The sequence below is a fragment of the Oncorhynchus mykiss genome, chromosome 1 (assembly GCF_013265735.2).
Source record: "Oncorhynchus mykiss isolate Arlee chromosome 1, USDA_OmykA_1.1, whole genome shotgun sequence".
Taxonomy (NCBI): Eukaryota; Metazoa; Chordata; class Actinopteri; order Salmoniformes; family Salmonidae; genus Oncorhynchus; species Oncorhynchus mykiss.
In genome coordinates this window covers 41,766,937-41,911,115 of record NC_048565.1, presented here as the reverse complement: position 1 = coordinate 41,911,115, position 144,179 = coordinate 41,766,937, and the positions used below count along the sequence as shown (strand labels likewise).

Here is a 144,179-nt window from a genome sequence, read left to right as displayed (position 1 = left end):
CTCTGTCATTTATTTTTTCTCACTCCAAAAGCCAAACTCATTTTATGTCAAGCAAGGTTAAAAGACCTTGGGATTAAAGCCATAAACCGACTGCTGTCAGAGCAGAAGCCTTGCTATCAATTTAGTGCCAAACTGACGTTGTTCCATATCATTTCATATTATATCATGTCACGGCACGGTGACAGCTACACATCAACCCAGTCACAGTTGGTTTGCCCCGAAGAACTCCTAGTTATCTAGTGCAATCGAAGCTGACTTCAGTTTGCTCTGATCTCAAATGGGAAATCTATCTGAACTACTCTGCGGGGAGCCCTGGCCAGGCTATTTGGGTAACGAATGCACTCCCTCGGTCCCTCCAGGTCGATCAGGTAATGAGAAGAGATATTTAGGGGGATGGAGGGACTAAAGCTGTAATGGGGCTGCCATGTCTTCACTGGCTCCATTGTAACTACTGGAGACAGCCTTAATGGAATAGTCACTTAAACAGGGCCTGAAAATAACTTACCGTGTGGAACCTAGCCCTGTAATATTTATATTTTTCCATATAACTGTCTTGGAATGTGACTGAAAGCTTACTGAAAGGAAACCTATACAAGCCTCCATGAGCCATGGTTTTTGTCTTTCCTCGGAAATGTAGTCATATTTGAATTGTGTACCGTGTATGTGTTGACATACCATTTCCCCAGGAGCACTATCCGTGCATTTAGACTGTTGACTCAACCAGGCGTCTCCAGAAATACCGCTCATTCAAAGATCTTCCTATTCCCCAACCTCAGTTTCTCCACCACTGCAGGTACTTTACTATGGTCCAGAATTGAAAATGTATAAAAACATGGATTTGAAACAGCCACTGTCAGACCAGAGAAGCAAGGAGTAAAGCCATTCAGTATTCAACAAACCATTATTCGCCTCATGTACAGCCACTTTCACTTGACCCGAAATACGTAGTTCAAATGTATTTCTACTTCGGTCCTGCTAGCTAGTTGGATAACTTCATACATCAGAGGTTAAACAACAAAAAATGGTGCTAATATGGGAATATTCAACAACAAAACGAGTGAGAACACATGGGAATTCAGTTCCACATCCTAGTACAATATCCAATCTCTTCAGCGGAAAGATGGTGATAGAAAGCTATGGGAAAAGGAGGAGTAGAAATGAGTGTTAGTGGGTGTAACCTACATGCATTTGATGGCACTTGGAGACATCACTTAGCACACAACGAGGATGAGGAACATGACAACAACGTCTCTATGTGACGAGTGTATTTGTGAAGGCTGTTCTCACACAGCTGAATGGCACTTTGAATCATCCTCACCATACGCAAACAGATTTCACTTCACATTTTCCGGCCTTATGTCACTTTAGAGCAACAGAGCTCTGTGTATAAAAATGGCCTCCTTTTGTCAGTCAGTACAATGGGATACAACATCAAGATGGCCTCCCGTGCTTTTATTTTGTGTAGTCAGTGAGTTGCAATGGTTGATAACCGCAAACTTCAGTCTTTAGCCGAGAAGCAGCAATCACAATAGAGTGACACATAGTTAGAACCAGGATGGCTTCATCGCTGGCACCCAGCCACTATAACAGGAAGATGACTCTCTCTCTATCGCAGCGAACATAACTGGTTTTGACAACTCACTCGTCTATGGCCATTCCACAGCACTATGCTTTCATTTGGCTTCTCATTAGGGTAATGTGATTTTACACAGTGAAAGTGGAGGCGCTCACATGCTGGGGCAGTGGGGATCTGTGAACTCTGGGTCGGCCTGACAGGCTGAGTCAGCCTGACATGCTCCGACAACAGCAGTGTCCGCCAGCCTGAGAGGCCTGATTGGCGGCTTAACCGACTACAAGTGAATGGTGAGTACTGGCATCATTCTGCAAATCACTGTAAACAACAATAGAATAGAACCAATCCCCCATCCATGTATGCCTCCCATGTCCTACGTATAATGTTGCCAAGTATAAAGTTGAATAGCTCTAAACAAGCATTGCATGGTATGAGTGGCCTAGATTGGTCCCAGGTCTGTTTGTACTGTCTTGCCAAAATGAATGACACTAGAAGTTGTTGGCAAGACACCACAAACAGATCTGGACTTTAAAAGTATCCCATTTTCTGTGTGGTCTGATACACTGACACAGACCATCAGCAGTTCAATCCTCTGCATCGCCATTGTTTCGTACTGCCTGGTTAATAAATGGCTTGTGTCAGGGACAGTCAGTCTATTCTTTGCTCATTTGAGTTTGTCTTGGGTTAGAGGGAGAGCTTTGCATTCGCAGTGACTCTGCGAGGTTGACTGTATCGATTTTTCTCCTTGGTGCTCTTTGTCAAAATATCAAACTCCAGACCTTACAGACCTTGTCACCTCCTAGACACCCACACACAGCTCTCCATATAGTGGTGGACTCCACCACTCTTGGTTTTTGAGAGGGGGAGGGATGGAAGAGTGGCTGTGTATGAGGAATATGATTGGAGAATACTGTCTAAAGCCTCAGCACCCCTCCCTCTCCTACTCCTCTCTCTCTCTTCTCTGACAAAGAGAGAATATTACGCCATGACTGGCTCCCATTGAATCCATGTTATGATTCATCTGACAGTTTCAAACTGCCAAGCAGCTAAATTGCACCAGGTCTGCCAAAAATGCATCCCAGGACTACCCAGGAGATGTGAACATTTTTATGTAATCTTGGTACAGTGGAAAACTTTAATCTCACATTGAGACAGAATATGCTATGTTCATTCCCATCATGATGGATGATGGCTTTGGGTTATACTTAACCTACTTAGTAATGTCATGTACCCGAGGATGTCTTTACTTTTGAAAAATAGTGAGAAAACATCAACTCTATCAGAGCCTGACGTCAACAAATTCCTCCTACCCAAATAAAGTGTTTTTTTATGTTGATTCTGGAATTTTCCCCCTCATCAGACTTATTTGCAGTATATCATGCGGCGACTCTTGTGGAGTGAAAAAATGATGTAGGCCAGAGGAGAAGATATATTGTTTGGAAATACTGAGGAAAGTCTGTTTGACATTATACCGCTTAGGGTTGAAGATGGAACTGGAATAGCGATTGTCCATTTTTCAAATGGCATCATGGCAACTTCTCATCTACTAACTTTATGAAAGCCTTATTAAGGAACAGTAAAATACCCCGTAAATAAGGTGACAAATAAAAGCCAGGGAATGCAGAAAATCACACATAAATAAGGGGAAGACAATGGGGGAGAAAAGCAAGAGAAAGAAAAGGATGAGGTTCAGGGACAGAAAGAGAAGGGGGTAGGAGGGCTGAGCAATGACTGGCTACTTTAGCAATTAAAATGTGGGGCAAAGACACAGCAGCTTGGTTTGACCGAGAGACTGCACCATTCATCATAGCAGCTGCCATAAAGCAGCACTAGATGGAATCTTTGATTTGAGCTTCACAGGAACATAAATCAAAATCCAAACCATGGCCTGTCAGGGGCATCGCCAGAATTACCCATTTGAGGGAGAGGGATGAGGGAGGGAGAGAGAGGGTTGGAGAGAGATATAGGGGGTGAGGTTGGAGAGTAAGTACATTCTCTCATTGTTTCACACTCTCTTATCCTCCCTCCTGCACACACACACACACCTTCGGTGTCCCTCTATACTTCCTATTTAAAGTTCAGATGCAACTGGGCTGTGGGGGTGCGCTCACACACACACACACACACACACACACACACACACACACACACAAATCCTGGGATCATTGATCAAGAGGCTGGGTTCTGTCACTGGCCAGTGGTGTTCCTGACCTGCCTCGCCCTGCCACGTCTCCACCCCCCCCCCCCCCCCCCCCCCCCAACCCACCCACCACTCCCTCACACCATTGCCTGCATGCAAGGCAGAGTACAAGGAAGTGAGGTCACACCGTGTGTACAGCCATCCATCTAAATAGCATGACAACGACAGCTAATAAATCATTCATTCATTGTTTAATCTATTGTCTGGCCGGGCTGAAGTCGGGGGCCTGATATGAAGACAGATTTACCGCATGCAGGTGGGGGACAGCGAGGAAGAGGTTTTAATGTTTCTACCCTGCCCGGGTTTCATTATTAATTAGTTATGTCTTCATTATACCTGGGTGCAATTAAAGTTGTTCATGATTTAAATAACATGGGAAGTCCTCGAATCAAGTCAGTGCCATGCCTCTCGCAAAGTAATTTAAGACAATTGGTCGTAGGTTCTCAGAGAAGGCTCCAGTGTTTGAATCACAGAAACACACAAAGCAGACTAATCTGTGGGCTTGTAGTTTTAGTCTGACCACCACAGAGCAGTTTTTAAATTCACAACTGGTTCAACTAATTTAATTTATGCGTCTGGAATGGAAATACCCCATGTCATGCACCAGAGGTCATGTTGCAGCAAAGGTTTGGTTTTTAAAACGCAGTGAACATTAACAAAACCATGAATATTCAGCTTCTGAGCTTCATCCCTCAACGAACGTTACATTAGCTACCAGGCCTGATTTCCATTAATTACAGCAGGTCTAGCTCTAAAGGTAAAGTGTAATGGGAAAAGGTAACAACCCTGACATAACCCTATTACAGGGAAAGTATTCTCCCCCAGTGTCAAATCAATGAAAAGCCAGTGACCTGAAATATCTAAGGACAGGTTAATGGGGGCACAGTGGGATGTGCATATCATTAACACAGCCAGCCAGGGTGAGGTCAGGAAAGGGAAATACTGACGTGCATGGAACAACAACCACAGCCTTGAACAGAGGCCAAAATGAACCACAACATGAAAAAGGAAAATAAATCACCTGAACATCTCATGTAATGTTCAGCCTTGAGAAGAGGCCAAAATTATGCACATTTTGACAAAGGAAAATAAAACAACTAATTTTACCACCTTTGTGTTTTTTACATTTAGGCTACAGTACATGCAGTAGAAAACCACTAGGTTGGTACACAACATTATCTATAGTCTAGAGATCAGAAAACTCTTAGGTCAATAGAATGAGTCTGAGCACCAACAAGACAGATTATACTGTAGGGCAACCCCACCCGTTGTTTGTGTGGTAAGGCAGTGTGTGGCACTCCTGTCTGTGCCTGCGTGCAGAGCTGGCATTAGTCAGTGGGTGTAGGGCCTTGACAGCGAGATGGGGTGAGGGAGATGAATGGGAGGCAGGTTCACTTTATTACTGTCACTCTGCTCTCTCTCTCTCTCTCTCTCTCTCTCCCAGTCTGCTTCCACATCTCCAATACCACCCCAGGATTAATCAGCTGCTACAACTGCCCCCCTTCCCCTCTCTTTCCTGTTGTCAATCTGTTTTTCTCTCTCTATCTCTTCCTCTCATCCTAACATTGGTGTAGTGGAGGGCATGCGCAAGTACACACCTTATACCCACTTATTTTTCAGTGGGCATAGCATATACTCACTTCTTAATCTTCACTGATGCATATCAAAGTAGTGTAGTGGATGTATATGCAATTAATAAGGTTGATGGAACAGATGTTTAGCTTAAAATGTTGATAAACTATTTCTTAACATTTTAGCCGCAGCATTTTAGCCGCAGCAGGCCTACCCGTGAATGTACCAAAATGCAATTAGCAGGAAAATCCAGCACTGGGTCACTATAGAACATACCCAGCATTGGGTTATTTTGTCCCAGTGCTGTTGGGTTAAGTGAATGAGCCTTTGGGTTGCATGATCTACCCAAAAATGTGGTTATTTTGACCTAGCAGTGGGTGGCTTTTTACTATTTTGCTGGGTTATTTTTTCTACCTCCTCTCTATTACAGAATCTGTTAATTTTCTAAAGGTAAAAATATTTATACCAATAACAAATCAAATCAAATCAAATCAAATTGTATTTGTCACATACACATGGTTAGCAGATGTTAATGCGAGTGTAGCGAAATGCTTGTGCTTCTAGTTCCGACAATGCAGTAATAACCAACAAGTAATCTAACTAACAATTCCAAAACTACTGTCTTATACACAGTGTAAGGGGGTAAAGAATATGTACATAAGGATATATGAATGAGTGATGGTACAGAGCAGCATAGGCAGGATACAGTAGATGGTATCGAGTACAGTATATACATGAGGTGAGTATGTAAACAAAGTGGCATAGTTAAAGTGGCTAGTGATACATGTATTACATAAGGATGCAGTCGACGATATAGAGTACAGTATATACGTATGCATATGAGATGAATAATGTAGGGTAAGTAACATTATATAAGGTAGCATTGTTTAAAGTGGCTAGTGATATATTTACATAATTTCCCATCAATTCCCATTATTAAAGTGGCTGGAGTTGAGTCAGTGTCAGTGTCAGTGTGTTGGCAGCAGCCACTCAATGTTAGTGGTGGCTGTTTAACAGTCTGATGGCCTTGAGATAGAAGCTGTTTTTCAGTCTCTCGGTCCCAGCTTTGATGCACCTGTACTGACCTCGCCTTCTGGATGATAGCGGGGTTAACAGGCAGTGGCTCGGGTGGTTGATGTCCTTGATGATCTTTATGGCCTTCCTGTAACATCGGGTGGTGTAGGTGTCCTGGAGGGCAGGTAGTTTGCCCCCGGTGATGCGTTGTGCAGACCTCACTACCCTCTGGAGAGCCTTACGGTTGTGGGCGGAGCAGTTGCCGTACCAGGCGGTGATACAGCCCGCCAGGATGCTCTCGATTGTGCATCTGTAGAAGTTTGTGAGTGCTTTTGGTGACAAACCAAATTTCTTCAGCCTCCTGAAGTTGAAGAGGCGCTGCTGCGCCTTCTTCACGATGCTGTCTGTGTGAGTGGACCAATTCAGTTTGTCTGTGATGTGTATGCCGAGGAACTTAAAACTTGCTACCCTCTCCACTACTGTTCTATCGATGTGGATAGTGGATAGTGGATAGTGGATAGGGAAGTCCACAATCATCTCCTTAGTTTTGTTGACGTTGAGTGTGAGGTTATTTTCCTGACACCACACTCCGAGGGCCCTCACCTCCTCCCTGTAGGCCTTCTCGTTGTTGTTGGTAATCAAGCCTACCACTGTTGTGTCGTCCGCAAACTTGATGATTGAGTTGGAGGCGTGCGTGGCCACGCAGTCGTGGGTGAACAGGGAGTACAGGAGAGGGCTCAGAACGCACCCTTGTGGGGCCCCAGTGTTGATGATCAGCGGGGAGGAGATGTTGTTGCCTACCCTCACCACCTGGGGGCGGCCCGTCAGGAAGTCCAGTACCCAGTTGCACAGGGCGGGGTCGAGACCCAGGGTCTCGAGCTTGATGACGAGCTTGGAGGGTACTATGGTGTTGAATGCCGAGCTATAGTTGATGAACAGCATTCTCACATAGGTATTCCTCTTGTCCAGATGGGTTAGGGCAGTGTGCAGTGTGGTTGAGATTGCATCGTCTGTGGACCTATTTGGGCGGTAAGCAAATTGGAGTGGGTCTAGGGTGTCGGGTAGGGTGGAGGTGAAATGGTCCTTGACTAGTCTCTCAAAGCACTTCATGATGACGGAAGTGAGTGCTACGGGGCGGTAGTCGTTTAGCTCAGTTACCTTAGCTTTCTTGGGAACAGGAACAATGGTGGCCCTCTTGAAGCATGTGGGAACAGCAGACTGGTATAGGGATTGATTGAATATGTCCGTAAACACACCGGCCAGCTGGTCTGCGCATGCTCTGAGGGCGCGGCTGGGGATGCCGTCTGGGCCTGCAGCCTTGCGAGGGTTAACACGTTTAAATGTCTTACTCACCTCGGCTGCAGTGAAGGAGAGTCCGCATGTTTTCGTTGCAGGCCGTGTCAGTGGTACTATATTGTCCTCAAAGCGGGCAAAAAAGTTATTTAGTCTGCCTGGGAGCAGGACATCCTGGTCCGTGACTGGGCTGGATTTCTTCTTGTAGTCCGTGATTGACTGTAGACCCTGCCACATGCCTCTTGTGTCTGAGCCGTTGAATTGAGATTCTACTTTGTCTCTGTACTGACGCTTAGCTTGTTTGATAGCCTTGCGGAGGGAATAGCTGCACTGTTTGTATTCGGTCATGTTACCAGTCACCTTGCCCTGATTAAAAGCAGTGGTTCACGCTTTCAGTTTCACGCGAATGCTGCCATCAATCCACGGTTTCTGGTTAGGGAATGTTTTAATCGTTGCTATGGGAATGACATCTTCAACGCACGTTCTAATGAACTCGCACACCGAATCAGCGTATTCGTCAATATTGTTATCTGACGCAATACGAAACATGTCCAGGTCCACGTGATGGAAGCAGTCTTGGAGTGTGGAGTCAGCTTGGTCGGACCAGCGTTGGACAGACCTCAGCGTGGGAGCCTCTTGATTTAGTTTCTGTCTGTAGGCAGGGATCAACAAAATGGAGTCGTGGTCAGCTTTTCCGAAAGGAGGGCGGGGCAGGGCCTTATATGCGTCGCGGAAGTTAGAGTAACAATGATCCAAGGTTTTTCCACCCCTGGTTGCGCAATTGATATGCTGATAAAATTTAGGGAGTCTTGTTTTCAGATTAGCCTTGTTAAAATCCCCAGCAACAATGAATGCAGCCTCCGGATAAATGGATTCCAGTTTGCAAAGAGTCAAATAAAGTTCGTTCAGAGCCATCGATGTGTCTGCTTGGGGGGGATATATACGGCTGTGATTATAATCGAAGAGAATTCTCTTGGTAGATAATGCGGTCTACATTTGATTGTGAGGAATTCTAAATCAGGTGAACAGAAGGATTTGAGTTCCTGTATGTTTCTGTCATCACACCATGTCTCGTTAGTCATAAGGCATACGCCCCCGCCCCTCTTCTTACCAGAAAGATGTTTGTTTCTGTCGGCGCGATGCGTGGAGAAACCCGCTGGCTGCACCGCCCCCGATAGCGTCTCTCCAGTGAGCCATGTTTCCGTGAAGCAAAGAACGTTACAGTCTCTGATGTCCCTCTGGAATGCTACCCTTGCTCGGATTTCATCAACCTTGTTGTCAAGAGACTGGACATTGGCGAGAAGGATGCTAGGGAGTGGTGCACGATATGCCCGTCTCCGGAGTCTGACCAGAAGACCGCCTCGTTTCCCTCTTTTTCGGAGTCGTTTTTTTGGGTCGCTGCATGGGATCCATTCCGTTGTCCTGGGTGAAAGGCAGAACACAGGATCCGCGTCGCGAAAAACATATTCTTGGCCGTACTGATGGTGAGTTGACGCTGATCTTATATTCAGTAGTTCTTCTCGACTGTATGTAAAGAAACCTAAGATGACCTGGGGTACTAATGTAAGAAATAACACGTAAAAAAACAAAACACTGCATAGTTTCCTAGGAACGCGAAGCAAGGCGGCCATCTCTGTCGGCGCCGGAAGTACTATGTACAATCAATGTTACAATGTTACTACACACTATATGAAATTCTTAATTAAAATGACATATCATAACAAATTGTAGATAAAATACAAAATGTTTATTTTCAGATATTAATTACAGCTACAAAATAAAGTCATGCAAAATATAAATCACAAATAAAAAACACAAATAAACAAACATTTTAAAATCACAGCAGCCCTACCAATTCAAGCTGAGGAACAGGGCTGAAGAAAACTCCCCAACCACTACCAGGTATACATTTTCAATATGAATTCATATAAAACAACAACAACAACGAAACAAAATGTTTTCTGCTCCAAAGCCTGACCATTCACGATGGTGAATGGCAGGGAGTAGAGGTAATTGTCCCAGAGAGTCAGAACGTTGGTGTCTATTGTTCTTTTGGTCATTGCTGTGTGCAGGATGTTAATCTCCATTGAGTTAAGTCCAGCCACTTTGGGCGTGGTTTACAGCAGGGGTGGGAAGAGTACTGAAATTGCCAACTCAAGTAGCAGTCATGTTACTTCATTTACATTTTTATTCAAGTAGAGGTAAAATTACTGACTTTGAAAAATACAAAAAAAAGTACAAGTACTTGGAAAAGCTATTCAATTGCAGTAAAGATAGTATTTATAACGAGTTATTTCCCATTTCTGGTTTACAGTATTTTCAATAGGTAAGCAGCTTGGTTTGAAGAAATCAACTGTGGGAACAATTATTAGGAAATGGAAGACATACAAGACCACTGATAATCTCCCTCGATCTGGGGCTTCACGCAAGATCTCCCACCGTGGGGTCAAAATGATCACAAGAACGGTGAGCAAAAATCCCAGAACCACACGGGGGGACCTAGTGAATGACCTGCAGAGAGCTGGGACCAAAGTAACAAAGCCTACCATCAGTAACACACTACGCCGCCAGGAACTCAAATCCTGCAGTGCCAGACGTGTCCCCCTGCTTAAGCCAGTACATGTCCAGGCCCGTCTGAAGTTTGCTAGAGAGCATTTGGATGATCCAGAAGAAGAGTTGGAGAATGTCATTTGGTCAGATGAAACCAAAATTGAACTTTTCTGTAAAAACTCAACTTGTCGTGTTTGGAGGACAAAGAATGCTGAGTTGAGTTGCATCCAAAGAACATCATACCTACTGTGAAGCACGGGGGTGGAAACATCATGCTTTTCTGTTTTTCTGCAAAGGGACCAGGACGACTGATCCGTGTAAAGAAAGTGAAAACCTCCTTCCATCAGCAAGGGCATTGAAGATGAAATGATGTCACGTGGCTGGGTCTTTCAGCATGACAATGACACACCGCCCAGGCAACGAAGGAGTGGCTTCGTAAGAAGCATTTCAAGGTCCTGGAGTGGCCTAGCCAGTCTCCAGATCTCAACCCCATAGAAAATCTTTGGAGGGAGTTGAAAGTCCGTGTTGCCCAGCAACAGCCCCAAAACATCACTGCTCTAGAGGAGATCTGCATGGAGGAATGGGCCAAAATACCAGCAACAGTGTGTGAAAACCTTGTGAAGACTTACAGAAAAGGTTTGACCTCTGTCATTGCCAACAAAGGGTATATAACAAAGTATTGAGATAAACTTTTCCACCATAATGTGCAAATAAATTCATTAAAAATCCTACAATGTGATTTTCTGATTTTTTTTTCTCATTTTGTCTGTCATAGTTGAAGTGTACCTATGATGAAAATTACAGGCCTCTCTCATATTTTTAAGTGGGAGAACTTGCACAATTGGTGGCTGACTAAATACATTTTTGCCCCACTGTACATATGAGATGAGTAATGTAGGTATATGTAAACATTATATAAAGTGGCATTGTTTAAAGTGACTAGTGATACATTTATTACATCCAATTTTTTATTATTAAAGTGTCTAGAGATTTGAGTCAGTATGTTGGCAGCAGACACTCAATGTTAGTGATGGCTGTTTAACAGTCTGATGGCCTTGAGATCGAAGCTGTTTTTCAGTCTCTCGGTCCCAGCTTTGATGCACTTTTACCTGTAAAGTATACTTACGCTACATTATGACTTTCGGTCCTCATCAATGCTTGGGCGAGCAGTCTTCTTTGCAACTTGTTACACTGGTGGCGGGAGAAACACTCCCAGGACCATGTCGTCTTTAGTATCTGGGGGACAAAGACATAACAAGGTTTTAGGAGACAGTCAAAATGGATAAACGTAGATGAACATTTGAAAAACAACATTCATTTAAATATGTTGCTACCTGCATACCAGTGGTGGTGGGATTAGCACTGTCAGGGCTGTGCAGCCTCCAGTCTCTTGGCAATGGGGGACAAAGACATAACGTAAACACAATTTAAGTGGAGAGCCAAAATGGATAGTCTAAACTTGGATGAACAATTGAGACACCTGCCTCATCCAGACTGAGACTAGCTAGCCAACTAACTCAGAAACAATTAGGCTACAAAAAACATACAGTAACTGAACCACCATAAAAGCATGAGGTAATAGCTTGCCAACTAGCTACATAAATGTTAAATTAACTCAGACACAGGGAACAGCTACCTGATATGAAACAATGCACCACACAGTAAAATTAAAGTTAGGCTTACAGAAGACCAGCTTTCTACAGGCACTGACATAGCTAGCCAAACTTCAACAAACACCTAAAATGTTTGCTACCACACACAGCACAGGAAAATAGCTTGCTAGTTAGCTAGCCAGCAAATTGGCAAATGTTAGCTAAGTAGCTAGCTAATGGTCGAGCTAGCATGTATGGGGTTATTTGCTAGTTAGCTTACTAGCTAAGATATCTAAAATTGTCAATGAGATAATATGTAATTATGATAGGTAGTTCATTTATTCCTAAATTAATAATTAGTAATGTTAGCTAGCTAGCCTTTTAATCATAATTTTTGGTCAGCCACAAACAACGCCCATTTGTCCATCTAAAAGTAGTTCCACTCAGTGCCAGCTGCACTGTCGGGTAGACTTGCTACACAGCTGCAACAATCCTCATTCATGAGTTTGCGGATTACTTTGATCTTTTGGATTTGGCTGAGAATTAACCCACCCACTGGGTTATATCTCAACAGTATGAGTCATAATGCCAATAAAACCTAGCGTTCAAACAAGAACTAATGTTAGCTACATTTAATCATTAATAAATAAATTGTCAACATTTCTTTAAATTAACAATTCTGTGAACTGTCTAAAGTCACCTTGTCCGAGAGAGATTTACATGGTTATCAAAAATTCATGCCAGGGTAAGCCTACACGAAACACAGCCCTTATTTGATGTGTTTCTAAAATACCCCTTGGGAAAAATTAATAGTCAAAAAATGTTTGGAAACATTTCCGTTTCACCAGTAGGTTTTATGGGTATTATTACACCTCCACCGTGGAGCTCTATAACCCAACATCAATAACACAGCATTCTACAACGGGTTGGTCAAAACAAGCATTGTTATTGGTAGAGATGGGTTTTAAGCCATACTAAAAAACCTGTTTAGCACAGGTAAGCCTATGATGCAAAAATGGGAATCTTGTTTTCTGTTTCCAACAGTCTTGAAGGGCTGCCATTTAAGGGTGGCTATTTCAAGAATCTCAAATATAAAATATATTTTGATTTGTTTAACACTTTTTTGGTTACTACATGATTTCATGTGTGTTGTTTCATAGTTTTGATGTCTTCACTATTATTCAACAATGTAGAAAATAGTAAAAAAATAAAGAAAAACCCTTGAATGATAAGGTGTTCTAAAACTTTTGACCGGTAGTGTATACAATAAAATGTAAATAGAAAAACAAGTAAAATGACATGAAATGCAGCCAGTTTGCTGTCTTTCCAGCTTCAGTTTGAAGTTATTGTGTTAGCTGTCTAGTTGTCTAGCTCCTCTGAACAGTGTCCTGGCGAGAGAGCACATTTTCTATGCCAGGTGAAATCGTGCATTATTAGCTCATTGTTATGGATATATCCAAAACATCTTAAACAAACACACATGCGGCTACTTTGCTGTTATTCTGGCTGCACTGTTTGACCTGACTGTTTTAGCCGTAGTTGGCTAGCTAGCAAGCACGTTTCTTTGGTGGGATTTTGGCTATAGGCTACCTTGAAGCAAGGTAAGACATGCCTCAGAATATGAAGTAAATGTCCAGTGTTCAAACAATTAGGCTAAAGAACAGGCAAAATACAGTATAGCGATGCTAATGATAGGCCTAACCTTCTTCTGGGAGATGGAAAGGCATTCCCAAAAATCTTCTCAATTCAATGTTAACTAGCTACAAAGTACCCTATGCCTACCTGGCAGAATGATATCATCATTATTTGCATACATCCTGTGGCGATTTCTTTAGCAAACTCTTATCTCATGTGCTACCGAAACACACTAATCAAACAACAGTGCTAGGTGCCTGCACACTTGAACTAAATGGCAACTACACAAAAAAATCTAAATTTCTCAAATCTCAAAAGTGGTCTCCTGATGTGGTTTAAACATTTATATGGACATAGAACATACAATTTTGTTGATTTTCATTTTTTTTTTAAAGGAATAATACATTTAAAAAAACGATCTGAAACCTGTGAATTTCTGACTCAGTTGACACTCATTTATCTGTTTTAATAGTAGGCCTACTATTAGTCTACTTGCGCAGTACAACTTGGGTTGGCCTGACTTTGAATGCCCAATATGGGATTTATCATTTTAGGTCATTCAAAGTGTATGTCACTGTTTCTCGTGGAATTTCTTACACAGGGTGACATTCACCGCTGACTCGCCCCTCTTTCCTGTCTTTAGGGTAGGTGGGTGAGCAACAACAGGTAAAAAAATAACAAAACTGCAGTAATGCAGAATGCTTTTAAACACAACACCAACAGACCTGAACATTTTGGTAACCCCATGCATTCTTAAAGCCTTTATAACAGCTATATAAGACATTATAACACCACGTTTTCAAGGCAGGTCTAAAGTAATCCCCTCATTTTGTACAAATTCAGGTGCTAGTTAGAGTGGACCAGACTCTAGAGTCTTGTCTAACAGCATTACAGCTTCTCTCCCCCGGCAGTGAAAGCATCGGCTCGCTCTCCCCCTATAGCTATCAGCTACCCCGAAGCTCCCTTCTCCCATGGGTCCCTGTCAGACAGTTGTGCTTTTGTTATATGTTATATATAGAGTTAGCTAGCTCTCTGGGGTACCTGATTGAGCCTAGCTAGCGGGACGTGGCTAACGCTACCTTGATACCAGAGGATACCAGGCGGGCTCCCAAGACCCTGAGGCAGGCTGAGCCCGGCTCCCATAGGCTGGAGGCGCTGCCTCTCCCTGGATCCTCGCGCCTAATGGGTCGGCTGGGACTTGGGGAAGGGGGCGGGGGATGGACAGAGACAGATTGCTGCTGACAAACAGCCACTGACAGCCAGTGAATACAGGGCAGCCTAGCAGAAAGGTCAGAGCAGGGAGGGATGAAGGACCGCTTGACTTTCAAAGTTTCACCCTTTATGGAGGGAGAAATGCTTGCACAGGAAAGAGACTGGTTATTCTTGTGGTTTAGTGAACACATGCAAATATCTTGTTAGGAATTGCATTTTTCATCAACCTTCTACTCCTCAGTTAAATTGGTGAATTTAGAAATGTAAGCATCAACAATAAAATAAAATAAAACGTTTATCATGTAAAATTAAAGCATCATAGTGTGTAAATGTGTTTATGTTGTCACAAAATATGTAAGATAATTCATTCAAGAACATGACACATTTTTATGGATTGCGTTTCGATCATCAAAACTTTACAAATGACAATAATGGCATTGATGGAATGGAACAGACAATCTAAATGTCTCATTACATTCTATACCTTTACAAAGAGAAACCAGCTTAGTAAACGTCTCCTCCCCCTTGGGGGCCCGTTACACAGTGTAGGTGATGTGTTATTGACTTCAGTGAAGAGTGGATAAGAGGAGAGCAGCAGTCTGGAGCAGCGCTGATCAAGTCAGATGTCACCAGCTAACACCAAAGCCACACTAATGGGTCCCAAGAGACAGTGTCTTTGGCCTCTCACTACGAGGATGATCTCCCACTAGCATACTGCTGCTCCATGTGGAAGCTAGGGGGAGATACACATGCACACACACACACAAACAGACACAACCACTGTGCCATCTTACATAAAACGCAAAGCTGCATCTTCACTCACTCTGCCATCCCAACACTTGGCATTGTCTGTCTCATGCCTATTTCCTTAGGCTATTCCTATACATTTCTGATCAGTGATGGTGGCTTATCTCTATGTTGGACTTGATTTTTAGCATCATCTTTAAGCAATAACTGCTGGTTTCAGACCTTTTCTTAGTCATTGTAAAAAGTCACTCTCTTGTTTGATATACTTATTTCATGGGGGACTTACATCTTCAAGCAACTGTCTTGATTTCAGATGTCTTCTTAGTAGACTCTCTTCTTTGCATGTGATGACTTAGCGTGATCCTCATCGTCTCAGTCCAGCTCGGAGGTCGGCTCATCACCCTGGTTGTGAAACCAGAAGGGACACCTCCCAGCAGGTCTCCCGTCCTACCCACCGCTCCCAGAAGGCCATGCTCCAGCCATGTGTCCATCCCGTCTGGAGCTCCGCTCGCTGTCCTTCCTCCGCTCCGCTCGCTGACGAGCCGCGTGACCTTTTCCCCACGTCAGGTGTCGGGATCCATTAAGTCAGGGCAGCGGATGCTGTGTCACAATAGGAGCCCCCTCAGCCTCTACTGACTCGGTGAACCAGTGTTCATTTTGGAAGCTATTTCAGATATTTTTGGAGTTAGATTTAGTCTTACAATATATTTGAGTCTTAGTCACATTTTAGTCGTCTCAAACTTAGTTATTATCAGTCTATGAATACTCTGGACAATTTTAGTTTAGTGTTTAGTGTTTAACCATGTTTTACCATTAAACAATTCATATTACCTCTTCCTTGTATCATGTGCACATTCAGATAGCCTTGTCCAACTAGGCCTACTATCTCCTTGTTTAAATCTTAGCTGGCAACATTGTAACCAATGCCAGCCATACTTAAGCATAGGCTATAGGATATAAAGCTACAGGTTAAACAATTTAGCTCTGATTTTCTCCCTATCATAACCGTTGGAGGGAATTTTCTTCTACTTACATTTTCATCAACAAACAATAAAAGTAATTGGTAATAGTTAGAACTTTTTCAGGGTATCTCGTCTTGTGATCGTCATTAGTTTTCGTCAGGATAAATAGGTTGTTGATGAGTATTTTTCGTCATAGTTATTGTTGACAAAATTAACACTGCGGTGAACGTTCCCCAGCGTATGTTGTTAGTTCCCAACGAGTGTCCACTTTGGAGTGAAACAGGATCCGACGCAAGGTGACAGCTGTGACACAGCGGTGACAATGACTTGGAGGTCGCGGCGGAGGTCGCAGCGAAGAGGGCGAGGAGGGCAGGGAAGGCATGGTGGTATGGGCGCAGTTGGAGGTGTCCCAGGAAGACGGGCCACACACTGGTCATTACCCAGGCGGTGGTGGACAGCTGCCAAGAAGAATGCCGAGACGATGGCCGTGTGGTGACACCGTCAGACTACAGGGAGGACAGTGTGGAGGTAGGGCCAGTCAACTCAGGTTAGACACATTAATCCACACATCTTCACCGGACTGAGAGGAGAGGGGGAGAGGGAGGAGAGAGAGTGGGGAGGGAGAGGAGAAAGGGGGGGATAGAGAGATACATGGGGGGAAGCGGGAGAAGGTGAGAGAGAGAGAGAATAGAGGTGGGGAGAGAGAGCGAGAGAAAGAGAGAGAGGGGGGGAGCGAGAGAGAGGTAGAAGAGGAGGCTTGCCCATATAACCATATCCCATCACAGTGTCACAGACTCCCAGCACATACTGCAGTAGAGCTGTGCCAATGAGACCAGACACTGAGCCCAGACACCTCCATGCTGCTGGGGGGGATGCATTATAATGATGATCTGAAAAAGACCAGGCTAATCGGCATTTACTGCAGTAAGGGAGTAAGAGAGCCTTCTGGGTATACTGCAGTGGGAATATGTGAACGATATAATAAAACCACAGTGTGAAACTGACATGATTGAAATGAACCTCCCTGCTGTGGATCACAAAGATATTTGTATGCGCACGTTTGTGTGCATGTATGTGTGTGTGCGTGGGTGCGTGCGCATGCGTCTGTGTATGTCCATTCATGTGTGTGTACGTGTGTGTGCACGTCCATGTGTGTGAACGCGCCTCTGTGTGGGTGTCCATTCATGTGTGAGTGTGTGTGTGTGTGTCTGTGTTTGTGTGAGTGTGTGCGTGTGAGAGTGTGGGCGTGTGTGTGTAACGCCTGGGCAGAGAGTGTAGCCTATGTCCGTCCACTGTGTCATAACCCCTTTCCTTCTCCCTCATTACTTCTCTCATGTTGGGTTGAGCATACAGCAAACAGCAACACACTGCGCTCACACATGGTTGCCTCATTTTGTTAGGGCTGAATGGGACACCATAGCAGGCTTCCAGTGGTCTACCCTGGGGCTACTCGTCCCCCACTGTCACTTCACTGTATGTACCAGCAGTGCATGGGTCAGTCCACCCCACCCACTGACTCCCTTTGCCCACCGCCATGACGTTACAGTAGAAACACAGTAGAGCTTTTTCATACATGAACTACCTTCTGTGGCAGTCCTTTCAGAGCGTACTACACTACAGTGTAGTGTGTGGTTGGATAACAGCCATCTTGATGGCATGATGGCTTTAAAGATGACAAGGCTTCTTTTCAGTGTGCCATCATTTCTTTGTGGGCGTACACAGTATTATTTGTTTAGGGTTATGGCTTGACTAATACTTTTGTTAATGATTTATATCAATTTCAATTACCAACAAGCCAATGGTAATAGCATGTCATGCAGGGAAGGTCAGAGGGGGTATTTGTGATTGTGAACCAGCCCATCTACAGTATGACATCTACACACAGGCAAACAGTCAAACGATGACTACCAGCCCGGCAAACAACCACCACACCCTCAATCCATTTTTATTGGATTTGAGCTGCCGTGTTCTTTTTTTCCTGGCTTCCCCCTAGCACCACACACACAGGGCACTCCAAACAAAAAATCCATACTATCGACCGGCCAATGTCACCACAATTACTCTTCCCAAACAGCCATTGAGGACAAATTACATCTGCACTGCCTTTTCACCCGGTCACTCCGGCTTAGCAGAGCTCTCCCCCTCCACTCCTCTCTCCTATCTCCCTTGTCCCCAAGAGCAGACGAAGGATATCGAGGATCTGGAAAGATTCTGTATGGAGGAATGGTCTAAGATCCCTTCTGACGTGTTCTTCAATCTCATAAAACATTTTGGGAAAATGATCAGTGTCATTATCCTCACAAGGGGAGGGTGCTAAAGTATTGAAAACAATCATTTTGACTCCTATCTTTTTGAGTTTTTTTTACTTGTTCAGCAAAATATCTTTCTCGGAGTAATTGTATTAGTATAAAATAATATCATTTCCAAATTGCTTTGAGCATACAGTATATTTCATACAGTCCGTTTTTTGCTCATCTTTATCAAGGTAACAATAATTATGGACCTGACTGTACATGTAAACCTACTCACTCACTTTCCACCAAATGAGAATGAAGCAGAAGGTGGAGGATTGGTCCACGGCTAGGCCTATGCTGGTAAGAGGTATAGGCTAATGAAGCTCAGAGGTGTGAGCGGAACCACTTCCCATGTTGACACAAACACAGCAGCACAACTAACACCAGAAGCCCTCTGGTACTCTGCATTGATTTTGCTGTCTGGATGCAGAGGCCCAATCATTTATTCACTATTGGCAGCCGGGCCTGCAGGAACCTGCTTTAATGCTCTTAGCTATAAAGTTTCTACTTAGTAATCTTGAGAGAAAGTTGTCCCCCTGCAGTAGCAGACAAGGTGATTGAATTTCTCGCTGTAACTGTGACCCAAGAGGACATTTTAAATGACTTCTAGTGCAGGTGGCATGTACCAGTAAATGTCTGAGTCTGAGTTTCAGACTGTCTGGGTCCCAATCTGATCCAGGATCATCAGTCACCGCCTACACTCTGCCCAGAACCCCTGTCTAAACCAATGAGAGACAGTGTTATACAATTTCTACCCAATAATCCCTTCACACACTGGCACATTTTCAGCTCTCAGTTGATCAATATGATAAACGTTTCACGTTGACTTCTCTCTCAGGCTCCGAAGCAGCCATCTATCTACTGCCTATCCATAATACTCCTAAAGAAACCTAAAGTTAGCTCTCCAAATGTGCACAGCCAAAGCTAGTTTTGATCCATCATAAATAAACTCACCCTAAACACAGCACAGATTGATTCACCCATCTCCAGCTAGCTCTCTTTCTTGTTTTGACTATTCAGAGTGCTGATCTAGGACCAGATCCCCCTTGTCAATATCATCATATTCATTTCTGATGTGAAAGGAACAACTCATCCTAGATCAGCTCTCCTACTCTGAGACCCTTTATGAATACGGACCCAGATAATAAACCCATCAGAATTAGACTATAAAGTCCCCCCACATCAGCAGTGTGAGGCTGTGCCATGTGGTCATCAGTCACAGCGTTCGGTTTTACAGCATCATTATTCCCCCACTGACACTAATGAGCCACAGTTACAGTCAGAACCTACTGCAGGCCAATTACGCCCCATAAAATAATCACTGGGTTTTATGTTGTGTGTTACAGGACTTGGAGGCTTGGACCCAGGTGGGAAGTGAGATATTGTCTATTGTGAGATACCGGTTTGGAGATGTTGATTTAATGATTTAGGATACTATACTGTACCACAGGAGCATAGATCTGCAATAGTTTTAGTGTGCCAATACATACCATCTGCCTGTGTCAGATTTCTACTCTACTCGCTGTGAGGGATTTGGTACTGGAGGGGAAGGGTGGAAAGGAGGGAGCACTAGGAGGAAAAAGAGTGATGGGGGATATAGAAGGGGCTAAAAAAACTCTGCATCCTTAGAGCAGACAGCTATGTCAGCACATTCCATTAAGACTTTGAGAAACCCAGGGAGGGAGGTACAGGGCGATTTAGATCCTTTGATGTAGTGTGTGTGTGTGTGTGTGTGTGTGTGTGTGTGTGTGTGTGTGTGTGTGTGTGTGTGTGTGTGTGTGTGTGTGTGTGCATTCGTTCGTGCATCTGTGCTTGCTTGTGTTCATGCTTGTGCGCATGTGTGCGTGTGATTGTTTGTGTGTGTGTGAGTGTGTGTGTCATTCACACTAATCACCTTAATTATTGCCTCTAATTACCTGTAAACAGCTAATGAATTCTTCAGGAATCTCATCATGTTGTGTGCACCCACATCATCATTCGTTTTGCATCCCTGCCATTAATTTGCTAATTTGCTCATAAACAAATACAATTAGCATAAAATGTTTGATTACAGGCTCGGGGGGGGGGGGGGGGGGGGGTGTAGAAAACCTTTTTCCTTTTCTCTCAATTTTGAAAAATGTAGCAATAACACATTAGGTGTGTGTGTGTATATATATATATATATATATGCTTGTGTGTGTGTGTGTATATTCATGCAATTGTGTAAAAGCTACATCCAAGATGGTGCTGTTAAGCAGGACAATAGACTTGGTCTAGGGTGGATTCATGATGAATGTGTACGTTCCACCACAACAAAAGCATAATTACCCTATTCCATAATGAATATATTCATCATTAAAATCAGTGCCCTGCAGCAAAGTCTTTTTTTGTTGTTGCATATTCTGTCATCTCTCTTCTCCCCTCTCCCCTGTACCTCACATACATCTTTCTAGTTAGAGCTGAGCAGACAATAGGCCTCCACAGCACCGAACATACATCACTGTGCTTTAACACAGACACTAGCTACCAGGCTGGTGTTCAATCAGTCCTGCCACAGCAGTGTTTATACAGTACCTTTGTTTACTATACCATACTGCCTGGTCTGCTCTGAAACATATGTGTCTCTATGTGAATGTATCTTCAGGTGAGGGACTACTTGTCTGTACTATTTCACAGAGCCCTTTAGGGTGGAAAGTATGTTAGAACCCTTTTCGGGTTCCAGGTTGAGCTTTTATCACCCAACGAAGGTCCCACAAAGAACCATTTTGGCGTTAAGATTTCACTTGAGGGTTTAGGCGTCAAATCGGATTTTAAACCTAACCCTGACCTTAACTGGTAGTACTTTATAATAACTCTGCGTAATAAAGTATTCATGATGTATTAGTAAATAGTTTATCATTTATGAATCATTACTCTACAAGATGTTAACTATAGGTCCTTTTAAACCATGTACTAATCATTAGTTAAGTCTTTTAGCATGGCCTTATCTAAAGTGTGGGCTACTTATACTTTTGAAATACTTCTCTAAAATGATTTGAGTGACCAGTGTAATTTCTCACGAAAAAAAGATGGACATGTCATTGGTAGACATTCCAGCAGTACCTGATACTCCTTACGGTCTCAAATAGCCTAGGACATATCAATGGTAAAAGAATGAGCACACAACATAGCATGTTAAAGGAAATATATCAAACATTTCTTTCACAAAAACTGCGAAACAACTGTCGCAAGCACTTGAGAAAGAGTTGTAAATGTGAATGTTTTGCTAATGTTGTCAATGTTGCGAACGCAAAATAATCATTAAACAGGGAGATGTAGCCTACACACAGCTGGCCGGACCCGCCAGTTTTTCTCTTGTGGATTTTTAGTCCTTCATTAGTGATATGATTGAGGTAGAAATGTTACATGTATTATTTGCAGGTAGAAATTGTACAGACAATATATAGCCTTCAAATGCTCCCAGTGCTTCAGTCTTTTAACCACAGACTATTTTCACACATGGCTTTGTTTGGTTGCACCTTTACTGGGGCTTTAAAGGTACTAACTCTTTAAACATTGTTGGATAGTTCAGAGAAATAATGTTTTCAGATATTTGTTTTCTTTCCTGAGCTGTCTATGGACTGCTCTTATGCCGCATTCACATACTAGTCGGAACTAGAAATCTTGGAAATGTCCAACTTGCTAACTGGTTGAACACGGCACATGTATAACTACCATCAGCTAGGAAGTCTGAAATGTCAGAGTCCCGACTAGCATCTATCTCTTGTGGACAGATTTGATTTCAGTAAACCAAATAATCTGTCACAACGGGATGGAATGCATAGGAAAACCATCAGCAATAGTGCCAGTGTTTGGCTTTTCGTCATTGATTATTTGGATTTACCAGGATTGGGTGAAGGTGGTGCTTAGTTAGCAAATGCTAGTTGGTACTCAGAAATGTACGACTTGCTAACTGGTTGTAGTTATACACATGCTACGTTCAACCAGTTAACTGTTTGTAGTTATACACATGCTAAGTTCAACCAGTTAACTGGTTGTAGTTATACACATGCTACGTTCAACCAGTTAACTGGTTGTAGTTATACACATGCTAAGTTCAACCAGATAAGTTTGTAGTTATACACATGCTAAGTTCAACCAGTTAACTGTTTGTAGTTATACACATGCTAAGTTCAACCAGTTAACTGGTTGTAGTTATACACATGCTACGTTCAACCAGTTAACTGGTTGTAGTTATACACATGCTACATTCAACCAGTTAACTGTTTGTAGTTATACACATGCTACGTTCAACCAGTTGACTGGTTGTAGTTATACACATGCTACATTCAACCAGTTAACTGTTTGTAGTTATACACATGCTAAATTCAACCAGTTAACTGTTTGTAGTTATACACATGCTACATTCAACCAGTTAACTGTTTGTAGTTATACACATGCTACGTTCAACCAGTTGACTGGTTGTAGTTATACACATGCTACATTCAACCAGTTAACTGTTTGTAGTTATACACATGCTAAATTCAACCAGTTAACTGGTTGTAGTTATACACATGCTACGTTCAACCAGTTAACAGCACATGAACATGGTATGAACTTCACAACCAGGAACTCACAATTTATAAAACATATGGACCCAGAACTACATTTTGCAGCTGACCAAATTATACAAGATTTTTGTTCTGGGTTAACCGAGATTAGACTGGTCTAAGGAGTGACTGGAATCCACACTTTGGTTTTGGTAGAAAAGTAACGCTTATCTTTGCATTTTCAGACTAAAAACGTTATTTTAATCAGCATAGAGTGGGTCTTAAATTACAGATTACACTATTACAACAGTGTGACTGTTTTGGAATAAAAGGCTCAATATATTTTTAACATCCTCTGTATTGTGTGCTTATTGTTTAACCATTGATATGTTCTAGGGGCCATTTTGAGATATATATTTTTGTGAGAAATTACACAGGTGACAAAACATTTAGAAAGTATTTCTAGGGTATAAATAGTCCACACGTTAGATGAGGCCACGCAAAAATACTTAACTAATGATTAGTAAATGGTTTATTAGGTACTATAATAAACATCTTATGAATGATCTTATTAATCATTATTAAATACTTAGAAGGTTGTTTATCAATGTATGAATAAATAGGTTACTGACGTTTACAAATGTGGGAGTAATGATTAATAAATAATGAATAAACTATTTACTAATCCATTATAAATTATTAATTAGGTGGAGTTATTATAAAGTGCTATACCCTAACCTTAACCACACTGCTAACCTTATGCCTAACCCTAACCTTAACCACACTGCTAACCTTATGCCTAACCCTAACCTTAACCACACTGCTAACCTTATGCCTAACCCTAACCTTAACCACACTGCTAACCTTATCCCTAACCCTAACCTTAACCACACTGCTAACCTTATGCCTAACCCTAACCTTAACCACACTGCTAACCTTATGCCTAACCCTAACCTTAACCACACTGCTAACCTTATCAAATCAAAATCAAATCAAATTTATTTTATATAGCCCTTCGTACATCAGCTGATATCTCAAAGTGCTGTACAGAAACCCAGCCTAAAACCCCAAACAGCAAGCAATGCAGGTGAAGAAGCACGGTGGCTAGGAAAAACTCCCTAGAAAGGCCAAAACCTAGGAAGAAACCTAGAGAGGAACCAGGCTATGTGGGGTGGCCAGTCCTCTTCTGGCTGTGCCGGGTGGAGATTAAAACAAAACATGGTCAAGATGTTCAAATGTTCATAAATGACCAGCATGGTCGAATAATAATAAGGCAGAATAGTTGAAACTGGAGCAGCAGCACAGTCAGGTGGACTGGGGACAGCAAGGAGTCATCATGTCAGGTATTCCTGGGGCATGGTCCTAGGGCTCAGGTCCTCCGAGAGAGAGAAAGAAAGAGAGAATTAGAGAGAGCATATGTGGGATGGCCAGTCCTCTTCTGGCTGTGCCGGGTGGAGATTATAACAGAACATGGCCAAGATGTTCAAATGTTCATAAATGATCAGCATGGTCGAATAATAATAAGGCAGAACAGTTGAAACTGGAGCAGCAGCACAGCCAGGTGGACTGGGGACAGCAAGGAGTCATCATGTCAGGTAGTCCTGGGGCATGGTCCTAGGGCTCAGGTCCTCCGAGAGAGAGAAAGAGAGAAGGAGAGAATTAGAGAACGCACACTTAGATTCACACAGGACACCGAATAGGACAGGAGAAGTACTCCAGATATAACAAACTGACCCTAGCCCCCCGACACATAAACTACTGCAGCATAAATACTGGAGGCTGAGACAGGAGGGGTCAGGAGACACTGTGGCCCACTCCGAGGACACCCCCGGACAGGGCCAAACAGGAAGGATATAACCCCACCCACTTTGCCAAAGCACAGCCCCCACACCACTAGAGGGATATCTTCAACCACCAACTTACCATCCTGAGACAAGGCTGAGTATAGCCCACAAAGACCTCCGCCACGGCACAACTTAAGGGGGGGGGGGGGGGGGGGGGGCGCCAACCCAGACAGGATGACCACATCAGTGACTCAACCCACTCAGGTGACGCACCTCCTCCAGGGACGGCATGAGAGAGCACCAGTAAAGCCAGTGACTCAGCCCCTGTAATAGGGTTAGAGGCAGAGAATCCCAGTGGAAAGAGGGGAACCGGCCAGGCAGAGACAGCAAGGGTGGTTCGTTGCTCCAGAGCCTTTCCGTTCACCCTCCCACTCCTGGGCCAGACTACACTCAATCATATGACCCACTGAAGAGATGAGTCTTCAGTAGAGACTTAAAGGTTGAGACCGAGTTTGCGTCTCTGACATGGGTAGGCAGACCGTTCCATAAAAATTGAGCTCTATAGGAGAAAGCCCTGCCTCCAGCTGTTTGCTTAAAAATTCTAGGGACAATTAGGAGGCCTGCGTCTTGTGACCGTAGCGTACGTGTAGGTATGTACGGCAGGACCAAATCAGAGAGATAGATAGGAGCAAGCCCATGTAATGCTTTGTAGGTTAGCAGTAAAACCTTGAAATCAGCCCTTGCTTTGACAGGAAGCCAGTGTAGAGAGGCTAGCACTGGAGTAATATGATCACATTTTTTGGTTCTAGTCAGGATTCTAGCAGCCGTATTTAGCACTAACTGAAGTTTATTTAGTGCTTTATCCGGGTAGCCGGAAAGTAGAGCATTGCAGTAGTCTAACCTGGAAGTGACAAAAGCATGGATTAATTTTTCTGCATCATTTTTGGACAGAAAGTTCCTGATTTTTGCAATGTTACGTAGATGGAAAAAAGCTGTCCTTGAAATGGTCTTGATATGTTCTTCAAAAGAGAGATCAGGGTCCAGAGTAACGCCGAGGTCCTTCACAGTTTTATTTGAGACGACTGTACAACCATTAAGATTAATTGTCAGATTCAACAGAAGATCTCTTTGTTTCTTGGGACCTAGAACAAGCATCTCTGTTTTGTCCGAGTTTAAAAGTAGAAAGTTTGCAGCCATCCACTTCCTTATGTCTGAAACACATTCTTCTAGCAAGGGCAATTTTGGGGCTTCACCATGTTTAATTGAAATGTACAGCTGTGTGTCATCTGCATAGCAGTGAAAGTTAACATTATGTTTTCGAATAACATCCCCAAGAGGTAAAATATATAGTGAAAACAATAGTGGTCCTAAAACGGAACCTTGAGGAACACCGAAATTTACAGTTGATTTGTCAGAGGACAGACCATTCACAGAGACAAACTGATATCTTTCCGACAGATAAGATCTAAACCAGGCCAGAACTTGTCCGTGTAGACCAATTTGGGTTTCCAATCTCTCCAAAAGAATGTGGTGATCGATGGTATCAAAAGCAGCACTAAGGTCTAGGAGCACGAGGACAGATGCAGAGCCTCGGTCCGATGCCATTAAAATGTCATTTACCACCTTCACAAGTGCCGTCTCAGTGCTATGATGGGGTCTAAAACCAGACTGAAGCATTTCGTATACATTGTCTTCAGGAAGGCAGTGAGTTGTTGCGCAACAGCCTTTTCTAAAAATTTTGAGAGGAATGGAAGATTCGATATAGGCCGATAGTTTTTTATATTTTCTGGGTCAAGGTTTGGCTTTTTCAAGAGAGGCTTTATTACTGCCACTTTTAGTGAGTTTGGTACACATCGGGTGGATAGAGAGCCGTTTATTATGTTCAACATAGTAGGGCCAAGCACAGGAAGCAGCTCTTTCAGTAGTTTAGTTGGAATAGGGTCCAGTATGCAGCTTGAAGGTTTAGAGGCCATGATTATTTTCATCATTGTGTCAAGAGATATAGTACTAAAACACTTGAGTGTCTCTCTTGATCCTAGGTCCTGGCAGAGTTGTGCAGACTCAGGACAACTGAGCTTTGAAGGAATACGCAGATTTAAGGAAGAGTCCGTAATTTGCTTTCTAATAATCATAATCTTTTCCTCAAAGAAGTTCATGAATTTATCACTGCTAAAGTGAAAGTCATCCTCTCTTGGGGAATGCTACTTTTTAGTTAGCTTTGCGACAGTATCAAAAAGGAATTTCGGATTGTTCTTATTTTCCTCAATTAAGTTAGAAAAATAGGATGATCGAGCAGCAGTAAGGGCTCTTCGGTACTGCACAGTACTGTCTTTCCAAGCTAGTCGGAAGACTTCCAGTTTGGTGTGGCGCCATTTCCGTTCCAATTTTCTGGAAGCTTGCTTCAGAGCTCGGGTATTTTCTGTGTACCAGGGAGCTAGTTTCTTATGAGAAATGTTTTTAGTTTTTAGGGGTGCAACTGCATCTAGGGTATTGCGCAAGGTTAAGTTGAGTTCCTCAGTTAGGTGGTTAACTGATTTTTGTCCTCTGGCGTCCTTGGGTAGGCAGAAGGAGTCTGGAAGGACATCAAGGAATCTTTGTGTTGTCTGTGAATTTATAGCACGACTTTTGATGATCCTTGGTTGGGGTCTGAGCAGATTATTTGTTGCAATTGCAAACGTAATAAAATGGTGGTCCGATAGTCCAGGATTATGAGGAAAAACATTAAGATCCACAACATTTATTCCATGGGACAAAACTAGGTCCAGCGTATGACTGTGACAGTGAGTGGGTCCAGAGACATGTTGGACAAAACCCACTGAGTCGATGATGGCTTATGCCTAACCCTAACCTTAACCATACTGCTAACCTTATGCACAACCCTAACCTTAACCACACTGCTAACCTTATGCCTAAAACAAACCTTAAATTAAGCAAAAAAAGCTAAACAAAATCATGAATTTGTACAATATACAGTATAGCCAAATCTGACTTTGCAGCTGAGCCCATCTAGTGGAAATCGCTTAGCTCTGCCTACAGGACAAGATTCATCCAAATAAACGTCAACCTGCTTCTACTACAGAGAGACCCAAATAATTTTTTTAGGATTCTCGGTAGGGGAGAGTGGGGTAAGTTGAGCCATTTTGTACGTTCAGCATCATTCCCTCAAGGGAAATATAGTATTCTTTCTAACAAAGTTATCTACATATATTTCTGGATTTTGTTTACCCTAGTAATAATCTGAATTCATGTAAACATTACAGTTTTGAAAATATTGCTTGTCCAAAAAAGAAGCCAACACAGCTACAAGGATGCACTTTCATGCTATGTTTAGGTCATCATATTGAAGCTCATAGACCCAAACTATAGATCAATCGTAAAAGTATCTACTTTGGTTTAGATACAAGCATCATGAAACATCTAACAAAATATGTTTTTTTTGGGCCTAACTTACCACTTTTTCCATGCGGTTTCTTCCTTCGCAGACTCCATGACATGATGACCTATTGCTAAATATTTTGTCAAAATATTATTTTTTTGTGTATGGTTTCCTAGAAACAAGGGGCGGCTCAACTAACCCTTTGGCTCAACTTACCGTTTGTGCTCAATTTACCCCACTTTCCCCTAGATCCTTTTTTCTAAGAGTACACATTTTAGGTTTGATTGAACTGAGTCACTTTCATGAAAATTGTGTTTACAAACCTCCAGCCTCAGCCTCTCACTCCTTGTGTTTTTTTGTATCACATAGACACACTGCGAGGGCAGGTAATTACCACATGACAAACACAATGGATTGACAGAAGGCAATGACCTATCTCTGTAGATCTTTGTGTCCTGTATTGATTTGATAGGAGATTAGTATCTCTCTGTGTCCCTCCCTCCAACAGGTCATACTGCAGTCTGTGACCCTGCCAGCAATACAAATGGCAGCACACATCTTCTGTGGAACTCAAAATGTCACCTGTCAAACTGGACATGGTGTGTGGGCAGGGGGTGGTTTAGGGATAACTAGACACACATATGACCTTAACGGTACAGGGCTATGTTTGAAACAATAGCTGTAACACATACCATGTTGACAGTGAGATCCATTTGATCTCGTGTTGAAAGAAGACCTGTGTAGCCTATATTTTCAGGAGGAGAGGGTGAAGCGAATCCACAAAGATCAATTGAAGATAATATAATTCATATTTCAAGCTATTTTGGTATAACGCTAATGGGGTGCCATTTGTAAAGTTAAACAATAATTTTTAGCATAAATGCAGAGGTGGCCCCCTGTAGACAGCTGAGGTGGGCAGACAGACAGACAGCCAGACTGGGAGATCCCTGTCACATATGTCTGTAGGTCTGTCTCTAACACTGACGGCTGCTGACCCTCCCTCCACTGCTCTGGTCATGCCATCCCTGTCTGCAGCCGGCTGTCTCTGACAGGCGACAAGACGCCTGGGACATGGCAGGGCCAACCCACAGACACAGGTAGACACCATGGTTTACTGTTGTCTGCAAGACAGAGAGAGAGGGTGGGGAGTGAGGGGCAGAGAGAGAGAGAGCTGAGTGTCTCAGCATTGCCAAAAGGAACATACTCAGTGAGAGTTCAGTGAGATGAGGAAGCAGAGACATTGATTAAACATTTACAATGAATCATTTTGAGCAATTTAAAATATTCATGAAACACAATAATACAGTTTGTCATATACATATTGTTGGGACTTCAGCTACGGGTGTGTTATTGTGGTTATTTCACTGTGTAACTCCCTCCTGATGTTGAGACAAAAGAGGCTGCAGGCAGGCTGGGCAGGGCTGCCTCTGCAGTAGTCTGGAGAGAGAATGCTACTGAGACATATGGGCCATGTCATTTATCTAAGTCATCTCTTGAAGGAATGAGACGGTCGCTCTGAGTGAACTGGCATGGATCCCTGTAGGGTCAGAGCCTTTGTTTAGCCCTGCACCTGGTGTAGCACTAGTTTGTTATGCGAGAGAGGAAACAATGTGCAGAGGAGTCTCAGAAGGAAAAGGAAACAGGAGAGAGAGAGGTCAGGAAGCTTAAGAGAGATTAAGTAGAGGGGGTTTTCTCCCTCTCCTTTTAGGAACACACAGAACATAACTCTCTCCAGCACAAATTAGGATTGTGCTGTTTCCTCCCATTTCATTAGTTATGAATTAATTATACTCTCTAATGCATGTGCGCCCACACACATGCGCATGCACAAACACACACACACTCAAAACTTCCCATTTAGTTTTTGTTCAAAAAATACGACTTTACTCCACAAGCTAGACACTAGAAACTATATGGAACAAAACATATAAACGCAACATGTAAAGTGTTGGTCCCATGTTTCATGAGTTGAAATAAAACACCCCCAAAATGTTTCATACTCACAAAAAAACGTATTTCTTTCAAATGTTCTGTACAAATTTGTTTGCATCCTTGTTAGTGAGCATTTCTCCTTGGCCCAGATAATCCATCCATGTGACAGGTGTGGCATATCAAGAAGCTGATTAATTAAACAGCATGATCATTATACAGGTGCACGTGATGGGGACAATAAAAGGCCACTCTAAAATGTGTAGTTTGTAGTCACACAACACAATTCCACAGATGTCTCAAGTTTTGAGGGAGGGTGCAATTAGCATGCTGACTGCAGGATATCCACCAGAGCTGTTGCAAGATAATTTAATGTTTATTTCTCTACTATAATCTGCCTCCAAAGTCGTTTTAAGAATTTGGCAGTACGTCCAACCGGCCTCAACAACGCACACCACGCGGCGGGATCATCTGAGGCCAGCCAACCAGACAGCTGATGAAACTGAGGAGTATTTAAGTCTGTAATAATACCATTTTCTGGGGGAAAACTCATTCTGATTGGCTGGGCCTGGCTCCCAAGTGGCTGCGACCCTGCCCAGTCATGTGAAATCCATAGATTATGCCTAATGAATTGATTTCAATTGACTGATTTCCATGTAGTGTATGAACTTTAACTCAGTAAAATAGTCAAAATTGTTACTTTTTGCCTTTTATATTTTTGTTCAATATACACGAAGGCAGGGTAAAGTGACTAGGCATCAGGATAGATAATAATTAGAGTAAAAATAAAGAACAGAGTAGCAGCAGCGTGTAGTGTATGTGAATATGTTTGGCTTTTGTGTGAGATTGTCAATGTAGTGTGTGTGAGTGTGTGTATAGTTTGTATATATAGTCTAGTGAGTGTACGTAGGGTCAGTGCAAGATAGAGTCAGTGAAGATAGTTTGGGTACCATTAATTGACTATTTAGCGTCTGGCTATTTAGCAGTCTTATGGCTTGGGGGTAGAAGCTGTCTCGAAGCCTTTTGCTAGACAGTATCAGAGCGAACAGTCTATGGCTTGGGTGGCTGGAGTCTTTGGCAATTTTTCGGGCCTTCCTCTGACACAGAGGTCTTGGATGGCAGGGAGCTCGACCCCAGTTATGTACTGGTCTGTCCGCATCACCTTGAGTAGCGCTTTGCGGTCAAAAGCGGTGCATTTGCCATACCAAGCGGTGATACAGCCAATCAAGATGCTGTCGATTGTGCAGCTGTAGAACTTTTTGTGGATCTGAGTGCCCATGCCAAATCTTTTCAGCCTCCTTAGGGGGAAGAGGCGCTGCAGTGCCCTCCTCACGACTGTGCCGGTGTGTGTGGACCATGTTAAGTCCTTAGTAAAGGAACTCGAACAGTTCTACAACAGCCCCTTCGATGTGGACGGGGGCGTTCTTTCCCCTCTTTCTCATATAGTTCATGATCAGCTCATTGGTCTTACTGACGTTGAGGTAGAGGTTGTTGTCCTGGCACCACACTGGTAAGTCTCTGACCTCCTACTTGTAGGCTGAGTCATCGCCGTCGGTGATCAGGCCTACCACCGTGTCGTCAGCAAACTTGATGATGGTGTAAAAGTCGTACATGGCCACGCAGTCGTGGGTGAACAGGGAGTACAGGAGGGGACTAAGCACACATTTTTGAGGGGCCCTAGTGCTGAGGGTTAGCGTGGCAGAGGTGTTGTCGCCTGACCTCAATCACCTGGCGCCGGCCCGTCAGGAAGTCCAGGGTTAAGTCTCAGGGTCCCTAGCTTGCTGACGATCTTGGAGGGGACTATAGTGTTGAACGCTATGAACAGAATTCTCACATAGTTATCTCCCCTCTTGTCCAGGTGGGAGAGGGCAGTGTAAAGATTGAGATTGTGCCATCTGCAGATCTTTTGGGGCGGTATGCGAATTGTGTGTGTGTGTGTCCAGGGTGTCTGGGATGATGGTGTTGTGTGTCATGACCAGACTTTCAAAGCACTACATAATTATAGATGTGAGTGCTACATAGCGTCATTTAGACAGGTTACCTTGTTGACAAAATGTTTAAGTGATCATCAATCAAGAGCAATCGGATTAAGTAATAGTAAAATGTGTTTTAACGGAAGAGAAAATAATATAATCAAAAGTTATTTGAGCATTGTATTGTGAAAGTCTATTACTTTTTATGAATGTGTATTGCAATGTATTTCTCGATGAAACACTTTTTTGTGAAAGTTTGGTGAAAAAGTGACTGTATGATTTTGTGTGTTGTACTTAGTGTCAATTTAAAATGTGCTTAGCGTTTTTAAAATGGTCTGTTTTGAGTTTTGTACTAAGAGTTGTGTACCATGTACACAAAATGTACCACATACTTGTGAAAATTTACCACATACTTGTGAAAATTTACCACATACTTGTGAAAATTGCACCAAAGCGATAAAAAAAACAGTAAAAGCGCATTTGCTCGGTCAGCATAGTTTTTCTGCAGTAATTCATCACGGGGGCTTTGAGCTATTGATGGCCCCAGCATCCGTTAGCAGGAACCTGTCAATGATTCACTCACTAAGCCCATCTGTCAGGCCCAACCGCCTGTCCTCTCCTCCTCTCCTACCTCCTCATCCTCCATGACCGATGGCTGTGCTGCGTAACCACAAAATGGTACGTTACGTGAGACAACAGAATGTTTCACTTTCGACACCAATGTGTTCTTACTGAACTGGACAACAGGATGTCTCACATTCGACATCGACAGACAGACATGGAGCTTATCGACAACACCACTCTGATAATGAATCAATGAATCCGAAGTAATCAAGAAGCGGCGGAAAAAGATCAAATGCAAAACTCTTCTGAGAAATGAGGGGGATATCCAACGGTGGTTTACTACAGAGGTGAACGCTAACTCTGGATATCCACAGCTAGCCTGAGGAGATACTGTATAATGAATACAAGCTGCTTCTAGAATCAATCAGGCTTGTGTCATTAGACAATCCCAATAACATCGTTGGTACATGTTAGAGCTCAGCCACGCTGGTAAAGTTGGTAATCAGCCACGCTGGTAAAGTTCAGAGTGAAGAAAATTGAGGACATCTAGGGAAGCACAAAGCCGTTGTGTGACACTCAGATGTGGATTAGACTGCCACCTGTAGACGTATTGCCGGATATACACACAGAGATACAGTATGACATGACTGTAAAAATCCCGTATACACAGTAGATCTGCAGCTCAGATCTACAGTCTGTGGATTACCTTCATCGGTCCTCTTCCATACAAAGCAAACACCCTAAATTCTTATGAAAACTTCTTGATTCTTCTCCTGTGAGAACAAAGGGATGTCAGTCAAGTGCAGCTGGGCCAGTGTACAGCACTGTGTCTCCAGATGTGTTGACATCAGAGTGGCTTTCACTCACCCTCCCAGCATGTCCACCAACCCTTGTGTCTTGTCTGTGAGCCCCTCATATCAAACCTGACTGCTTGTGTTTTGTCTGACTGTCACTGTGTTGTCGTGTAGGCCTTGTCGCTGTGTCGCTCTGTCAGAAGACATGTCCCGCATTTGCAGCCAGCGTTAGCAGGCAGGAGGATGAGTGCATTTGTCAGTAGAGCTGACACACATCCCACGTTTTTGCACGACTGACACAGGGGGCCTTCGTAATGTCACATCCCTGGATCCATAGCCCGGGGATATATGTAAACATTTGCACACACAAACATGCAAGCACACACACACACACACACACACACACACACACACACACACACACACACACACACACACACACACACACACACACACACACACACACACAGTGTGATGACACAGGAGTGAGTAGGGGGCACACAGTCTGTGGGAGTGTCTATTGACTGACTGGCTGGGGCTCTGGCTAGGTCACCCCTCATTCCCACAATCTCCAGCTGTCACATCAAGCAGCAGCCCTCCTCTCCCCTCCTCCACTTCCTCACTACCCACTTCCCCTCTCACACGTTTCTCTTTTCTCCCTGTCAATTTTTTTACTGAAGTCTCATCATCTTGATAGTCTTGCTGCAGCACATCACCTGAGCGACCAAGATATTGCTCCTTTCTGATGGATCAGTTAAACTGTTTTAAGAGATATCCTGGCTTGCATCTAGAGGCCTACAGTCGGGAACGCCACGGATTTATGTTGACGTAAACCTTTGGAATGAAACCATTTACTTATACCATTTACATATACTTTTGTCTAGACATGTCTTTCTGTACATACATAACTTCAACATTTGGGGAGACATTCTGTTACTTTTACAGGCTCGCTCCTGATCCGGCTGTCTAGTTTATGGACTAGCACTGCCGTGTAGTGGTCAATTGGAGAACTGCATGTGTTGAAGAACAAATTATGAGGAAATGTCATTCTAAGAAGTTACCACTAGATGGGGGTATAGTAAGAGGCATATTCAAGACTGAGCTCAAGACAGAGATGCTGCTTGGTAAAGAAATAGAGGTTACAATGTGTTACAGTAGCAAGGCTTATGTTGTAGCTACATAAGTCTTGGGGATGTTTGAACTTGAAGGCGCTATTTCCGTCTGAATTCTGCTTTTATAATTTGTCTGGCTCCAAGGCTTATGGGTCTATGCGTGCTTCAAAGCAAGGCCATTCATTACGTGTGACATCACTGACATGGCTAAGCACTTGTTCCCTGTCTAGACGGCAGATGAAAGGCCTCCTCTAAAGCTCATGCATCCCTAAACAACCTGTTGTTTTAAGCAGGTTGGTACACTTATCAAGAGCAGCACAAAAGTAACAGAATTAGAGTTACTCCTGAGGATGCAGTCAAATTGCTGTGGTCTGAGGGGCTTTGGTCCATTTTAGTAATTATATTTCTATTAAAGCAGCACTACTTCCTTCCCCTACGATGAGCCCCACTGCCACCGCCTTTAACTCAAGTCCTGCAGGGCAATTGAGGATTAAAGAGGTCAGTCCGCCGGGAGTTACTTACTGTTTAAGTGCATCTCAGAGGATTCCAAAGGGTCAACAAGGTTTGGGTACAGGACATGAATGATTAATTATGGAGCAGGAATGAACTCATCATGATCATTTTTTTTAAATATCTAGGCAAGCCACTTAAGAACAAATTCTTATTTACAATGACGGCCTAGGAACAGTGGGTTAACTGCCTTGTTCAGGGGCAGAACGACAGATTTTACTTTGTCAGCTCGGGGATTCGATCGAGCAACCTTTCGGTAACTGGCACAACGCTCTAACCACTAGGCTACCTGCCACCCTATTACCATAATCATCATCATATTTTAATATACTGTAGCTTGTTGCTAGCTGCTAGAGTCACATGTTGGACATTGGATTCCTTTTCAAACCCTCGGGGTGATGGCACATTAAGTCCCACAACATTGAAGGTGACGTTGTGTGGTGGTTGTGTTTTCTTGGTTCTTACCTTATCCATGTTGTGTTGGATTCTAAGCTTCCTTTTATAGCAATGCTAGCATCTTTTTCAGCTGAATTTCCAACCCGGGTCAACAGCCCGTGTTCATGGTTGAACAGTTTGAGAGACAATAAGCAGGGGATTGAGGTAGTCAGTCAAGATATTGGGACATACTGGTCCTGGTTCTCAACCCAAACACTTTCCAGTCTAGACAAGTGTGTTTTAATAGCATATAATATTTAGACAGCGTTATGAATCAGTAAATAAGAGGTGGAGCATAAAGAGTCGGTATTGAGGTACTTAACTTGCTGAGGAATACAGGCATGCATTTACCCAGCATAGCTTTTGATAAAGAAAATGGGATGGTGAAAAAAAAATATTTGATCAAAACAGAACTTCAAAGATAGTTTTTGGCTTATATTATCACTAACATAAATTCACAAATCTTTTTTGATTTCTTTAAGGAAACAATTTCATGACTAAAATATTATCAAAGATATTTATTAGAATTAAATCAAAACCAACAAATCTTTTTTTTTCCACAGAATTTATATTACGATAATGATCAACAAATACTTTTGCCTTATTTTACATATGTTTTTGTGAGGCTTTCTGTTCAAAATGAATGCAATTTTGGTGTTACCAAAGGGTCAAAAGGTGCTGTCCATATGGAGTATATACAGGGCATTGCCAAGAAAAAGGTTATACTTTTCCAGATTGGTTGTAAAATATATAATATCAAGTTAAAGCGTCACATCTTTCCCACAATCCACCAGTAGAATACTTTTCAAAGGGGTTACAAATCAGAAATGTACATTTCTTAAATATTTCTTCTCCTTTGGTTTTTCCCCCCAACACCATCATTGGATTAATCGATATAAACATTTCACAACTTCCAATTTTTGAGATGCTGCCTTTGAACATCCTCTCCCCAATATCCTTGAACTCAGTATCCAAGTGTGAATTCCAATCTTCTGTATTCTGACTCCAGTCTCATCCGCTCTTCTCACAGTTGGGCTGCGCCCTGCACTCTCTGTCCTTCACTTTGTCCTTCTGTCCCTCTGTGCTCTTGGCGGCAGCAGAGTCCACAGCACCGTCCACTCTGAGTTCACTGGCAACAGCTCGCAGGGCTTTGAGCCTGTCCAGCCGTGGGCTCTGGGATCTCTGACCTTTCAGGCTCTCTTGACCCCCATGAACCCTAACCTCCGACCCCTGACCTTCATCACTGAGAGAGCTGAGCGAGCGCACGGCCAGCCTGCCACGCTGCGCCTTATTGGACAGGGGACGCAGTGAGGTCATGTAGCCGGGGTTGTCCCCCGTGGAGTGGTCTGTGTCCCTGATGACCTCACACAGGTAGCGGGCCAGGTCCTGACTGGAGAAGGACAGGGACTTGTGGGAACGCCGCATTGCAATGGGGGAGGTGAGGGTGGCTGACCCGGACGGAGGGTGGGCCAGGCGCAGGGCGATTGCTGTGCTGCCGTTTTTGGGTCCGTTTGGTCCTTTTGGTTTGGTCCCATTCTTCGTGTCTGGGGGCTTGGTCGTCTGAGGGTAGGATGAGGGTATGATGCATTGTGGGTAGCTGTACCAAAGTGACTGGGCTGGACTGGGCCGCAGAGACCTCTGTAACTCCACCATGTTGAAGGCATTCTGGAGAGTGAGATAGGGAAAGAGACAGAGAGGGAGAGACAAAGACAGAGAGAGAGAGGGAAAGAGACAGAGAGGGAGAGACAAAGACAGAGAGAGAGAGGGAAAGAGAGATGAAGAAGATTAGAGAGAGTTGATTAGAGATGAGCTGCTTATAAAAACGAAGAGATTAATAGAAAAAGAAAACACTCAACAGCAGGACCTGAATTTATAATCATATTTGACTATGAAAAATGCCAGTCTGCTGTGCTTTTGACTGGAGAGGATTTTTTTATTCTACCTAAGAAAAAAACATGAGGCCTAAGTGGCAATGTTGGCAGCAACAGCCCCATTGATTGGCCTTGTAATTAATTGTCTAATTGCAGTGGGGGAAAACGTGCTATTAAAGCAAATACAGGCATTATTAAGGAGTATTGGTTTCTGACATTATTTTCCAAATGATTCTGCTAGGATGGTTCTTTTGGTGTTCAATTCCAAGCCTCTACCAACACCAGTCCACCCGGTTTGGTAGAGCTGCCAGACGAACACTCACTATGTGAACTGTGACTCTGTGAATCTTCCCACGCCTTGCTTGGTTTATATACCGTTTGTTTATCTATGGTTTGTATGGTTTTTCCTGTGTCTGTGAGTTGTGATCCTAATTGCCCTAAGGGAATCGATCAAGTTGTATTCCACTGTATTCTGTATTGTAGTGGTCTTATGACTCATAGGTTATGGAGAGATAATGGTAGTTGTGTTGAAGGACATACTGGGATTCAGAGTCTGTATCTGTACCTGGTCCTGCTCCCCACCACCCTCCTCGTCATAGTTGAGCACGTTCTCTCGGATGTCCTCCCATTCTCCGTGGTGTGCGGATACGTGGTAGATGCCCTCCTTCAGGCCCTTGTGTCTCCTCCAGCAGGAGTAGAGGGACAGGCCCAGCATCAGCACTGGGCGGGGACAGAGAACACGTTGGGAGGTGGGCAGGGGACCGGGGGAGAGGGGTAGAAGGTTTCACCCAATGTTCTATCAGTTAGAAATGTACATAAAAAATTGCAGTGTCCTAGACAGAGTGTGCAATGATATTACATTTAATGGATAGTGAGGCTTGGATTGGAGGGGAGAGAACCAGATAGCCACATTTTGTGCACCAAATTGGCTGCGTTGACACATGCAGCGCTATTAGTCAATCTGATTAGTCAAAATACCAATTAGTGGGAAGAGATTTGGGCTGCCTGTGTAAACAGATCCGTTGTAGTCCACTTATAGGCCTCGAGCAAGGTGGAGAGAGATACATAGATAGATGGACAGACTGGGGGCAGTGGGATTCAATATCACACCAACATGTATGTTATATGTGCTGCATGTGCCAGGCAGCAGCACAACCCACTAGACCAGCCCCAGGCTCTAGAAAATATTTCTGACACCAAAATGGCCACCATACATACACCCATACAGTCAATTGGATACCCAATAGCACTAAACCGGTCTTGTTTTGTAAAAAAAAAACAGTAAACACGTATGATCCTTGTGGATAGGCAGAGTAAATTACCACCACATTGTTCTATGCAATAATCCAGTTAGTCTGTCCTTATCAAGACTAATGAGGACCCGGAGCTAGAAGACAAAAAGCAACAGAGACTGAGACACCACGTTCTCCTGTATTTTCTATCCTATATCAAAGACGACACCCCTTACACTTCTCTTCAAAAAACCAACACTCTCTGCATGTCCAAGCCAAAGCCACTGTGGCCAGAGCTCCCAGGAATATCGAGGGAGTGTTGTAGGAATGTTGTAATAGCATTGTGTGAACGCTGCTAGAGCACTGACATCAATCACATCTATGTGTTGAATTATACAGTATGCTGCGCTGACCTTTAAAATCCATTCATCTCTACCAATATTTCTTCTACTGCCTGCCATCTCCCTCTCGCCTCCTTTCTCCTTTCTTTATCTGTCTCATTCTCTCCATCTTTCGCTCATTCTTGTCAGTCTCTTTGTGTTTCTGTCCTTCATTCTCCGTGTCTCTTTCGACTCTGCACGGCTTTTATCTCTCACTCTAAAGGTGATGCATCAGAACTTGTACGTTTTCTATCGCCTTTTGGTTGGAAGCATCGGCTCATCCATTTAATAATTGAGGGGTGCATTGCAGCAGTTACATTGGACTTAAGTAATGGTTTACTGAACACATGTGACACTCATCAAGGTCACTCAACTGAAAAGGTTTTCAAAATCAGCAAAAATACATTTCATATAATTGTGGTTTGAAAATGACTCACTGTCTGTGGCTGGAATTTGACTTAGAATTATTTGTCTCTACTCAAGGCACCCACCCAAAAGTCGTTAAATATTTATATTCTATATGATTATATTTCTATCATCATGGTCCATCATGAGGCACCAGAACGTTATCTGACTCTTCCTAACTTTGATTTAGCCTGGTTCCAGATCGGTTTGTGCTCTCTTGCCAACTTCTATGGTAATTGTAGCATGACAATGGCCACAGGACCATAGGAGTTGGAAAGAGAGCACAAACAGATCTGTAACCAGCTAACATCGACTGCAACAAGTGGAAAAGGTAGACCTCCAGCTATGCCTACTCAGTGTGTGCTGGAGGTAGGTTTATTGTCAGGTTCTATTGATCAGCTAACCTTGCTGCATGCCCTCCACTGTGCCGTACAGACCCAGAGAAACACGATGGAATCCAGATGAGCTGGGATCCCAGCAGTACTCAGAACTCCCCCCTCAGCCACAATATTACCACCTCCACAGTGCTTACCATTTTCTTTTTTATCCACACACACCTCCAATCACCTGAACCTCACATCAAACACACCTCTACGGGCCAATCAGTCAACACGCCCAGCAGTGGTGCTTTATCACACACACAGAGTCAGACGGACACACACGCACGCACGCACTCACACACACACACACACACACACACGCACACAGAAGGACGAACACACACACACCACAGGCGGCCAGTGGCACCTTAATTGGGGAGGACGGCTCATAGTAATGGCTGTAACGGAATACATGGAATAGTACACGTGTTTGATACCATTCACTCTATTCCCGACATTATTATGACCCCTCCTCCCCTCAGCACCATCCTGTGACACACACACACGCTTGCGGATTCACAGATACAGACAAGGAAAAACACACATGACAGACAAGTGTCCACACAAACACACGCGTGCACATGCAGACACACACAGACACACAGCTGACAGTGGCAGTGCTGGTGTTGTTATATCTCTAAACATTCAGACACACAGCTGACAGTGGCAGTGCTGGTGTTGTTATATCTCTAAACATTCAGACACACACAGACACACAGCTGACAGTGCTGGTGTTGTTATATCTGTAAACATTCAGACACACACAGACACACAGCTGACAGTGGCAGTGCTGGTGTTGTTATATCTCTAAACATTCAGACACACACAGACACAGCTGACAGTGGCAGTGCTGGTGTTGTTATATCTCTAAACATTCAGACACACACAGACACACAGCTGACAGTGGCAGTGCTGGTGTTGTTATATCTCTAAACATTCAGACACACACAGACACACAGCTGACAGTGCTGGTGTTGTTATATCTGTAAACATTCAGACACACACAGACACACAGCTGACAGTGGCAGTGCTGGTGTTGTTATATCTCTAAACATTCAGACACACAGCTGACAGTGGCAGTGCTGGTGTTGTTATATCTCTAAACATTCAGACACACACAGACACACAGCTGACAGTGCTGGTGTTGTTATATCTGTAAACATTCAGACACACACAGACACACAGCTGACAGTGGCAGTGCTGGTGTTGTTATATCTCTAAACATGCAGACACACACAGACACACAGCTCCTGTCCATCCTCCATGATGCTGCTTTGAGGTTTGCCAACAACATGGGGTTCTTGGGATGTTAGGTTAAATGTTTAAAGAAGGATTTTTAAGCCTTGAGACAATTGAGACATGGATTTGGTATGTGTGCCATTCAAATCTGAGGGGCTGAGTCACTGGCTTACTAGGGCTCTTTCATACCGTCCCTAGGAGGGGTGCGTCACTTGAGTGGGTTGAGTCACTGATGTGATCTTCCTGTCTGGGTTGGCGCCCCCCCTTGGGTTGTGCCGTGGCGGAGAACTTTGTGGGCTATACTCGGCCTTGTCTCAGGATGGTAAGTTGGTGGTTGAAGATATCCCTCTAGTGGTGTGGGGGCTGTGCTTTGGCAAAGTGGGTGGGGTTATATTCTTCCTGTTTGGCCCTGTTACAAGCTCTTCCTGTCTCCTGATCCCTCCTGTCTCAGCCTCCAGTATTTAGGCTGCAGTAGTTTATGTGTCGGGGGGCTAGGGTCAGTTTGTTATATCTGGAGTACTTATCCGGTGTCCTGTGTGAATTTAAGTATGCTCTCTCTAATTCTCTCTTTCTCTCTTTCTTTCTCTCTCTCGGAGGACCTGAGCCCTAGGACCATGCCTCAGGACTACCTGACATGATGACTCCTTGCTGTCCCCAGCCCACCTGGCTGTGCTGCTGCTCCAGTTTCAACTGTTCTGCCTGTGATTATTATTATTTGACCATGCTGGTCATTTATGAACATTTGAACATCTTGGCCATGTTCTGTTACAATCTCCACCCGGCACAGCCAGAAGAGGACTGGCCACCCCACATAGCCCGGTTCCTCTCTAGGTTTCTTCCTAGGTTTTGGCCTTTCTAGGGAGTTTTTCCAAGCCACCGTGCTTCTACACCTGCATTGCTTGTTGTTTGGGGTTTTAGGCTGGGTTTCTGTACAGCACTTTGAGATATCAGCTGATGTACGAAGGGCTATATAAATAAATTTGATTTGATTTGTTTTGAAATTTGTCACATGTGCCAAATACAACAGTGAAATGCTTACTTACAAGCCCTTAACCAACAATGCAGTTTTAAGAAAATACCCCCAAAAGAAGTAAGAGATAGAACGACAAATAATTAAAGAGCAGCAGTAAAAAACAATAGTGGGGGGGTACCGGTACAGAGTCAATGTGTCATTGTGTATTAGTTTGTTGGTGATGTGGACGCCAAGAAACTTGAAACTCTCAACCTGCTCCACTGCAGCCCCGTCGATGAGAATGGGGGCGTGCTCGGTCCACTTTTTCCTGCAGTCCACAATCATCTCCTTTGTCTTGCTCACATTGAGGGAGAGGTTGTTGTCCTGGCACCACATGGTCAGGTGTCTGACCTGCTCCCTATAGGCTGTATCATCGTTGTTGGTGATCAGGCCTACCACTGTTGTGTCATCAGCAAACTTAATGATGGTGTTGGAGTTGTGCCTGGCTGTGCAGTCATGAGTGAACAGGGAGCACAGGAGGGGACTGAGCACGCCCCCCCTCTGAGGGGTCCCCGTGTTGGGGATCAGTGTGGCGGGTGTGTTGTTACCTACCCTTACCACCTGGGGGCAGCCCATCAGCAAGTCCAGGATCTAGTTGCAGAGGGAGGTGTTTAGTTCCAGGGTCCTTAGTTTATTGATGAGCTTTGAGGGCACTATGGTGTTGAACGCTGAGTTGTAGTCAATGAACAGCATTCTCACATAAGTGCTCCTTTTGTCCAGGTGGGAAAGGGCAGTGTGGAGTGCAATAGAGATTGCATCATCTGTGGCTCTGTTGGTGCCGTATGCAAATTGGAGTGAGTCTAGATTTTCTGGGATAATGGTGTTGATGTGAGCCATGACAAGCCTTTCAAAGCATTTCATGGCTACAGACGTGAGAATTTCAAAATATTTAATGGCTACAGACAAAAGATTTAACTGCCTTTGAACGGGGTATGGTAGTAGCTGCCAGGTGCACTGGTTTGTGTCAAGAACTGCAATGCTGCTGGGTTTTTCACGTTCAATAGTTTCCTGTGTGTATCAAGAATGGTCCACCACCAAAAGGACATCCAGCCAACTTGACACAACTGTGGGTAGCATTGTAGTCAACATGGACCAGCATCCCTGTGGAACACTTTCGACACCTTGTAGAGTCCATGCCCTGCCAAATTAAGGCTGTTCTGAGGGCAAAAGGGGGTACAACTCAATATTAGGAAGGCGTTTTTTATATGCAAAAGTGTATGATGACATTGTTGATGCATGTCTGAAAGTAAAGGTTATTACACAACATATAACATGGAGGGAAAATATAAAAGGAGAAACAAAGGACAAGACAAAGACAGATGAGAGAAGGGAAATGCTGTGAGGTTTTATTAAGAAAAGTATGTTCAAAAATACAGTCACTTCAACAACTATTTACCTCCATTCTATATGGAAAGGAAATGTCCTCTTCATTGAATATCAAATCCAACGACACACAGTAAAAATGTCAATGTAATGGACAATAAAGCTTTTCAGTGCTGAATTTGAAACCCATTCAACAGGCCTAATGAAGCATACTTAGATGGCAAATTTTGCCTGTCTCTGGTTCTGTCAGTGGCACATGTTGAACTTGGCAATCAGCCAGTCTGTGAGGGTTTATGTAAATCTGAATTATGGATGATCACTTAAACTTTTATTGGAGTTTGAGGCAGAGGAGAAAAGACGGAGAGTTCCAGTTGAATTAAGCAGCAGGCCATCAGCCCGACTCAGTGTGTTGTGGGGGATGTGTGTTGTCTGTGACTTTTTGTCCAGGCGTTTGTTTGTCACTTGCGCGCACACACACACAGACAACCCTGTCATCTCCAACAAGCCTTGTCTGATGCTGACTCGCTCCCTCAGTTAGGACTTAAAGTAGGAGAACAACTTAAAACCTGAACAGTTATCAAAGGACCTCTAACCTCAGTATCCGGTTACAGACAGCCCAGTCTAAGAACTGTAGCCTGAGTCATGCTCGAGACAGAAGGTGTTGCTCGCTACTGAACTGTATTTCCCATCACAGAGATGTTTCAAGAAAAGTTCATGTGACCTCCCATTTCCATTTTGATATATTCAGGAATTCGCCTAATTCAAAAGGTCAAAAGTTCGAGTGCAGGTGATAAATTCCAGGAACTAGAGTAACTACTAGGTACATTAGATGACTGCAACATGCAGTTTCATTTACATATTCAACACATGAATGTCCGTGAGTGATGCCAAGGCCTCCGTTTGTTGTCTTTGTAATTATCATATCAAATATTGAAGTATAGCATTTGATCTGTACCTCATGTGGCTGTTGCAATACACCAGCCACATGCCCCGGGGAGGTATTGTGCTGTTGAATCAGTTATATAGGTAGCAGTATATAGGTAGCAGAGACTGTGTGTTGAATTGTCAGACCAATTTATAACCCTGTTTTTGACAGAGAGACTCATAAACAGTATACAAGTAGCTCTATGGAGAGATGGCCTGCTGCACTGGACACACCAACACACCTTACTATGTGTCAGCAGCAAACATGGACACATTTAGGTTAGATGAAAACGGTAGGAGAAAGTAAATGACAAAGAAATACAGAGGGAGATCAAATCAGACATAAACAGACATAACAGGACTGGAATGACAAACAGACGAGATAAAAAAAGGAAAGGAAAGGAGGATGACAAATAATAGTCTGATTTCACATCACGGACATCAAGAAAGACAAACTACAGGCGGCCATGACTGAGGGGTCCCCAAACTTTTTGAACTGTAACTCAGCGAAAGCTTTGGGTGTTTCATTGTGGCTCATAGAGTTATCAAAATCTATGTTTCTAGCCAGGACCCATGCATCCCCACTGACTGAGGCCACTCACAGCTCCTGAGATCCATATCAAGAACACTTGGGGCTCAATTCCATCAAATCCACATTGCAGTATTTACGCAGTAGCTCTTTCCCCATGGCCAAATAAAATCACAGATGGTTTTGGGTACTGCAAGAACCTATTACCAGGTAGACACCAGAGGAGGCTGGAGATAAGAGCTATAGGAGGATGGGCTCATTGTAATGGCTGGAATGGAATAAATGGAATGGAGTCAAACATGTGGTTTCCATATGATGGATGTGTTTGATACTGTTCCATTTACTCCACTCCAGCCATTACAATGAGCCTGTCCTCCTATAGCTCTCTCACCAGCCTCCCCTGGTAGACACACCTCACAAATTGAAGCTTCCAGTTTTCAGAACTAAAAATCTGCGTATCCAGCTAGGTTGGGTAGGTTACTTTCTAAATATAATCATTGTAGTTACTAGTTACCTGTCCAAAATTGTAATCAGTAACATCACTTTTGAATTACCCATAAATGAATGTTGCATTTTACTTTATGGGTTGGTTATGTAGGCTTCTTCTAACCCATTGCTTTCTACTACATATAATAATATGATTAGGCTCTATCTTTACATTAAAAACCAGTCTGTCAGATTTCCAGTCATTACAATTAATTTAATACCTCTTGATCTTCAAGAAAAATAAATGGAAATATGGGAATATAGATTAGCCAAATTGTTTTACCTGAGAATAACCACAAAACGAAGGACTTATTACTGATTATGATTTTGTTGTCATGGAGGACTGATTGGGCTAATTGCTTTGAGTTGAAAAATAAATGTTGCTCTCGTGGAATGGCATGCTTTGAGCATTAACGAAAAGTACTGTTTGCATCTAAAAAAAAATGTCTGTTATATGCTACATTTGTTATTGGCCTATTGTTTACTTTTTTGTTGGTAACACTTTAAAATGTTGATCATTTTCAGGTGTTTAAGTCTATGGTGCATGAGGTTAGGCGGATACATATTTTTTAATCAGCATGAATTAGATTGAGCAATAAAAACACCACTAGTGGCCTTAAATCAAACTCCCTTTTGACAGTATGGAGTACAATACAATCGAGTTTAGAAGGGAGGAACTGCCTCAAACGTTTATTACATAGGCTGGATCCGCACTATATAGCTGTTGTGAGAGCGCATTTTTCTCTAGCTGTCCACTGGTTGCAAAAATAATGATTGATAGGCAGCTTAAACGTCTTCAATTCAACCATTATTGGGTTAAAATCTCTGGCATAGCACACAACCCCGCAGCTCACTCAAGACGAGGGGGGGGGGGGGCACAAGCTTTGGGGCCCCCCAACCCCTCAAAAATAAAAACATGGTTGGAAGTCGGCCCCCAAGTTAGCATATCAACACGTCATTAGCCATGAAATGCCGTTGTCCGGAGCAAATGATCGCAATTTCAAACTCTCCCTAAAAAAACCCACAGGGATGCTGCCCCATGTTGACTCCAATGCTTGCCACAGTTGTGTCATGTTGGCTGGATGTCCTTTGGGTAGTGGGTCATTCTTGATACACACGGGAAACTGTTGGGCGTGAAAAACCCAGCAGTGTTGCAGTTCTTGACACACTCAAACCAGTGCACCTGGCACCTACTACCATACCCTATTCAAGGGCACTTCAATATTTTGTATTCATTCACCCTCTGAATGGCACACATACACAATCCATGTCTCAATTGTCTCAAGATTAAAAATCCTTCTTGAAACTGTCTCCTCCCCTTCATCTACACTGATTTAAGTGAATTTACCAGTTACCATCAATGAGGGATCATGTCATGGAAATGTTGTTTCTAATGGCTTGTACACTCAGGGAAGATTTGTGAACACCCACCCACAACCAAAACCAGATCAAACCAAATCAGAGAGTAAAGGTGAAAGATGGCATTTTCACCACAGGTAGTAGACAACGTAGTCAATATAGTTACCTAGGAAGGCCAGGACACAGATACTGATGGCAAACGCAGAGCTGAGGCTCAAAGTGTTGTTGTCGTTGTTGTGGTAGAGCGTCAGAGAGACCTCACAGTGGCGCCCACGGTAGCCTTCGGAGCAGTGACACGAGTACTTGGCAGGCGAGTGGGCCACACAGGTGCCGTGGCGACAGGGCCTGCTGACGCACAGCGTGTAGACACACACTTTGCTCGAGTCATTCTCCTTCGTCATGTGACCAGGGGGGCACCTGTGTGGGGAAGCAAATAAGGAAGAGGTTGTGGAGAGTGTGATTCATTCACCTGATCTGTAGGGAAATAACTTGTAGTTATAAGGGATAGGAATAGCCGTCCTGGCACTGTGAAACTCTCAGCCAGGTCACCCGTGATACAAGTCAGTATTCGACGTTCAACTATGTCTGAGGACGTCAGGAGATGATGTGGCAACTGGCTACTAAGTACCCCGAGTGGACATCCCATGGTGATGAAAGGCCTCAGAGATGTTTCACATGCTCTGATCCCAGCTAGGGATGACAGGAAACACTGGAGTCCAGGGGAGTTTAAAGACGCTGCAGCCTAGACACTCCCTGTCACCACGGTTAGCTTTATTTACTCATTGTTGGCACACGGCAAGGATTCTCAAAAGAGATGAGTCATTGCGGGGGGGGTGTTCGCTAAGTGCGTTGTTAGACCATGTGTCGATACTGATAGGATCTAAAGAAAAGCAGCCCTGTTCTTGAATAAGCATTCTCCATCCAAATCCTACCTTAACATTAGAATTATTCCACAAAACTGATGACGATATATTACCACCTACGGCTGTAAATAGGCTATTGAGGCAGCTTATTACTCGTACCCAATAATTATGTACGAAATCATAGATTGGGCACATCATTGCGCACTTGTTGTCACACATCATGAAACACATTGAGGCAAAAAAAATCTGACATTTTTTGTCCTTCACTTGTTTGTAACAATTGCAAATACATTGGAAACATTTTATTTTTTGTTAGCTTCGTTCTGAGTTTATAGGCAACCACAGACAGGCAGATTATCAGTCAGACATCTTGATTCTCTGTTAGCCAAGATTCTCAGTGAATAAAGTGATGTTAACGATGCGCTTTGGCTATATGGTCTTGAACGAAGGCTTTGGGAAACACCTTGGCTACCAAAGATACATCGTTAGAAGGTTATGACGATGATCTTAATGCTGCGAAAGCTTTGGAAATTGTATTTGTCATATAATTCTGAATCAACAGGTGTAGACTAACAGTGAATTGCTTACTTAAGGGCCCTTCCCAACAATGCAGAGATTAAATACACAGAGTAATGATAACTTGGCTATATAGTATATTGACACCCTTACATGGACACCCTTTCAAATTAGTGGATTTGGCTATTTCAGCCGCACCCCATGCTGACAGGTGTATAAAATCGAGCACACAGCCACGCAATCTCCATTCATCAACATTGGCAGTAGAATGTCCTTACTGAAGAGCTCAGTGACTTTCAACGTGGCACCGTCATCGGATGCCAACTTTCCAACAAGTCAGTTTGTCAAATTTCTTCTCTGCTAGAGCTACCCCTGTCTACTGTTATTTTGAAGAGGAAACATCTAGGATCAACAATGGCTCAGCCACGAAGTGGTAGGCCACACAAGCACACAGAACGTGACCGCCTAGGGCTGAAGTGTGTAGTGCATAAAAATAGTCTGTCTTCAATTACAACACTCACTACGAGTTCCAAACTGCCTCTGGAAGCAACGTCAGCTATTCATTGGGAGCTTCATGAAATTAGTTTCCATGGCCGAGCAGCCGTACACAAGCCTGAGATCACCATGCGCAATGTCAAGCGTCGGCTGGAGTGGTGTAAAGCTTGCTGCATTGTACTTAGGAGCAGTGGAAATACGTTATCTGGAGTGATGACTCATGCTTCACCATCTGGCAGTCCAACGGACAAATCTGGGTTTGGCGAATGCCAGGAGAGCGCTACCTGCCCGAATGCATAGTGCCAACTGTAAAGTTTGGTGGAGGAGGAATAATGGTCTGGGGGTGTTTTTCATGGTTTAGGCTAGGCCCTTTAGTTCTGGTGAAGGGAAATCTTAACACTACAGCATACAATGACATTCTAGACAATGCTGTGCTTCCAACTTTGTGGCAACAGTTTGGGGAAGGCCCCTTTGCTGTTTCAGCATGACAATGCTCCCGTGCACAAAGCAAGGTCCATACAAAAATTGTTTGTCGAGATCGGCAAAGAAGAACTTGACTGGCCTGCACAGAGCCCTGACCTCAACCCCATCAAACACCTTTGGGATGAATTAGAATGCCGACTGCGAGCCAGGCCTAATCGCCCAACATCAGTGCCTGACCTCAGTAATGCTCGTGACTGAATGAAGTCTTTGCAGCAATGTTCCAACATCTAGTGGAAAACCTTTCCAGAAGAGTGAAGGCTGTTATAGCAGCAAAAGGGGGACCAAGGCCATATTAATGCCCATGATTTTGGATTGAGAGGTTCATCGAAGAGGTGTCCACATACTTTTAGTCATGTAGTGTATGTACATATAGGTAGGGAGAAAGTGACTAGGCAACAGGATAGATAATTAACAGCAACAGAAGCGTATGTGATAAGTCAAATTAGTTAGTGCGAAATGGGTCAATGCAGATAGTTAATAGCTACCCGGACCAACTATTTAGCAGTATTATGCCTTGAGGTAGAAGCTGTTCAGGGTCATGTCGGTTCCAGACTCTGTGCATCGGTACCTCTTGCCATGCTGTAGCAGAGAGAACAGTCAGACTTGGGCGGCTTTGACAATTTCTAGGGACTTCCTCTGACACTGCCTGGTATAGAAGTCCTGGATGGCAGGGAGCTCGACCCCAGTGATGTACTGGGCTGTACACATTATGGTCGGATGCCAAGCAGTTGCCATACAAAGCGGTGGTGCAGCCAGTCAAGATGCTCTCAATGGTGCAGCCTCATGGGGAGTAATGTGCGTTGTCGTGCCCTCTTCATGACTGTGTTGGTGTGTTTGGACCATGATAATTCCTTACTGATGTGGACACAGAGGAACTTGAAGCTTGACCTGCTCCACTACAGCCCCGTCAATGTGGATGGGGCTGTGCTCAGCCCTCCATTTCCTGTAATCCATGATCAGCTCCTTTGTCTTGCCGACGTTGTGGGAGAGGTTGTTGTCCTGGCACCACACTTCCAGTTCTCTGACCTCTTCCTTGTAGGCTGTCTCATAGTCATCGGTCATCAGGCCTACCACCGTTTGGTCGTCAGCAAACTTAATAATGGTGTTGGAGTGGTACATGGCCACGCATTCATGGGTGAAAAGGGAGTACAGGAGGGGACTAAGCACGCACCCCTGATGGTCCCCCATGTTGAGCGTCAGCGTGGTGGATGTGCTGTTACCTATCCTCACCACCGGGGGTGGCCCCTCAGGAAGTTCTGAAACAATCCAGAGAGAGGGTCCTCTGTTTCATCCCAGGGTCCTTAGTTTAGTGTTGAGCTTGGAGGGGACTATGGTTTTGAACGGTGAGCTCTAATAAATGAACAGCATTCTCACGTAGGTCTTCCTTTTGTCCACATGGGGAAGGGCACCGTGGCATGTAATAGAGTTTTGCGTCACCTGTGGATCTCTTGGGGCAGTATGCGAATTGGAGTGTGTCCAGGGTATCTTGGATGATGCTGTTGATATGAGCCATGACCACTGATCAGCATTTCAAAGCATTTCATGGCTACAGACGTGAGTGCTATGGGACGATAGTCATTTAGACAGGTGCAGGGACTATAGGGGTCTGCTTGAAACATGTAGGTATTACAGACTGGGTCAGGGAGCGGTTGAAAATGTCAGTGAAGACACTTGCGAGCTGGTCAGCGCCTGCTCTGAGTAGGCATCCCAGTAATCTGTCTGGCCCTGCGGCATTGTGAATGTTATGTTAACCTGTGTCTTATTCACATCGGCTACAGAGAGCTTGATCAAACAGTTGTCCAGAACAACTGGTGCTCTCATGCATGGTTCAGTGTTGCTAGCCTCAAAGCAAGCATAGGAGCTATTTAGCTCTTCTGGTAGGCCAGCGTCACTGGACAAGTCACGGTTGGGTTTCCTGTTATAATCCATGATAATTTGCAAGCCCTGCCACATTTGACGAGCATCAGAGCCGGTGTAGTAGGATTCGATCTTCCTTATTAATGAAGCCGGTGACTGATGTGGTAAACTCTTCAATGCCATCGGATGAATCCTATGAATCCCGGAACATATTCCAGTCTGGTCATCGGACCACTTCCATGTTGAGCGCGTCACTGGTATTTCCTGTTTTAAGTCTTTACTTGTAAGCAGGAATCAGGAGGATAGAGCAATGGTCAGATTTGCCAAATGGATGGTGAGGGAGAGTTTTATATGCGTCTCTGTGTGTGGAGTAAAGGTGATCTAGAGTTTCTTTTGCCTCTAGTGGCACAGGTGATATGCTGGTAGAAATTAGGTCAAGCGGATTTCAGTCTTGTCAGTTGTCCTGCAAAGCGACCGTCTCTTTCTTATTTGAGTGTCAGGGATTTCAGCCTGGTTCAGGATAATCAATATGTCTTTCTCCTCCAACTCATTGAAGTAGAAGTCCTTGTCCAAATCGAGGTTATTGACAGCTGATGTCCAGAAGCTTTTTTCAGTCATAGGAAACGATGGTGGAAACATTATGTTTCAAAACAGATAAGATCAGAGCAAAAAAAGACACAAAATAGCAGAATTGGTCAGGGGCCCAAAAAACAGCCGCTATTCCCTTCAGCTCCATTACAACGCCATTATAGCTTATAGCCTAGGGCCCAGAGTTTTTCCTGACAAGATTTCCTGCAATCATTTATGTACCTGCACTCGTGTTTCCTCCAGAGGTCCACACATATGAAGGGGGGATAGCACTGGTGTTTCCTGCAGGCGTCTGAGGGGCAACCTGGGGAGACCCCCTGGGATGTGACCACCTGGAGGCCCTTGGACCCCACGGAGGGCTGCTTTGCCATGGGCATGGGCCTCCCGTTCAGCCTCAGGTCTCGCAGACACCCTGATGGAAAAACACAGAGAGGGAAAGAGAGATGAGACACAGCAACATAGTGACATTCAGAGACATACACACTAGGCCTGAGGCAAAACCTTTAAAGTAAGTTTCATGAAGCGATGGAAACACACACACACACACACACACACACACACACACACACACACACACACACACACACACACACACACACACACACACACACACACACACACACACACACACACACACACACACACACACAGAGAGATAGCCCAGGGCTTAGCTGTCAGTGCAGCCCTTTGTTTCAGAGGATATTTACTTTGTTTGGTTGTCTCGCCATCCTCTGGGAAGGATGTGTAACACATCATTTATACAGACACCTCCCTGCTCCTGAATCATTTATACAGAAACCTCTCTGCTCCTGAATCATTTATACTGACACCTCCCTGCTCCTGAATCATTTATACAGACACCTCCCTGCACCTGAATCATTTATACTGACACCTCCCTGCTCCTGAATCATTCATACAGACACCTCCCTGCACCTGAATCATTTATACAGACACATCCCTGCTCCTGAATCATTTATACTGACACATCCCTGCTCCTGAATCATTTATACAGACACCTCCCTGCTCCTGAATCATTTATACAGACACCTCCCTGATCCTGAATCATTAATACAGACACCTCCCTGCTCCTGAATCATTTATACTGACACATCCCTGCTCCTGAATCATTTATACAGACACCTACCTCCCTGCTTCTGAATAATTTATACAGACACCTCCCTGCTCCTGAATCATTTATACTGACACATCCCTGCTCCTGAATCATTTATACAGACACCTCCCTGCTCCTGAATAATTTATACAGACACCTCCCTGCTCCTGAATCATATATACAGACTCATCCCTGCTCCTGAATCAAGTCCTTCACACTTCATCTGCCTCCCAAATCCATAACCAACCTCCTCAGAGTCTAGATCTAAAACCATTTGAGATAGGAAGACGGTGGTAGCTAAGGAATCATTCACCTCAGTGATTTAGAAGTGTGAAACACAATGGTGCATCAGTCTTGTGTTGCCAATCACATACAGGTAATACATGATTTTATACCACTTTCGTCCAATCATTTATCTTCCCTCGTGATCCTCTGGCAGTAACAACTAGTGGGAAGTTAGGCGGATAATATTAGTGGTCAGTACCAGGGGGCAGTACCAGATGGCAGTACCAGCACCATACCTAGGAAGCTGTGGTTGTTTCCTGAAGGGAAAGAGTTTCCCAGCATCACCACTGTTTGATCGATGACTATCTCCTGACTCTGCCCAGGAGCGGCTGTGACCTCTTGCCTCCCGCCGCCACCATCCAATCGAAGGGTGAACTCTTTGCCATGTCGATCCAGCTCCACCTCATGCCATTCTCCGTTGTCAAGGCGTTGGAAGGGCAGGGTGAGGTTGTAGAGTCTGTCACCCAGGTTGTAAAAGACAGCCAGTAGCCCCTGAAACACCTGAAATATACAGTGCATATCAATCAATTGAAATGAATCAAAACCGCTGTAAAAATCACAGATCGCACCATTAAAATGTCAAACATTCAATTAAGACCATTGTATATAATATTTAAACTTTACAAAACTGACACGGACATTACTTAAAACCTCTTTGGGCTGAGATCCCGCTAATGGGATCGATATGACAACAGCCAGTGAAAGTGCAGGGCGCCAAATTCAAAACAACAGAAATCCCATAATTAAAAATCCTCAAACATACAAGTATTTTACACCATTTTATAGATACACTTCTTGTTAATCCCACCACAGTGTCCGATTTCAAAAAGGCTTTACGATGAAAGCAAACCAAATGATTATATTAGGTCAGAGCCAAGTCACAGAAAAACACAGCCATTTTTCCAGCCAAAGAGAGGAGTCACAAAAAGCAGAAATAGAGATACATGAATCACTTACCTTTGATGATCTTCATCAGATGACACTCAAAGGACTTCATGTTACACAATACATGTATGTTTTGTTCGATAAAGTTCATATTTATATAAAAAAATCTCAGTATACATTGGCACGTTCAGTAGTTCCAAAACATCCAGGGATTTTGCAGAGAGCCTCATCAATTTACAGAAATACTCATAATAAACATTGATAAAAGATACAACTATTATGCACGGAATTATAGATACACTTCTCCTTAATGCAACTGCTGTGTCAGATTTCAAAAAAGCTTTACCGAAAAAGCACACCATGCTATAATCTGAGTACAGCGCTCAGAGGCCAAAACAACCCAAACAGATATCCGCCATGTTGTGTAGTCAACAGAAGTCAGAAATAGCATTATAAATATTCACTTACCTTTGATGATCTTCAACAGAATGCACTCCCAGGAATCCCAGTTCCACAATAAATGTTTGTTTTGTTTGATAATGTCCATCATTTATGTCCAAATACCTCCTTTATGTTCGCGCGTTTAGCCCAGTAATCCAAATCCATGACGCGCAATCACTAGGTGCAGACGAAAAGTAAAAAAGTTCCGTTACAGTCCATAGAAACATGTCAAACGATGTATAGAATCAATCTTTAGGATGATTTTAACATAAATCTTCAATAATGTTCCAACCAGAGAATTCCTTTGTCTTCAGAAATGCAATGGCGTGGCCAGCTTGTGGCTCTCTGGCAGACCTCTGACTCATTCCCCTCTCATTCGCCCCCACTTCACAGTAGAAGCATCAAACAAGGTTCTAAAGACTGTTGACATCTAGTGGAAGCCTTAGGAAGTGCAATTTGACCCCATAGACACTGTGTATTCGATAGGGAATGAGTTGAAAAACTACAAACCTCAGATTTCCCACTTACTGGTTGGATTTTTCTCAGGTTTTTGCCTGCCCTATGAGTTCTGTAATATTCACAGACATCATTCAAACAGTTTTACAAACTTCAGAGTGTTTTCTATCCAAATCTACTAATACTATGCATATACTGGGCCTGAGTAGCAGACAGTTTACTCTGGGCACCTACTCAATACTGCCCCCAGCAATAACAATCTAGAAGGAGAATTTCACAGACAACAATTATCCACAGCAGCTAAGGCTGAACAAACATTCTGAGCTGGAGATGGGGCTGAGAGGGGCTGCTGCCTGCTATAACTGCAGCTTGTGTGTCCATCCCTTAATTGGAAACCGTGGGGCTGAGATAATTAAATACTGTGTTTTAATGTATGCAGCATGACAGCCCAGATTGTTTGAACTATTGCTCCCTCAGCATGGTCATAAGAGCATAATGCCAACATTCTATATTCTATTCCCCCTGCCACACTACGGACCGATTAACCCCCCAGCTATCAAGCCCCCCCCCCCCCCCCCCCCTGACGGCAGATATATATGCTCCCAACAATGCATCTAATTGCTTGCAGTCCACACAGCCTAGGCAACCATATGACAATGAGCCCAATTAATCCCAACGTTATACAAACTCCGACCATAAAACCTCCAGCAATACATTTTCAGCATCGCTTAGAAGTACAAACACTTCACTACAAAGTAAAAACTGTCATTGTTTTCACAAGTAAACCTTTTGCTATTTTAATTTAAAAAAAACTTCATATAAGCATTGATTTCCACCTTTTCGCTAACACTCAACAGAATAATGGGTTGGAAAACACTTTCACGGGTCTCATTATGTGAACATAAAGATAACATGTTTTTGTCATTGAATATGGCTCCTTGACTCACCTATTACTGCTCATTGGACGCTATGATCACTAGGCTACACAGCTGATGCCCCCTGGACTGTTTCAATAACAAGGTATTTCATTTTGTTTATCTGTTGGCCCCAGCTTCGAACTCAGGTCCTGTATGTACCTAACTGACCCGCTCAGCCCATTCATCCCCATTTACCCGTTGTTGTCTCAGCTCTCCATACCAACACGTGATTGCTTTATGCCTCTCTCTAATGTCAATATGCTTTGCCTACTGCTGTCTTGGAAAGTTCTTATTGTTTTATTTCACTGTAGAGCCTTCAGTCCCGCTCAAAATACCTTAGGTAGCTGTTTTGTCCCACCCCACACACATGCGGAGACCTCACCTGGCTTAACTGGTGCCTCCAGAGACGAAACCTCTCTCATCGTCACTCAACACCTAGGTTCACCTCCACTGTACTCACATCCTACCATACCCTTGTCTGTACATTATGCCCTGAATCTATTCTACCACGCCCAGAAATCTGCTCCTTTTACTCTCTGTTCCCAACGCACTAGACAACCAATTCTTATAGCCTTTAGCCGTACCCTTATCCTACTCCTCCTTTGTTCCTCTGGTGATGTAGAGGTTAACCCAGGCCCTGTAGCCCCCAGTACCACACCTATTCCCCAGGCACTATCATTTGTTGACTTCTATAACCGTAAAAGGCTCGGTGTCATGCATGTTAATATCAGAAGCCTCCTCCCTAAGTTTGTTTCATTCATTGCTTTAGCACACTCTGCCAACCCTGATGTCCTAGCCGTGTCTGAACCCTGGCTTAGGAAGGCCACCATAAATTCTGAAATTTCCATCCCCACCTAGAACATTTTATGCCAAGATAGAACTGCCAAGGGGCGGAGTTGCAATCTACTGCAGAAATAGTGTGCAGAGTTCTGTCATGCTATCCAGGTCTGTGCCCAAACAGTTTGAGCTTCTACTTTTAAAAATTCACCTTTCCAGAAATAAGTCTCTCTCTGTTGCTGCTTTTTATAGACCCCCCTCAGCCCCAGCTGTGCCCTGGACACCATATGTGAATTGATTGCCCCCCATTTATCTTCAGAGTTCGTACTGTTAGGTGACCTAAACTGGGATATGCTTATAATGGCCATCCTACAATCTAAGCTAGATGCTTAGGTACAAGGTACAACCAGATACAACCCTAAATCCGAAAACACGGGCATCTTCATAGATTTCATCCTGACCAACCTGCCCTCTAAATACACCTCTGCTGTCTACAACCAGGATCTCAGTGATCACTGTCTCATTGCCTGCATCCATAATGGGTCCGTGGTCAAATGACCACCCATCATCCCTGTCAAACGCTCCATAAAACACTTCAGCGAGCAGGCCTTTCTAATCGACCTGGCCCGGGTATCCTGGAAGGATATTGACCTCATCCCGTCAGTAGAGGATGCCTGGTTAGTCTTTAAAAGTGCTTTCCTCACCATCTTAATTAAATAAGCATGCCCAATTAAAAAAATGTAGAACTAAGAACAGATATAGACCTTAAGTTTGGAGTGAACTGACTGCACTTGACCAGCACAAAAACATCCTGTGGCGTACTGCATTCGCATCGAATAGCCCCCGCGATATGCAACTTTTCAGGGAAGTTATGAACCAATTATGAACCACACAGTCAGTTAGGAAAGCAAAGTCTAGCCTTTTCAAACAGAAATTTGCATCCTGTAGCACAAATTCCAAAAAGTTATGGGACACTGTAAAGTCCACGGAGAATAAGAGTACCTCCTCCCAGCTGCCCACTGCACTGAGGCTAAGAAACACTGTTACCACCGATAAATCGCGAATTTCAATAATCATTTTTCTATGGCTGGCCATGCTTTCCACCTGGCTACCCCTACCCCGGCCAACAGCACTGCAACCCCCCCCCCCCCCCCCCACGCAATTGTTGCAACCGCTATTACTAGCCTGTTCAACCTCTCTTGTCTGAGATCCCTAAAGATTGGAAAGCTGCCATGGTCATCCCATCTTCGATGTGGGAGACACTCAATACCAAACTGTTACAGACCTATATCTTGGTTTCTCAAATGACTGCCTCGCCTGGTTCACTAACTACTTCTCAGAGTTCAGTGTGTCAATGTTGTCCGGACCTCTGGCACTCTCTATGGGGGTGCCACAGGGTTCAATTCTTGGGCCGAATCTTTTCTCTGAATACATCAATGTCACTCTTGCTGCTGGTTATTCTCTGATCCACCTCTACGCAGACGACACCATTCTGTATACTTCTGGCCCTTCTTTGGACACTGAATTAACAAAACTCCAGACAAGCTTCAATGGCATACAACACTCCTTCTGTGGCCTCCAACTGCTCTTAAATGCTAGTAAATGCATGCTCTTTAACCAATCGCCCGCACCCGCCCGCCTGACCAGCATCACAACTCTGGATGGTTCTGACTTAGAATATGTGGACAACTCCAAATACCTAGGTGTCTGGTTAGACTGTAAACTCTCCTTCCAGACTCACATTAATCATCTCCAATCCAAAATTAAATCTAGAATCGGCTTCCTATTTTGCAACAAAGCCTCCTTCACTCATGCTGCCAAACATACCCTCGTAAAACTGACTATCCTACCAAACCTTGACTTCGGCGATGTCATTTATAAAATAGCCTCCAACACTCTACTCAGCAAATTGGATGTAGTCCATCACAGTGCCATCCATTTTGTCACCAAAGCCCCATATACTACGCACCACTGCGTAGTATATGCTCTCGTTGGCTGGCCCTCGCTTCATATTCGTTGCCAAACCCACTGGCTCCAGGTCATCTATAAGTCTTTGCTAGGTAAAGCCTCGCCTTATCTCAGCTCACTGGTCACCATAGCAACACCCACCCGTAGCACACGCTCCAGCAGGTATATTTCACTGGTCACCCCCAAAGCCAATTCCCTTTGACCACCTCTCCTTCTTGTTCTCTGCTGCCAATGACTGGAACGAATTGCAAATATCACTGAAGCTGGAGACATATCTCCCTCACTAACTTCAAGCTGTCAGAGCAGCTTACCGATCACTGCGCCTGAACACAGCCCATCTGTAAATAGCCCACTGTCATGACGTTGTCCTCTTTGGGTACAGCAAGCCCCATCCCCCTCTCCCTGCCTCCTACAACTAGGCTACTGTGGTCAGAGAGGTTGTAAATTCCTGGAAGAGATTGTCTCCTCATGGCCACAGTACAGAGACAGAGTGAAGTTTCATAGAGAACAAAGGAATTTCTTCCACCTCACAGAACTTGAGGTCCGAACAACATTTATGTTCCGGAGAAGGTATAAAAGATCGGTGAAGAATCCAGCTACGAACTGGTCCGTTTGTTACAACTTGGTAAAACTCATGGGAGATGGTGCGGCCACATTACCATAACGCTGTTTATATAATAGCCTCAGATGTGAGGTTTACATCTAATTGTTGTATAAGATGAATGAGTGAGGATGATACTGTTTGTAAAATTGTGTAATGTGATTTTGGACTGTTTAATGAAGGAAACTCCAATTCCCTTTTGAGTTTAACTAAATCAGAGGACCATCCCTGAGCCCAGTTAGGGTCAGGCATCCTGGGACAGGCCCTTTTCTGCAACTCCTGAATAAAACCCCAACTTTGAGAAATTCTCAACAGACCATGTTTTTCTCCATTACGAGAGGACAAAGGTTGCAGACCATTGCTGAATCTTTTAACCATACCACGTGGTTAAACTCTTAGACTATCGATACCGACAGAATAAGAACAAGTCTTTGATATTAATTACTAGTCTGCAGCTTGGAATTCGGTATCATTGAACGCGAAGAACGACAACTGCCGAAACATCCATTCTACAACAACATGAATGAATGTCACTCTGAACTACCCACGACAGAGAGAGAGAGAGAGGACGGAAACTCTCCAACAGAAACTAACTTTTCAGCAGAGATCCCAACGACACACTGAGCGTAAATATATATATTGATTGCAGTTGTTCCCGAATGAGTGAGCGTTCATGTGCAAAGGATTAGCATTTCAATTGTTATAATTATCAACTGTGCGTTGTCTTCTCAGTCGAGCACCACTTCCCTTTTGTACAACAAGCCGCCATGCCGGTTTAGCCCACTAGGGCACATTCCCCTATCATTTCTTGTAGCCATTTTTACATTGTTTGTTTGTTTATGCATTTCTGTGAATTACTTAGTTAGTAAATAAATGATTTAAGAAAATTGATGTATGGATGACTCATAGTGAAGACCAGGTTTGTGCAGATAACCAACAATTTACGACGTTTGGAATGAGACTAAGTAAATAATTCATTAATTCGAAGACTAATTGATCAGATATAAAATATCTGAAAAGTTATATTAGGAAATTATAACTTTGTAATCTGAATATTTTCCTTGGTGCCCCAACTTCCTAGTTAATTACAGTTACATGATTAATCAGTTTAATTGCGTAATACTAATTACAGAGAATCTTTGATAAAAACTAGAAGTCTTAATTTAATGATAGTAAAGACACGACACCACCCAACTACTTCATCCCCATACTGCTATTTATTTTTGCTCTTTTGCACCCCAGTATTTCTACTTGCACACCATCATCTGCACATCTATCACTCCAGTGTTAATGCTAAATTGTAATTATTTTGCCACTACGGCCTATTTATTGCCTTACCTCCCTAATCTTACGACACTTGCACACACTATATATAGATTTGTCTATTGTGTTATTGACTGTACGTTTATCCCATGTGTAACTCTGTGTTTTTGTCGCACTGCTTTGCTTTATCTTGGCCAGGTCGCAGTTGCAAATGAGAACTTGTTCTGAACTGGCCTACCTGGTGAAATAAAGGTGAAAGAAAAAACAAGAGGTGAAAAAGGTTTCCGAGGCCTAACTCTCACACTTTTATGCAGCAGCCCCCAGTAACCTTGTGAATGTCTTGTTATTCATTCACCATGCGCTCCCTCCTCCCTCTCCATCCCTTCCTACCCATCAGAGCAAACAAGAGAGGCTGAGGTTCTGAGAGACTTGTTGTCTGGATCCACACTCAAGTGTCTCTTGGGGGGGTCTGAGACAGCTTCAGACAGAGTAGCTTGCTTTCGGACAAAAAAACGAGCGTTTTATACAGCTCGCTGACTCAATTCTGAAAGATTGTTCACAGAGGTACCTTATATAACCTACTTACATTTGCTGCTGAGATCATACAGAGCCCCAATCCTTTCCTCAGATTCTTTGTACTGGTATGTATGGGGCTGGTGGGGAGAAAAGGCTAGAGGGGGGTTGCTACTTCACTGACTCAGACACTCAGAAGGGGGCTATAGCAGTGAGACTGCATGCTGGTGCTCTCTCTGACACTTGCTCTGTCAACCTGGTTTGTCACGAGGAAGCTACAGTAGGATGAAAGTGGAAACAGCTGACCTATGTGGGTAGGTGTTCTTGAGTGACAGATGCTAGCCGAGCAGTCTTCTACCTGGTGCTGTGGACACACTGTCACTCAAAGAGGCCAAAGGCTCCTTTAACCCTAACATCATATTTCCACAGAAATGGTATTCACACTCAGAAATGGTATTCACACTCAGAAATGGTATTCACACTCAGAAATGGTGTTCTATTTTCCTGGTTAAGCCAGACAGAGAAGAGCCTTGTGAAGTAGAAAACACTATAGGTAAGCTAGGTTGATTGTATATGCCACTTCATATTTTCCAGTTCAAATTGGGTACACAAGTCTAGCAATACGCTGAAAAAGTCCCCTATAAGAGCTTGAAGAAGAAAAGACAGAATTGGACCTTTCCACTTAAGAAAGCTCTTACATCCAACTAATAACAGCTACCCACTTCCCTAGACCCTAATACGGAAGGATGTGCTTAAAACTAGACAGACAATAAAATAATCCTGAATGCTGTGCTGCGATGTTCCATAGGCGCATCTCAAAACAACCCAAAGGCAATACAAGTACCCTCCGAACACACATACAGAACTCAGTCACTCAGAGGCCCACTCAGTACCCAATTCCTGTCTTCCAAGCCCGCCATTACTCACTCCATCATTGTCGAAAATGTCGAACCATCATGACAGTCATTCAGGCAACGTAATAACAACGTTGAGGAGCAGGCTACAGCAGGAGCCAATTAAAGTGCCTCTCTGCAGGCAGAGTGTCGATGACTCACCTCCAGACGCAAGTATTCATTCTGCTCCTGGGAGAAGAGGCTGAGGAGGACACCGCTGGGGACGTGGGTTCGCACCTGGAGCTGCACGCTGGTGTGACGGGCCGGGAGAGACCAGCCCACCTGGTACTGGACATGGCTCCTCCTCCCATCGAAGGAGAACTCTGGGACTTCTGTCAGTCGAAGAGAGAAAAACATAGAGCTGCCATGAGGGCTTCAACTACAGTACATTATTCATGATGTATTATTTATACTGTACCGTCTACTGTGTGGACTCAGTAGCCAATTAAAGACAATTCACATATATGACAGAAGCCAAACACAGTTATATTGTGTGAGCCATGCATTTAAAGCCTTAAGACACATTTCCATTCCACAAGAGCAATAAAAAAAAAGTTAAAACCTATAACCTATAAAACCTATAATTCAAAGCCAGTGCATTTTGATCTTATTAGGGGAAAAAATGACCTCCCATATTAGGATTCTACTATGTAATACAGTCCACTCTACACTCTTTGATACCCACAGACAACACTTGTCCTAACCCGACTGTATATTCTCTAAGAACGTACCGTCTTCACAGTGGATCCCTGTGTAACCGGGCCCACACTGGCAGCGGAAGGAGTCCCACTGCCCGTTACAGCGCCCCCTGGCGCCACAGGCTGGTACACCCATGTTTACACAGTTCCCATCAGTCAGAGAGCAGCCTGGGGCACTGCTGGAGGACTCTGAGGGATAACCAAGGTCATAGAGCTGGAGCAGAGAGGGAAGAGAGGCAGGGGGATGAAGGAATGAGGGAGCGAGAGAAGGAGGGTGAGTGGGAGAGAGAAAGATGTGGGGGGGAGAGAGAAGAGAGAGGAAGAAATAGAAAGAAAGTTAAAAAATGAGGGCGAGAGATAAATGAATAAGGGAGAGAGAGAGAGAGAGATGGCATGAGGTTTTCAGTATAACCTCAATAATGCACAATACAACCCTTTCTGAAGCATAAAGTAAAGATGAGAGAAGGTCATAGGCATAAAGGAGAAAAATAACGAAGGAGAATACATCCCGCCAGTACATATAACCTGTCTGACATTAAGGTACTAAGAGAACCTGACTTTTTTTTTATGTATGTTGTTTTTTAAAACTGAGTTGTTGGTTAGGGCCTCGTAAGTAAGCATTTCACTGCAACACCTGTTGTATTCGGCGCATGTGATTAATACAAGTTGATTTGAAGGGGAATATGATGAGTGAAAGACATCAGCATTTAGAAGATACTCCCAGCTTAGCCTTGAGCTCAAATTTACATTCCTCTTGAGCTCATGTCTTCATGAAACCTAGTGAGTCAACTAGACAGGTCAAGGAGTGAGAAAATGTAAGAAATAAAATGCAATGTCCAGAGCCGAGATTGAGTTAGAGGTAAACTTGTTGTTGTTGGGGTGTTAGGGGAGAGCGCTAGACTTTTGTGTCTTACCATACTATCCACAACCAGGTTGCGCAGACATCCAGTGAAGTGCTTGTGCTGCAGCTGGGGATACTCATAGGACATGTTTTCGTTGACACCACCCAGCTGCAACACCTGACTCCCATTCAGGTACCTGTGGAAAAGAGGAGACACGTCATTGTCAATGCCTGTCCATTCAAACCATTCATCTGTCTGTCCATTTGTTTGTTTCGTCCAACCATCCTTCCAGAATCACACCACTCACTCATGTCAACTCATCTGTATAGTACCTTATCTTAATTGTAACCAACACTGGATGACACAGTGGCTGCTACAAGAATTGGAGTATGCATGGTAGATGGATAGCTGTTCGTAGATCTTTTAATGCCTTTCAGAGGAACTATTTTGGCCATCGGCAATGCCTTGACTGGCTGGCAGGTGTGATTGGTGTGATGTCAGAGGGGTGGGATTCTGAGCAGGACAGTACCTGTCCCTATTGGGCGTGACTCCTCTGACTTCACAAGAAGAGCGGTCCTCGGTCATGGCCCAGCTGTCCACGCCCTCTGTCTCCATGACAATGGCACTGGAGCAGCGATCCAGGGTGAAACGCACTTCCTGAAAACCCAAGAGAAGAAGAGGAAGGTAACAATCTCTGCACACACACAAACATACACACACAGGTAAGAACATGGAAGAATATGTGTTTTCAGGATGCGAATACAGCCATTTAATGGTTCGCTTACTTTACTGTTGCTCCTAACATCTAGACGGTGCCAGCGTCTGTCGGACACAACCACATTTCCCGGCAACTGCAGGACCAGGGTTCCAGACCCATGGTTGATTTTCAGGCTAGGTGTTCCACCAATCAGCTCTGAGGAGAAGAAAGGTCATCAGTACCAGCATCACCATGACATTCCACCTACAGACTTAACGGGTCAAAGTTCAACTGTGGTGTAGGATGCACTTCTGATGCTCTTGGAGGGATGTTATTCAGTGTCAAATAGTCAATGCATACATATATACTTTTCATGAAACTGTATATTTACTGTACATATGTAACGAACAGTTCATCCCAAAGGTACGGACCATTATCTACTTTTCATTAACAAGTGAAGTGAACCCATTAACAAGGTTACACTGTTTGAGTGTTTTGTCTCTGTCTGGGCTGTATGACTAAGCAACCTAATTAATCCGAATAACGCAGGATATATCCCACACATTCCATTTGTTATTCAAATCATGCACCTCGGTTGGACTGGAAGGTAGATGCAGTATACTTGCCTTTGTGTAACAGAGTTGGTTTGGTAAACCACGCTAGAGGGCTGATTAACTTTGCCTGAGACCTAAAGACTTGAGTTAGCTCCCAGTTAATGCCTAGGCTTTAGCTCAGAGGGCTTACGTGATCTCTATGACCTGGGTTCAAATCCTAAGTGGGTAACACATTACCCTACCTATGGCCATGTAGTCCTCTGGGTCTCTGGGAAGCAGGGTGGCCAGGGGCCCACTGTAGAGCAGCAGCCCATCCTCAGCCCCTGTGATGAACTCCAGGGAGAGATGGCTATCAAAGCACGGCCTTATGGGAGGAAACCAGGCATAGCCGTTGCCAAGGAAACTTCGCCTTGTCTGCTGGCACTCAGGACCCTCGTACTGGGGTGGGCACTGGCATCTGTGGTGGCATTGAAAGAAAGCACCCCAAAGAACATTAACAGTGATTTTTCCATGTTGAAACATTATGACGGGGCTGGCTATATTGTCATATCTGTGTGTGTGTGTGTGTGTAAAGTGCTGTGCAACGTATCTTTATAAATGACAGGCAGGGCTTTCATCTACATACATTAGCTACTTGTGCATTAGGCATGAAACACATCAAGTACATATTAAATACTGCATTGAAAGCATTACATAGAAACACAAGTCCCTCAATCGTTCTATTCATTTTATTATCCTTATAACATTGTTTAGCCTGTGAGCCGAAACATAGGTTTAGGGGCTGTAGAACTCCTCTAACTTACAACTGCTCAGCAGCACATCAGATCCCTTTGTTCGAGCATGATTAAGAACACGATTCCTACTTTTCTAGGCCCCCTACAGTATCACTGATTCTAAATCTCTCCTTGTTTCAGTCCCATTACTCTGCTGTGCAGATTCCATGGCATGGTGTAGTGTACGGACTCTCTCAGAAAAAAGGGTACGGTTAGGGAACAGTATTTTTCCCTGGGGTACACAAAGATCTAAATATGCATAATGTACCTTCAGAGGTACACATTAGATCTCACATGATACTGTTCGGTACCTTTTAGGGGACATCTAGTATAATGGTACATTTTTGTACCCAGTCATTGGAGGGGTGGCTAGTGTGGGCGTGGCTTTCAGTTATTATTTGGCACCTTGCAGGGTACCACTATAATGACAATAGTTTGCACCCCTTTAAGTACAGTGTATGTGTGTGCAAGAATGTGTGTGTATGTGTGTGTGTGTGTGTGTGTGTGTGTGTGTGTGTGTGTGTGTGTGTGTGTGTGTGTGTGTGTGTGTGTGTGTGTGTGTGTGTGTGTGTGTGTGTGTGTGTGTGTGTGTGCATGTGTGTTATGTAGGCAGAAGCACTCTGACTGATTTCTTTGTGATTACCTCTCCTTTCCCTTCCTTTGCCTTGATTACAGCTTAAAGTGCTTCTATGGACCATTGCTAACTGAATGAAGAACAAAATTAAGCAGAATGAATTGATCGTCTTCATGGCATGCCTCCACTTCTTCATGGAATGCCTCCACTTCTTCACGACATGTCTCCACTTCTTCATGTTATGTCTCCACTTCTTCATGTTATGTCTCCACTTCTTCATGGCATGCCTCCACTTCTTCATGGCATGCCTCCACTTCTTCATGTTATGTCTCCACTTCTTCATGGCATGCCTCCACTTCTTCATGGCATGCCTCCACTTCTTCATGGAATGCCTCCACTTCTTCACGACATGTCTCCACTTCTTCATGGAATGCCTCCACTTCTTCACGACATGTCTCCACTTCTTCATGACATGTCTCCACTTCTTCAAGACATGTCTCCACTTCTTCATGACATGTCTCCACTTCTTCATGTTATGTCTCCACTTTTTCATGGCATTCCTCCACTTCTTCATGGAATGCCTCCACTTCTTCACGACATGTCTCCACTTCTTCATGACATGTCTCCACTTCTTCATGTTATGTCTCCACTTCTTCATGGAATGCCTCCACTTCTTCATGACATGTCTCCACTTCTTCATGTTATGTCTCCACTTCTTCATGGCATGTCTCCACTTCTTCATGACATGTCTCCACTTCTTCATGGCATGTCTCCACTTCTTCATGGCATGTCTCCAATTCTTCACGACATGTCTCCACTTCTTCATGGAATGCCTCCACTTCTTCACGACATGTCTCCACTTCTTCATGGAATGTCTCCACTTCTTCATGGAATGTCTCCACTTCTTCATGGAATGTCTCCACTTCTTCATGGAATGTCTCCACTTCTTCATGACATGTCTCCACTTCTTCATGGAATGCCTCCACTTCTTCACGACATGTCTCCACTTCTTCATGGAATGTCTCCACTTCTTCATGGAATGCCTCCACTTCTTAATGACATGTCTCCACTTCTTCATGGAATGTCTCCACTTCTTCATGACATGTCTCCACTTCTTCATGACATGTATTCAGTTCTTCATGACATGTCTCCACTTCTTCATGACATGGCTCCACTTCTTCATGACATGTCTCCACTTCTTCATGGAATGTATCCACTTCTTCATGACATGTCTCCACTTCTTCATGGAATGTCTCCACTTCTTCATGAATGTCTCCACTTCTTCATGGAATGTCTCCACTTCTTCATGGAATGTCTCCACTTCTTCATGGAATGTCTCCACTTCTTCATGACATGTCTCCACTTCTTCATGGAATGCCTCCACTTCTTCACGACATGTCTCCACTTCTTCATGGAATGTCTCCACTTCTTCATGGAATGCCTCCACTTCTTAATGACATGTCTCCACTTCTTCATGGAATGTCTCCACTTCTTCATGACATGTCTCCACTTCTTCATGGCATGTATTCCGTTCTTCATGACATGTCTCCACTTCTTCAAGACATGTCTCCAGTTCTTCATGACATGTCTCCACTTCTTCACGACATGTCTCCACTTCTTCATGACATGTCTCCACTTCTTCATGACATGTTTCCACTTCTTCATGGAATGTCTCCACTTCTTCATGGAATGTCTCCACTTCTTCATGGAATGTCTCCACTTCTTCATGGAATGTCTCCACTTCTTCATGGAATGTCTCCACTTCTTCATGGAATGTCTCCACTTCTTCATGGAATGCCTCCACTACTTCATGGAATGCCTCCACTTCTTCATGGAATGTCTCCACTTCTTCATGGAATGTCCCCACTTCTTCATGACATGTCTCCACTTCTTCATGACATGTCTCAGATTCTTCATGGAATGTCTCCACTTCTTCATGGAATGTCCCCACTTCTTCATGACATGTCTCCACTTCTTCATGACATGTCTCAGATTCTTCATGTTATGTCTCCACTTCTTCATGGAATGCCTCCACTTCTTCATAGAATGTCTCCACTTCTTCATGGAATGTCTCCACTTCTTCATGACATGTCTCCACTTCTTACTGGAATGTCTACACTTCTTCATGGAATGCCTCCACTTCTTCATGGAATGTCTCCACTTCTTCAAGACATGTCTCCACTTCTTCATGACATGTCTCCACTTCTTCATGACATGTCTCCACTTCTTCATAACATGTCTCCACTTCTTCATGACATGTCTCCACTTCTTCATGGAATGCCTCCACTTCTTCATGACATGTCTCCACTTCTTCATGGAATGTCTCCACTTCTTCATGACATGTCTCCACTTCTTCATGGAATGTCTCCACTTCTTCATGACATGTCTCCACTTCTTCTTGGAATGCCTCCACTTCTTCACGACATATCTCCACTTCTTCATGGAATGTCTCCACTTCTTCATGGAATGCCTCCACTTCTTCATGACATGTCTCCACTTCTTCATGGAATGTCTCCACTTCTTCATGCAATGTCTCCACTTCTTCATGGAATGTCTCCACTTCTTCATGGAATGTCTCCACTTCTTCATGGAATGTCTCCACTTCTTCATGGAATGTCTCCACTTCTTCATGGAATGTCTCCACTTCTTCATGGAATGTCTCCACTTCTTCATGACATGTCTCCACTTCTTCATGGAATGCCTCCACTTCTTCACGACATGTCTCCACTTCTTCATGGAATGTCTCCACTTCTTCATGGAATGCCTCCACTTCTTCATGACATGTCTCCACTTCTTCATGGAATGTCTCCACTACTTCATGACATGTCTCCACTTCTTCATGACATGTATCCAGTTCTTCATGACATGTCTCCACTTCTTCAAGACATGTCTCCAGTTCTTCATGACATGTCTCCACTTCTTCATGACATGTCTCAGATTCTTCATGACATGTCTCCACTTCTTCATGGAATGCCTCCACTTCTTCATGGAATGCCTCCACTTCTTCATGGAATGTCTCCACTTCTTCATGGAATGTCTCCACTTCTTCATGGAATGCCTCCACTTCTTCATGGAATGTCTCCACTTCTTCATGTTATGTCTCCATTTCTTCATGGAATGCCTCCACTTCTTCATAGAATGTCTCCACTTCTTCATGGAATGTCTCCACTTCTTCATGACATGTCTCCACTTCTTCATGGAATGTTTCCACTTCTTCATGGAATGCCTCCACTTCTTCATGGAATGTCTCCACTTCTTCATGGAATGCCTCCACTTCTTCATGACATGTCTCCACTTCTTCATGACATGTCTCCACTTCTTCATGACATGTCTCCACTTCTTCATGACATGTCTCCACTTCTTCATGGAATGCCTCCACTTCTTCATGACATGTCTCCACTTCTTCATGGAATGTCTCCACTTCTTCATGACATGTCTCCACTTCTTCATAGAATGTCTCCACTTCTTCATGGAATGCCTCCACTTCTTCATGACATGTCTCCACTTCTTCATGACATGTCTCCACTTCTTCATGGAATGTCTCCACTTCTTCATGGAATGCCTCCACTTCTTCATGGAATGTCTCCACTTCTTCATGACATGTCTCCACTTCTTCATGACATGTCTTCAAGACATGTCTCCACTTCTTCACGACATGTCTCCACTTCTTCATGACATGTCTCCACTTCTTCATGGAATGTCTCCACTTCTTCATGACATGTCTCCACTTCTTCATGGAATGTCTCCACTTCTTCATGACATGTCTCCACTTCTTCATGACATGTCTCCACTTCTACATGACATGTCTCCACTTCTTCATGACATATCTCCACTTCTTCATGACATGTCTCAACTTCTTCATGACATGTCTCAGATTCTTCATGACATGTCTCAGATTCTTCATGACATGTCTTCATGAAATGTCTCCACTTCTTCATGACATGTCTTCAAGACATGTCTCCACTTCTTCATGACATGTCTCCACTTCTTCATGACATGTCTCCACTTCTTCATGACATGTCTCCACTTCTTCATGACATGTCTCCACTTCTTCACAACATGTCTCCACTTCTTCATGGAATGTCTCCACATCTTCATGGAATGTCTCCACTTCTTCATGGCATGCCTCCACTAGTGCATCTGCATGTCTACGAGCCATAAATCTTAATCAAAGAAATGACTTGATATTCAATACATGCAGTGAGAAAAACAACACTTTCGATCCAAACAGGGGAGAAGCAGAATATTCTCACATCCCTGGTGAAAAGTGATATGAGGCGAACTGGGCTTGGTAGAGAATGTCACAGCCATCTATTTCCATGCGGCGTCTCTGAGCATATGGCTCTGCTGTGCACTGTTAGGGTCTGTTTTCTCTTTTCTCTCCGTCTCCAACTCTGTTTATTCTGCAGAGGGCCAACACATGTCAGGAATACTGATCCATTTGGAGAGAGACAGGGGGATGGTTCTAGGAAAGACTGTGTGTACACACAGACAGATACGGAAGAAAGAGTGCATGCACGTTTGTGCTTAAGCATACACACACACATGGACAAAAGAACACACTACAGACACGCACACACACACACAAGCACATACCTTCCCAGGCATTTTCCATGTGACTGCAGAGAGCAATGCCAATCCAATCCAGACTCCAGAGCATGTTTCTTCCTCTGTTTCTCCCTTTTGACTGACACTATCTGATAAGGCAATGTCTCAGACTGGCTATTAAGCTCTCTCTACATGGGATGGTGCCGAAATTGGATTTTTTACGCACATACTGAATACACCTTGGGTTATATAGCAGCATCAATATTCTGACAAGGACTAGGACTTTCTCTCACAAGACTGCAGACTGCAGCTGATGTGGCAGATAAAAAACAGAGAACGCATGGCTGTGCACCAAATGGCACCCTAGGGCCCATAGGGCTCTGGTCAGAACTAGTGCACTATATAAGGAAAAGGATGCCATTTGGGACACAGCCCATGAGTGTAACCCTCATGTTCTAAGGTTTTAATGCCGACGTGTTATTCGGTATGCACGTCTGTCTGGCAAACTTCACTTTACATGTTCATGTAAATGGTATTAAGTGGGATTGTGAAAAGTTGTCAGTACTTACAAGAGAGGGGTGGGTAGTTATTGTTGTAATCTCACTGGCCTACATTTCTTAAATCCTACCATTAATCCTTATCATCAAATTAGCTCCATCCTGTTTCCTCTGTGATGCGCCCACATGGGGCAATTGTACTGGGTTTTATGGATTTCTGACTGCTGTATATGCTTAGCGTTCAAGGCTCTAGCATTTAATTAGGAGGTAATTCATCATTGAACTGCACATTTTTTTAACCCTTAATTTATTGTCATTCTAGTCTGAAATACATTTTTTCCCAGGTAGCTCTAGTGTCATTTCTGATTCGGATCTCATTTTCTCCACATCACCATCTGTGTGTAGATTTCCTCTTGACTATTTCTATCACCTTGTCTCAGTCATCTCTTAGTTGTGTCCTATGAAAGTATATTTTATCTTGCGTAATAAATTAAATACAATAAAGAACTCATGTTCAGTAGAGTTAAATTGGAAGAAAATGTTCAGAATAGCCCTACATCTTGTTTTCAGCTATGATGTACCTTAATAAACACAACCCAGTTCACATGGTCCTCAGGTGAGGTGTGTTGCTGTAGTCGTTGCTCTCTGCTCACCTGTACCCGCTGAGGGTGTCCATGCAGGTGCCTCCATTGAAGCAGGGGTTTGTGGCGTAGGAGGAACAGGCCTGGTGGACACGGTCCCTGGCGGTGCAGCCACACACGGCTGAGGAAGTCACTGTCACAGACACCAGGGCCATGTTGCCAGCATCCACCAGGGTGGGCGTGTCACTGACGCTGAGGTATGTGGAGCAACCCCCACCCGCCCTGCAGTCTGTGTACACACACTCATCCACCTGTACCTGGGACACATTCACCCGCAGCAGAGACTGCAGCTAAGGAAAGAGAGTGAAAGAGAGAGGGAGAGAACAAAGGAAGGAAGGAGTGTGATGAGGCAAGTTGATACTCCTTGCACATAGACATATTTACATTCAAATAACCAAGGGCGTAAAATGGCCGATTTCTTTTCAATAAATGACTGAGGTCTGAGAAAGACAGACAGAGAAAAGAGGGAAGGAGATGAAATGAGTGAGGGATGGAGGGAGGGAAGAAGCGGATGCTAGGATACAGACTGGAGTATGTTCTGGGATTCATTCGATGGCATTGAGAAGTTTATTTACCTAGGCAAGTCAGTTAAGAACAAATTCTTATTTACAATAATGGCCTACTCCGGCCAAACCCGGACAACGCTGGGCCAATTATACATAATTATAATTATCAGCCGGTGACTGCTTTGATAAAGGTTAAATAAATAAAAAATATATTAAAAAATGTACAGTGATCGTACGTACATATCCCAAACAGAAGCAACATCCACACTGAGCTAAAGGCTTGAGCTGACGCTTTCAAGGAGTTTCAAGGAGTGGGACACTAATCTGGACGCTTATAAGAAATCTCACTACGCCCTCCGACGAACCATCAAGCAGCCAAAGCGTCAATACAGGACTAAAATCAAATCCTACTACACCGGCTCTGATGCTCATCGGATGTGGCAGGGCTTGCAAACTCAAAAATTCACAAAACTCACAAATTACAACGTGAAACCCAGGTGCGAGCTGCCCAGCGACGCAAGTCTACAAGAAGAGTTAAATGCCTTCTATGCTCACTTCGAGGCTAACAACACTGAACCATTTGTGAGAGCACCAGCTGTTCTGGACAACTGTGTGATCATGCTCTTTATAGCCCCTGCAAGACCTTTAAACAGGTTAACATTCACAATGCCGCACGCCCAGAAGCATTACCAGAACACGTACTCAGAACGCTGACCAGCTGTCTAGTGTCTTCACTGACATTTTCAACCTCTCCTTGACCCATTCTGTAATACCTACATGTTTCAAGTAGACCACCATAGTCCCTGTGCCCAAGAACGCCAAGCTAACCTGTCTAAATGACCATTGCCCCGTAGCACTCATGTCTGTAGCCATTAAATTATTTGAAAGGCTTGTCATGGCTCACATCAACACCATCATCCCAGACACCCTAGGCCCACTCCAATTCGTACACCACCCCAACAGAAACACAGAAGACGCAATCTCTGCTGCAGTCCACACTGCCCTTTCCCACCTGGACAAAAGGAACACCAAAGTGAGAATGCTGTTCATTGAGTACAGCTCAGAATTCAACACCATAGTGCCCTTTCAAGCTCATCACTAAGCTTAGGATCGCCACGCTGACCCTCAACACCCTTCAGTGGTGCGTGCTTAGTCCCCTCCTGTATTCCTTGTTCACCCACGACTGTGTGGCCGCTCATGACTCCAACACCATCATAAAGTATGCCGACAACACAGCGGTGATAGGCCTGATTACCAACGACGAGACAGCCTATAGGGAGGAGGTCAGCGACCTGGCACTGTGATTCCAGGACAACAACCTCTCGCTCATCGTCAGCAAGGCAAAGGAGCTGATCGTGGACTACAGGAAACAGAAGGCCGAGCACAGCCTCATTCACATCGACAGGGCTGTAGTGGAGCAGGTCAAGAGCTTCAAGTTCCTCTGTGTCCACATCAGTAAGGAATTATCATGGTCTAAACACGCCAACACAGTCGTGAAGAGGGCACGACAACGCCTCTTCCCCCTCAGGAGGCGTTATAGATGTGCACCATTGAGAGCATTTTGACTGGCTGCATCCCCGCTTGGTATGACAACTGCTTGGCAGCCAACCCCCTTTTTATTTACACTTTTATTTTACACCGGCTCAATGCACACTCACTGGACTCTACCCACACATACTACACTGACACTCCAACACACACACACACACACATATATATATATATATATACAGTGCCTTGCGAAAGTATTCGGCCCCTTTGAACTTTGCGACCTTTTGCCACATTTCAGGCTTCAAACATAAAGATATAAAACTGTATTTTTTTGTGAAGAATCAACAACAAGTGGGACACAATCATGAAGTGGAACGACATTTATTGGATATTTCAAACTTTTTTAACAAATCAAAAACTGAAAAATTGGGCGTGCAAAATTATTCAGCCCCTTTACTTTCAGTGCAGCAAACTCTCTCCAGAAGTTCAGTGAGGATCTCTGAATGATCCAATGTTGACCTAAATGGCTAATGATGATAAATACAATCCACCTGTGTGTAATCAAGTCTCCGTATAAATGCACCTGCACTGTGATAGTCTCAGAGGTCCATTAAAAGCGCAGAGAGCATCATGAAGAACAAGGAACACACCAGGCAGGTCCGAGATACTGTTGTGAAGAAGTTTAAAGCCGGATTTGGATACAAAAAGATTTCCCAAGCTTTAAACATCCCAAGGAGCACTGTGCAAGCGATAATATTGAAATGGAAGGAGTATCAGACCACTGCAAATCTACCAAGACCTGGTCGTCCCTCTAAACTTTCAGCTCATACAAGGAGAAGACTGATCAGAGATGCAGCCAAGAGGCCCATGATCACTCTGGATGAACTGCAGAGATCTACAGCTGAGGTGGGAGACTCTGTCCATAGGACAACAATCAGTCGTATATTGCACATCTGGCCTTTATGGAAGAGTGGCAAGAAGAAAGCCATTTCTTAAAGATATCCATAAAAAGTGTCGTTTAAAGTTTGCCACAAGCCACCTGGGAGACACACCAAACATGTGGAAGAAGGTGCTCTGGTCAGATGAAACCAAAATTGAACTTTTTGGCAACAATGCAAAACGTTATGTTTGGCGTAAAAGCAACACAGCTCATCACCCTGAACACACCATCCCCACTGTCAAACATGGTGGTGGCAGCATCATGGTTTGGGCCTGCTTTTCTTCAGCAGGGACAGGGAAGATGGTTAAAATTGATGGGAAGATGGATGGAGCCAAATACAGGACCATTCTGGAAGAAAACCTGATGGAGTCTGCAAAAGACCTGAGACTGGGACGGAGATTTGTCTTCCAACAAGACAATGATCCAAAACATAAAGCAAAATCTACAATGGAATGGTTCAAAAATAAACATATCCAGGTGTTAGAATGGCCAAGTCAAAGTCCAGACCTGAATCCAATCGAGAATCTGTGGAAAGAACTGAAAACTGCTGTTCACAAATGCTCTCCATCCAACCTCACTGAGCTCGAGCTGTTTTGCAAGGAGGAATGGGAAAAAATTTCAGTCTCTCGATGTGCAAAACTGATAGAGACATACCCCAAGCGACTTACAGCTGTAATCGCAGCAAAAGGTGGCGCTACAAAGTATTAACTTAAGGGGGCTGAATAATTTTGCAAGCCCAATTTTTCAGTTTTTGATTTGTTAAAAAAGTTTGAAATATCCAATAAATGTCGTTCCACTTCATGATTGTGTCCCACTTGTTGTTGATTCTTCACAAAAAGGGGTGACAAAGTAGTTGACAAAGTCATCGGCAGAGAGGGAGGAGGAGGTGGGTGATTAAAGAGGGAGGAGAAGGTGGGTTAGAAGCAGAAGTTTAAGATTTAGAGTGATTGAAAGTGGCTTTAGCAGCATATACAGAAGAAGAGAAGGTAGAGAGGAGAGAGTAAAAGGATGATGGGTCATCCAGACGTTTAGATTTCCTCCATTTTCGCTTAGCTGCCTGCAGCCCTGTTCTGTATGTTCGCAATGAGTCACTCATCCACGTAGCAGGAGGGGAGGGCCAAGCTGGCTGGGAGGAAAGGGGACAGTGTGAGTCATAGGATGCAGAAAGGGAGGAGAGTAGGGTCGAAGAGGCAGAATCAGGAGACAGGAGGGAGACAGATTTAGTATAAGGGAGAGATGATCGGATAGAAGAGGAGAGAGTAGTGAGAGAGAGAGAGAGAGAGAGAGAAGATTGCGACGACGCATGACCATCTGGGTAGGGGCTGAGTGGCTAGGGTTGGAGGAGAGGTCGACAGAAAAGGAAACAAGGTAGTGATCAGAGACCTGGATGGGGGGGGGGTTGCAGTGACTGCATTGTTGGGAAAGGGTTCGTAAGTAAGCATTTCACGGTAAATCTACACCTGTTGTATTCGGCGCACGTGACAAATAACATTTAATTTGCTTTGATTTAAAAGATAGAGGGAAGTAGTTGGGGAGAGATAGAGAGAGAATGAGGAAGAAGGTATGAACACACAAGGGGGAGAGTTGGTGTGAACAACATGAATGAAAAGGATATGAATGCACACTGCACCTCTTGGCTGATAAAGGAATTATCTCAAGAAAGCCAAGCTCTGCTATGCACCTAGAGATGTATGAGCTAAGATCCCTATCTTCAAGAAGGGAAAACTTTGAGGCGTACCTTCTTCTTATGCACCGCAAGGAATCCATGTAGTTTCTCTGGGCGAAGGTAGCTGTCGCTGTGCACAGAGAAGCGCACGTCCAGCGTCTTCAGTCCTACGTCTGTCAGGCTGAATACGTTGATGGCGCCTAATCTGACGGCCAGGTGTTCAGACAGGAAGCCCCTGAACATATCCTGTCGACTCGTCTTGTCCACCTGGGACTCAATAAAATCCCGGGCAGTGATGCCTGCAGAAGGGAGAAATAAAAAACAAACACACAAAACACACACACACACACACAGAGAAAGAGAGATACACACATACACACGTTCACTGAACGTTCACTACTCACTGACAGGCAGAGTGGATCAAAGTGTTCTCAGTCTTGGTTCTATTATCAAATGTCATCTCCAAAACTCCTCTAGATGGACATACGCTGGCTACACGTCAGTTCACTTACCCATGAGGTGAAACTATTTTACTTCCTGTTATTTCATTATTTCCAGCGAGACCTGACTCTTTGGTTCTGGTATAAACCATTTGACGGCCTCACTATTAAATAGATTTAGAGGTCAAAGCATTAGCTATGCGTCTCCTCTAATAATATCGGAGAGGGTGGAAAAAGTAATCTTTAATCTATACAAAGTGAAAACGATTCCCTAGTATGCCTAATAGCCTTATAGTCTATTCATACAATGGATTTTCAAATGTCAAGGACTAACCTGGCAGTGTGAAATTGACCTTAACAATTGGGATATGCCCAGAGAGAGCCACAAGACCAAGACATTAAACTGCATTTGTTTTTGTGAAAAAGGCACCACATGTTTGACACACACTGCTACTTGAAGTGATAGGGACTATTGGTTGTATAGATGTGTGGTAAAGTACATGCCTTACAGCTTGTACGGGAGACCGCGAGACCCACATTCAACGTCAAATGCTTTGATCTTCAGGAAAAGCTTAAAAAGCAACCTGGATCCATTGGGTTTGCTAGCTATTCCAGATCCTGAGACTTTATAACTCATTTCTTCTTCTTTCTCCTGTTTAAGTTCACTGAGCAGACGCTGATTCCACCTTAATTCATTTGACAACCTCATCCACTCTAATGTCTGAGTGTATTCAGTCATAATAACTTGGCAGTTATTGTCTTTCTCAAAGCAAACACATTTCTTGAAAGCTACACTCTATATCTCTCCAACAAAGGAACGAAAGAAAAGGAGAACAAAAAACAGATGCTTGGTGTGGGTGGAAAGACAAGTGACAGAGAGCGAGAGAAAGGAAAACAAATGGACAAAGTAACTCATGTTGACAGGTTCAGACTCCAGAGCTGGTATCAACATAAACTTTGTTAGATAATCTTCTCCTATAGAGCAATCCTGCTGTGGAGTAACAGCAGCAGCAGTAGCATCAATGTAGTTGCTGAACTGTGAGTGGGTCATGACTTGACTAGGGCCTGAAGCTTTAATTTATCCCGTGACCTGACGGGAGAAACTTTTGGCCCAAACTTTCTCCTGTCAAGTCACGTACTGTAGTCATAAAAAAAAACAAGACTCTGTCTGAAAACCTCACTAGCTGCCAAATTATTACTTCTTCTGTTCTTGTTTCCTGAATTCCTCACCAAGCTCATTGGATGACGAGGTCCAGAGAGAGACCTTGAGTCCTATCCTCCAATGCGCTTTGAGAGGAATTGAGGAAACAATAAGGATAGAGGAAACAAGGATTTGACAGCATGTATTCTTTTCAGACACAGCCTTTATAATGAGGGCCTGTGTTTTTGCTAATCAAGTCACATGACCTGGATTTGAATCATTATTTTAAGCCTTTTCCCAGAAATTAGAATTAGACCAAAAATGAATGAAATGGTCTGAGGAAGGTGCTATGACGCAAATGAAAAGGGGACAGTTTGATGAAAAAGCTTTAAATAAAGGTTCAACCGTGACATGATTAACCAAAACACAAGGCCCTATCATAGACTGTAGATTAGATTAGAACGACACTGTCACGCTGCTGTAGCCTACCTGTGAGACGCAGGGAGGCTGACAAATGGATTGCCTGGTCCTCCAGCTCCCGCACGTGAACTGTGACCCCCGAGACCACGTCCGGCCACACCCCATCCGACACGCCCACTCTGAGATAGTAGCTGCCCGCTAGGGTATTCTGTCTGATGGCCAGGTGACCTGTACTCTTGTCTAAGGTGAAATACCTGTTGGTAGGGCAGGAACGTTGTGGTAAACTTGAATGACTGGGTAGTATTCATTACGGCATGCAATGGAAAATATAAAAAAATAGATATAAATAAGGAAATAAGTGTCTATTATTGGAAAAGGCCAAGTAGTTCCTCCTTGTTCAAGTCCATATGAATGAAACAGGAATGTGTAAAATATGCAATTGGGATTTTTATTTTACCCCCTGACTGTGATGGATGCTAAATTGTAAACAATCACGGAGAAAACATTCTTGATCTTTTTTCCCCCACAATTCCACCAGTTGACAGGATACAAATGCATCCTCCGATTGTTCTGAATATGATGGCCATGTTCAGCATAGTAGCAATCACTGTTGATTATATTTCTTCATCATTTCAACACATAGGGAACGTTCTTTAGGGGTTGAGGCCATCGGATCAGATGTTCATGTTGAATAAGCACTGGCTGACCAAGTATGAAATGGTGTTGATTTTATATGATATCCTCCAATCCCTTCCATCTCTATTTGTATATATGATAACTGTTTAACTGATTATCTGTCCTGTACATAGAGATCTCCTGTAACATGTTGTCAACGGTGTCTTCTTACTTATAGACAAACATAACACCTACTTCATTCCTCTTGCATCTAAGGTGTAGGTCTTGTTGTCCCAATCATCAGGATCAGGGGCATAGACCTTGCCCAGTGAAGTAGTCTGCATCTTTCCTGTACAACGCACACAAAGACATTGATTTTTGTCTGAAAACAAACCCAACGTGATAGAGGCCCCAGGTCGCTTATCTTTAGCCCTTTTCTTATTTGCTGTTCTGTGATTCTGCTGTTTCTGTTCTTCCTATTCTGTTCGTGAGTGTGAAGTCCCACTGTCTGGGTTGAATAGACTCCCAGTACTTGAGCTGCGAGGAGCACTGAGGGCTTAAGGAAGTCAGGGCTATCTCAGTATGGATTATGTTATTATCGAGTCCCAGCGCCAGGGTACTGCAGCTGGGTAAACAATGGGAGCCTGTATGAATGTATGTGTCATGTTGCTGCAGTGTTTCATACAATTACTGAAAACTAAACTGAAACAGCCAGGTCCATGATTAGAATGTTAATTGGCCTAACAATCCCCCCTGAGGAACACCACAGATCTCGTAATGTTCAGGTCAACATTAGGGCCAGATACAATTAGTAGAGTGGAGAGCGTGTGGGGGGTAGAATGTTGTTAAACCAGAAAGAAGGATTTGCAATCAAGAATCATGAAATGCTGAAAAGAAATTGTAATATTAGCCGCAGGCGTTTCAATTACGCATTCAGACAACAGAATAGATACGCAGAAAGAACCTTTCCTACCTTAGTCAACTCTTAGTCCGCATCCTCCCTGCTGTGCTAACTTGGGTAAAATCCTGGACCCATATTCACAAAGCATCTCTAAGTTGGAGTGCTAACATATGATAGATTTTACCTTTTAAATCATAATGAATAAAAGGGGGAATAAAAATCTGACCCTAAATAAGCACTCCTACTCTCAGACTCCTACTCTCAGACACTCCTACTCTCAGACTCCTACTCTCAGACACTCCTACTCTCAGACACTCCTACTCTCAGACTCCTACTCTCAGACACTCCTACTCTCAGACACTCCTACTCTCAGACTCCTACTCTCAGACTCCTACTCTCAGACACTCCTACTCTCAGACACTCCTACTCTCAGACACTCCTACTCTCAGACTCCTACTCTCAGACACTCCTACTCTCAGACTCCTACTCTCAGACTCCTACTCTCAGACACTCCTACTCTCAGACTCCTACTCTCAGACTCCTACTCTCAGACACTCCTACTCTCAGACACTCCTACTCTCAGACACTCCTACTCTCAGACTCCTACTCTCAGACTCCTACTCTCAGACACTCCTACTCTCAGACACTCCTACTCTCAGACACTCCTACTCTCAGACACTCCTACTCTCAGACACTCCTACTCTCAGACACTCCTACTCTCAGACACTCCTACTCTCAGACACTCCTACTCTCAGACTCCTACTCTCAGACACTCCTACTCTCAGACACTCTTACTCTCAGACTCCTACTCTCAGACACTCCTACTCTCAGACACTCCTACTCTCAGACTCCTACTCTCAGACACTCCTACTCTCAGACACTCCTACTCTCAGACACTCCTACTCTCAGACTCCTACTCTCAGACACTCCTACTCTCAGACACTCCTACTCTCAGACACTCCTACTCTCAGACTCCTACTCTCAGACACTCCTACTCTCAGACACTCCTACTCTCAGACTCCTACTCTCAGACACTCCTACTCTCAGACACTCCTACTCTCAGATATTCCTTCTCTCAGACACTCCTACTCTCAGACACTCCTTCTCTTAGACACTCCTTCTCTCAGACACTCCCAGACACTCCTACTCTCAGACACTCCTACTCTCAGACACTCCTTCTCCCAGACACTCCTAGACACTCCTACTCTCAGACAATCCTAGACACTCCTACTCCCAGACACTCCTCTCAAACATTCTTACTCTCAGACTCTCCTACTCTTAGGCACTTCATGAATACCAAAAGTTGACTGAAAGTTGTCTGACACTTGTCTTAAAGTGAGGAACTCACCCCTCCGGCTGTGGACGTAAATCTCCTTCTCTCCCTCCTGGTGGGCATTGTCGTTTTGGTCGCCCACAGTGACGGTGAGTGTGTTGGTGACCGTCATTGGCGGACGACCACTGTCCGTCATGACCACGGGCAGGAAGAACTCCCTCTGCCGCTCGCGGTCGAAGCGGTGCAGTGCCGTGAGCGTTGCCGTGCCATCGCCATGGTCTTGCAGGTGAAAGTCAGGGGCGTAGAGGCGAGGGAGAGAGAGGGAGAAGGGAGGCCCGTTCTCAAGGGAGTCCCTGTCGATAACGTGGAGCAGGGTGGAGGTCTGGTTGAGCCACACCACCTGTGGAGCAGGGCTGTTCTCCCAGAGGACAGGGTTATAGTTCACCTCCAGCTCTGGCCCATTGTCATTTACATCCAGCAAGCTCAGCTGGATCGTGGTGCTACCCGTCAAGGCTGGACTACCCCGGTCTGTCGCTAGGACAACCAGCTGGTACTCTGCCACGATTTCTCTGTCCAACGGGCATGTCACGGTCATGATGCCGTTTCCGTCCACTGTGAAATGTCCGTACGGGTCTGACTCTGGGGAGATGCTATAGATTATTTCCCCATTCAGGTCAGAGTCTGAGTCGCTGGCCGTCACCTGGGTGATACTGGTTCCCACTGCAATATCCTCTGGCAGAGGGGCGAGGGGGTAGGAGGTGGGGGCGAACACTGGGACGTGGTCATTCTCGTCCAACACCTGGATGATACAGTGGATGAGGCTGGAGAAGTCGGAGTCCTCCACACGAATGGTGAGGTTGAATTGTTGCTCGCCGGGCCTCTCGTAATCCAGCCTCTTTCTCAGCCTCAGAGTTCCAGACTGCTCTGCTTTGTGGCTCACCATGTAGAACCTCTCCCCCTGGTCCCCTGCCACCACACTGAAGCCCAGCAGGCCGTGAGGCCCCGAGTCTGGGTCCACAGCATCCAGCTTCAGCACGGTTGAGTCTGGAGGGCTGCTCTCAGACACACGAGCACTGCACCACTTGTCTTTGAACCGGGGGGTATGGTCATTCAGGTCCGTGATGATGATAGTGGCGGTAGCCGTGCCCATCATACCCTCTCCATCCTTGGCTTCAACCACCAGCTGGTGCCGCTCTGCCACCTCCCTGTCCAACCCACCGGTTGCAACTGAGATGGTGCCTGTACTGGCGTCAACGGTGAAGAAGTTGGCGGCTCCTGCGTCATGCACGTTCTCGATGATACGGTAGGAGAGGATGGCGTTCTGACCCACCGCCGTGTCATCAAGGTCCGTCGCCGTCATCTCCATGACGAAGGTACCTGGGGGCGAGTTCTCGCCCACGTTGCCGTGACAGCCGTCGGGCACGCAGACGAAGGAAGGCGCATTGTCATTGATGTCCCACACGTTGATGATGACATCAGTGAAGCCGGTGAGCCCCTCCCCTTCCTCGTCTGTGGCCAGGACCACAAAGCGCCACACTGCCCGCTCCTCGCGGTCCAGTGTCTTCTGGGCGTACATTTTCCCTGTGATCTCGTCGATCACAAACTTAGACTCCGATCCCTGACCATGAAGAGAGTAGCGCACGGCGACTTGGTCTGCATCCTTGTCTGGGTCTATGGCTGTAACCTGGAAAGACACACAAAACTCATCAACATCGGTGTGTGTGTGTGTGCCTCTCTTTATAAGCATAAAGCCCATCAATCTATCTTCTCAGCCATTAGTTATGAAGTAGAAAGTAGACTAGTTATGTACATGCATGACATACAGAAGCATGGATTTGATATTTATGCGTGATAAAGATTATTCTGGGTACCTGACTGTTTGTGCATTCAAAATGAACCCCTGGCTTGTCAAACAACAAAACTATGTCTTGACTCAAGCAGAAACAGACAGGCACTCAGGCTAGAGACAGAAATATCTTGTAGAGTGATATTCATTGTAGTTACCAGCTACGTCTAGCACATGTACAGTATGACATACAGAAGCATACATTTTACATGATGGTGTGAGCCTCAGTACCTGACTGCACAAGCTGAACCAGACTGGCACCCAGGTTAGAGAAAGAACTCTGAGACACACACCTGAAGCACAAAGACCGGCGAGCCATCTAGCTCCTCGGTCACTGAGCCGTAGTACTCATTCATAGAGAAGACTGGAGCCTCGTCGTTCTTGTTGACCACATTGACCACCACAGCGGCGTAGTCCTCCCACTTCCCATCCGATGCCAGCACCAGCAGCTTGTACCTCTTCTGCAGCTCGTAGTCCAGAGGCTGGGCGATGAAGATGGTTCCCACTTCAGGCTCCATGTCAAACACCCCTCCGGTGTTGCCCGATGTGATCTGGTAACGCAGCTTGGCGTTGGCACCTGTGGTGGGACCAGGGAGGGAAGAAATTGACATTCTGGAAGGTGGAGTTCTGGATGCTGTTCTTAGAGTTAGGGCAAGTCTGAAATTGCACCCTATTCCCTGCATAGTGCTCTAAAGTGTACTATATAGAAAATAGGGTGCCATTTTGGACAAAAGTACGTAAGTAGCTTTGGCAAGAGCCTATCTCTTGTTTCTGTAGCGTGGGGCAGCTTGACGTACTGTACAAGTACACCCCCTGGACAGGATGCTGGTCTAATGCAGGTCCTTTTTGGACATACCTCATTGTTAGCTAGCATTATGTGCCAGACTGTTCCTGCATTCAACAAGTTGATGTTATTGTTACCTTGTTAACAAGACAATGACATGTTGGGTAGAGCAGAAACAGACTCTGCTGTATGTAAACAGGTGGTAGGACTCCATTCCTGTGTAAGGTACACCTGCCAAATTGAACTCCTGCCTATGTCACCTTGAGGGTTTGAGAAATGGACCAATGAGGAAGTAGATATCTGAACTTCTCTGCTGTGTCTCCATGGACACCATCCAGTGGGTTTACGTTACCCAGATAAATTAATCCCCTGTATGTTTCATGGCTCCCCTTTCAATCAGTCTGTTGTGTTAAAGCCCAATGTAAATGCTAGTCTAATCTCTGCTATTAACACAAATCAGCAGACAAAGCGCTCCCTCTGGGCTCTCCAATAAGCTTATACTGCAGTCGAGCGGTATGTGTGGATTTTTTAAACAAGACAGATTGGGCTTAGGCTCCCGGGCAGAACTGCTAACTTTCAATGTTGGGGGCTGGTGCTTTCTGGTCGTTCATCATGGCTTGATTGAGGCTAGTGCTACATATACTACAAGCTAAGCCGCACCGACCCCGCTTGCGATAAATGCTTGATTAACAAGCCAAAACATGGCCGATAAAGGGATATTACGCCGAGTGTTGCTGCTGAATCAGGGATGAGCTGGTTTATCACACCAAATCCCACCCTCCTACTGTGTAGGAGTGTGTCTGTCTTTTTAGAACATGTGGTGTGGCATTACTTGACGATTAAATGGCTGTGTCCTGATGTAGCACAGGGTGGCTCAGCTCGTCTCAGCATGATTTAATCAGAACTGAATACAGATTTCTGAACATTTGTAACCCTTCACTGCCCTCACTGTCTCACTGAGTCCGGGGTTTGGGAAAATGTCATTATTTCATTGACAGTCAGTCACCCCTGACCAATGTGTAGTGTCACACCAAGGACAGTTTTGGCCAGGCACAAAATGTGAAAAACAGACTTTTCCCCTCAGGTTTCAAAAGTCCCCATGAAATGTTAAACCTGTGCCAGGTTACCTTCCTCACTGCCCCAGTGCCATAACCTGCACTCCCTAGGAAATATAAATGTTATCAATGTGTAACACTGCCATGACTGCCAATGTGTCATCCCTGGTTTTATCCTCTCTCTTTCTTCCCCTGTCATCTCATCCTTCCTTCCCATACCTTCATCTTCGTCATTAGCTCCGACGGTGACAACAGCCAGGCCGACATCTGCATCCTCGTCAATGCCGACTTCATAGAGACGCTGAGCAAAGACGGGTTTGTTATCGTTCACGTCGCTGATGAAAACCCGCACATATGCTGTGTCTGCAAGAAGAACGACAAGAGGAAGGAGATTAAACGCCATGGAGCTACAACTCGGTATGTCATCCTCTGCTCTCTCTCTCTCTCCTATCATCCTAACACTTCTCTTTCCATCCAATCCCTCTTTACATCAGAGGATGTCGGCAGTCACAGTGTGAGCCAACTACACTTTTGAAGGGGAGAGAAGCACTTAACCCAATGTAATGTGCCTCACTTGACAAGGGAATCAGATATAGTGTTATTCTCGATTAGGTGTTTGAAATGACAGAAATTATTCAACCATGGTTTTAGCCGGGTTACATTTTGGCAGAAAACAACAGTGATTAGGTAGACCTTCTCAGGAACAGACTTTTCTAAAGGAAAACAGATGAAGAACCTATCCACCTCTCCTCTGGGATGATAAAATATTTATGACTCGACAAGTGTTCACGTCTCTGTCTGTCTGGGTCCATTTTCAGACCTTTATTTTTTTGAACTCAAACATGATTATCTTTCTCTAAAAAGGTTGCTGACATTTTTGTCGTAAGTGGTATGTTTAGAAGGTCATGTAACATGGCCATGTATACAAATGTGCTTCTATTTCCACCACATCTCTCTGCTTTTCTCTGCACGCTCTCCCTTCCTCCCTCCCTCTCCCTCTCTCCCTGGCCCTATCCCCATCTACCCCCCCTCTCTTTCTTTTTCCTCCCTCTCCCAACAGACAGGTAGTATTTGCTAAGGAGATGAGCCCTTCTGCTGGTGCAGATATGTGGCAGAAGACAACGCCAACACAGCGCTAAGGCTCATTGGAAATGCTAAGCAGCCCCCTCACATCCCCCGGAGAGGAGGCTTTGCTGTTCCAAACCATCACCCTTACCTCTAATACCTTCTCCACAAACATTTGTTAAAAAAACCTCATTCATAACGCAAAGCTTCCTATTACATCACCTGCGATACCGAAACAGAGTTAATTCTGCCATCACGAAGGACCAAGCCAAAAACAAAATTCAGATTTCTGAACAGCAAACTGCGAAATTAGATGTTTTTGTAAAATTATGTACCACAACCCTCCGAGAGTTTCTCTACAGGGAAGAGACAAGAGGCTGTCTGGTTACGCTGTTAGAATGAATGAAATGAAAGATTCTCTTTTCATATGCCCTCGCAGGAGGCAAATGAATAGAATGCTATAGGCATTTATTGTCTATGTAAAACAATGTGCACAGTGCATGAATTCCTTTTGTACTTTGTTTCAGCTGAGCACATTGGGTTTCACAGCCCTAGCTATACACATTACAGTACTTAGTGTTTTATTTTTGGGCTGCGGATCCAACTTTTCTGACCTATTTTTCTCTGGACTAAAGATCCCGACGCTTCTAAGCATGTGTTTTTGCTCTACTTTACGCACAGTCTCTGTTCTACTTGTAAAAATTAAAAACAGGCTACTTGTCACGCCCTGACCTTACAGATCCTTGTTATTCTCTATGTTTGGTTAGGTCAGGGTGGGATTTGGGTGGACATTCTATGTTCTCTATTTATTTGTGTTTGGCCGAGTGTGGTTCCCAATCAGAGGCAGCTGTCTGTCATGGTATCTGATTGGGGATCATAGTTAGGCGGCCCTTTTTCCCTCCTTCAGTGTGGGATCTTGTCTTTGTTTGAGTGCATGTAGTTTGCACGACGAAGCTTTTCGTTCGTTCTATTGTTTATTGTTTTTTCTTGGTGGAACATTTAAATAAAATAATGTACGCCTACCACGCGGCACCTTGGTCTCCTTCCGACGACAAACGTCACACTACTCTGGCGAATGGGGCTTGTTTAATCAAGTTAGATCAAAGCTGAATCAATGTCTGCACAATCACATAATGATAGTATTCTACATAACAGAACTGAATATAACAACATAGTATAACATTACTGTATGACAAAAACCCCTCTCATGTGGCCAAAACTCAACAGGCAAAATACACAGGTAGGCCACTAGGCAAAATACACAGGAAGGCTACGCTACTTTGTTAACACCATCTGCTCTAAAATCTGTTCACTGCACATAATTTAGAACACCGCTGTAGGCTGCTTCCAAACAACGCAGTGTAACTCAAGAAGATCTAAATACATATCCTCATAAAACTGAGATCAAATGGTTGGTATGCAGATGCTGCATGGACGTTTCACCGGGAAATCTTGAATAATAGTCATTCAAGATTGACAGTGAGAAATGTGAAGGGAAGGAGAGCACACAGATTTGTGCGGAAAATAGAGGTAAAGAAACACGTAGAACGTGATATGCGCAAAAGCTTCAGGTCTGAGAAAAGTCGGCTCCGCAGCCACTGCCTTTTGTGTTTTTACAGGACTGCAGTAGTCAAATCAGGGTCATATTTATAAGATACCAAACATCACTGCAAACATAGAAAAAACCTCACTGCACATCGGGGAAAACATCACTGCAAATTGGAAAAAACTTCACTGCAAATTGGAAAAAACATCGCTGCAAATTGGAAAAAACATCGCTGCAAATTGGAAAAAACTTCACTGCAAATTGGAAAAAACATCGCTGCAAATTGGAAAAAACTTCACTGCAAATTGGAAAAAACATTGCTGCAAATTGGAAAAAACTTCACTGCAAATTGGAAAAAACATGGCTGCAAATCGGAAAAAACATCGCTGCAAATTGGAAAAAACTTCACTGCAAATTGGAAAAAACATCACTGCAAATCGGAAAAACATCACTGCAAACCTTTTTGCTATGTTATGCCCTAATATATACAACCCAGCCCTCACCAAAGTTGGGCTGTTTGTTCCTCCCGGGCCGTGCTGACTCCATGCCGTCTTCAGACTGCACCTCCAGTAGGTAGGATCCCTGTGCCTCGCGGTCAAACACCGCCTTTGTATAGATGGAGCCTAGCTCTGGATCCACACGAAACAGACGGTGGTCCCCACTACTGTCACTCAGGAGGGAGTAGGTGATCTATAGGACAGGGACAGAGTACAGTTAATTACGGTATCCATATTAGGAGATTTCTAACTTCTGTACGGCATCCATATTAGGAAGTCAACACATTACATAAATTGGACAACTTCCTAATATGGAATCCGTAAAGGATCATTCTATCACATCCATGTGGTCACTGTAACAGATGGAATCACCAATGATAAACGGTGAGGGGGAGTAATTGTTCTATGTATGAGTCACATGACTGTTCATAGAGACTTGAGTCACTGCAACACTATCATTATAGTGTTGCATACCTTCACAGTTGTACGGTCAAAGCCCCACAGGCAGGATAACACATAATCCCAACCCGCTTGACCACCACAACTATGTGATGCTAAGTTATGGATGGGTCAATGGGATATTTTGTTGTGTTATGTTAGATGCTGTGGATGTGCCACTAACCTGTCCGTTGAGACCCAGGTCCTTATCGTGAGCAGACACCTGGAGGACCATGGTCCCCACCGTGGCTCCCTCAGTCACTGATGCCTCATAGATGGAGGAGGTGAAGAAGGGAACATTGTCGTTCACGTCTGAGGGCCAACATATGAGAAATCCTTATTTGAAAATATATTTCTGCGCCTATAATCAAAACTGTCATGAGACTATTTCAAGTTTAAAAAAAAAAAAAGGGTTCAGTATGGAGTTTTCTCACTGACTTTGTGCAACTGGATGTATAAAATTACAGCTTTCAAAGAATATACGACATGTAAAGCTGAGGAGAAGAAAAAGATGAGTCATGAATCAATGTCTATTGAAGACAATAGTGAATGGTTACAGTTCACCCAGGGGCGGCTCTAACTTCCTCTTAAGTCAAATGTTCACTAAGTCTCCCACTGACATCCATGCAAAAAATTTGACATGAGTGGAAGTTAGGATTTTCCCCCTTGTGATGGGGTGTTTGCAGGGTGTCTGAGCTGAGACCTACCTGTGACGTTGACATAGATGGTGGTGAATGCAGCCAGTGGTACTGCCGCCACGTTCTGAGCCCGCACCCTCAGGGAGAAACTGGGTGTGGTCTCATAGTCCAGCGGCTCCGACACCAGGATGGAGGCAGAGCCGTCCTCGCGGTTGGGCGACAGGTAGAACCGCACAGGCATGTTAGTCTCCGGGACCACGCCCTCCTCCAGGTTGTAAGTCACCCTGGGGTCGCCTAGCAACGAGGTTGCTTTGATCGTCTGATTTAAACGGAGAGTAAAGAATATTTTTGCGAGGGAATTACGACAAAAACATTCAATGGGATTTTCTGTATAATATTACATTTATTCAGTTGTTGAGTAAATTAAATGATAAATTACAGCAGGTTGGTCAAGTCAATTAGTGCTCCTTGACTAAATCTGAGCCTGCAACTTAACAATTCCTAAAATATTTTCCAAACGCTTGAGTAACGTGTGTGCAGCCAGCAAACTGAATGGTCAAAACAAAGACAGCCCGAAAGTCTGTTCCACGCACCACGATGGAAGTGTCCCTGGCTGTGTTCTCTGGGATGACCACGCTGTAGCTGTCCTTTTCCCACTGCGGGGGCTGGTTCTTCACATTGGTAATGGTGACAGACAGCTCCACAGATGTGCTGCGATTCCCCCCATCCGTGGCAACTACTTCCCGTGTGATGTAGGACCTCTGCCATCAAAACGATAGCGAGAGAATAAGATCTGGTTACTGCTAACCCTAACCGTAAACCTTAATCCCTACACCCTCCCCCCCATCCCCCAACCCCCATTACCTTAACCAGTTTAAATGTCAACCTCAATGGGGTAGGGACATCCCAAGGATAGTCCCGGATACCAAGGACCAATATGATTCTGTCTAATATGGTTCATTTAAGCCTGATATATTTCAGTAAGTTAATGACACGGTATTTTACACAGCTCTATCACCCTGCACTGATGATAACTACTGGGATTGAGCAAGAGGCTGGTTGAATGGCTGGTTAACCAACCTGTGATATGGGCTCGTTGACTGGCTGGTTGACTGGCTGGTTGACTAACTGGTTGGCTGACCTGTGATTTGGGATGGTTGACTAACTGGTTGACTGACTGGTTGACTGACCTGTGATACGGGCTGGTTGACTAACTGGTTGGCTGACCTGTGATTTGGGATGGTTGACTGGCTGGTTGACTGACTGGTTGACTGACCTGTGATATGGGCAGGCTGACTGTCTGGTTAAATGACCTGTGAAATGGGCTGGTTGACTGACTTATTGACTGACATGTGAGATGGGCTGGTTGACTGACTGGTATGGTGGAAATTATAAGATGATGTTATAATGCTGTTCTTGCATCAAATGGTTGTTTTATGCAACAGAATAAGGGGTTGTTAGAATGCTCATCTGTGTGTGTTCTACTGAGGATGGGCTTCTGGAAGATTTACATTGTCTTTGGGTGATACCGCATTCCAGAGCATGAGTTAATGTTTCTGTTCTTTAAGGTACCAGGGAGAGATGACTCCAGGGACAGACCCTGGTCTCTACACAATGTCATACTGTCTGCTGTGAATTCTAAGTATCTTTCATACAAATCTTAACCTTGTGACCCATTCCATACATCTGTTGTTTGTCAAGTAGACTGAAGGAGGATGGACTTTGCTATAAAATGCTGTGGCTCAAACCAGCTGGTTGAGTTCTCAGTGATCACCTCCAGGGGGGATTATCGACCAGCTTGTTGAGTTCTCAGTGATCACCTCCAGGGGTGATTACCGACCAGCTGGTTGAGTTCTCAGTGATCACCTCCAGGGGTGATTACCGACCAGCTCCATTACTGCACTAATTAAATAATAAAGTTTGATGATTTTGAAGAAATCTAAAAGTCTCTCCTTTTGATTGCAATAATTCCACCACACTGGTTATGTGACAGACCTGTGATATGGGCTGGTTGACGTACACCCAGCCGGTAACAGGGTTGACCCTCAGGTACTCAGGCTGCTCCTGGGACATGGAGTAGGTGACGACGGCGTTGGTGCCAAAGTCATCATCGTGCGCAGCCACACGCAGGAAACTGGTGCCGATCATGGTGTCCTCTCTCAGAAAGTCTGTGAGAGACAATATAGACCAAACAATATGCTCCTCACTCTGGAGCAAGGTCGCGGTCTGTCACAACTTTAGCGAACAGTATAGACTGAATCAACAGACCACAAATCAATTGTTTAAATGCTTATGTATTATTATTACTTTTACCAGATAATTAAGTAAAGAGTTACTATGCATAACGCATAGTACATAAAACCTTTTTCTTTTTCTTTGGTTAATAGTCTATATCATGATAACGAATGGTCAGTCTGCCATCAATCATATGTATTAGTATTATATTATACTTTTATCATATGTATTATTATGTATAACACAACACTCACACTCGTAGCGCAGGTTCTCAAACTTGGGGCTGTTGTCATTGTGGTCCTGGATGAGGACGTTGAGTTGACAGATCCCTATGAGAGGCTCGTCAGCCCAGTCTGTAGCCGTCACTGTGATGGAGTACTCTCTCTGACGTTCCCGGTCGAACCGCCGTGCCGTCACGATCACACCTGACACAGAGGTCAGATGCCTAAGGTCATCACTAGGGCCCCTGAGTTTTTCATGAGGTATGAGGAACTATGTGACCATGAAATTGAGGAAAAGCTCTGGGCCCTAGTTTTGTTCTATAATTTTGTTTCCTGAGTTTTTTCCTGAGTGGTCGGGAAAAACTCAAGAACTTAGTCACACCTCGTTAATAGGATAGCTGTATTTGTCATGACATTATTGATTATTGTTATATTTATCCTGGATCCATTTATGATTAAAACAGTACATTGTTATACTGCAAAACGTGATCGATAGGTCGATAAATAGAAGTTAAGTATGAGGTGTAATACTTCATTTCAATTGTACAGGTATGTAAAGGGCATTTATTTGACATTACCATTAAAAATATATATTATTAAGAGTATCAAGACTGCATGGGAATTGTTAAACCTGTTACGCATTTACCCCTGGTCTTAAATCCTTATTGTTTCCATGCTACACATCCTGCTTGGTTATGGCTAATTCAACAAGTACCACCACAGCTAACTGGGATCCTTGCCCTCTGTACCTACCTGTGTCAGGATGGACTCTGAAGGCAGGCATGGCTCTGTCTCTGTGCATCAGGCCATACTTGACCTTCCCATTGGCCCCCTCGTCTGCATCCACCGCGTGCACCTGCAGCACGAAGGTCCCTGTGGGCTGGTTCTCCAACACAGACGCCTGCTCCCTGTACTTCTGACACTGAGCGAGGGAGGGAAAATAAGGTGTGGGAGAGAGAGACAGAAAGATAACGAAAAAAAGAAATGGCAGATGGGGTGGGTTCAGACTGAATCCAGAAATTAGGTTAGAAAATACTCATTGTACTATGTAGACATTTGCACAGTACACGTGATAGGATTGAAAATAGAGCAATGCCATTCCTTTCTTTGAAGGTCCACCACCGCATCAAACCACAACTCAACATTGCCCCACCCACCCTGTCTTTCCCTGGTATCATGTCTACCTTATCCTTGATGAGTCTGCCCCAGAGACAGAGTCTCCAGTGACTCACTAGAGCTCTGTTAAATTAATACACATACAAGTAAAATACTGTTAGTAGAGAGAGAGAGAGATAGAGAGAGAGAGAGAGAGAGAGATCACAATATGCCCAATAGGAAACTATACATATTAGCAATATGAATATCAAAGTACTAAGAACATACTATATATGCAAAAGTATGTGGACCTTTCAAATTAGTGGATTTGACTATTGCAGCCACACCTGTTGGTGAAACGTGTATAAAATTGAGCACACCGCCATGCAATCTCCATAGACAAACAAGTCAGTTCGTCAAATTTCTGCCCTGCTAGAGCTGTCATGGTCAACTGTAAGTGCTGTTATTGTGAAGTGGAAACATCTAGGCCAAACAAGATCACAGAAGGGGACCACTGAGTGCTGAAACGCATAGTGTGTAACAGGCTGACTACACCGCTCGCGTTGCGTACACGAGCGTTGCAAAATAAATGTGGAAATCAATATTATTCAATTATTGCACCAACACTGCTCTCACGCGCCAACGAACGCCTGCGTTGTCAAGGGCTGAAATAGAAGTCAGTTCTCTTTGTGATGCAGATCGCGCTGCAAGTCCTGCCTCTCCCATATCCTCATTGGTTTGTAGAAGCAGGTACCCTCGTGCCATCTCCTCATTGGTTATACCCACGTGGGTGACTGAATGACGAACGAGGTCAGTGGCGGTAATGCACCTAATTTATGAAAGTTGCCAATTGCAATATAAAGTCAACAGAAGAAAAAGCATAGGAGGAGAGATGACTGGAAACGATTCGGTTGACCTTTTTACGTGTGGATTAATTGTCAGAGTAGAGGACCTTGTGCATTTCAGGTAAAATAGCAAGCTAGCTAAATAAGACAAATTAGCTAGCAAGTGCAAGCAAGCTGGCTAAATTGCCACAAATGTTTAATGCTTTCCAACCTGTCCCCAAATGAATGTAATTGGTTTTGATATTTTAATCTGCGTGTCGTGATCACGCTTGGTGTGGGGGGACAAAATACATTTATGCACGATGGCACACGCGCGCAGCCGGTTTGAGTTCCGTGAAAAGCTCACCGCCATTGGACTGGAGTGAAGAAACACGCAGATGGACGAATCTGGGTTTGGTGGATGCCAGGAGAACGCCACCTGCCCCGATGCATAGTGCCAACTGTAAAGCTTGGTGGAGGAGGTACAATGGTCTGGGGCTGTTTTTCATGGTTCAGGCTAGGTCCCTTAGTTCCAGTGAAGTGAAATCTTAAAGCTACAGGATACAATGTCATTCTAGAAGATTCATGACAATGCCCCTGTGCCAAAGCGAGGTCCATACAGAAATGGTTTGTCGAGGTCAGTGTGGAAGAACTTGACTGGCCTGCACAGAGCCTTGACCTCAACCCCATCTAACACCTTTGGGATGAATTGGAACGCCGACTGTGAGCCAGGCCTAACATCAGTGCCTGACCATACTAATGCTCTTGTGGCTGAATGGAAGCAAGTCCCTGCAGCAATGTTCCAGCATCTAGTGGAAAGCCTTCCCAAAAGAGTGGAGGCTGTTATAGCAGCAAAGGGGGGACCAACTCCATATTAATGCCCATGATTTTGTAATGAGATGTACGACAAGCAGGTGTCCACATACTTTTGGTCATCTAGTGTATCACCTCGACACCTTCCAGCCATCCACTGGACCTCATGACTTTACGGACTTTATGAAGACTTCTCAGACCAAGTATACATCATTCCTAATTAAGGAGGACGTTAGTTAGCCAGGTATAGTATACCCCGTCTTCAAATAGCATGTGCACTAATCAGAGCTCTGGGGGAAACATGAGGGGGATACTGTAGAGAGACAGGGGAAGTAGGAGAGAGAGCAAAAGAGAGAGAGAGAGAGTTGGAAGGTCAGACAGACAGGCAGACAGGCAGACAGACAGACAGACAGACAGACAGACAGGCAGACAGTGCAAGACATTGACAGAGAAGACTACATAGAAGACAATTTAAACACTACTTTCCTGTATACAGTCCAATGTACCACTGTGTGTATAAAGGGACATCATCCACAATACTTTTCCCTCACCTTCTCAAAGATGGGTTTGTTGTTATTGACGTCGTCAACACCCACGATGACCCGGGCAGTTGCAGAGAGTGGGTGTGGCCCCCCGGAGGCGTTGTCGTCCGTAGCCGTCACGTTGAGGACATACTCCAGGCCCTGGAGCTTGGGAGGGGGGGTGGAGCGCAGCCGGATCAACCCTAAAAAGATGAGACGAGAGGACCATTACAACCTTAGCAAGGGACCACTACCTACGACTGAAGACATTAAAACGTAACTTTTTCAAAATGCCTTTACATTGTTAATGTGACTTACCATGTCGCAGGGTGACGCCAAGCACCAAGTTCGTTAGCAATTATCTAACTATAACCCACGTAATTAAATACGTCTCTTAAATATTCCCCTGGTGGTGCAGTTACATTACATGTTTTTTATTCCAGTTTAGTACAGATTCATTTTTTTATGTCCCCAACTGCACTTTCACCCAGAGAAGAGGTCCCCATTCCCATGTGAAGGTGACAAGGGCTAAAAGTTAACCAGGCTACATACATGCACGTTAGATGTCCTTGTTTTCTCCTTGTCTTGCCTTTGCATAACAAGGAGGAAAAAAGGATCAACGAAAGGAGAACAGCATCTGAGTCTTCTGTTCTCTCTGTAAATACCGACATCAATGGGTTCAGGATGAGCTTCTCGTGATCTGGGGGAAAGTAATTGATGTGAGAGAGAGAGAGAGCACAGGGAGTTTTTCCTCTTGTTGTATCACTCATCTCTCACTGCTCCTCCTGATTGAAAACAACAGGCAGGGTTCTGAGTTCTTTCACTCGTCTACTTCTTGCTCACTAATTGTCTGTGGTAGAGGAGGTCTCCACAGTCTAGACACAAAATTATTAACTATAATATACTGTACTTAGCCGGTCTCATGTTGTTTTAGCCATACTGTACAGCAGCCATAGTCAATAGGCGGACCGCGGGCCAGATCCGGACCCAGAATGGGTTCAAACTGTTTTTTCTTCCGTTTTTCATTTTTAGGAATTCGGTCGGGATTTGACTCCTGGTATCATATGAACACACATAAGACATGGAAAATATGCAGAATAGCAGGAAATTAGCTTTAAATGGCTAAATGCTCCCTTCTCTCTATGGCATAATGTTTTGAATTGCAGGAAATTAGCTTTAAAACTGAAAATATTTCTCTCTGCTGGGTTGAGTTGCGAGGTGAGGGTTTGTTACTATGCTGACGAATTACAATATCCATCTAGATCTTTGTCACCTTACAGTAGGTCATTTTGTGACAGAACCTGCTGTACAGTATATATGTTTTTTTTATTATTATAATTTCTTTGGCAAGTGACTAATTTCCATTAAAAAACGTTATGTTCTCATATTAACCTACAGTAGCCTGCTCTTTACCCAGGGCTATGCCCCGAAGCAAGATTTGGTTGAGGGCCCCCCACCTCACGGCAAAACATTTTAGTGACCCCCCCTCGACAGTGGAGAGAAACATTCAAGATTAGAGTTAATTTCCTGCAATTTTACACATTGCCATTGGGCATAGAGATAATGTTGCCATTTTCTGCAATTCTACACATTTTACTATGGGGCAGACAGAACATTTTTCAACTTTATAGCAAATGTCCTGCATTTCTACTCATTTTGCCATGTGGCGGAGAGACATTTTTGCAGTTTTCAAGCTAATTTCCTTGACTTATGCCATGTTCATATGATATTTCAATTAGAAGGACTAACAAAATCAATGGTTTAGATGGTTTAGATAGCTGGCTAGACTAACTACCAATCATAAAATTGTTGACATGGCTTATTGAGTGACTTTCAGTGACTGACATAACAAGAGAAAAACTGCTGAAGGACAGCCAAATTTTTTGAAATTGCACCTGGTGTATTCTATTATTCTTACTCTCTATAATAAGTTGAGACCCCAACTGCATTCCTAAAATGTAAAAAAATAAAAATAAAATAAAAACGTTTCCCTAGCGACCGCTTATGTCTCTTATCCCTGGGGCAGGCTCGGCGTTTGCCTTATCTTTAAGATGCAAGGGAGGACGGATGAGAGGGGAAAATAGACTCAAGATGGAGGCTGGGAGTGTAGAAGCTGTAGATTGTGAGCTATGATAGAAAAACTAATGTGAAATTGAATTGAAAGGGTTGGTTGACAAATGTCACCCTGTCAGACAAATGTCCTGCTGGTTACGGATCAGAGGGTAAATAAAAAAGAGATAAATTGCACAGCCACAAAATACAGAGTACACAGGCCAGAACTATGTTCTATATGAGAGAATAAACTATGTTAGGGGAACAAAAGAAAAGCCCTGGATATACAGTAATGTAGTTCTTTGTATTTATGACTTCAATAACAAACAGTCTGCGCTTCTTTTGAAATTGTTGCTTCTTCATAAACCTCTGGTGTCAATTAGTATTGACATATCATTAAAGAAGTACAAAGCATTCCACAAATGGTCACCTTTCTGGCTGTCAATGACAAAGTTGCCCTCCTCGTTGCCAGCTGTAAATGAGTACACTATTCCATCACCGTCTGGGTCCTTAGCCAGTACCGTGGCAACTAGTGTGTTGGGGCCAGCGTCCTCGGAGACAAAAGTCCGATAGCTGGGAGGAATAGGAGAAATTCATTATGTGTACACAAACATTAACACAGACACACACGTATATAAAGAGGTTTGTGTGTAGACACACACACACACACACTTTGTGTGACTGTATCAATCACATAGTCCAAGCAGCAGCAGACTGATTATGGTTATGAGCCTGGCTTTGCCTGCCACTTTGATTTAGCTACTCTGAGCCGGCCTGGTCAAAGACAAATGCTCATGTCTGCTGGGATGTTGAGCTCATTGAACAAATGGGCCTTCACATAGCCAGCCCACTCTGTGCCATTTGATCAAGTGCCTTTTAAAATGTCAACAGTGATTTGCTTGCTGTGTGGTGCTGGGCACTGGGATACTCAGCCAGGAACAAGAGAGTAATAGACTGGTCGAGTGGGATGATGGGGTAGAGAGGCTTGTTCAATTTGATGGGAGAGGATTGAAAGATGGAGAGAGAAGGGAAGAGAGAAAGACGGGGGGGGTGTTTGTGGGCAAGACATGCTGGAGGAGGAGTGGGAAATGACTCGGTCAATGATATGTGGAAGAAAGACAGGGATAGAGAGACAGAACGAGAGAGAGTGATAGAGAGAGAGAGAGAGAGAGAGAGAGAGAGAGAGAGAGAGAGAGAGAGAGAGAGAGAGAGAGAGAGAGGGGGAAAGATAAATGATAGACTCGTCAGCAGAATACGGCTGTGTACGTGTGGTTTACAGAAGAACGCTGATGGGTGATTCATCTCCGCCAGCTGTGGCAGTCACCGTGGCAACATGAGTGGCCTGTAATCTGTCACCCGGCTCAAAAGGTTCTTCACGCGCCTCCAGACGGGACCACTCAGGCATCTCTCCACTGAGTATCACTCATGCTATCCTCAATGTATCTCCTCCTCTCGCACACTGATCTAAGTAACCGAGACGAGGCCACACAGAACGTATCTTGTCTGTCTGCCTGTCTGTATGTCTGCATGCATATCCGTCTGTTCCCTGAGGTGACACCTGGAACTGACAGGGTCTCTTAGATGTGCTGGCACTCTATCGAAGGTCTCTGGCACATAACTGGCAATAAAAGTCACTCAGAGGAATGAATGCAGCCAGCCCACGAGAACATTTTCAAAACTGTCCCCCACCTTCCCCTCAGCTTTCCAAATAGTCCACACCATCTATACATTTTTTATTCATTTTGATAGATATCTGTATGGTGTTACACCATAGAGCAAAGCTTAATTGTCGTTGAGCAAGGCAGCCCCTGAGCAAGGCAGTTAACCCACTGTTCCCGGGAGCAGAAGACGTGGATGTCGATTAAGGCAGCCCTCCGCACCTCTTTGAATCAGGGGGGTTAAATGAGGAAGACACATTTCAGTTGAATGCATTCAGTTGTACAACTGACTAGGTATCCCCCTTTCCCATTCCCTTAATTGGGAAGGGTGTAATCTGTGTGATGTTTTTTCCGATATACAGTGCATTTGGAAAGTATTCAGACCCTTGGACTTTTTCCACATTTTGTTACGTTACAGCCTTACTCTAAAATTGATTAAGTCGTTTTTCTCCCTCATCAATCTACACACAGGGCAGCTCAGAACAGCTGAAGATGGATTTTAAAGAACTGATTGAGTCGCTACTTAACACCAACAAACGCCCCATAATATTTGGCCCTTTGCCCTCGCTAAATCGTGGCATTGAACGTTTCAGCAAACTTTTAGCCCTCCATAACTGGCTACATGACTATTGCAGCGCTGTGGATGTAACATTTATTGACAATGTTGATACCTTCTGGAAACAAAGCTTGTTTTATAAGGAGGATGGTATCCACCCAAATCATCTGGCTTCCTGGATTCTTTCACAGCATTATAAGGCTGCGTTGACACAATGACTTATCAATGACCCAAACCCAGCTCAGTGAATCCCTACCATTGTGTCGCTAAGTTGTCATAATGCTTCAACAAATGTACATTATCCCAGGTGCGTTGGTAGACACAATGTAAGTAACCTAATTGATGTCCCTCTAACTGCCCTGAATGCCTCTACAGATCCTACAGCTATTGTATGCAGTAATCATGTGCCTATGAACCAGAGTTATACTGTTAGCACTGAGGTGGTGTGCCCTAGCAGGAAGAAACAAGGTTAATGAAATCAATAATTTGCTAGTAACAGATGACATTCATACTCTGACAATGTCTGAAACTCACTTAGATAATACCTTTGATGATACAGTGGTAGCAATACGTGGTTATAACATCTACCGAAAATACAGAAATGCCAAAGGTGGAGATGTGGCTGTTTATATTCAGAAACATATTCCTGTAAAGCTTAGAGAGGATCTCATGTTAAATACTGTTGAAATAATATGGCTACAGGTTCATTATGCCTCACCTGCCCATTCTGGTGGAAAGGTGCTATAGACCACCAAGTGCTAACAGTCCGTATCTGGATAGCATGTGTGAAATGCTTGATAATGTATGATTTAAATATTACTGGCTTTCATCAGGCTGCCCACTCAAGAGAAAGCTTCAAACTGTATCTAGTGCCTGCAACCTGGTTCAGGTTATCAAAGTTCCAAAGGCTGGGCCTAATGTAGTGTAAAAGAGGTCATACAAGATGTTTTGTAGCTGTTCCTATGTTGTTGATGTAAATAATATTTGTTGGTCCGTGGTGTGTAATGAGGAGCAACTAGACGCTGCACTTGAGACATTCCTGAAATTGCTTATCCCAGTTACTAATAATAAATACACCCACTGCGGGCTCCCAAGTGGCGCAGCGATTTAAGGCACTGAATCACAGTGCTAGAGGCGTCACTACAGCCCCTGGTTCAATCCCGGGCTGTATCACAACCAGCCATGATCAGGAGTACCATAGGGCGGTGCACAATTTGCCCGGCGTTGTCCTGGTTATGGTTTGGCTGGTGTAGGTTGTCATTGTAAATGAGAATTGTTCTTAACTGATATGTGTAGTCAAATAAATTAAGACAATGACTGTAAAAACTGTTAAATCCCTGTGGATTGATGAGGAATTGAAAAATGGTATGGTTGAGAGGGATGAGGCAAAATTAATGGAAAATAGGTCTCTTGGCTCTACAACCGATTGGCAAACCCACTGCAAATTGACAAATAATGTCACTTAACTGAATAAAAAGAAGAAACTACGCTATGAAACAAAGATAAATGACATAAAGAATGATAGTAAAAAGCTTTAGAGCACCTTAAATGAAATTCCGCTCCATCATTCATTGAATCAGATGGCTCATTCATCACAAAACCTAATGATATTGCCAACTACTTTAATGATTTTTTCATTGGCAAGATTAGCAAATTTAGGCATGTCATGCCAGCAACAAACACTGACACTACACATCCAAGTATATCTGACCAAATTATGAAAGACAAGCACTGTAATTTTGAATTCCGTAAAGTAAGTGAGGAACAGGTGAAAAAACTGTTGTTGTCTATCAACAATGACAAGCCACTGGGGTCTGATAACTTGGATGGAAAATTACTGAGGATAATAGCAGACAATATTGCAACTACTATTTGCCATATCTTCAATTTAAGCCTACTAGAAAGTGCATGCCCTCAGCCCTGAAGGGAAGCAAAAGTCCTTCCCCTGCCTAGGATAGTAAAGCCCCCTTTACTGGCTCAAATAGCCGACCAATCAGCCTGTTACCAACAGACAACAGACTTGCAGCACGCTTATAGGGAAGGACATTCAACAAGCACAGCACTTACAGAAATTACTGATGATTGGCTGAGAGAAATTGATGATAAAAAGATTGTGGGGGCTGTTTTGTTAGACTTCAGTGTGGGTTTTGACATTATCAAACATAGTCTGTTGTGGCTTTCCATCCTCTGCTATATTGTGGATAAAGAGTTACCTGTCTAACAGAACACAGAGAGTGTTCTTTAATGTAAGCCTTTACAACAAAATCCAGGTAGAATCAGGAATTCTCCAGGGCAGCTGTCTAGGCCCCTTACTTTTTTCAATCTTTACTAATGACATGCCACTGTCTTTGTATGCGGATGGCACAGTATGTATGCAGATGACTCAACACTATACACGCCAGCTACCACAGTGACTGAAATGACTGCTACACTTAACAAAGAGCTGCAGTTAGTTTCAGAATGGGTGGAAAGGAATAAATTCATCCTAAATATTTCAAAAACTAAAAGCATTGTATTTGGGACAAATCATTCACTAAACCCTAAACCTCAACAAAACGTAATGAATAATGTGGTAATTGAACATGTTGAGGAGTAAACTGCTTGGAGTAACCGTGGATTTTAAACTCATACAACAGTTTAAACAACAGTAGCTAGGATGGGGAGAAGTCTGTCCATAAAAAAGCGCTACTCTGCATTCTTAACTCATATCATCAAGGCAGGTCCTACAGTGTCACGACTTCCACCGAAGCTGTTCCCTCTCCTTGTTCGGGCAACGTTCGGTGGTCGACGTCACCGGCTTTCTAGCCGCCACCGATCCATGTTTAATTTTTCCTTTTGTTTTGTCTGTTTACACACCTGATTCCCATCTCATAATTATGTTCCTTATTTAACCCTCTGGTTTCCCTTTCTGTCTTTCGTGTATTCCGGTGTGTTGGATTTTGAGTCCTGTTTTGTCCTTGTTTGAAACGGGATTTTGTTACGTTTTTGGATTGAGTAAATCAGTGTTTGTTACTCTTACCTGTGTCCTGCGCCTGACAACCTTCGCTATCTTCTAGATAGACTCTGACATACAGGCCATAGTTTTGTCGCACTACTGTTCAATCAGGGCAGCACATCTGACCCTTGGATGTACCCAGAGTGCTAACATTAATAATATGCATGTCAATCTCTCCTGGCTCAAAGTGGAGGAGAGATTGACTTCATCACTACTTATATTTGTGAGAGGTATTATTGACATGTTGAATGCACCTTGGCAGCAGCTAATGGGGATCCATAACAAATACAAATACATATACACAATACCCCATAATGAGAAAGAAATTACTAATAATAAAATGAAAAAACTAAAATATAACATTTAAGTATTCAGAACCTTTACTCAGTACTCTGTTGAAGCAGCTTTGGCAGTGATTACAGCCTCGAGTCTTCTTGGGTGTGACACTACAAGTTTGGCACAACTGTATTTGGGGAGTTTCTCCCATCCTTCTCTGCATATCCTCTCAAGCTCTGTCAGGTTGGATGGGGAGCGTCGCTGCACAGCTATTTTCAGGTCCAGAGATGTTCGATCGGGTTCTGGCTGGCTCTGGCTGGGCCACTCAAGGGCATTTGGAGACTTGTCCCGAGGCCATTGCTGCGTAGTCTTGGCTGTGTGCTTAGGGTCGTTGTCCTGTTGGAAGGTAAACCTTCGCCCCAGTCTGAGGTCCTAAGTGCTCTGGAACTGGTTTTCATCAAGGATCTCTCTGTACTTTGCTCAATTAATCTTTCCCTCGATCCTGACCAGTCTCCCAGTTCCTGCCTCTGAAAAACAACCCCACAGCATAATTCTGCCACCAACATGCTCCACCGTAGCGATGGTGCCAGGTTTCCTCCAGACGTGACGCTTGGCATTCAGGCCAAAGAGTTCAATCTTGGTTTCATCAGACCAGAGAATTTTGTTTCACATGGTCTGAGAGTCCTTTAGGTGCCTTGGCAAACTCCAAGCGGGCTGTTATGTGCCTTTTACTGAGGAGTGGATTCCGTCTGGCCACTCTACCATAAAGGACTGATTGGTGGAGTGCTGCAGAGATGCTTGTCCTTCTGGAAGATTCTCCCATCTCCACAGAGGAACTATGGAACTCTGTCAGAGTGACCCCGATTAATTAGTTTGGCCGGGTGGCCAGCTCTAGGAAGACTCTTGGTGGTTCCAAACGTATTCTATTTAAGAATGATGGAGGCCATTGTGTTCTTGGGGACTTTCAATGCTGCAGACATTTTTTGGCACGTTTCCCCAGATCTTTGCTTCGACACAATCCTGTCTCAGAGCTCTATCGACAATTCCTTCGGCCTCATGGCTTGGTTTTTGCTCTGACATCAAATCAAATTGTATTTGTCACATGCACCGATTACAACAGGTAGACCTTACCGCTTACTTACAAGCCCTTAACCAACAATGCAGGTTTACGAAAAAATTGTTAATAAAATATCTACTAACTAAACTTAAGGAAAAAAAAGAAAGAAAAAAAAGTTACATAATAAAATAACAATAATGAGGCTTTATACTGTACAGGGGGCCAGTAGTCAATATGTGTGTGTACAGGTTAGTTGAGGTAATTTGTACATGTACAGTGCCTTGCGAAAGTATTCGGCCCCCTTGAACTTTGCGACCTTTTGCCACATTTCAGGCTTCAAACATAAAGATATAAAACTGTATTTTTTGTGAAGAATCAACAACAAGTGGGACACAATCATGAAGTGGAACGACATTTATTGGATATTTCAAACTTTTTTAACAAATCAAAAACTGAAAAATTGGGCGTGCAAAATTATTCAGCCCCTTCACTTTCAGTGCAGCAAACTCTCTCCAGAAGTTCAGTGAGGATCTCTGAATGATCCAATGTTGACCTAAATGACTAATGATGATAAATACAATCCACCTGTGTGTAATCAAGTCTCCGTATAAATGCACCTGCACTGTGATAGTCTCAGAGGTCCGTTAAAAGCGCAGAGAGCATCATGAAGAACAAGGAACACACCAGGCAGGTCCGAGATACTGTTGTGAAGAAGTTTAAAGCCGGATTTGGATACAAAAAGATTTCCCAAGCTTTAAACATCCCAAGGAGCACTGTGCAAGCGATAATATTGAAATGGAAGGAGTATCAGACCACTGCAAATCTACCAAGACCTGGCCGTCCCTCTAAACTTTCAGCTCATACAAGGAGAAGACTGATCAGAGATGCAGCCAAGAGGCCCATGATCACTCTGGATGAACTGCAGAGATCTACAGCTGAGGTGGGAGACTCTGTCCATAGGACAACAATCAGTCGTATATTGCACAAATCTGGCCTTTATGGAAGAGTGGCAAGAAGAAAGACATTTCTTAAAGATATCCATAAAAAGTGTTGTTTAAAGTTTGCCACAAGCCACCTGGGAGACACACCAAACATGTGGAAGAAGGTGCTCTGGTCAGATGAAACCAAAATTGAACTTTTTGGCAACAATGCAAAACGTTATGTTTGGCGTAAAAGCAACACAGCTGAACACACCATCCCCACTGTCAAACATGGTGGTGGCAGCATCATGGTTTGGGCCTGCTTTTCTTCAGCAGGGACAGGGAAGATGGTTAAAATTGATGGGAAGATGGATGGAGCCAAATACAGGACCATTCTGGAAGAAAACCTGATGGAGTCTGCAAAAGACCTGAGACTGGGACAGAGATTTGTCTTCCAACAAGACAATGATCCAAAACATAAAACAAAATCTACAATGGAATGGTTCAAAAATAAACATATCCAGGTGTTAGAATGGCCAAGTCAAAGTCCAGACCTGAATCCAATCGAGAATCTGTGGAAAGAACTGAAAACTGCTGTTCACAAATGCTCTCCATCCAACCTCACTGAGCTCGAGCTGTTTTGCAAGGAGGAATGGGAAAAAATGTCAGTCTCTCGATGTGCAAAACTGATAGAGACATACCCCAAGCGACTTACAGCTGTAATCGCAGCAAAAGTTGGCGCTACAAAGTATTAACTTAAGGGGGCTGAATAATTTTGCACGCCCAATTTTTCAGTTTTTGATTTGTTAAAAAAGTTTGAAATATCCAATAAATGTCGTTCCACTTCATGATTGTGTCCCACTTGTTGTTGATTCTTCACAAAAAAATACAGTTTTATATCTTTATGTTTGAAGCCTGAAATGTGGCAAAAGGTCGCAAAGTTCAAGGGGGCCGAATACTTTCGCAAGGCACTGTAGGTACGGGTAAATTGACAATGCATAGATAATAAACAGCGAGTAGCAGCAGTGTGAAAACAAAAGGGGGAGATAGGGGTCAATGCAAATAGTCCAGGAGGCCATTTGATTAATTGTTCAGCAGTCTTATGGCTTGGGGGTAGAGGATGTTAAGAAGTCATTTGGACAACGACCCGGCACTCCGGTACCGCTTGTCGCGTGACTGGTGACTGGAGTCTTTGTCAATTTTTTGGGCCTTCCTCTGAAACCGCCTAGTATATAGGTCCTGGATGGCAGCAAACTTGGCCCCAGTGATGTACTGGAACGTACTCACTACCCTCTGTGGCACCTTACGGTCAGATGCCGAGCAGGTGCCATACCAGGTGGTGATGCAACCGGTCAGGATGCTCTCGATAGTGCAGCTGTATAACTTTTTGAGGATCTGGGGACGCATGCCAAATCTTATCAGTCTCCTGATGGGGAATAGGTTTTGTCGTGCCCTCTTCACAAATGTATTGGTGTGCTTGGACCATGTCAGTTTGTTGGTGATGTGGACACCAAGGAACTTGAACATCTTGACCCGCTCCACTGCAGATCCGTCGATGTCAATGGGGGCATGTTCGGTCCTCTTTTTCCTGTAGTCCACGATCATCTCCTTTGTCTTGTTCACATTGAGGGAGAGGTTGTTGTCCTGACACCACACTGCCAGGTCTCTGATCTCCTCCCTATAGGCTGTCTCATTGTTTCATAGTTGTTAGTGATTAGGCCTACCAACATTGTGTCATCAGCAAACTGAATGATGTCGTTGGAGTTTTGGGTGAACAGGGGGTACAGGAGGGTACTAAGCACGCACCCCTGGGGGTCCCCCGTGTTGAGGATCAGCTTGGCAGATGTGTCGTTGCCTACCCTTACCACCTGGGAGTGGCCTGTCAGGAAGTCCAGGACCCAGTTGCAGAGGGAAGTGTTTAGTCCCAGGGTTCTTAGCTTAGTTGTGAGCTTTGTGGGCACCATGGTGTTGAATGCTGAGCTGTAGTCATGGACAGCATTATCACATAGGTGTTCCTTTGTCCAGGTGGGAAAGGGCAGTGTGGAGTGTGATGACATAACGTCATCTGTGGAGCTGTTGGGGCGGTATTCGAATTGGAGTGGGTCAAGGGTTGGTGATGTGAACACTGACCAGCCTTTCAAAGCAGTTCATAGCTATCGACGCTAGTGCTACGGGGTGGGGACTATGGTGCTATCGACGCTAGTGCTAAGTCATTTAGGCAGGGACTATGGTGGTCTGCTTGAAACATGTAGGTATTACAGACTCGGTCAGGGAGAGGGTAAAAATGTCAGTGAAGACACTTGCCAGTTGGTCCGTGCATGCTCTGAGTACACATCCTGTTTAAAGGACTTGCTCACATCGGCTAATTAGAGCGTGATCACAGTTGTCCGGAACAGCTGGTGCTCTCATGCATGCTTCAGTGTTGCATGCCTTGAAGCGAGCATAAAAGTAATTTAGTCCGTCTGGTAGGCTTGCGTCACTGGGTTTCCCTTTGTAGTCTGTAATAGTTTGCAAGCCCTGCCACATTTGACGAGAGTGTTAGTCCTGTATTGATGGTTTGGCTGTTTAATGGTTCATCTGAGGTCATAGCGGGATTCCTTATAAGTGTCCGGATTAGTGTCCCGCTTCTTGAAAGTGGCCGCTCTAGCCTTTAGCTCGGTGCGGATGTTGCATCTAATTCATTGTTTCGGGTTGGGATATGTACGTACGGTCAGTGTGGGGACAACGTCGTCGATGCACTTATTGATGAAGCCTGTGACTGATGTGGTATACTACTCAATCCCATTGGATTAAATCCGGAACATATTCAAATCTGTGCCATCAAAACAGTCCTGTAGTGTAGCATCCGTGTCATCTGATCACTTCAGTATTGAGCGAGTAACTGGTGCTTCCTGCTTTAGTTTCTGCTTGTACGCAGGAATCAGGAGGACAGAAATATGGTCAGACTTGCCAAATGGAGGGCAAGGGAGAGCTTTGTACGGGTCTCTGTGTGTGGAGTAAAGGTGGTCTAGCGTTTTTTTCCCTCTGGTTTCACATGTGACATGCTGGTAGAAATGGTAAAGGTAAAACAAATTTAAATTTGCCTGCATCAAAGTCCCTGGCCACTATGAGCGCCATTTCTGAATGACCATTTTCTTGTTTTCTTATGGCTTTATACAACTCGTTGAGTGCGGTCTTAGTGCCAACATCGGTATGTGGTGGTAAATAGACAGCTAAAAAAATATATAGATGAAAACTCTCTTGGTAGATAGGGTGGTCTACAGTTTATCATGAGGTACTCTATCTCAGGTGAGCAATACCTCGAGGCTACCTTAATATTAGACATCACGCACCAGCTGTTATTTACAAATAGACATACACCCCCACCCTCGTCTTACCGGACGGACGCAGCTGTTTTGTCCTGCCGATGCGCAGAAAACCTTGGTGAAACATAAGATATTATAGTTTTTAACGTCCTGTTGGTAGGATAGTCTCAAACGGAGCTCACCCAGCTTATTCTTTAGTGATTGCACATTGGCCAATAGAACGGATGTTAGAGGTGGGTTATCCACTGGCTGATAAATTGTTACCAGACTCATTAAAGAAAAATCTTCATCCAGTTCAAGGTGAGTAATCACAGTTCTGATATCCAGAAGCTCTTTACGGTCACAAGAGACGGTAGCATCACCATTATGTACCAAATAAGTTACAAACAATGCAAAAAAAAAACACAAAATAGCACAATTGGTTAGATGCCTGTAAAATGGCACCCCCTCCGGCGCCATTCTTCTTAATGACATGCACTGTCAACTGTGGGACTTTATAGAGACAGGTGTGTGCCTTTCTGAATCATGTCTAATCAATTGAATTTACCACAGGTGGATTCCAATCAAGTTGTAGAAACATCTTAAGGATGATCAATGGAAACAGGATGCACCTGAGCTCAATTTCAAGACTCATAGCAAAGGGTCTGAATACTTATGTAAATAATGTTTTTATTTTATAATTTTTTATACATTTGCTAAAATGTATAAAAACCTGTTTTCGCTTTGTCATTATGGGGTATTGTGTGTGATGAGGAAAACAATAATTGTATCAATTTTAGAATAAGGCTGTAACGTAACAAAATGAGGAAAAGGGGAAGGGGTCTGAATACTTTCCCGAATGCACTGTAATTATGTGCGGTATATTAGTGACACATCTAGTCAAGTGTATCAATTGATATTTTACTACTGTCATTGCTACTACTACCAATAGCACTTCACCATGCAGCTGAAATGGGGGGTGGTGTGAGAGGGATTTTAGCCTCATCATAATCCTACTAAACTGGACTGCTGATGAAGGGGAGAGGGGTTGTAGCTCAATAGTATAGTACATACTGGACTAGAGGATAAGGGATCCTGAGTGGCGCAGTGGTCTAACGCACTGTGCTAGAGGCGTCACTACAGACCTGGGTTCGATCCCGGGCTGTATCACAACTGGCTGTGATCAGGTGTCCCTTGGGCTGCGCACATTTGGCCCAGCGTCGTCCGGGTTAGGGAAGGGGTTAGCCTTCATTGTAAATTTAATTGACTTGCCTAGTTAAATAAGAGTTAATAATATATATATAATAAAAATACTACTGATGTTTGTTGGAGGGGGTTGTAGTTCAATAATATAATATAAACTGGGCTACTGGTGTTGGGGGAGGGGGTTGTAGTCAATGTTTACGTATCCCTATATGCCGTATCTGTATATGCAATTGACCATTGCCATATATGGATCCATGCCATTCACTTTGAACTGGACTGTGTTAACAGCATGAGTGGTTGCGAGTAGATTCGCTTGTTTTGAGATCAAAGCAAGATCTGCATGTAGCCAGGTGTGTACATTTGTTCATATTCTTTGCTAGTTAGAGAGATTTTAGCCCAGTTATAGCTCATTTCTTGTCAGCAATAGGGGAGTGGTTGCTTCCTACAAGAGCACAAAACATGTGCATTTCTAGCCATTTCTAGCCAATGTTATGGAAATAATAAGGAATATTATTTTGTAAAGTGGTTTCTTGCATCAAACAACACAACTTTTTCAGTCACCTCCTTGTCTGAAGGACAAGTGGTTAAGCAGGTTAATGTTAATCCCTACATGTTTTTTTCAAAAGTATAATGGAATGTAGGCCTACATTGAACAACACACATTGGCGTCTACTGTAGGCTGAATGATAGAACAGCTATCTCCATGTTAAAATATTATGGGATGCATTTTCTCAATTGTTTTTTATGGTAGGCCCATCTGATAGGCCTACATTACGATCAACTAGCCACAGTAGCCTACTTGGCCTCTGTTATAACTGTAACGTAAAGCGGGTACAGCCTCAGTGTTCACAGTAAACGCATGCCAGAAGTTGCACAGGAGGGGGTTGTAGTTCAATAGTATAGTAGATACTATGCTACTGACGGAGGGGGATGTAGTTCAATAGTATAGTAGATACTAGATTACTGATGGAAGGGGTTGTAGTTCAATAGTATAGTAGATACTAGATTACTGATGGAAGGGGTTGTAGTTCAATAGTATAGTAGATACTAGATTACTGATGGAAGGGGTTGTAGTTCAATAGTATAGTAGATACTAGATTACTGATGGAGGGGGTTGTAGTTCAATAGTATACCGGTAGTATGTACTAGGTTACTGATGGAGGGGGTTGTACTTCAATAGTATACCGGTAGTATGTACTAGGCTACTGATGGAGGGGGATGTAGTTCAATAGTATAGTAGATACTAGATTACTGATGGAAGGGGTTGTAGTTCCATAGTATAGTAGATACTATGCTACTGACGGAGGGGGATGTAGTTCAATAGTATAGTAGATACTATGCTACTGACGGAGGGGGATGTTGTTCAATAGTGTAGTAGATACTATGCTACTGACGGAGGGGGATGTAGTTCAATAGTATAGTAGATACTATGCTACTGACGGAGGGGGATGTAGTTCAATACTATAGTAGATACTATGCTACTGAAGGAGGGGGATGTAGTTCAATAGTGTAGTAGATACTATGCTACTGACGGAGGGGGATGTAGTTCAATAGTGTAGTAGATACTATGCTACTGACGGAGGGGGATGTAGTTCAATAGTGTAGTAGATACTATGCTACTGACGGAGGGGGATGTAGTTCAATAGTGTAGTAGATACTATGCTACTGACGGAGGGGGATGTAGTTCAATAGTATAGTAGATACTATGCTACTGACGGAGGGGGATGTAGTTCAATAGTGTAGTAGATATTATGCTACTGACGGAGGGGGATGTAGTTCAATAGTATAGTAGATACTATGCTACTGACGGAGGGGGATGTAGTTCAATAGTGTAGTAGATACTATGCTACTGACGGAGGGGGATGTAGTTCAATAGTATAGTAGATACTATGCTACTGACGGAGGGGGATGTAGTTCAATAGTGTAGTAGATACTATGCTACTGACGGAGGGGGATGTAGTTCAATAGTGTAGTAGATACTATGCTACTGACGGAGGGGGATGTAGTTCAATAGTATAGTAGATACTATGCTACTGACGGAGGGGGATGTAGTTCAATAGTGTAGTAGATACTATGCTACTGACGGAGGGGGATGTAGTTCAATAGTATAGTAGATACTATGCTACTGACGGAGGGGGATGTAGTTCAATAGTGTAGTAGATACTAGAATGCTGATGTTGTGCGAGGGCGGGGTAATAGTCTACATCAGTAGATCCACTCACACAGTCTGGGAGAATTCGGGGGCCTGGTCGTTGACATTGGCCATGCGGAGGCGGATGGTGGCGGTACCAGAGTGAGGCTCCTCCCCATTATCAACTGCCATCACCACAAACTCATACAGGTGGTTGGGCCTCTCGTAGTCCAGACGGCCCACAGGGAAGATGGTGCCGTGGGCTGAAATGCTGAAGTCTGGGCTTAGAGTGTAGTAAGTGAGTTCTGCATTCAACCCCGAGTCACAGTCACTGGCTAACACTGTGGGAGAGATACAGGATATGAACACATAGGTCATATTCATTAGGCACCAAAAAGAAAAGAAAACTAGCTGAAGCTAGATTCCGTTTTCCGTTGCAAAGCATTTTGCTATGGTGTGCCCTAATGAATACGACCCTGGTCTCTAACAATAAGTCTGATGAATCTGTTTGCATGTGTCAGGATGGGGAGCTTTTTCTGTTGGTATTACAGACAAGTGACAAGTCCTAGAGCTGCATATCAGCACCTATTCATTACTGTAATAACAGTTCCTGGAACTCAACAGCAACACAATTAATTGTGACTCATTGTGACCCTATATAATCAATCTAAATGAGAGTAAAGAGGTCACAGAATGCCCCCCCCCCCCCCCCCCCCCCACACACACACACACACACTAGGAAGACAAAGCTGCATTCTCATCTCACCCTGCAGGAGAGAGGTTGCTGTGGTTACTGTCTCAGGGACCCCATCAACACTGTAAATGGACTGGAGAAATTCTGGGACACAGTCGTTCTCGTCCGTTATCACCACCTGGACCTGCTCAGGGGAGAGGGGAGAGAGAAGAGGGGGATGAGAAGGGAAAGAAAACAGTGAAAGTTGGAAAGGAGAGAGACAAGGGTGGAAAGGGGAGAGAGAGAAGAAGGAGAGGAGATGGGGGGGAGAGAGAGAAGTGGGGAAGAGGGGACATAACCCAAATCATTCTACATCTAGGAGACAGAAGTGGGACTGCTGAAAATGTGTTTTTGCCCGCGCTGCAGATGGCTATATCGGTCCACTAATACAGGACTAGTAAAGGCCCAGTGCACTACTTTTGTGAAAATAGATAGCTATATTTTTGTAAAATATTTTTTTTCCATTTTTGTATTTTTGTTCATTTTATTTAATTTTTCAATTTTTTTTCAGGGTGTGCTGCAGCACCTTCAGCACCCTTACTTCCTGCGCCCATACTTGGAAGTTAACTCAACAGGAATGCTATTGGTCAACAAATATTTTGAATCCAAGCAGGTCAGATGCTTATAAAAGTGTCTAAGCTTCATTGTTTTTTTCTCTATCTTTTTTTGTTGATACACTCTCTATCTCTTTCTTTCTCTCTCTACCTCAGGGACTCTTGGGGCATGGACTTTCAGGCTATGCCTTCTCTCTCTCTCTCCTCTCTGATCATGCCTAGAATAATAATAATGCCTTGCAATGCTTGTTAATGCTTTTGTACCTTAAGCATCATGCCTTGTATGTGAATCCATTCATTTTACAAAGTATTTCAATATACTTGTATTTAGAATTCTATTCTCATACATTTCTTGAGTGTCAGTTACTGTAACGCAACTATGGTATCTTGCATATTGTTAAATAAACTTTATGGAGTCAGATTATCAATTTAACAGACTTTGTTAACATATTAATTGCATAGTCGTATTATGGGTTGCATGTGAATGTATACAGTATATTACAGTTTGAATACATGTCAAATATTATCTCCAGACTGGTATTTCATCAGGATCATTATAAGATGATAATAAATACTTATAAGGTATTTTTTTTTCAAACTCACGACATCTTACAATGCATTATAACTGCATGGCTTTAAGTAAAGGGTTGCTGAAATGTCATGCTGGTAGGATAAAAACTTGAGCTAAATTGCACTGTAGTTTCTAAAAGTTGCCACCTCAACATTTCCTTTATCTTCCAGCTCATGAGTTCTGCTTTTAAAATAGAAATGTTCCCGGCCTGTCTTTTTGGCTGAGCAAGGCCCTTAGCCCTGCATCTGAAACGCACTCTCCCTCCCTCTCTCTCTCTCTCTCTCTTCCTCTCTCTCTCTCTCTCTCTCTCTCTCTCTCTCTCTCTCTCTCTCCCTCTCTCTCCCTCTCTCTCTCTCTTCCTCTCTCTCACTCTCTCTCTCTCCCTCTCTCTCTTTCCCCCTCTCTCTCTTCCTCTCTCTCACTCTCTCTCTCTCTCCCTCTCTCTCTTTCCCCCTCTCTCTCTCACTCTCTCACTCTCTTCCTCTCTCTCCCTCTCTCTCTCCCTCTCTCTCTTCCCCCCTCTCTCTCTCTTTCTCTCTCCCTCTGTCTCGCCCCCCCCCCCCCTCTCTCTCTCTCTTTCCCTGTGTCACCGTCAGAGTGTAAAGTGTGAAGTGACAGCTAAGTAATAGCACTGAAATAGCAGGAATATGTTTCCCTCAAGACAACACTACACCCAGCAGACTCAGTCAGTCCTAAAGGTCTGTTTTCTAACTGAAACGTGGAGTGTGAAATAAATGTGTGGCGTGATAATTGGATGACAAAATCATTAACTAAATAATTTAGAGGGTTGAAATACATTTTGGCAGACAGAATTCTATAGGGAGATGGCTGTCTGATTTAGTCAACCTCATGGTTGTTCTAGCTCTGCTAGACACATCTTTAACATGCCAGTCTTTAATATACATAAAACACTGAGACATAGATAAGAAAGAAGTGTTACAAATTGGAGATTTGCCCAGACCGACCATAGTCTCAGAATGCCATCCTTCCAAGTATTGTTCCTTACTGGAACCAATGTGAGGGAGTCTGAAAATCGAAGCTAGACCAACCCCAACACACACAAACACAAACATCACAAACATAGACACACACGTTCCTCCTCTGATGCCACACACACACCCCTCACACACACACTCCATCACTAACCTCTATGGCGCTGCTGAGGCCCCCTGGCCCCTCGCTGGCCCTGGCCATAAGGAGGTAACGTCTTTGGTCACTCTCATAGTCTAGCGTGCGGGTCAGGCTGATCTCCCCTGTCTCCTGCTGCATTCTGAACAGGCTGCTGGGGTTGATCAGCAGGCTGTAGCTGATTGGCTGCTTCTGGAAGGAGATGGCGAACATCACCAGGAAGCTAGAGGAGACAGAAATATGTCATTAACAGTATGCTAATAGTTTACTATGCTACAGTTCAACAACAACAAAAAGTGTACTCCAGTTCTGGACCAACATAAGTTCTGCTGCTGCGTGACTGAGGCTGTTCCCGATGTTGCTGTTTTCTTAGATGTCTGAACGTGTGATATTCAAATTAAATCCCTAATTCCCATACAGAGTAGAAATGGAATGTCTATGAGCGTGTGTGTGTGTGTGTGTGTGTGTGTGTGTGTGTGTGTGTGTGTGTGTGTGTGTGTGTTTGTGTGTGTGTGTGTGTGTGTGTGTGTGTGTGTGTGTGTGTGTGTGTGTGTGTGTGTGTTCTGACTTGCGTTAACATGTTGAGTGTGTGTCCATCCCGATTCCCACATATCTGTTTGTACTCTTGCCAACTCCATGTTTGGCTTGACAATGAGTAACAAGGAGTTTGCGTGATAACACAAACAGATCTGGGGCCAGGCTGGTGTACATCCATGTGGTGTGCGTCTACAACTATACATTCCCAGTACTCACGGCTGTCCCTCTGGGGTGTTCTCTGGTATGGAAATGGCGTAGGATGCCTTGGTGAACTGTGGTGTTCTGGGTCCTGCTATGACTGACACCATGGCCGGAGCACTGCGACTGCCCAGCCTGTCAAAGGCCACCACACTCAGCAGATACTCCCTGTCTATCTGCAGGGGGAGACCTGTGGTCAAGATGTGACCACTCTTCTTGTCCACCGCAAAGCAGCCATTACCACCTGTAAGTTACAATCCATCAATCAGTCAATACATATATTCATTTATTAATCAATTACTCAATCAGATGTATTTGTAAAGCCACTTTTACATCCCAATGTGCATTTAGAGTAACCTGTACAGTACAATAGTACATTATTAGTAGAGTATAGCTTTATTGTTATAGAAGCCTCTACACTACAGTTTAGCTACAGTAGAGTACAGTACAGAACAGTCAAGCAAGGGAGACAGATGGATAGACTGAACATACTGGGGATAATCTACCCATTTTATATGCATTCATATATACAGAAGTACACATATACAGTACAGTTGAGTATAACAGAGTACAGAACAGGACAGTCAAGCAAGGGAGACAGATGGAGAGACTGAACATATACTGAGGATCTTTTTTTTTTAAACTTTCCATTAATACACAGTAGCAACATTCTTGTCTTGTCTCGTTGCTCTGTAAAGTGTGTTGTGTCATGGATGTGAAAGGCACATTAGACTTGACTTGATTTTACATGACTAGATGAATAGACTGAAGATAACATTTCCATCCAAATGTATTCACAGTAGCAACATCCTGGTTCTAGTCTTGTCCGCCAACTGTAAACCCTGGCACGTACAGTACGGTACAGTAAGTCTACCAACACCCCACTCTATAGAATGAGGTCAAATGGAAGTTAGCAGACCTCGCTGGTGCCCAAGACCCGGGCTATCATCCTCTTTGGATGTAGTTAAACCTGTGGGATCATTGAAGGATTAAATACAAAAGCTCATGTTTAAAAAATCTGATTAAAAAAAAATCTTAGCAGGTGGTTGTTGATTTCCATTTAGCTTGTACCACTTGGGGCTCATGTGATTTCGGTGCTTAGTTACAATTCATCTTCAACATCTGTTTGAGGAGAATGAGGAACAAGAAGGGGGTCAATCCACTCAAAAAGTGGTACCCCCCGCACACACACTCCCCCTCAGCAGGGGCTCCACAGATGTAGCAGATCTTTTGGCTGGCCCGCTGTGTGCGTATGTGCGCGCATCTCTTTCTTACCATCAGCCAGGAAGTACTCCACCTCGCCGCTACTGCCCTCATCCCCGTCGAGAGCATGGAGCGGGTACACCAGCTCCCCAGGGGGGGCCTCGGGGGACACAACTGCCAGGTAGGGGTAAGGCTCCATGGCCCACTCGGGGATGTTGTCGTTGACATCTGTCACCCTCAGCTTCACCTTGGTCAGGTACCAGTCAGGCCCTGGGAAGAAGATAGATAGTGAGTCAATAGAAGAGACTAGACCATAGAAATGGAATACTGCCTGTTTGTATGACACAAGGCCACATTTCTGTAATAGCCAAACCAAACAAAGATTCTATGATGTTAGAAAAAGACCAATCACATGAATGAACAATGATGGAAAGCTACTTGCATCCATCTTTGCATAAAGACTTAAAAAAGGTATTGAACAAATCATTGATGAAACCCAGTCTGGTTTTATGAAGGGCAGACATACAGTGGGGCAAAAAGTATTTAGTCAGCCACCAATTGTGCATGTTCTCCCACTTAAAAAGATGAGAGAGGCCTGTAATTTTCATCATAGGTACACTTCAACTATGACAGACAAAATGGGGGGGGGGAAATCCAGAAAATCACATTGTAGGATTTTTAATGAATTTATTTGCAAATTATGGTGGAAAATAAGTATTTGGTCACCTACAAACAAGCAAGATTTCTGGCTCTCAAAGACCTGTAACTTCTTCTTTAAGAGGCTCCTCTGTCCTCCACTCGTTACCTGTATTAATGGCACCTGTTTGAACTTGTTATCAGTATAAGAGACACCTGTCCATAACCTCAAACAGTCACACTCTAAACTCCACTATGGCCAAGACCAAAGAGCTGTCAAAGGACACCAGAAACAAAATTGTAGACCTGCACCAGGCAGGGAAGACTGAATCTGCAATAGGTAAGCAGCTTGGTTTGAAGAAATCAACTGTGGGAGCAATTATTACGAAATGGAAGACATACAAGACCACTGATAATCTCCCTCGATCTGGGTCTCCACGCAAGATCTCACCCCGTGGGGTCAAAATGATCACAAGAACGGTGAGCAAAAATCCCAGAAAGACCAGTAACAAAGCCTACCATCAGTAACACACTACGCCGCCAGGGACTCAAATCCTGCAGTGCCAGACGTGTCCCCCTGCTTAAGCCAGTACATGTCCAGGCCCGTCTGAAGTTTGCTAGAGAGCATTTGGATGATCCAGAAGAAGATTGGGAGAATGTCATATGGTCAGAAGAAACCAAAATATAACTTTTTGGTAAAAACTCAACTAGTCATGTTTGGAGGACAAAGAATGCTGAGTTGCATCCAAAGAACACCATACCTACTGTGAAGCATGGGGGTGGAAACATCATGCTTTGGGGCTGTTTTTCTGCAAAGGGACCAGGACGACTGATCCGTGTAAAGGAAAGAATGAATGGGGCCATGTATCGTGAGATTTTGAGTGAAAACCTCCTTCCATCAGCAAGGGCATTGAAGATGAAACATGGCTGGGTCTTTCAGCATGACAATGATCCCAAACACACCGCCCGGGCAACGAAGGAGTGGCTTCGTAAGAAGCATTTCAAGGTCCTGGAGTGGCCTAGCCAGTCTCCAGATCTCAACTCCATAGAAAATCTTTGGAGGGAGTTGAAAGTCTGTGTTGCCCAGCAACAGCCCCAAAACATCGCTGCTCTAGAGGAGATCTGCATGGAGGAATGGGCCAAAATACCAGCAACAGTGTGTGAAAGACTTACAGAAAACGTTTGACCTCTGTCATTGCCAACAAAGGGTATATAACAAAGTATTGAGATAAACTTTTGTTATTGACCAAATACTTATTTTCCACCATAATTTGCAAATAAATTCATTAAAAATCCTACAATGTCATTTTCAGGATTTTTTTTCTCATTTTGTCTGTCATAGTTGAAGTGTACCTATGATGACAATTACAGGCCTCTCTCATCTTTTTAAGTGGGTGAACTTGCACAATTGGCGGCTGACTAAATACTTTTTTGCCCCACTGTATATGTAATAATATTCGACTAGTATTGGACTTGATAGACTACAATGAGCACATTATGGAAGATAGCTTTATTTTATTTGTAGACTTTTACAAGGCATTTGATAAAGTTGAATATTATTTTCTTTTTGAGACTCTTCGATTTTTTGGTTTTGGTCAATATTTTCAAAGTGTAATTAAGACACTACAATAATAGTAACAGCTCTGTTAAATTATCCCACGGAACTTACAAAGATTTGACATTAGACATGGAATTAAACAAGGATGCACAATTTCTCCTTTCTTATTTTTGTTGGTCACAAGTTATGGCACTTCATATAAATAAGGACAGTTTTAGGGGTATTCAGATACAAGACAAAGAGATAAAATGTTCACAATTGGCTGAAGACACCACCATTTTTTTGAAAGATCATAATGAAGTCAAGAAAGCTATTGACTGTATTAATGCCTTCTCACATGTATCAGGTTTATCTCTGAATATTAGGAAATGTGACTTATTTTTGCGTTGAAAAGATGTGACTTAAACTCATTATATATCCCTGTAAAAGATGTGATCACATATCTTGGTATTAAAGCTGGCAAAGATCAGAAAGAAAGGGCCAACTTAAATTTCTCTCCTATTGTAGAGAAAATTGGAAAGAGATTTTACTCCTGGTTTTTAAGAGATATTTCTTTATCTGGACGAGTACTTTTATCACAATCTGAAGGTCCAGATTAGTTTATACCTCCCTTGCCTTGGATGTTCCTCTGTCAGTAACTAACATGGTTGATACTAAATTATTTAACTTCATACGGAGGAATAAACCTCATTATTTAAGAAAAGCGGTAATATGTAGCACCCAAGGTGAGGGAGGGTAGAATGCTCTGAATTTTAAAACCTCTAATATAATATTTAAGATTAAATGGATACAAAACTATTTAAGACATAAGGATTGCATTTGGAATATCTTCCCTAATTTAATATTCCAGCAAATTGGTGGTCTAGAAGTCTTACTCAAATGCAACTTTGATGTGGGTAAAATCCCTATGTACAACCTCATGTACAACACAATTTTCCCCTCATAGGTATACAATCTGGAATAATAAAGACATAAAATACAAAAACAAGTCTTTGTTTCTCCAGAACTGGTTTGACAACAACATGATTTGGTTTAAACAATTATTGAATAATGATGGACAACTATATGATTATCCAGAATTTATGAGAACACACAACGTTACATTCACTCCTGAGGAGTATCAAATAGTTGTTAGAGCTATCCCTCAAGGTGATATTCTTCTTTCAGGAGAATATAACAATACTCCAAGTGCAACTGTTGAGGATTTTGTAGCCTCAATACAACTACAAGGAATTTACATTTTAACATGTATATGAGGAAACTATGTCAATATGTTACTATTCCCTCTGCTAAAATGTACTGGAATGCAGCTCTAGGAACTGGAACTAAGTTTCGTTGTTATCTGGTAAATATTGTATATCTAAGAAGGTGTAAGAAGTATCATACAAACTCATTCATAGAATCTACCCTGTAAAGACCTTTATTATACACAGATTTAAAATAGCTATTGATAACAAATGTGTATTTTGTGATTGTGACCCATTTATTTTGGGACTGTTCTTATGTCAGAAGATTTTGGTGTGAGTTAGAAGATTTATTTTTAAAAGAAACAACTATTGATGTTAATTTGAAAGACACTGATATGATGTTTTATTTTGAACCAAATGATATGGACCCTGATTTAACTTTCATTGTTAATTTGTTTATCTTTCATGGTAGATTCTTTGTCTATAAAATGAGGTGGGTGTCATGTTCTGACCTTAATTCTGTTATTATATCTTTGTTTTAGTATGGTCAGGGCGTGAGTTGGGTGGGCAGTCTATGTTTGTTTTTCTATGTTGGTTTTTGACGTCGGCTTAGTATGGTTCTCAATCAGAGGCAGCTGTCAATTGTTGTCCCTGATTGAGAATCATACTTAGGCAGCCTGTTTTCCCACTATGGGTTGTGGGTAGTTATTTTCTGTTCTGTGTTTTGTTGCACCGTTCAGGACTGTTCGGTTGTCGTGTATTGTTTTTGTTTAAGTATTCAGTCTTTATTAAATTACAATGAATACTTACCACGCTGCACCTTGGTCCTCTCTTTCTCCCGACGACAGCCGTTACAGAACTACCCACCACCAAAGGACCAAGCAGCGTGGTGAAAAGGAGGAATGGACATGGGAGGACATCTTGAACGGCAAGGGATCCTACACATGGGAGGAGATCCTGGCTGGAAGGGATTGCCTCCCATGGGAACAGGTGGAGGCAGCCAGGAGAGCGGAGGCAGCAGGAAAAGGGAACCAGCGATACCAGGGAATACGGCTGGCAAGGAAGCCCGAGAGGCAGCCCCACAAATGTATTGGGGGGGGGCACACGGGGAGTGTGGCAGAGTCAGGAGTCAGACCTGAGCCAACTCCTCGTGCTTACCGTAAGGAGCCAAGGATGGAACCAGAGCCGGTCAGGGCGGAATTGGAGGTGAGCGAAGCAGAGACAGTGAAGGAGTTAATGGGGAAATTGGAGGAGAGAGTTATGAGAGAGTTGCTGTGTTGGTGCATGAGGCACGACATCTGCCCAACGCCCGCCACGTCTGGGATTTGATGTCACCTGAGTCAGCTCTCCATACTCGTCCTGAGGTGCGTGCTAGCCGTCTAGTGAAGACTGTGCCAGCCCCACGCACCAGGCCTCCTGTGCGCCTCCCTAGCCCTGCACGTCCTGTGCCAGCTCAGCCCTACAGCTCTCCAAGCCGTGCTTACCGTGGCGGGCGTCGTACTGGTCAGGCACCATGTTATGCGGTGGAGCGCACGGTGTCCCCAGTACGCGTGCTTAGCCCAGTGCACTACATCCCGGCTCCCCGCATCTGCCGGGCTAGGGTGAGGATCCAGCCAAGGCGGATGGTGCCAGCCCTGCTCTCCAGACAGCCAGTGCGTCTCATCGGGCCAGGCTATCCTGCGCCGGCGCTGCGCACTGTGTCTCCCGTGTGTCTGCACAGCCCAGTGCGTCCTGTGCCTGCGCCCCGCACGTGCCGGGCTAGAGTCACCATCCAGCCAGGACGGGTTGTGCAGGCCATTAGTTCTAGACCTCCAGTGCGCCTCCACAGCCCTGTGTATCCAGTGCCTCCTCCACACACCAGCCCTCGGGTGGCAGCCCCCCCGCATCAGGCTGTCTCTGTCTCCTCCCTACAGGTGCTCCCGCCTGTCCAGTGCTGCCAGAGCCTTCCTCCTCTCCAGCGCTGCCGGAGTCTCCCACCTGTCCGGCGCTGCCGAAGTCGTCCTTCACTCCGGTGCTGCCGGAATCTCCCGTCCATTCGGGACCCATTGCTAGGGTCCCCAGTCTGAGGTCGGCGGCGAGGGTTGCCGCTCTAAAGAGGCCACTGAGGCGGGCGAAGAGGCGGACAAGGACTATGGTGAAGTGGGGTCGGAGTCCGCACCTTTGGGGGGGGGGGGTACTGTCACGTTATGACCTTAGTTCTGTTATTATATCTTTGTTTTAGTATGGTCAGGGCGTGAGTTGGGTGGGTAGTCTATGTTTGTATGTTTTCTATGTTGGTTTTTGAGTTCGGCCTAGTATGGTTCTCAATCAGAGGCAGCTGTCAATTGTTATCCCTGATTGAGAATCATACTTAGGTAGCCTGTTTTCCCACAATGGGTTGTGGGTTGTTATTTTCTGTTCTGTGTTTTGTTGCACCGTTCAGGACTGTTCGTTTGTTGTGTATTGTTTTTGTTTAAGTATTCATTCTTTATTAAGTTACAACGAATACTTACCACGCTGCACCTTGGTCCTCTCTTTCTCCCGACGACAGCCGTTAGTGGGCAGAGAACAAACCCCTCTTCACATTATTTAAGATGGAATTTAAATATTATTTTGAAATGATCAGTATGTACTCTTGTTTGTCTATTTATTTTTTTGTGTTCATAATAAAAAACATTAAAAGGAATACTGTACTTCCTACTTTACTTCCTTATTATGGGTACACTCAAAACGGCCACTAATCCACCCATCATAGAGAAATTGACGGGGATTCCCATTCCAATCATTCTAAATCTCACCAAAATGAGTGCAGTCTGATTGGGGTTAAATAACATCACTCATACCATTCTCTAAGGGATTCTTGCCCTACATGACTGAAGGCTTTTATGGGATTGCAAGATCACAATCCGACCAGGGTGAGGAGGCTTTTTACCACCCCAGGAGAGATGCCAGCCCAGCAGACTTCGAGACATCCTGCCTCCCCTGGGAGAGTAGCCCAGCCAGGCGACAGATGATCTTCCCTGGCCCAGCAAAGCCTCTGTGATCGCTCAGGAGCATGGAGATAACGCCACATAACCAAATGCGCATTGTCACCTGCACACTGCTACTGCCATGCTCCTGCCACACTGTAGTGAATAAGAAGATTCCTGCAATCCAATTATCACCTTCTCTCTCACCGCAGCAGGGAGGAATACTGAGTGAGTGAGGGAGAGAGAAAGAGACAGACAGACAGCGAGAGAGAGAGACAGGCAGAGAGTGACAGAGCGAGAGAGAGAAGCAAGATGCAGATGTGAAGGGGTCTGAAGAAGCTCATTGTTCAGAGCTGAAACTGAGACTAGACAGACCAGCACATTCAAACAATGGGTACGCTGAATATAGAATCAAGGATGCTATGCCATTGTCAGGAAATTCAACTGTTTGAAGGCTCAGCACTTTTTACAGATATTGAGATATAAGACTAGGATATTGACATATTGATGGTCTCCTCAGTTCTTTGTTTCACCTTAGCGAGATTAGGTAGCTATATTCCCACCCAAGTTTCCTTGACGTCAAAGGAGACAGAGGATTTGGCTAAAAACTATTAACGGCACTCCTACAGTATGTCTGACTTCGGGCTATAAATGTGCCTCCTGCTCTTTGACAATCTAAACAACTGATGCATTAAGTAAACAGGAAGTAGCTACTGTCTCTCACCATCACTGGTGAAAGTGACAATTAACCATAGTAGTTACACAGAGAGTACAAAACATTAAGAACACCTGCTCTTTCAATGACAGACTGGCCAGGTGAATCCAGGTGAAAGCTGTCATCCCTTATTGATGTCACTTGTTAAATCCACTTCAATCAGTGTAGATGAAGGGGAGGAGACAGGTTAGGTGCTAAGCGTACCGGTTTGTGTCAAGAACTACAGTTTCCTGTGTGTATCAAGAATGGTCCACCACCCAATGGACATCCAGCCAATTTGACACATCTGTGAGTCAACATGGGCCAGCATCCATGCGGAAACGCTTTCGACACCCTGTAGAGTCCATGTCCCGACGAATTGAGGCTGTTCCGAGAGCAAAACGGGGGAATGCAACTCAATATTAGGAAGGTGTTTTGTACACTTGTAGTGACATATTAGTTATGTCACTATAATGACATTTCAACTAAGTCTTTTTACTGTATGATCAATTTATATTCTATGATGTCAAATTACAGTGCACCAAAAATAACCAATATTTCTCACATTGTAATACACCTTGACATATGAGAGTCAATACGGTTTTATCTGTGGGGTTGCACAAATCAAATAAATGCTGAAAATGTTTTAAAAAACCAATTTCCCATTTCTTTACCAGGCTTAGGTTTAGCTGGCCTGTGTTCTGTGAGAAGCAGAATGCTCTGCACCCCGAGTAGCTAGCTGAGGAGTGTTCTCTACTGAAACACAATAGCTCTAACCTGTGTGACAGCTCATAAACGGATTGTTAGAGGTATAATAGAACAGAGGCAGAGGCTAGAGGAGAGAATTCATCTGGCTTTGCTAGCCTCACTTTGAAGTCTGTTTGTGGGGAAAAGTTCTCGTGGAACAGGCGATAGCTCATTTGGATAACTGGGACAGTGTCATGGGAGCAGAGAAACTCATCAACGTTCAGATTTCAAGTTTGATTTGGCACATGCACAAGAACAGTGACATGATTAACTTGCAAGCCCTACCAAACAGTGCAGTATTCAATATCAAAATCTGTGGAAATGTCGACAGAGGCAGTTTGCGCCAGCTACAGCTTTGTAAAAAATAAATTAAAAAATGAATGTATTTTGAGTGATGATGACAGATATGTATTTGTTATAGAAGGTCTAAGAGGCACTCTATCAAGGACAAATCACTTAAGATTTAGTTCAATAGTGTTATTTTGTGACAAGCGAGAAAAGGCCGTGCTCTTGCAGGTTTGTGCCTTTCCCAGTCATGTCTCTTAGCTAATGGCGGTGATGATTTTGCAAGGCCAGTTTAATTAGTTTGTTATGGAGCGTCTAATCAGAGCCAAGGCACATGATTACAGACCATCAGGACTAGAATGGTAATGAAGAGCTTGTCAAAGCCGACGTGTGTGTGAGAGGCTCCTATGATCTATGGAGCTACAAAAGGAGCATTGATAAAAACACCCAGGCTGAAACTGGTCTGACAGCGTCACACCTGACTGACACCAAGTGCTTTGATCAAATGACTGTGAGAGGAATCAATTAAGCCTCCTCTGAATTTAAAAAGCCCATACAAAATATTTACTGTAGGTCAATTTGATGAATACGGTATATTTAAGCAATAAGTCCCGAGGGGGTGTGGTATATGGCCAATATACCACAGCTAAGGCCTGTATCTAGTCGTGCTTAAGAACAGCCCTTAGCCGTGGTATATTGACCATATACCACACCCCCCCAGGTCTTATTACTTAAGTATCTCATATCTAATTTAGCATCTGCTAAATGGCTGTAATGAAATGTAATGTGATAAATTGGATAGAAGGAGTACCGTGTGCTGTTCCCTCCCCTGTACCCTGCAGGGATGTTGTTGTCACTTTCTGCTGGTAATCCTCTGCTTGGGTAGTAGCTATATAGCATAAAGGCTTGCTGGTATAAAACGTTTTCTCAAGTACTTTTCTCATAGACCGCCCACGGTACGAGAGCATGGGTGGGATAATGAGTGTGTGTGTGTGTGTGTGTGTGTGTGTGTGTGTGTGTGTGTGTGTGTGTGTGTGTGTATGTTCATTTGTGCATATTATGTGCAATGCACGGCAGAGAAGCGTAAGAGAACAGAGCAGTACAAGGGGAACAGTACAACCTAAGCAGTCTATGGCACTACAGTGGCTACACATAACAAAATACTGCATGACAAAGCCTTCACGCACCAGGGATCTGTGCATAGTACACAATGCAGAACAGCAAATGAGAGAACTGTATTGAGATATAACATCTAATTAATTTAAAAAGCTTTACATAATATGGATCCCACGCAGAATTGCCTGCTGCTTCTTCGAGCCCATTGTGGGAAAATAAGACATGCAACAAGTAAACTGAGTTTACAAAGCATTAGGAACACCTTCTCTTTCCATGACACTGACCAGGTGGATTCAGGTGAGCGCTATGATCTCTTATTGATGTCACCTGTTAAATCCACTTCAAATCAGTGTAGATGAAGGGGAGGAGGAAGGTTAACCAAGGATTTTTAATCCTTGAGACAATTGAGACAAAGATTGTGTGTGTATGCCATTCAGAAAGTGCCTTTGAATGGTAGTAGGTAGGTGCCAGGCGCACCAGTTTGAGTGTGTCAAGAACTGCAATGCTGCTTAACAGTTTTCCGTGTGTATCAAGAATGATCCATCACCCAAAGGATATCCAGCCAGCTTGACACAACTGTGGGAAGCATTGGAGTTAACATGGGCCAGCATCCCTGTGGAATGCTATCGACACCTTGTAGAGTCGAATTGAGGCTGTTCTGAGGGCAAAAAGGGGTGGCAAACGCAATATTAGGAAGGTGTTCCTAATGTTTTGTACACTCCGTCTATTTCAATTGGGTACCAAATTAATATAAATACCCGATGGCACAACATACCTTTGAGACGTGCTTTTTAGCAGTCCATGGGTCTAAAATGGATTTCAGCACAGCAGGGAGGTATGCAGACATTAACCAAATGTTTTCAGTGTTAATAAAGGGCCCCTATTTGAAATCCCCCCACTGTGAGCCTAAAGCCAGGTGAGTCCGGACCGGTCAGCATAGGATCAACACACTGAAAGCTGAGATGACTGAAACCTATTAACTGGAAGATCCATCCTCTGCACACTCTGTACTGTAGAGGCTCAAGGCTTCTGAGATTCGGGGACACACAGAGACATACACACTCACTAACCGTAATCAATTGCACCCATGCACACACACAAACAAACACACATGTACGTATGCACGCACGCACACACAGACACACACATACACACACACCAATTAAATGCAATGTACTGCTGACTAGGTGGCAGGGAAGTTAATCTAAATACCTTCACGCTTGTGCTCCCAAGTGGTGCAGCGGTCTAAGACACTGCATCTCATTGCAAGAGGTGTCACTGCAGAACCTGGTTCAAATCAAGGCTGCTTTCCATCTGGCTGTGATTGGGAGTCCCATCGGGCGGCACACAATTGGCCCAGCATCATCTGGGTTTGGTCGGGGTATGCCGTCATTGTAAATACACTATCCTCTATGAATCTAATGTAAAGTCATAAATATTCTTTAGGCTTATCCTGCTCTCTTTATGTAGGCTGTCTTTACTGTAGTATGTTGAGAGGATAGTAGGACTCATCCCTCCAGCTGTTAACACCACACTGGGCCTGAGGTGGATTGGGAACAATGGCGAGTTCTTAGAAGCACTATTCAACTCTAAGAAAAGACTCTGAAAACCACTTCCCAACTTCACAACAGAGAGCCAGCAGAGGATTGCGGCTATAAGGAGTCATCTCTCTCTCTCGCTCTAGCTACCCTGCACTCCTCTCGCTCTCTCTCTCCCTCTCTCGCTCTCTCTCTAGTTTCTCTCCACTTCTCTCGCTCTAGCTTCTCTGCACTCCTCTCTCTCTCTCTCTCCTTCTTTCTCTCTCTCTCTCTCTCTAGTTTCTCTCCACTTCTCTTGCTCTCTCTCTCTCTCTCTCGTTTCTCTCCACTTCTCTCACTCTCTCTTGCTCTCTCGCTCTCTCCCTCTCTCTTGCTCTCTCTCTCTCCCTCTCTCTTGCTCTCTCTCTCTTTCTCTCTCTCCATATTTCCTGCTAGCTATTCCCCTTTCTAACCAAAACCAGGGGTATTGTTCATATACCCATTCATCTCTATCTGTTGCTGTCAGTTGGTGTTAGAGGCTTTCAGAAGGATCTCGCTCTCTGTGCTGTGGCAGTGCTGCTGTGGTGAAGGGAGGAAGGGGTAATTTCTGTGTTATGATGGTGGTGGTAGCTACAGAAAGATAGTGATGAGTATGGGGCCAATTTGGAGGCTCCACTCTCAGCAGTGTCCTCGGGCCTAGAATGGGATCATATTGGAGAGTAATGGGGTTGCTCGAAAAGCAGATGTGGCCTATCTGGAACTCTCTGGAACTCTCTCACCTCTGAGTCACTGAGGCAGGCTATGCCTCTACCAAACCAACACAACACAACAGGCTCTAGCTAGCATGTTCTGCCTTCATCTCGGAAACACAGAACCAAAATATCCCGTAAATGCATCAGCTAGTCACAGATGTTGGGAGAGACTTTCCACGTCATTTCAATGAAATTACATAGATTTTGAATTGACATCTGTGCCCAGTGGGTAGTTCTGCTTCTACCTAACCAACACAACAGCTGCTAGCTAGCATGCTCTACCAAACCAAAGAAAATGGATTGCTAGCTAATATCTACACCTTTGGACTCTGAGCTGTTTAGTCCAACAAGGCCTAAGTAGCTAACTATTAGCTCGTATCTAACTTGAGCTATGCACCTAACTCAATATTTCCGTAGACATCTCCCACTGACATCAGTGCAAGACTACTGTTACTCAGAGGTTGTAATTCCGCACACTTAACTCAAGTTAGGATTCGGGCCCTGAGCATCTTCATGGTGACTATCAGATAGATACATCACTTAGAGTCTATCCTGATTCTGTTTGTGCTATTATGCCAACTCCTTGTCATGCCAAACAATGGAGTTGTCATTGGCAAGAGCACCAACAGATCTGGGACCAGGTTACCTCGAATCCTATTAAACTAAGTCAAGTGATGACTATGAGGCCAAACTGTTTAAAGACCCATCTTCTCACTCCTCACCAGAGGGGGCTGCTGAGGGGAGAACGGCTCATAATAATGTCTGGAACGGAGCAAATTGGAATGGAATCAAACACCAGGTTTGATACCATTCCACTCATTCCACTCCAGCCATTACCACTAGCCTGTCCTCCCCAATTAAGGTGTCACCAACCTCCTGTGCTCCTTAATGGTGTGTGAAATTATTTCTGCTTTACTCATTATATGACTTGGAATGCATGATAGCTACACATTTATGGGGGCTGCTAGCGGATTAATTCAATTTCCCATTCACACACGCTCATTATCAAGCCCATTGTAACCCTACTGAGGAAGACAGTGAGGCTGAGCAACACTCTGTGCCTCAAATGTTCCCTATATAGTAGAATTATTTTGACCAGAGCTCCAAAAGTAGTGCACTACATAGGGAATAGGCTGCCATTTTGGACGCACTCTATAACTTTATCTTTGACTTGGTAATATACGCTGTGAATGCAAAACATTAAGGACACCTTTGTCGTGTCTTTGGCTATGTCGGATTAAGTGATATGGCATGCTATTCCATAAAATAATTTATCCGTAATTAATATTACCTGATTGAGCTAATGTAAATGTAATTAACTAGAGAGTCGGGGCACCACGAAATAATATTTATAGAGCTATCTTCCGAATAAACTTTTATAGTATACCTAGTAATATTTTACATCAATAGCAGTCAACATTAATCATCACTTTAATTCAGTCTCATCTGAAAGTTGTAAATTCTTGGTTATCTTCACGAACCCTGGCTAACAAGTTGAATCAGCAATACAAAGTTGTGTTTAATTATGTATTTACTAAATACCTAACTAATCACACATACACATAATTAATCATAACTTGATTACAAATTACGTCATAAAGGAAAACGTCCCTAGCGGGCGGAACAGATATGACAGCTTGTTACACAAAAGAAAAGGGGCTGGGTTTGAGTGAAAGAGCGGGAAGACTGGGGGACACAGGGAGAAGCTGTGCTATCGTAAATACAGTATCTTATGCATTCTAAATTACCGCCCATTTGGAAAAGGAAAATGCAATAAATATTTACTCTGAGCTTCCGTAGGTTGGTGGTAGATGGAAGGCCATGTTGCCAAACCGAGTCCTTTGTCCTTTGAAGAATGTCTCTGGTTGTCAATTGGATACGTTGTAGTAACGTTGTTGTGTGATAGACGGGATACTCTGTCTGTTCCTTCCTAACCCTCGTTTACAGCTGCTGTTGCTAACTCAACGGCTAGGAGGTATCACTTCTGTATTGAATAAGAGTTCAAAGTTCATACCATTCGAAACCAAAGCTCACGCTGATGTTGGCTTCGTTCTGTAGTTATTATCTGAACCGTTCTGACATCGGACCGTCGTCCTCACATCCTCGGAACAGGAGGTTATATTGTCGTCAAGGCTTTATATAGGAAGGGAGAAAAGGGGTGTGTTTCATAGTTTACAACCTATGTCTCTTCAGTGGACGGGCCACTGACTCGGGCCTAATTCACTCATGAAAACCCAAATCTGACATTTCAGAAGCTAAAATCACATTTCATCCCATCATGAATAATTTCATATTCAAACATTTAAATTGAACAACAATTCCATGTGAATCCGATAACTCTGATGTGTAGACTTTCCACTGTAGAGTTTATGTCATCTTATCATTGATGAGAATGTCTCAGATGACAACCGAACTGACATCATATTCATTAAGTACCCCCGCATACTGTATGTTCAATTGGTCGGATTACCAGAATATAGTTCATTTCTCCCCACCTTCTAATGTTCCCAGAATCTCTATGTTAACCAAGGTGTTTGCAAATGTAACATCAGTAAGGTAGAGAGAGGAAATCTAGGGGAAGATGTATGTATGACTGCCATAAACCCACCCCCAACAACCTCAATTCGTCGGGGCATGGACTCTACAAGTTGTAAAGTGTTCCACAGGGATTCTGGCGCATGTTGACTCCAATGCTTCCCACAGATGTGTCAAGTTGGCTGGATGTCCTTTGGGTGGTGGACCATTCTTGATACATACAGGAAACTGTTGAGCATGAAAAACCCAACAGCGTTGCAGTTCTCTACACAAACCGGTGGACCTGGCTAGGGATGGTAAGGTGAGCATATTACTGCCACACCGGCAATTCCTTGTGACTGTTTAGTCACTGTAACTATGCTTCTCTAGGCTCTGATGCTGCTGATGGTCATTGGTAGCCTACAAAACTTGCTAACTGTCTTGTACTCAGCACTCTATTGTCCCTCTAATCAATCTGACATCAATGCAAATGTAATGGAAATCTAATCAAACACTTCATGAGAGCCCATGAGCTCATGTTGCGCAACATTTCTATAGGCTATTCAATTGTGTGAAAAACAAGAGTTTTTATGGCCTTTATTAAAAATAGAAGGATCAGCTTTCTATAGGCAAGGTCTACTTCAGTATATTTATTTCTCAACTTTCCTAATATTAAGCATTTTTTAAACACCTCATGTAGCCTAGCCCATGGGCCTATATGTTTTGATAAGGTTTGTATCACAACTAAAAAGGCCACATAACTTCTTAAAATTAAGCACATGAATCCGCTTTACAAGGGGTGTAGAGCCTAACTGGTATACATACATAAGCAGAGGGTGAATTTCAAGTTTGGGGGAAGATAATTTTCACCATAAAAATGCACCTTTATAATAAAAGCATTACATGCATAATCACATTTGAGGTCACTTTTGAGCACTTTTGAACATTCACGCGTATAGCGTTGTGTGCGCATTTCTGAGCTTATAATGTGAAGAAATAGCCTATTAGTTTAGCAACATTTTAAACTAAACGTTCTGATCTGTTGAATCAGCCTCATTGCTTTAAAAAAAAAATTTGATGTGAGTGGTTATCTTAATATGGGATCTGTCGCATCCCACAACTGTCCTAGACTATATTTGGAATATTTCATTCTCGCACAGAAGGACAAGTTGACCAATAGAATAGGTCAAATTTTGTACTATGTGGGGTAGTAGATTGACATAGACTAGTGCTTTTTCTGTTTGTTAGGCCTGCTCATCTTGTTAGCTGATGAAAAGTAAATGTGGACAGTTCCTCCAATATCTTCAATATGTGCCTTGGAATTGGATAAGTGGGACGAGCACAGTTACGTCCCCAAGATGCCCGTGAGAAGAACACGACCATGTGACAGGCATTTGCTAATAATAATTGAGATACCTGAGAGAACCATGTGAGTGAGAGGTGCTTCAGAACACGCAGCCCTGAGAAAGAAATTATAATTGTTATATTCAGTAAAACGGTCACTGGCTGCAAAAGGCATGTATTTTAGGGTGCATTACGGCCACACCAGGGGGATTCCACCAGGAAATTCGAGGCATTATCAATTTCTTGTCAAATTGTGAATGACAGACTGATGAAGTGTGTGCAGTTCGTGCGAGAAACAATGCAGAGCTCACCCGTTTCATGAAACGTTTTTCAAATCATCATTAGAGTCGCATCATGCAGCCATAGAATGTATTAAAAATCAAAACGTACAGTGCCCTTCTGAAAGTGTTCAGATCCCTTGACTTTTTCCACATTTTGTTACGTTACAGCCTTATTCTAAAATGGATAACCTTTTTTTAAATCCTCAGCAAACTACACACAATACCCCGTGATGACAAAGCGAAAACAGGTTTTTAGAAATGGTTGCAAATGTATTAAAAATAAAAAACAGAAATACCTTATTTACATAAGTATTCAGAGCCTTTGCTATGAGACTACAAAATGAGCTCAGTTGCATCATGTTTCCATTGATCATCCTTGAGCTGTTTCTCAAATCAAATCAAATTTTATTTGTCACGTGCGGCGAATACAACACCTTCCAGTGAAATGCTTACTTACAGGCTCTAACAAATAGTGCAAAAAAAAGGTATGTGTGTGTGTGTGTGTGTGCGTGTGCGTGTGTGTGTAGGTAGGTAAGTAAAGAAATAAAACAACAGTAAAAATACATTTGAAAATAACAGTAGCAAGGCTATATACAGACACAGGTTAGTCAGGCTTATTGAGGTAGTACGTACATGTAGGTATGGTTAAAGTGACTATGCATTTATGATGAACAGAGAGTAGCAGTAGGGTAAAAAGAGGGGTTGGCGGATGGTGGGACACAATGCAGATAGCCTGGTTAGCCAATGTGCGGGAGCACTAGTTGGTCGACCCAATTGAGGTAGTATGTACATGAAAGTATAGTTAACTTCTCTAGGGTAGGGGGCCGCATTTGGAATTTTGGATGAAAAGCATGCCAAATTAAACTGCCTTCTACTCAGGCCCAGAAGATAGGATACACATATAATTGGTAGATTTGGACAGAAAACACTAAAGTTTCCAGAATTGTTAAAATAATGTCTGTGAGTATAACAGAACTGATTTGGCAGGCAAAAACCTGAGAAAAATCAATTCGGTAAGTAGGATTTTTTTTTTGTAGTTTTCAATTCAATGCCATTACAGTATCTATTGACTTAGGACTCAAATTGCAGTTCCTATGCCTTCCACTAGATGTCAACAGAAATAGTTTCAGGCTTGTATTCTGATAAATGAGGGAGTAAGAGCAGTCTGAATGAGTGGACCCTGCCGTGTCACAGAGCTTTTTCATGCGCTCGACCGAGAGAGTGCCTTTCTTGTTGACCTTTTATATTGACGACGTTATAGCCTATTATTTAGTCTAAAAACAATGAAGATCATCAAAGGTAAGTGATTAATTTTATCTCTATTTCTGACTTGTGTAACTCTTCTACTTGGCTGGTTACTGTTTGTAATGATTTGTCTGCTGGGCTATGTTCTCAAATAATTGTAAGGTATGCTTTCGCCATAAAGCATTTTTAAAATCTGACACCGTGGTTGGATTCACAAGAAGTTCATCTTTAAACCTATGTAAAATAGTTGTATCCTTTCTGAATTTTTATCATGAGTATTTCTGTATTTGAATTTGGCGCTCTGCAATCTCACTGGATGTTGGCCAGGTGGGACGCTAGCGTCCCACATACCCTAGAGAGGTTAAAGTGACTATGCATATATTATAAACAGAGAGTAGCAGCAGTGTAAAAGAGGGGTTGTGGGGGGCACACAATGCAAATAATCCGGGTAACCATTTGGTTACCTGTTCATGAGTCTTATGGCTTGGGGGTAAAAACAGTTGAGAAGCCTTTTTGTCCTAGACTTGGCACTGCGGTACCGCATGCGGTAGTAGAGAGAACAGTCTATGACTGGGGTGGCTGGGGTCTTTGTCAATTTTTAGGGCCTTCCTCTGACACCGCCTGGTGCCGTACCAGTTGCCGTACCAGGCAGTGATGCTACCGGTCAGGATGCTCTCGATGTTGAAGCTGTAGAATCTTTTGAGGATCTCAGGGCCCATGCCAAATCTTTTTAGTTTCCTGAGGGGGAATAGACTTTGTTGTGCCCTCTTCACGACTGTCTTGGTGTATTGGACCATGATAGTTTGTTGATGATGTGGACACCAAGGAACTTGAAGCTCTCAACCTGCTCCACTACAGCCCCGTCGATGAGAATGGGGGCGTGCTCGGTGCTCCTTTTCCTGTAGTTCACAATCATCTCCTTAGTCTTGGTTACGTTGAGGGATAGGTTGTTGTTCTGGCACCACCCGGCCAGTTCTCTGACCTCCTCCCTATAGGCTGTCTCGTCGTTGACGGTAATCAGGCCTACCACTGTCGTGCCATCTGCAAACTTAATGATGGTGTTAGGGTCGTGCCTGGCCTTGCAGTTGTGGGTGAACAGGGAGTACAGGAGGGGACTGAGCACACACCTCTTGGGAGCTCCAGTGTTGAGGATCAGCGTGGTAGATGTGTTGCTACCTACCCTCACCACCCGTCAGGAAGTCCAGGATCCAGTTGCAGAGGGAGGTGTTTAGTCGCAGGTTCCTTAGCTTAGTGATGAGCTTTGAGGGTACTATGGTGTTGAACACTGAGCTGTAGTCAATTAATTGCATTCTCACACAGGTGTTCATTTTGTCCAGGTGGGAAAGGGCAGTGTGGAGTGCAGTAGAGATTGCATCATCTGTGGATCTGCTGGAGCGGTATGCAAATTGGAGTGGGTCTAGGATTTCTGGGATAATGGTGTTGATGTGAGCCATTACCAGCCTTTCAAAGCACTTCATGGCTTCATGATGCTCTCATGCATGCCTCAGTGTTGCTTGCCTCGAAGCGAGCATAGAAGTGATTTAGCTCGTCTGGTAGGCTCGTGTCACAGGGCACCTCGGCTGTGCTGCCCTTTGTAGTCTGTAATAGTTTGCAAGCCCTGCCACATCTGACAAGTCTGAGCCGGTGTAGTATGTTTCAATCTTAGCCCTGTATTGACGCTTTGCCTGTTTGATGGTTCGTCGCAGGGCATAGTGGGATTTCTTGTAAGCTTCCGGGTTAGAGTCCCGCACCTTGAAATCGGCAACTCTACCCTTTAGCTCAGTGTGAATGTTGCCTGTAATCCATGGCTTCTGGTTGGGGTATGTACGTACAGTCACTGTGGGGATGATGTCCTCGATGCACTTATTGATAAAGTCAGTGACTGATGTGGTGTACTCCTAAATGTCATCGGAAGAATTCCAGAACATCTTCCAGTCTGTGATAGTAAAACTGTCCTGTAGTTTAGCATCTGCTTCATCTGACCACTTTTTATAGACCGAGTCACTGGTGCTTCCTGCTTTCATTTTTGCTTGTAAGCAGGAATCAGGAGGATAGAGTTATGGTCGGATTTACCAAATGGAGGGCGAGGGAGAGCTTTGTACTCGTCTCTTTGTGTGGAGTACAGGTGATCTAGAATTTTTTCCCTTTGGTTGCACATTTAACATGTTGATAGAGATTTGGTAGAACTGATTTAAGTTTCCCTGCATTAAAGTCTCTGGCCACTAAGAGCGCCGCCTCTGTGTGAATGGTTTCCTGTTTGCTTATTTCCTTATACAGCTATGAGCTTATACAGCTATGAGCTCCCTAAAAATCATTCCATATGATTTCCAACTTTTTGTGTAAAATGTTTTTCTGAAAACTCTTGATTTGTTTTTCACTTTTGTGTGGTCTTAGTGCCAGCATCTGTTTGTGGTGGTAAATAAACAGCCACGAAAAGTATAGCTGATAACTCTCTAGGCAAGTAGTGTGGCCTGCAATTTATCACAATATACTCTACTTCTGGCAAGCAAAATCTAGAGACTTCCTTAAATTTCGTGCACAAGCTGTTGTTTACAAACATGCACAGACCGCCCCCCCTCCTCCTACCGGAGTGTGCTGTTCTATCTTGCCGGTGCAGCGTATATCCCACTAGCTGAATATCCATTCATTCAGCCACGATTCCGTGAAACATTGAATATTACAGGTTTTGTGTCCCATTGGTAGGATATTCGTGATCGTACCTCGTCTAATTTATTGTCCAATGATTGCACATTGGCGAGTAATATTGACGGTAACGGCAGCTTTCCTACTCGCCTTCTCTGGGTCCTGACAAGGCATCCGGCTCTTCGTCCTCTGTACGTGCATCACTTCCTGGGATGTCGGCCCTGCCGGGTGTTTAGAGAATATCATGTGAGTCTTGCTTGTTGTTGAAAAAATCTTTGTCTAATCCGATGTCAGTGATCGCTGTCCTGATATTCAGAAGCTCTTTTCTGCCGTAAGATACGGTTGCAGAAACATTATGTACAAAATAAGTTACAAATAACGCAAAAACCCCCCCACATAATAGCACAATTGGTTGGGTGCCCGTAAAACTGCTGCCATTTCTTCCAGCGCCATTTCTACAACTTGATTGGAGTCCACCTGTGGTAAATTCAATTGATTGGACATGATTTGGAAAGGCACACACTTGTCTATGTAAGGTCCCACAGTTGACAGTGCATGTCAGCACAAAAACCAAACCATGAGGTCAAAGGAACTGTCCATAAAGCTCTGAGACAGACAGGGTACCAAAACATTTCTGCAGCACTGAAGGTCCCCAAGAACACAGTGGCCTCCATCATTCTTAAATGGAAGACGTTTGGAACCACCAAGACTCTTCCTAGAGCTGGCCGCCCGTCCAAACTGAACAATTGGGGGAGAAGGGCCTTGGTCAGTGACCAAGAACACAATGGTCACTCTGACAGAGCTCTAGAGTTCCTCTGTGGAGATGGAAGAACCTTCCAGAAGGACAACCATCTCTGCAGCACTCCACCAATTAGACCTTTATAGTTGAGTGGCCAGACCGAAGCCACTCCTCAGTAAAAGGCACATGACAGCCTGCTTGGAATTTGACAAAAGGAAACTTAAGAATGTCAAACCATGAGAAACAAGCTTATCTAGTCTGATGAAACCAAGATTGAACTCTTTGGCCTGAATGCCAAGTGTCACATCTGAGGAAACCTGGCACCATCCCTACGGTGAAGCATGGTGGTGGCAGCATCATGCTTTTGGGATGTTTTTCAGCGGCAGGGACTGTGAGACTAGTCAGGATCGAGTAAAAGATTAACAAAGCAAAGTACAGAGAGATTCTTGATGAAAGCCTGCTCCAGAGTACTCAGGACCTCCGACTGGGGCGAAGGTTCACCTTCCAACAGGACAACAACCCTAAGCACACAGCCAAGACTGGAGAGACCTGAAAATAGCTGTGCATGAATGCTCCCCATCCAACCTGACAGAGCTTGTGAGGATCTGCAGAGAAGAAACTCCCCAAATACAGGTGTGCCAAGCTTGTAGCGTCATACCCAAGAAGACTCAGTGCTGTAATCACTGCCAAAGGTGTAGAGTAAAGGGTCTGAATACTTATGTAAATATGATATTTGTTTAATTTTTTTGTTGTTGAATAAATTAGCATATCTTTTATATTATTTGTCATTATGGAGTATTGTGTGTAGATTAATGAGTGAAAAAAACTATTTTATACATTATAGAACAAGTGTCACGCCCTGGCCTTAGTATTCTGTGTTTTCTTTATTATGTTGGTTAGGCCAGGGTGTGACATGGGTGATTTATGTGTCTTGTTTTGTCTAGGGGTTTTGTAGTCTATGGGGTTGTGTTCAGTTGAGTGTTCTAGGTAAGTCTATGGTTGCCTGGAGTGGTTCTCAATCAGAGGCAGGTGTTTATCGTTGTCTCTGATTGTGAACCATATTTAGGCAGCCATATTCTTTAGGTATCTTGTGGGTGATTGTTTCCTGTCTCTGTGTTCTCTGCACCAGTTAGGACTGTTTCGGTTTTGCAACGTTTTCTTATTTTGTATTTGTATAGTGTTTACGTTTTCGTCTTTATTAAAGATGCTTAACCACGCTGCATTTTGGTCCTCCTCTCCTTCCCAGGAAGAAAACCGTTACAGAATCACCCACCAACCAAGGACCAAGCAGCGGGTAACGGGCAGCAGCAACAGCGGCCGAAGAATCAAGACTCCTGGACGTGGGAGGAGATCCAAGACGGGAAAGGACCCTGGGCACAGCCACGGGAATATCGCCGCCCAAAGGCAGAGCTGGAGGCAGCCAAAGCGGAGAGGCGGCGGTTTGAGGAGGCAGCACGGCGGTGGGGATGGAAGCCCGAGAGTCAGCCCCAAAAATGTATTGGGAGGGGGAACAGGGAGAGTGTGGCAGAGTCAGGAGTCAGACCTGAGCCAACTCCCCCTGTTTATCGTAAGGAGCCAAGGAGGAAACCAGAACCAGAGCCGGTGTTGGAGGTGAGTGAAGCAGAGACCGTGAAGGAGTTAATGGGGAAATTGGAGGAGAGAGTTATGAGGGAGTTGCTGTGTTGGTGCATGAGGCACGGCATTCGCCGACGGAGCGTGTCGGGGATTTGATGGCACCTGGGTCAGCTCTCCATACTCGTCCTGAGGTGCGTGCTAGTCGTCTGGTGAAGATTGTGCCAGCCTCACGCACCAGGCCTCCTGTGCGCCTCCCTAGCCTTGCACGTCCTGTGCCAGCTCAGCGCTACAGTGGTCCTAGCAGTGCTAACCGTGGCGGGCGTGGTACTGGTCAGGCACCGTGTTATGCGGTGGAACGCACGGTGTTCCCAGTACGCGTGCTTAGCCCGGGACGCTACATCTCAGCTCCCCACATCTGCCCGCGCCAGGCTTCCTGTGCGTGTCCTCGGACCAGTCCCACCAGTGCCAGCACCATGCACCAGGCCTACAGTGTGCTTCGCCTGTCCAGCGCTGCCAGAGCCTTCCTCCTCTCCAGCGTTGTCTGAGCTGTCCGTCTGTCCAGAGCTGCCAGAGTCTCCCGTCTGTCCAGAGCCGCCAGAGTCTCCCGTCTGTCCAGAGCCGCCAGAGTCTCCCGTCTGTCCAGAGCCGCCAGAGTCTCCCGTCTGTCCAGAGACGCCAGAGTCTCCCGTCTGTCCAGAGCCGCCAGAGTCTCCCGTCTGTCCAGAGCCGCCAGAGTCTCCCGTCTGTCCAGAGCCGCCAGAGTCTCCCGTCTGTCATGAGCCGCCAGAGTCTCCCGTCTGTCATGAGCCGCCAGAGTCTCCCGTCTGTCATGAGCCGCCAGAGCCGCCAGTCAGCCAGGAGCCGCCAGTCAGCCAGGAGCCGCCAGTCAGCCAGGATCCGCCAGAGCCGCCAGTCAGCCAGGATCCGCCAGAGCCGCCAGTCAGCCAGGATCCGCCAGAGCCGCCAGTCAGCCAGGATCCGCCAGAGCCGCCATTCAGCCAGGATCTGCCAGAGCCGTCAACCTGCCTGAGCTATCACTTAGTCCTGGGCTACCTATCAGTCCTGAGCTACCTATCAGTCCTGAGCTACCTCTCAGTCTTGAGCTACCCCTCAGTCTTGAGCTACCCCTCAGTCTTGAGCTACCCCTCAGTCCCGAGCTACTCCTCAGTCCCGAGCTACCTCGGTCCCGAGCTGTCCCTCAGTCCGGAGCTGCCCCTCAGTCCAGTGGGGCCCTTTGTTAAGGTTACTAGGCCAAGGTCGGCGGTGAGGGTCGCCACTCAAGGGACGCTAAGTAAGCGGACTAAGACTGTGTTGGAGTGGGGTCCACGTCCCTCGCCAGAGCCTTCCTCCTCTCCAGCGTTGTCTGAGCTGTCCGTCTGTCCAGAGCTGCCAGAGTCTCCCGTCTGTCCAGAGCCGCCAGAGTCTTCCGTCTGTCCAGAGCCGCCAGAGTCTCCCGTCTGTCCAGAGCCGCCAGAGTCTCCCGTCTGTCCAGAGCCGCCAGAGTCTCCCGTCTGTCCAGAGCCGCCAGAGTCTCCCGTCTGTCCAGAGCCGCCAGAGTCTCCCGTCTGTCCAGAGCCGCCAGAGTCTCCCGTCTGTCCAGAGCCGCCAGAGTCTCCCGTCTGTCCAGAGCCGCCAGAGTCTCCCGTCTGTCCAGAGCCGCCAGAGTCTCTCGTCTGTCCAGAGCCGCCAGAGTCTCCCGTCTGTCCAGAGCCGCCAGAGTCTCCCGTCTGTCCAGAGCCGCCAGAGTCTCCCGTCTGTCCAGAGCCGCCAGAGTCTCCCGTCTGTCATGAGCCGCCAGAGTCTCCCGTCTGTCATGAGCCGCCAGAGTCTCCCGTCTGTCATGAGCCGCCAGAGCCGCCAGTCAGCCAGGAGCCGCCAGTCAGCCAGGAGCCGCCAGTCAGCCAGGATCCGCCAGAGCCGCCAGTCAGCCAGGATCCGCCAGAGCCGCCAGTCAGCCAGGATCCGCCAGAGCCGCCAGTCAGCCAGGATCCGCCAGAGCCGCCATTCAGCCAGGATCTGCCAGAGCCGTCAACCTGCCTGAGCTATCACTTAGTCCTGGGCTACCTATGAGTCCTGAGCTACCTATCAGTCCTGAGCTACCTCTCAGTCTTGAGCTACCCCTCAGTCTTGAGCTACCCCTCAGTCTTGAGCTACCCCTCAGTCCCGAGCTACTCCTCAGTCCCGAGCTACCTCCGTCCCGAGCTGTCCCTCAGTCCGGAGCTGCCCCTCAGTCCAGTGGGGCCCTTTGTTAAGGTTACTAGGCCAAGGTCGGCGGTGAGGGTCGCCACTCAAGGGACGCTAAGTAAGCGGACTAAGACTGTGTTGGAGTGGGGTCCACGTCCCTCGCCAGAGCCGCCACCATGGACAGACGCCCACCCAGACACTCCCCCATGGGTTTAGGTGTGCAGCCAGGAGTCCGCACCTTTGGGGGGGGGGCGGGGGATTGGTACTGTCACGCCAAGGCCTTAGTATTCTGTGTTTTCTTAATTATGTTGGTTAGGCCAGGGTGTGACATGGGTGATTTATGTGTCTTGTTTTGTCTAGGGGTTTTGTAGTCTATGGGGTTGTGTTCAGTTGAGTGTTCTAGGTAAGTCTATGGTTGCCTGGAGTGGTTCTCAATCAGAGGCAGGTGTTTATTGTTGTCTCTGATTGGGAACCATATTTAGGCAGCCATGTTCTTTTTGTTATTTTGTGGGTGATTGTTTCCTGTCTCTGTGTTCTCTGCACCAGTTAGGACTGTTTCGGTTTTGCCACATTTTCTTATTTTGTATTTGTATAGTGTTTACGTTTTCGTCTTTATTAAAGATGCTTAACAATAACCACGCTGCATTTTGGTCCTCCTCTCCTTCCCAGGAAGAAAACCGTTACAACAAGGCTGTAATGTAACAACATTTGGGGAAAGTCAAGGGGTCTGAATACTTTCCGAAGGCAGTGTACAGCCCAAAGTCTGTATCACAACTAAAGTTGCATAAATAAATAAATTAAGCATATAGGAGGACCTGTTTCTATGTTAACCGCTCAACACAAAATAGCTGCATGTGCGCACTTCCTCGGAAAACGCTTGGGGAAAATATCCTTTCTATTTTATTCAGCCGTGTTCAATTGTATTCTTCATGATATAAAATAATGCCACGGAATTCTAAGCAAATCGTGTCTGCTAAATGAACTAGTGTAGCCCACAGCCATATGGCATAGCCAGATCAGGACCTAACATAAGGACGTATCAGAGGATACTATTCTGTTCTTCTGAAATAGACTACATTCTCGTCATATCATGTTTCTTTAGACCTGTCTAAAATAAATTGATTTATTGTGAAGGTGTAGGCTATATTACATGGATTTATATAGACTTTTTAAATGGTAGATATTCCAAAGGTCTGCATCAGTGGCTTGTAAGGTTTGTGTGGAAGCCAGGAGATGCTAAATGAGTTTGTTAATTAACGGTCAATCACCATGAGACCGGCAGTTATTTCCTTGACAATCACCGGCTGACAAAATTTCATGACCGTTACAGCCCTACACCAGGCACCTACCACCATACCTGTTCAAAGGCACTTCAATATTTTGTCTTGCCCATTCACCCTCTGAATGGCACACATGCACAATCCATGTCTCAATTGTCTCATGGCTTAATAATCATTCTTTAACCTGTCTCCTCCCCTTCACCTACACTGATTGAAGTGGATTTAACAAGTGACATCAATAAGGGATTATAGCTTTCACCTGGATTCACCTGGTCAGTCTGTCATGGAAAGAGCTGGTGTTCTTAATGTTTTGTACACTCAATGTAGTGCACCACTACTGGAGCTCAATCAGAGCTCCATTGCTCTTGCTCCTCTATCCCTCTCTCCATTTCCCAGCATGGTGGTGATTGATGGGGGTGTCTAGGAAGCCCAGTCGCCTCCCCAGCCCAGAGTGTACAGGGCCAGGCAGGAGCCACTGAAGAGCCATGCAGGCTTAATGGGAAAACAGTAAGAGTATGGCCCGAGACAGTGTTCATCTATCACCAACACCTGAATCTGGGTTGACGTTGTTGACTGTGCCACGGTAGGAGAGATTCTAAGGACCAATCATTATTGGGCCTGCTGTTGTTGTACTGCATATAAGGAAGAATGTTGAGTCCAACACTTCATAGTATATAATGACATGGCACAATTGAATTGATTGGTATGCAAGAGTATACACAGAACTAGAATGTGTCGGAGCTGCGGAATAATGCTGTTGTCCTCTCATCCCTTTCAATGCCTCACATAGCTCAAACACACACACACTATCTATACTCCCCTCCCACACACACACACATTAAGACAGCAGCATGTGTAGAAGTGTTATTAATGGTTAAAGGAGAGGATAAACCTCCCCATTTTCTGAGTGTAATCCAGTGAACAGCCTGTGCTGTGGAACATCATCGCCTCTCACACATCCAAATCTGCATTAGCAGGAAGCCAGCGAGATTAATTCAGATCAATGCTCATCACACAGTGGGAGAGCGAGGGGGAATTATTAACAACCAACTTTTAACACCCCTGATCACTAACTTGTATGATTACATTAGTGTGACATAAAAATAAAAATAAATCTATGATTCTCTTATTTACATGGTAAATATTAATATTGTGAGTTAATTCCCCAAATCTATGATTATCATGTATCTCATAGTACAATATTGATGCACTAACAGGGGTGTGTAATGGACTAAAATGTAAATGCATCTCGTATTTACTTTTTAATATCGACACGTATGATTATTTTATTAAGGGACATAAAATGTTTACCAACTAAATTAAGGATTTGACTGATGCAGTCAATGCTACGCACCCGAGAAACCCATCATAAGCAACTTAACATGCATTCATGCAATTAATGATCCAGATCGGTTGATTAAAATGCAATCGCTCTAGCTTCCTGGGGCACAAAGGACACAATAATTAAACGCTACACATCTTGTGAAATAGTCACAATGCGAAACAATTTCAACCTCTCAACAATGTTGACATAGAGAAAAAGTACATTTAAATGGCTTCTCATGGTTTTTATCCTGAGCTTAGTTATACTGTGTGTGTGTGTGTGTGTGTGTGTGTGTGTGTGTGTGTGTGTGTGTGTGTGTGTGTGTGTGTGTGTGTGTGTGTGTGTGTGTGTGTGTGTGTGTGTGTGTGTGTGTGTGTGTGTGTGTGACCTCTAGCATTACTAATGACTCCAGCATCATCACTATCCCATTCTCCTTCTCAGTGCACCAGACTGTGTCCTTATTAGTCCACAGCATTAAGCCGGACCTCCACACTGACAATAGGGAGAGGACCACAACCATTAGTTCCATAGAGAAGTTCACATGCGATGAGAACATTGCAGAGACACACGGTTAAACTGGGAACAAAGCACACTGAGGAGGTAGTCGGACCCCAGACACGGAAACCATAACAGAAGCATATAATATGTGCTCCAACTGCAGGGACGATACAACAAACGGAATGCTAAGCAGTCAGCCGCAGACACAGATAGTCTTTCAAACAGCTGCCTTGCTTGTGGGTAGGCTACATCACCATGGTCTCTCCCCTTCCCTCTTGTTCTCTCTGTGCAAACACGCGCACACACTGGTGTAGCGGTGCCAGGAAAATAACCTGTTCCTCAGCGTAAAAAAACTAAGGAGCTGATGGTGGACTACAGGAGACAGAAGTGTGACGTGGTGAGGTTGGACCCAGGTGCAGAGAAGAGACCAGACGAGGAATCAGTGGTTAAGGATAAATATAATACTTTACTGAGAAACGGTAGCCTCAGGATCACAGTACAAAAAACACCAAACACTAAGTCTCGAAAAGTCACTCAGGAAATGACCGCACACAGTAAACAATTTAAGCTTCTGCAAAGAAAAAGCTGAAACACACCTCTTTTAAAGGGGAAATCACAATGAGTAATAGAAAACACCTCTTTTAAAGGGGAAATCACAATGAGTAATAGAAAACACCTCTTTTAAAGGGGAAATCACAATGAGTAATAGAACACACCTGAGTGTCGTTATTATCTCTAGGATGGTCTCTGCTGCCCTCCGGTGTCAAGTGGAACCATGGCGAGAAGAGGGAGCATGACCCCATCCACATTGACAGGGCCGCAGTGGAGAGGGTCAAAAGCTTCAAGTTCCTTGGCGTGCACATCAAATCCCCGTTTATTGGTCATGTACACAGTTTAGTAAAACACAGGTGCAGCAAAATGCTAAAGTATATTTCTTCAAAAGTGCAGCGATATCTAGCAATAGCCGACCTGAAATTGTGAGGACCTGAAATTGTGAGGACCTGAAATTGTGAGGACCTGAGATGGTCCCGCCACACCGACACCATTATGAAGAAGGCGCAACAGAGTCTCTACAACCTCAGGCGGCTGAAGAAATTCAGCATGGCTCCTAAAACCCTAACAAACTCCTACAGCTGCACCATTGAGAGCCTTCTGTCGGGCTGGATCACCACCTGGTACGACAACTGCACTGCCCCCAACCGAACGGCTCTCCAGAGGCTGGTGCGGTCAGCCCAGAGCACATTTACAGCACCGTATACCACAAGTATGACAAAACATTTATTTTTACTGCTCTAATTACGTTGGTAACCAGTTTATAAAAGCAATAAGGCACCTCAGGGGTTTGTAGATTATATGGCCAATATACCACAAACCCCCTCGTGCCTTATTGCCTAAGAATATATCCATATATTACATTTGTAGTCGTTCTGACATTTTTTACGTCTTGTCTATAGTTTTTTATGATTTGATTATTTGTGTGACATTTTATTGCACTGGGATGAGCTGATAACACAAGCATTTTACTGCACCCACAATAACATCTGCTAAACTGTGTGCGTGACCAACAAACGTTGATG

At 44.1% G+C, this 144,179-nt stretch overlaps 2 protein-coding genes across 2 annotated transcripts; both read right to left on the bottom strand.

Moving 5' to 3' along the window:
- Window positions 1–36,132: 36,132 nt before the first annotated feature.
- LOC110532307 (neural-cadherin-like) lies at window positions 36,133–97,933 on the bottom strand. Its single transcript, XM_036989578.1, has 28 exons — window positions 97,806–97,933; window positions 96,959–97,101; window positions 94,507–94,685; window positions 91,977–92,145; window positions 91,257–91,427; window positions 90,763–90,935; window positions 89,361–89,528; window positions 88,837–89,086; window positions 88,314–88,441; window positions 87,698–87,884; window positions 84,803–84,946; window positions 83,038–83,321; window positions 80,974–82,582; window positions 78,980–79,073; window positions 78,179–78,363; window positions 76,181–76,407; window positions 71,518–71,795; window positions 64,715–64,929; window positions 64,007–64,134; window positions 63,751–63,878; window positions 63,294–63,417; window positions 62,413–62,593; window positions 61,844–62,013; window positions 53,204–53,468; window positions 51,794–51,983; window positions 46,936–47,186; window positions 38,066–38,220; window positions 36,133–37,294 (listed from the first exon to the last, which is right to left on the bottom strand). Exons 1-28 carry the CDS (start codon window positions 97,931–97,933, stop codon window positions 36,641–36,643), a joined length of 6,978 nt encoding a protein of 2,325 aa, XP_036845473.1. The 3' UTR covers window positions 36,133–36,640.
- A 12,765-nt stretch (window positions 97,934–110,698) lies between these two features.
- Window positions 110,699–110,989, bottom strand: LOC118966695 (cadherin-13-like). The gene has a single exon (XM_036989571.1). The coding sequence runs from the start codon at window positions 110,987–110,989 to the stop codon at window positions 110,699–110,701; it is 291 nt and encodes a 96-aa protein (XP_036845466.1).
- Window positions 110,990–144,179: the final 33,190 nt, after the last annotated feature.

Bases quoted from the DNA above. Each gene is read 5' to 3' on its own strand.
- LOC110532307 (XM_036989578.1), bottom strand. From the start codon at position 97,933: ATGCCTGAGTGGTCCCGTCTGGAGGCGCGTGAAGAACCTTTTGAGCCG. The intron at 88,442-88,836 runs GTAGGTCTCAGC...GTTGGCCCTCAG, and splicing joins CATCTATGTCAACGTCACAG to ACGTGAACGACAATGTTCCC. The intron at 87,885-88,313 runs GTTAGTGGCACA...CCTGTCCTATAG, and splicing joins ACCTGGGTCTCAACGGACAG to ATCACCTACTCCCTCCTGAG.
- LOC118966695 (XM_036989571.1), bottom strand. From the start codon at position 110,989: ATGACCTATGTGTTCATATCCTGTATCTCTCCCACAGTGTTAGCCAGT.